The 140219-nt window shown below is 44.6% G+C and overlaps 10 protein-coding genes across 16 annotated transcripts in view; 7 read left to right on the top strand and 3 right to left on the bottom strand.

The window, feature by feature from the left end:
- The first annotated feature begins 29710 nt into the window (after nt 1-29710).
- ccr9a (chemokine (C-C motif) receptor 9a) lies at nt 29711-32809 on the top strand. 3 transcript variants are annotated; one of them, XM_033982640.2, is made up of 6 exons: nt 29711-29800; nt 30716-30749; nt 31144-31518; nt 31647-31919; nt 32014-32190; nt 32319-32809. In XM_033982640.2, exons 2-6 carry the CDS (start codon nt 30735-30737, stop codon nt 32577-32579), a joined length of 1101 nt encoding a protein of 366 aa, XP_033838531.1. In that variant the 5' UTR covers nt 29711-29800; nt 30716-30734; the 3' UTR covers nt 32580-32809. The 3 variants fall into 3 exon arrangements, with proteins under 3 accessions (XP_033838531.1, XP_055084750.1, XP_033838530.1); XM_055228775.1 differs by having other exon boundaries at nt 30716-31518; XM_033982639.2 differs by lacking the exon at nt 29711-29800 and having other exon boundaries at nt 30573-31518.
- A 676-nt stretch (nt 32810-33485) lies between these two features.
- bfsp2 (beaded filament structural protein 2, phakinin) lies at nt 33486-39257 on the top strand. Its single transcript, XM_055228774.1, has 9 exons — nt 33486-33715; nt 33914-34086; nt 34250-34332; nt 34643-34799; nt 37480-37620; nt 38099-38218; nt 38358-38622; nt 38683-38722; nt 39089-39257. Exons 1-9 carry the CDS (start codon nt 33508-33510, stop codon nt 39156-39158), a joined length of 1257 nt encoding a protein of 418 aa, XP_055084749.1. The 5' UTR covers nt 33486-33507; the 3' UTR covers nt 39159-39257.
- Nucleotides 39258-39766: 509 nt separating this feature from the next.
- klhl18 (kelch-like family member 18) lies at nt 39767-51203 on the top strand. Its single transcript, XM_033983054.2, has 11 exons — nt 39767-39928; nt 41572-41702; nt 42093-42233; nt 47510-47708; nt 48028-48185; nt 48429-48562; nt 48674-48896; nt 49099-49203; nt 49290-49401; nt 49559-49768; nt 50628-51203. Exons 1-11 carry the CDS (start codon nt 39797-39799, stop codon nt 50802-50804), a joined length of 1722 nt encoding a protein of 573 aa, XP_033838945.1. The 5' UTR covers nt 39767-39796; the 3' UTR covers nt 50805-51203.
- Nucleotides 51204-55850: 4647 nt separating this feature from the next.
- LOC117385418 (AFG3-like protein 2) lies at nt 55851-66399 on the bottom strand. 2 transcript variants are annotated; one of them, XM_055228770.1, is made up of 17 exons: nt 66197-66399; nt 64234-64309; nt 64098-64166; nt 63803-63924; nt 63134-63286; nt 62296-62370; nt 61447-61571; nt 60396-60666; nt 59981-60118; nt 59688-59841; nt 59396-59503; nt 58869-58994; nt 58476-58586; nt 57855-57970; nt 57449-57649; nt 57074-57268; nt 55851-56943 (listed from the first exon to the last, which is right to left on the bottom strand). In XM_055228770.1, the coding sequence occupies exons 1-17, from the start codon at nt 66308-66310 to the stop codon at nt 56701-56703; spliced, it is 2397 nt and encodes a 798-aa protein (XP_055084745.1). In that variant the 5' UTR covers nt 66311-66399; the 3' UTR covers nt 55851-56700. The 2 variants fall into 2 exon arrangements, with proteins under 2 accessions (XP_055084745.1, XP_033838605.1); XM_033982714.2 differs by having other exon boundaries at nt 66227-66310.
- A 17-nt stretch (nt 66400-66416) lies between these two features.
- Nucleotides 66417-77026, top strand: fastk (Fas-activated serine/threonine kinase). 2 transcript variants are annotated; one of them, XM_055228772.1, is made up of 15 exons: nt 66417-66459; nt 66555-66802; nt 67707-67979; nt 68140-68446; nt 68675-68907; nt 69872-70128; nt 70246-70433; nt 70894-71042; nt 71594-71810; nt 73082-73241; nt 75047-75138; nt 75284-75354; nt 75431-75603; nt 75728-75842; nt 76265-77026. In XM_055228772.1, exons 3-15 carry the CDS (start codon nt 67719-67721, stop codon nt 76370-76372), a joined length of 2331 nt encoding a protein of 776 aa, XP_055084747.1. In that variant the 5' UTR covers nt 66417-66459; nt 66555-66802; nt 67707-67718; the 3' UTR covers nt 76373-77026. The 2 variants fall into 2 exon arrangements, with proteins under 2 accessions (XP_055084747.1, XP_055084746.1); XM_055228771.1 differs by having other exon boundaries at nt 66456-66802.
- slc4a2a (solute carrier family 4 member 2a) lies at nt 76953-85606 on the bottom strand. The gene is made up of 18 exons (XM_055228769.1): nt 85346-85606; nt 84469-84509; nt 84246-84349; nt 83850-83985; nt 83681-83723; nt 83495-83570; nt 83251-83426; nt 82981-83110; nt 82221-82433; nt 81724-81872; nt 80836-81030; nt 80361-80615; nt 80181-80270; nt 79670-79836; nt 78947-79299; nt 77511-77680; nt 77252-77425; nt 76953-77148 (listed from the first exon to the last, which is right to left on the bottom strand). The coding sequence occupies exons 1-18, from the start codon at nt 85373-85375 to the stop codon at nt 77080-77082; spliced, it is 2571 nt and encodes an 856-aa protein (XP_055084744.1). The 5' UTR covers nt 85376-85606; the 3' UTR covers nt 76953-77079.
- Nucleotides 85607-87419: 1813 nt separating this feature from the next.
- Nucleotides 87420-94953, top strand: LOC117385558 (E3 ubiquitin-protein ligase TRIM63-like). The gene is made up of 9 exons (XM_033982849.2): nt 87420-87963; nt 89033-89205; nt 90850-91027; nt 91634-91729; nt 92210-92443; nt 92719-92741; nt 93088-93212; nt 93815-94182; nt 94891-94953. Exons 1-9 carry the CDS (start codon nt 87844-87846, stop codon nt 94951-94953), a joined length of 1380 nt encoding a protein of 459 aa, XP_033838740.1. The 5' UTR covers nt 87420-87843.
- A 3315-nt stretch (nt 94954-98268) lies between these two features.
- Nucleotides 98269-100629, top strand: si:ch1073-184j22.2 (dual specificity protein phosphatase 14). Its single transcript, XM_033982848.2, has 2 exons — nt 98269-98303; nt 99871-100629. Exon 2 carries the CDS (start codon nt 99871-99873, stop codon nt 100627-100629), a length of 759 nt encoding a protein of 252 aa, XP_033838739.1. The 5' UTR covers nt 98269-98303.
- Nucleotides 100630-134572: 33943 nt separating this feature from the next.
- Nucleotides 134573-135561, top strand: sft2d3 (SFT2 domain containing 3). The gene has a single exon (XM_033982460.2). The coding sequence runs from the start codon at nt 134634-134636 to the stop codon at nt 135303-135305; it is 672 nt and encodes a 223-aa protein (XP_033838351.1). The 5' UTR covers nt 134573-134633; the 3' UTR covers nt 135306-135561.
- A 1685-nt stretch (nt 135562-137246) lies between these two features.
- wdr33 (WD repeat domain 33) overlaps nt 137247-140219 on the bottom strand; it is a 15817-nt gene continuing 12844 nt past the window's right edge. For all 3 annotated transcript variants that reach the window (XM_033982458.2, XM_033982459.2, XM_055228787.1), the window contains exons 16-21: nt 140057-140219; nt 139901-139982; nt 139659-139824; nt 138615-138763; nt 138371-138517; nt 137247-137471 (exon numbers count right to left, since the gene is read on the bottom strand). The exon at nt 140057-140219 is cut by the window's right edge. In XM_033982458.2, coding sequence (XP_033838349.1) covers nt 137356-137471; nt 138371-138517; nt 138615-138763; nt 139659-139824; nt 139901-139982; nt 140057-140219 — 823 coding nt within the window. In that variant the 3' untranslated portion in view covers nt 137247-137355. The remainder of the gene's footprint in view (nt 137472-138370; nt 138518-138614; nt 138764-139658; nt 139825-139900; nt 139983-140056) is intronic.

Here is a 140219-nt window from a genome sequence, read left to right as displayed (position 1 = left end):
TTAGTTTTAACAGCACAAATAAATAATTATGACAAATATAAATAACTGCAAATATATATCAATATCAATATGTAATTATATATATATATATATATATATATATATATATATATATATATATATATAAAATTACATATTGATACATTTAGTTGACACTGTTGATAGATGGAGAGGAAGAAGCTGGACAAGGTCATCAAGAAGTCCAGCTCTGTCCTGGACTGTCCTCTGGACTCAGTGCAGGAGGTGGGGGACAGGAGGGTCCTGGCTAAGGTCATTTCCATGCTGGGCCACGAGTCTCTCCCCCTGCAGGACGCTTTGTCTGTCCTGGAGAGCAGCTTCAGTGATAGACTGATTCACTGGAGCGTATTCTCTGACTGGTTGACGCAGGGCATCAAAGGCCCAAACGTCATCCTTTTCAACTCTGGCGTAAAAATAAAAAATAAAAAATTCTGCCATCTGATGTTTTGGACGCGCCAACGGAGTGACCGAAGTCTGCCGCCGCTTCAAAGCCAGATTCACGCGGTCTGACGCTTGAAAATGCGCTGAAAAAAACGGAAAGACGCGCGTATTGACTTTGCATGTAAACTCGACGTCACTGACGCCCCAGTGTGAACACACCATCAGAGAGACCAAAGTCACAGGATCCACCTGTGGACCTCCAACACTTAACGCACAGTCAGCAAGAAGCAGCAAGGAAAGTGTTGAGGCAAGAATGTGGGCTGCATACCATCTCTCGAGATGCACATAATGCTACATAACACAAATCCAGTGCGAAAACCCTGCATGTCTGTGTGACAAATGCTGCTGCTTTGGGTCAAAGACCTGTTCAAGAAAGGTTGGATCACACCTTGGGGATGTCCCTACTCATCGCCCATGGTATGTATCCGCAAGAAAGATGGAAGTCTCGGTTATGACAGACACATCCGTTTGGTTCTTCAGAGCTACGAGGAGGCACAATGTGAAGCTCCTGGGAAAGCTGGTGACTGGAGAAGGCTACACCATGGACCCGGTAGAGATGGCGTCAGTTAGGGAACCAAAAGACACCAGCAACTGTCGGTTAATAACCAAGCTCAAAGAACTGTCCAGGGCTCTCACACCCTACCACCCACAGGGTAATGGTCAGGTGGAGATATTTAACCACACCCTGCTGCCCACACCCTAGAAAACAAGCAGAAAGAAGATGGAAAGGGCCACTAGCTGTTGTTCACACATACTGTTGCACGAAAAGTGAAACAACAGGCTATGCTCCAGATTACCTTGTCTTTGGCTGTGCCCACACTTGCCAATTGACCTACTGTTTACCTTAAGAATGAAGAGTCCCACGTAGACTATGATGACAAGCTGGAAGAAGAAGGCCTACGCCATTGCAGCAAAACTAGCTGACAAAGACCTACTAAGACAAAAAAATCAAAGGTAGATTGGTGGTAAGGTGACGGAGTCCTCCTCCAGAACCTTACACCCAGAGGTGGTCCTGCAAAGATTCAGTCCTACTGAGAAGATTAAGTCTACAAAGTGAAAGAGAGAAAAACACAAGATAGTCTAGTGTACCGGATAAGTCCTGAAAATGGTAAAGGAAGAGACAGAGTAGTGCATAGGAATCTTCTGGCCTGTTAAAATCCACCCTCAACTACTCCAGTTATAGCCAAAAAAGGCCCGACCTCTGCGCAGAGACGACAGTGACACATCAGACAATGACTACAACAGCACCTACCAGTGGTACCTCCGACCCGTTACTATTGCAGGATGCTCTTGACTGAAAAAGTGAAATATTTAAAATTGCTTATAAAGGTTAAGGATACTTTAGCTAAAATGATGTGTTGTTTTTTTTCCCCAACTCCTTCTGGCAAGAACCAACTTGGAAGAAAAAACAAACTACAGTAAAACGTCTGATGAATGACTTTTTAATCAAATTGCTTTGAGACATTTTTTGTAATTTCAGATTTTAAAAGGTGAAATTGAATTGTGTTTGATAAAAAAAATAAAATAAAATACAGGCAAATATTTTGAAACCCATGCATAGCACTTTTAGAGCAGCTGGCTCTATGCAAAGTTTGCAAAATTGGTTGCCCAAATCTGGCGCATGCGGGTCCCTTTGTGTGCAAATTCAATAATGAAGATATCAGCAGAACTGATATAATAAAAGTACGTTAAACAAGAGTTTGAGCTTTTTAGTCTCCAACCGGGTTCACTATTAGCGAGTGAAATGTTTTAAAAACAGCAATACATAAAGTGTATAAAATCCTTGGTTGGTTGTTTAGACAGTGAAATTATAGAATGTAGTGGTGTATGTGCATTCACACTGATGGAGCCATTATGAGTTTATGATAATTTCAATACTTTTAACTGCTGACTGCAGCAAAAACTAAGATTTGGACAGTAGACAAGTTTTTCGCCCAAAGTGGTCTAGCTCATTAGATTTGGAAAGATTGATGTCTATGGCTCCTCCCGTGAAAACATCAACAGGTAACACGAAAATCTTACCACCCATTCCATGGTTGCCAATGGTTACACAACATTCAAAGAATAACAACATAGTGTTGTTATGGACAACATTCAAATTTGAAATCCACCATTTCGCTCTTGTCCTCGAGAGAGAAGCCACGCACTTGTTCTCCGCAGACTAAGCTAACGGCTAATAGCAGCTAAACTAGCACCACCGCAGCCTCACGCAGCTTTGTTTTTGTTTTTGTTCCCACAGCACTTGAACTTCATCAGCCTTCAAGTTCAGCAGCACTTGAACGCCACCAGCCTTTAAGTTCAACTGCAGCATGGTAAAGCAAATTTGTCTTTTTAAAAAGCATTTGCGATGATTATTAGCATAAATAACAACATTAGCTATAAGGCTACTTTCAGTATTTACTACTTCTACTTGGCATCAGTAACATTAACAAAGTAGCACTAACTGGCTAACACACTGAAAATAGAAATGGAAAATATAAACGTATACTTGTATAGGTTCTATAGGCTCCATGGTTAAATATTAAAAGGGCAAACTTTGAACACGGTTTAATACAGTTTAGCAACATGTTCACACTTAAATATATTGTTTGATAAGGCCATATTTGGCCAAAACACTGATTTTATACTAAAGATACTTGTACTGTAAGTGTACAAAAAGAATGAATCTTCAATGTATATGAATGTTTTTAATAAATAAAAGGGATTTGCTTTGTAAATATATCATTAGAAGGCAAAATCTCCGAAAGTACAGTTGCGAGTTTCTTCTAGTAAATCTGCTCAATAGTTGGTGAACTTACAACAACCCAGAATATTTTATTTAATGTTGCTTACTGAAAATAAGTGTTGTGTTTTATGGAATTTTATTGAATTTGAAGTGGATCAACACAAAGTGGCCAAATGGCTCACATTTATGCATGTTCAACAAAAATGTTTGATTTGAGTATTGACTGCAGTAATCAACTTATTCATGATTTATAAACTACAATACATTTACAACACTAACCAAATAAAACATAGGCAATGCACACAGATATTAAAATAAGCATCCTGTTGCACTACATTTGTTTTTTGAAAAGTAACCCTGATTGCCGAGGTCTTTGAAAAGTTGGAGATGCGGTGTATTATTCTTTTGATTACTGTTTATCCACCTTCCACAAACTCCTGTAGTGAGGTTTTGAAAGAAGACCTTACTTAGTTTGTCATTTAGATACTGTCTTTTAGCATACATCTAATGTTGATTATCTTCTGTCCAATAGGGCGGCAGGAAGAGGAAGAGGTCTCCGGCGCCTGTCCCTCGGATCACTCGTGCCCGCCGTGGTGATCCTTCAGCAAGGGGCAGCTCTCGACCCTCCTCTTCTGCTCCGGTAGGCCTGGTCACATTTGCCCTTTGCTCTTTTTAAAATGTCTTCTATAAAGACATCGGTATTCACCTGTGTGTTCTGATGTTCCAGGTCCAGAGACTGCACAGCCCAGGGCCCTCCACCACTGGGACGCCCGCAGCTCCTCAGCAGGTAAGCCTCACACACTTAACTCAACTAAATTCTGTCTCTTGGTGGTTTAGATTGTTTGTGGGAATTTTCAGATGTTTTTATCCCTTTTGCATTTTTACCTCTTTTAAACCAAACTTAAACTTTTGTAGGTTGCCAGCAGCAGACGCCCTCTGCGTCGGCAGACTGGCCCTTCTGCTCGTGTGCAGGTGAGTTTGACCTGTCTTAAATATTCAGTGACACTTAACTGCATCAAAATGTCAAATGGCTCATGATCTTTTTCTTGATTCCCAGCCTGTTGAGAGTCGCAGCCCTGGGCTCTCCACCTCTGACTCCTCCGCCTCTGGCTCCTCCGCCTCTGGCTCCTCCGCCTCTGGCTCCTCCGCCTCTGGCTCCTCCACCTCTGGCTCCTCTGTGCCCCCTCGCCCTGGTGCTCAGGTAAGTCTAATGTTTCTATGAATGAGACATTGTGCCCTTGTTGCATTGTGTTTGACATATGTCTGTATATTGTTTGAGCAGCCTGGAGTTCGGCAGCGGTTACCTCTCTGGCTCCATGTGTGGGACGAGTCCCTGTTCTGGGAGGTATACCGGACCCTACACCAGAATACTGTTGGCCACATGTAAAACGGACACAATACTCTAAAGTGACTGTGCTCTCTTTCAGCTCTTGTGGACTCTGCTTCCCAACCTGCACCACATGGACCAGGAGATTTGGATGTACGTCTCTGGCTCAGACTCCATGCTGGTGACTACCCCCTTGACGTCTGCCTCCGCTGTCCGTGAGGTTGAGGAGACCCTGGAGACCCTGGAGACCTGTCACTTCAGCAACTGGCCCTACGGCAGCGAACTGTAAGTCCCTATGCTGTGGGGTTTAACCATTCATTTGTTGTTTTACAGTGACAGGTACAGGTAGGTATTGTCACAAGTTCTCAGGTGAGCAGTACTGTGTCTTTTTACTTGATAATGTCATTTTGAGTTTAAGAACACCTGCTTGTGCTCGCACTGGATCCAATGACCTTTTGGAACTACATTGGGTCCTGCCTCATAGAACAGTGACGCTCTAGGACGCCAGAGTTTACAGAATGCATTTATTCACGACATACAGATGTCACAACCCTGCCTCTTTCCTCCTCTGTGCCTCAGGTATAAGCAAATCCCACATGAAAACACAGTGTAACTATTCACCATAAATGTCTCCTACAGTGATTTAATTTGATCCTTGTTTAATGCAGTATACAGGTGGACTGTACTGCCAGCTGCTGGAGATGCCCTTGAAGCTAAAACAGGATGAAGATGATGGATCCTAACTGTTGTCATCATCATGCGAAAGCTGAAACTGTCAGATGTCTGGTAGGTTTAGTGACTATGCTAAAAATGTTCTTTGGTTTAGTAGCTTTTACAAAAATAATGAAAGCTGTTGTAAAAATGTGCTGCAGTAAGACTGTTGAAATCAAATCCTGATTTTAGTTTAATAATAATCATCTTGTTTTCTTAGTAAAAGGTATCTATGATGATGGCTGATAGGAGATGATCGTTCTGTCAGGCTGACCACGCCTGGATGACCAGACACATTACAGCATAGTTTATCTATATCAGCCAATAGGAGACAATAAGAGGTATGGTGGAGTCCCTGACCAAACCTGGGAAGAACAGCTCTTAAGACTCGTCAAACCAGTCGCCATGAGACGCTTCTGACAAAGACTGAAGGTGCCAACCAAACATCATCTATTATTTATATTGGCTTATATGGATAAACAATTAAATTGTAATTTTTTTTTCAACAGATACTGTTTGGAGGAGCAGGAATGAATGAATTGTGACCATTAACAAATAGGTGTAAATCATTCTAAATCTAAATGTTCGGCTTCTGTGCAATAATATGTTGTAATTTAATGATGTTGTTTTTTTGTTCCCTCTTCCAGCAGTCAAAACTGTTCTCTGAAAACATTGTCCAGATGACTACCCGTGAAACTTTTTCTAAAATTCACCCCTCCTGGACGAATGAGAGACTACGCAGTCTGCCTTCCAACTGAGTTTATTTGCACGTGATTGTAAGTCATTTTAGCATATATTTTATGAAAAAAATGTAATCTATGCAAAAAAAATATATATATCTTAGAATTCAATGGAAAATGGATGAGTTAATGACTAAATGACACACCACCAACTCACGTACTATACTCAACACATCAATCATCTTGAGTTTGTACTGATGGCATGGCTTCAGTTGACATGTGGTTTTCTGGTGATATTCTGACAGAAACACTGCCACAAATTAATCACTGCAATTGTGTGTTGTTAAATGCTGTTAAAAGTTGTTTTTGTTTTTTTTTTTTCTTTTAAGCTTCAATGACCATGGCAAAGCAAGCAGAGGGTGACTAAAAGAAGTCTTTTAGATGTCAGTTAAGAATTCTGTGCAAGATGGGACAGATGGAACAAAATGAGCGATTCCACATGATGGCCTCTCATGTGGCTCATGGTGAGTGTTTGAGGTGAATGATGCATGCATGGTGTATGTGAACAAGAGTAAATTAAAGGCAACTGTCTTGAGTTAAGTCTTGTGCTCACTGGAGTCGGTCAGCAGACCGCACTGACGTGTGAAAACGACTTAAGACTTAACATTTCTCTTCAAATGTTTTTTTCAGTGCAGTAGAAGGATGGATGTTTCTGGACAGAAGAGTGAGATGCCTCCATAAGAACACTGCAAGGTTTGTTGAGTAGCTCTTAAGGAGAATTCTGTTGAATTCTATTTTATATTCATTCCAGACAGATTAAAGATACGTTGAAATATTCAAACTTGCTTATAAAGGTCAAGGATATTTGAATTAAAATCATGTATGTTTTTTCCCAGCAGCACTTTCATTTGATCCTTAATTGTCTATTGCAGTATAGAAGTGGACTCTACTGTCACCTGTTGGAGATGCCCCTGAAGCTAACACAGGATGAAGATGAAGAGCCTAACTGTCGTCATCATGATGCAAATGCTGGAGTTATCAGATATCTGGTAGGTGTAGTGTCGGTGCTCGCTGGTTTAGTAGCTTTTAAAAAAATAATCAAACCTACATTTTCTTTTACATTTGTGCAGTAATGTGTAATTGAATAGATCCTGTTTTAAGATGAGGAATATTCATCGTGTTTTCGTAGTATTACAGTTTAATTTTGTTGATCTATATCAGACCATATAGATAAGAGATGTGTCTTGCTGACCACGTCTGGGAAGAACACTTGTTAAGATGCGTCACACCACCCAAAGACTGTCTGAAGTTACTGCGTAAACGTGTCAAAGTAATACATCACCATGTTCTGTGCAGTAGTGTGTACTGTGCCTGAGACTTAGTACCTGCACACTCAGTGTAGCTCAATAGACCTAGCCCACATACAGAAACTGTAAGAGCCGTTTACCGTTTCAGTGTAGCTAGCTCCTCCCTTCAGATATATTAGGCAGTGTCCACCAGCAAGCTGACCAGAACCGAAGAGGCGGCTCGGATGAGCAGCGAAACGTCTTCACTCTTACAACTTTTGGTCCTTTTGACAGATTTGACTTTTTGCTTTTAGTATGGATCAGACCTAGACAACTGAGGGATTACACACATATATTGTCTAATGTACAACAGCTTATTATACTATTTCTTTTTTTCCTTTAACAGATAATGTTCTGGAAAGACGAGCAGAAATGAATACAACTGTGACCATTTACAAGTTACTGTAAGTCATTTTGCAATATTATATTTTATAACAATATTTCAAATCAAGTTGATATAAGTGTGGCACTATGTGATTTCTGATGAACTCTAAAATGTTTACCCCCCATAAATTAAATCTAGTCTTAACTAGGCCTGTAAACGTTAAATATAACTACTGTTTATATCTGTTTGGATCATATTGTGGATGGTGTGTTTTAAGAGCAATAATCTGTATCACCAGCAGAGGGTGCTTGGTGCTTTCACCCACAGTAGCTGTAGCCTGGGCAGAAGTAGTACCGTCTGAGTGAGCGCAGAGCAGGCGTCAACTGAGTTTTATTATTATCTTTTCCAGATATTCATCATGATGGCAGAGGATGTGTTTGACTCATTAAAGGTACCAGCCAGTTGGATGAGAAGAAACAACCAGACCCTCCTCCAAAAACAGGGCCAGAGGAAGAATCTCTATGCACCACTCCACCATTTTACCTTCTCCATTCAGGACCTGACCAGAGCCAACAAACACTCAAGAGGGAACACTGAGGAGAGTTTAAAATCTGAGTCCCACGAGGCCACAAGGGTGAGAGAGGTGTTCAAGTCTCACTTCTGTGAAGAAGGAGCAGTGCCATGGCAGCCCGCAGAGTACTCATGTCCACCACAGGACTGACCCACAACGGCTCTTTTAGGAGCCACGAAGTGAACTATAAAGAGCTTAACATTTTACAATCTAGGCTTATGATTCATTATATTTATTCACTTAGCAAACATTATACTACCTGCATTTTAAGATTGTATATTTTTGTGCTGTTCTTTGTTTCTTGTTTGCTGGTAATGTCTGCCAGGACTGGGCTGCTGACTGTAGCTTCAGGTTCATCATAACATGTACATTCAAGACTGGCCCTAATTACCAGGTTACACAGGGAAATGATTAAACATACAGATTAATTTAACTCTTGTCTATGCTTTTTGATGTTTTATCTATGGTCTTGAATTGGTAAATTAAGTAAGCTTTTAGATATGTAACTATGGTATACATTGTGTTAACAATTACTGATATTACCCCTTACAAACTACACAGTAGTAGAAAAATGGTGCATGATGTAAAAAGTCATAAACGTTTCATAATAAAATTTACACATTTTATTTTACAACAGCATCAAAATTTTGTAACAACAAATATTAACAAAAAAAGATAATTTTATAAACCATTTAGGACCTTGCCTGGAGGAGGGGTGTGGGAAGTGAGGGACCATATGAAGTAGAGGAGAAAGGAGGCTCTGTTTCCTCCCCTGCAGCCTACACGGTAGGCTCCAAAGGTTTCAAATTTGAAGGAAATAGTGTTTTTATATAATAATTAGTGAATGGTAAATTTTACAAAATCATTACAATGAGGTGGCACCTTCTGCAGGAGAGGAAGCAGAGACAAGAAAAAGTGCTCATCCTCGGACTGAGCACGAAGAGGAGGAGGAGGTCTGTTCTGGAGTGCTGCCAGCAGCTCCCTCTCGAAGCTGGAGGGTGACAACACCAGGGACCTCTTCTTCGCTCTCCTCTTCGGTGGCCTACAAAAAAAAGTGTTATGAGAATGACGTTTAAACACAAGTTAATGGATATAGGTTGAAAAACAAACAGTACATATGTACATTTAATGGAAAATTGAAGACCGAAGTTGCACATTCAAATTCACAACAACCTCATACAGTGTTATGAAAGCCTGACTACAACTTAATGCCTTTACACACCTGTGGGTGCAGCAGAAGAACCAACCTGCCCTGAAGAAGCAGCAGCAGGCAGATCTGGGAGGTGGGAGTCCCCCTGCTGGTTATTCTCAACTGGTTCTATCATGATAATAATGAAGAAATATTTATACACGGCAGTTATATTTTAGCTTTGTATATTTTATTGTACACTGAATTATCTTTACTCAATTCCTACCTCTTATTATTGCAACATAGCATACTGAACGAAGCAGACAGGTTGTATGTACATAATCTTCCAGTGTCTTTGACTGCACTCAACACACCTGCATTTTTGACAGCCCCGCTGTTTTGGGTTTTTTTGGGGGGGGGGTTTTGCCGAGGTTTGCGGCAAACGAGGTTTGTGTTTAAAAAATGTCCTCTGTAGTGGACATTTGCAGTTATTTCCTCCATTTTGTTGTGTTTTTTCAAATGTTCTGTTTTTTCACATTGACGTTCCAGAGTATGAGAAAAAAGGGATCTCTTGTGGAGAGTCAGGCCCCTCTTGACCAAAGTAAGGCAAGGATGTCTAAATCTGCCTAGAACAGGAAAATTGTGCATTGACGAGCAAATGGTTCCATTTACTGGTCTCTGCCCAGTGCGCCAGTATGTACCAGTTAAAACATACCCAACTGGACTGGAGGTGTTTGTCCAAATGGCTTGGTCTTGGACTTTGTACTCTACCAAGGCAAGACTACTTTCAGAGATACGGGAGGAAAGGGCGTTGAAGAACAAGCTGTTCTTCATTTGACAGAGTCTGTTCCCCAAGAAACCCACCTGTTCTTTGACAGGTTCTATACTTCAGTCAACCTCCTCGACACCCTGATGAGAAAAGGACTGACAGGAACTGGAACCCTCTGGAATAACAGGGTTCCAAAGGAGTGCAAGGTCATAGGGGATAAGTCCTTCAAAAAGAAAGGAAGAGGGACATCAGAGATGGTAGTTAGACGAAACCCTCCTGAACTTGCTGTCATAAAGTGGTCGGACAACAAGTCCGTTGTCATGGGATCCTCTGCCTATGGCACTGAACCTCAGAACACACGCAGAAGATGGTCCAAGAAAGAGAAAAGGTTTGTCCAGGTGTCAAGGCTACTGGCAATCGCTGAGTACAACACCAACATGGGTGGTGTGGACATGGTTGACCGAATGTTGAGTTTCTACAGGATAGCCTCTCGCACTCGGAAATGGACAGTGCATGTAGTAATTCCGCTTTTTTGACCTGGCAATCACCAACTCATGGCTTCAGTATGAGAGTGACTGACAGTTTCTGGGGGAAAAAAACACTGAAGTTTCTTGACTTCAAACTGCTCCTTGGTGAAGAGTTGATTAACCGGGCTCAAGCAGGAATCATAAGGGGCAGCAAAGATGAACACACTCCCCCACGTCAAAAGTGGAAATGGCAGCCAAATGCAGCTATGAGACACTATGGTGCCATCCATCTTCCAGAGATGGTGAATGAAACACATGCATAAAGGTGTTGGAGATCTGGCTGCAAGAGCAAAACATATGTGATGTGCACAAAGTGCAAAGTATTCCTTTGTGTTTCCAAGAAGGGGAATTGCTTTTTCAAGTATCAGAGCAAATAAGCACAATAACAAAGCAAAATAAAACAAACAAAAGTTATAATTGACAGTTATGTGGATGTTAAACATATTTTTATATTGACTTTTTGATATTTTCTTTGGCACTAATTGATTGCCATCAAGGGTCAGTTTCAAATGTATGGCGTTCCAATGTCCACTGTGGTGGACACATGATATCTAGAAAATAAAAACTTTTTTGGAAAAAAAATGTTTTCAATATTCTAATTATATATATATATATATATATATATATAGAGAGAGAGAGAGAGAGAGAGAGAGAGAGAGAGAGAGAGAGAGAGAATCAATCAAAAACAAGCTCAGGAGGAGTGCAGCAAATTCACCTGCAACATACAGCATATTTGTTTGTTTCAAAAAATAATGTCTACAAATTTAGTAAAGATAAGAATATTTCTACTACATTCGAATTTATATAAAGGGTCCGAACAGTCCCCTTCCTTCAGTTATGGTGCCACTATTTCTATTAACTTCAAAATACAAAGGTCTATTTAAACCAGACTCTGTTGATTACAACTGTGTGTGTGTGTGTTTGTGTTTGCAGGCTTTTAACTTTTAAAATATCACATTATTTCAAGTATAAATAACAAAGAAATACAAAAACGCCTTTGGAACAATCCCATGAGTCTTTGCGCGAGCGGCGCCAAGTTCACGTTCTTCCGGGAGTGTGCTGCGGATAGCGCCCTCCCAAATCCTCTCAGAGCCGCATGGGGAAGCTGTCACCGTCAAGTGTCTGGACTTGTTTCTTTGCTAGCGGTAAGTTTAAATGTTTAAATTCTTTGTTTTTGCTGTTAAAAGCGTTGTAGATTTAAAGCACACGTTTTATTGTCAGTCCCATGTAGCTGTTGCAAAAATAGGCCTCTTCGGGACTTGTTATTAGAAAGAAATGATTTGACAACAAACTTGTACATTATAGCAACTTGTGTAATGCGCCGTGTGTAATGTATTTGTAGCGTGTATTTGGTGACGATAAGAGCAGAGCGTTGACGCTAGCGCTACTGTTTATGATGGTTATGATGCCTAGCTACTATAATAAGTATAATGTTGCGTGTTAATGTGGACTGTTGTGGCGTCCCTGTCCACTAAATTGACGTAGTAATGCCTCTGCTATAATGTGTGCTTTTGGGCAGCTGTGCACAGTTGGACACATTGCGTTTGGAGCTGTATTCCCATTATAAGAGTCCGCCTTCCTTTCTTATTTCCAAGTTAAGGGATCATTTGCTTCGTAACGATTTGCACATGCTATTACAGGATGAAGTTTATTTAGTTAATATTAAGTTGTTAATGATAATATGATAATAGTCTATAATGATTTATGAATGAAATACTTAAAATCCGGCATGAAATGAATGGCAAAATTGCTTTCTGGCGGATTTGTAGTCAGTGCAATGCCTAAAATTGTACATGTGATTGTTAAAAAAAACAATAACAAAAATAATAAAATAAATAATAATCATAACTTGATGCATAGCAAATATTTCATAACAGCAGCTATACTATACTATGATTAGTATTGTTCCAGGGCAGTTTATAGGGGTTAAATACTGAGCAAGCACAAGTATGTAATACTACGACTATTACTTAGTACTGTTCCTGGGCAGTGTACAGGGGTAGTCTGGAGTGTATGTATATAATGTATAAGGATTATTTGTCCTATTACAAAGTTAGTTTGTAAATATAAGTCAGTGTTTATGTGTGTTTCCTTTCAGAATATGTACACATACACTGATCAGGATCGGCTGCTGTGGTGTCAGTGATGGGCCGGAGCAAGAAGGAGATGTTGGCGGAGGCCACTGCTTTTGGACGGGAGAACGTAGGGGATCCTGGTGACTTGTTCCTGGCTCTCTGCAAGCTCCAGATGGAGAAGTACCAGAGCCAAAGGTTCCGGTGGCTGCTGGAGCATTCACCGGGGTATAGTGTGTATCTGACCCTCAGCTGATCAGGATCGGCTGCCGCGGTGTCAGTGACGGACCGGAGCAAGAAGGAGATGTTGGCAACACTGTTCCCTCTAAGCTGCGCACGTGCACAATTGCGCACTGCTGACACGGTCTCCGTGCACAGAAAATCTGTGCTGCGCACAAAAAAATCGAACCGGAATTGAAAATAAAATAAACGTATTTGCGCAGCTTATCTACGTCATTGACAGACGTCCTCATGCGCTGCTCCCATTGTTTTAGCCGATGTGGCCGACGTGGACTGAAAACTCGCTAATGATGCCAAGTGTTTAACCCCTTAACATTCCGGCGGCCTGCCCTCGGGCAAAGATTTGCGCGTAAAAGTGTGTGTGTGTTTGTTCACTTTTTGCAGTGTGTGGTTTGTAAATATATATTTATTTTGACCCATACAACTTGTTTTGAATATATTTTATATACAAATACACAATATATATTGTGTTTTGATATGATATATAAATGTACAGTAATAGAGCAGCTGTGCAGATACAGATTCCTCTCAGTGTGTGTTGGTCATTGACTGTCACTAGTTTATGAGTTGTAAACATCAAATGATTGTGCCATATACTGAAAAAAGAGTTACTGGACTGTCTCCCAGACACAGTAGGACAATCTCACTCAGTCACAGCAAAAGCTTCACACAATGTCTTATACTCATAATACAAGTCAGAGCTTTATAATAAAAATGTTAAGTGTGTTTTCAACATTGGAGTTTACAGTTGTCTTGGTTTGGTTGAAGCTCATGTTTTGCCATAGTTAAAATTAAATATTTATACTTCCAATAGCATTAACATACTACACAGGTCATGAGCAAGATTTTTGTCATTTTCATTGTATAAGTGGCTAAAGCACTTAATTAAAAGTCTTATAACAGAAATGTAAATGTGGTAATTTGATTCTTTTAATAAACCATTTAACTTGGATGGATGTGATGCAGCATGACCACAGTGCGCACGTCTGATGTCGCTCACACTGGTCCATGGGACGCTCAGGGAGTTTGTGTGTTTGCTCAGACTCGTGGGAACATTGCTCATGACTTTACTCTTTACTTTATTCTTGTAGACAAATGAGACCATTGACCAAAATGAAAACAAATAAAATACATGTTAAAATCAATGTTCACGTTTTGATGATTTATTATTTTAATCACTGTATACAAAACTACATCCACCAAAGCCACCTTTGTTTCTATATTTTCTCTATATTATCTGCCTAAAGCTGGGTTACCCTTTCCTGCCTTCTCCCAAAGCTGTTATCACCAAGAGCTAGGACACACAGGACCTCTTCTGTCCCAGGACAGTCATGATAAAGATAATATCATGCTGAGGCCCTGTGATGGAGCTGTATCTACAGTTACACCACGTAGACTGATTAACAGAAGAACAGTTAGACTGTCCAATCACAGACATTTAGTTCACATTCCCTGTAAGAAGATAACATCCAGTCCTACTGACACTAAATCAGCTGTGCTCAATGTCAGATCTTTATGTAACAAGTCATTTTTAATGAATGATTTTATTTCTTATTTTAGTCTTGACTTTATGTTTTTAACCAAATATGGCTCAACAAAAACACAGATAATGCAATTCTAGAAGAATCAACTCCACCCAACTTCAAATTTGAATCTGAAACAGGAGTAAACAAAAAGGGTGGAGGTGTGTGTGTGTTTTTAGAGATAATTTAGTGACTCACAGGTTGTCATTTGGGATGTTTTCATCTTTTGAGTATGTTCCCATTAAAATGGAGCTAAAACAATCACCCTCAGTCATACTTTACTTAATGATATACAAACCTCCCCGGCACTGTCTAAATTTTACTGAGATGCTTTCAGTCGTGTGCACAGACTTTGATGGTTTAGTCATTACAGGTGATTTTAATGTACATGTGGATAATGTGTTTGACAGAAACACTAAAGAGCTTAGTTCTGTCCTTGAAACCTTTGGTCTGACTCAGCATGTCAGCGAGCCCACCCACAAGTTGAAAAGTTAGTTTGTTTATTTAGACACACACAGAAAAATAAATAAAACATTGTCACAGTCACATACACATACATAGAATTTGTTCATTGTGACTGAAAGGCATAGGCTGAAGCAAAGCTTATTTATGCCTGCCTAATTCCACATCTAAAGAATAATATACAGTATACAACAAAAAGAAATACATTTGTTTTTATATTCTTACAGTTACTTCTGGATTTATATTTGTATATATAATAATCATTAGTAGTCCTTTTTTATCATAATCATAGATGTTATTTTTAATCATCAATATATTATTATTACTATTTTGTTTTCCCTATTACATAATTCATATTATGTAGTAGACAAAGTTTATACTATGTTCTTTAATCATCAGTTCAGTTGTCATAGTAACAGTTATACTATTGCTCTATATTTTTCTAGAATTTTTAATTTATACATTTTCTTAAATACTTTGATTGATGTGCAGCTTTTTAATTCATTGTCCAAACAATTCCATAAGTTAACCCCTGTAACTGAGATGCACATAGATTTTTTTGTAGTTCTTGCCCTAGTTGTTTGGAAGATACCAGTTCCCCTCAGATTATAGCGACTCTCTCTAGGTCTAAACAGCTCCTGGATACAGTGTGGGAGCATGTGGTTATGGGCCTTATACATAACAACTGCTGTATTAAATTCAACCAGATCGTTTAGTTTTAATGTTTTTAGTTTAATAAAGAGTGGGTTGGTGGATGCATAATATTCTGCCTGATTGACAATCCTAATCACTTTCTTTTGAAGTAAAAATAGAGGATTCATGTTGGATTTATAATTGTTCCCCCATATTTCCACACAATAATTAAGGTATGGAAGGAAAAGAGAACAATATAATATAAACAGTGGACACACTCTGAGGACACAACACAACAAAGGACACACTCTGAACCTGCTCATTACAAAAGGAGTAAATATGGGCACAGAAAAAGGAGTGACAGGGGGCCAAGCAGGAATGGAGTTAAGTCACAGCTCCAGGTTCATTATGAGATTTCCAGAGAAAAGATGCACATGTACAAACACAGTTTATGTAGAACATGGGAGAGGTATTTTTCTCACATTACTGGAAGTTGCTTTTACAACTCTCACGTCCTGTTTGCAACAGTAAACAGATTAACAAACCCTCCAGTTGCCATTAGCACTATTTTCCACATTTATGTAATGAGTTTTGCAGTATTCTTTAATGACAAGGTTCAGGGCATTAAAAAGGCCATCAATTTCACAACACAAATAACAACTCAGCACCCACCTAGACACTTAGAGCTGACTCACTTTACACCTGTAACTGACAAAACTGTCCAAGAGATCGTCACCAGTCTGAGTTCATCTACATGCTGCCTCGATGTGTTACCCACTGGATTTCTAAAGTCTGTGCTCAACAGTTTCCTGTCACCACTCACTCACATAGTTAATATGTCACTTCAATCTAGAACATTCACAAAGGCTTTAAAAACTGAGGTTATGAAGCCTCTCCTAAAGAAGAGCATTCTTAATGTCATGATATTGAACAATTACCAACCGATCTCAATACTGCCCTTTTTGGGCCCTTTTAAAAAGTTGCTTACCAACAGCTTATTAACTTTCTCCAAATGAACAACTCCTTTGATGTTTTCCAGTCAGGTTTTAGACCTCACCACAGCACTGAGACTGATCTTATCAAAGTGACAAATGACATCCGCCTGAACACTGATGCAGGCAAAGCCTCAGTCTTGATCCTGTTAGATCTGAGCGCTGCTTTTGACACTGTCGATTATACACACACTTACAGAGACTAGAGGACTGGGTGGGCACTGTGTACTGGCTCCTGTAGCTCAAAGAATAGACTTTAAAGCAGCTCTGCTTGTGAACAAGTCTCTACATGGATCAGCACCAAAGTACATCTCCCACATGTTAGAGCCACATGAACCATCTCACACTCTGAGGACTTCAGGGACCGGCCTCCTGCTGGTGCCCAGAGTCAGGACTAAACATGGAGAATCAGTGTTTCAGTTTTATGCAGCTAAAACCTGGAACAGTCTTCCTGAAGATGTGAGACAGGCCTCTACTTTGATGATGTTTAAATCCAGGCTCAAAACTGTTCTGTTTAACTCTGAATATGACTAAAAGGTTTTTATTCTGCACTCTTCCGTTTTAATGGCAATTTTATGATGATTATTTATTTATTTATTTATTTGTGTGATTTTAATATATTTCTTATTCTGTAAAGCACTTTGAATTACTTTGTGTACGAATTGTGCTGTACAAATATACTTGCCTTGCTTTGCATCAAAGCAAACTTAGTTTTTCTTCCCCAGAAGATATTGTAAAAGTGTCACTTTAAATCAAGTTCAGGCGGTTACACCCTGTTAACGTGGCTAGCGCTAGATTAATTTGTGTGGCAGTCTGTCTTTGATATTTCACACTGATTGGGCAAAGAGCAATAACAGTGGAACAAGTTGAGAAATCAAAATTTGGCTTGATTCACTGAGGAAAAGTGAAAAAGACATGTTTGTAGTTCACAACTGATCAAAGCTCATCTCACTACATGTGTTTTTAAGCAACAAACTAGAAAGACACTATATATATATTTTTAATTATGCTGAAGTACATCCATCAGTGTCGCCATGTTTGTTTCGGTTTGTTTGAGCACTTCACATTTCAGTCTGCACAAACCACAATAATCCTCTGGGACTGGGCTAAATCACTGGTAGGCCCAGGCAATTGCACCAGGATTCTCATGTGTTTGTGAATTCACAAATATCGCAAGAATTTTCTGTTGTAGAAGACTCACATGGACACTGAGAGACATTCTGAAAAGGCTGAACCTGAAAAACGAAGTGATACACCAAAAACACAACTATCTAAGCCTACTGGGTCCTCTCCAATGGCTGAAACACTGAGGTGACGCCGTATTGGACTGTAACAATGAGTGCCTATTTGTGCCGGTCATTGTTTGGAGTTCAGTGGGTTCTTGCATTTTCCACTTTGCATTGTATTACCGTGTGTTGGTTATTTGGTATTAATACTGCACACACAAAACAACTAACTTTGGTGTGGTGTGTAATGACAGCTGCAGTAGTGAGTGTCCAGTAAGTGTCAGTATTGTCTCTACAGTGGAATGCTGTGTGTAATTGGTTCACAAACTCGTACTGTTATGCATGTTGAGTTGAGACAGCGTTGTTCAGATTCATAAGCAGCAAAACAAGCAAAACATTATCACATCCAGTCCAGTCCGTGCATCCTCTGGGAAAACCGCCAACCTGGTAGGGCTCCAGCAACCACAGCAGGGCTTAAAACTAGGTTAAAAAAAAACTGTAAGTGAACAGGAACACTTACACGGAGGACTGAAGACACTGATTATTAGAAAATGAAATGCTTTACAATTAGATAAATACAGTACAGGTCGGACATCCAGAGTAATGTTTGTATTGTTTATAGTAACTGAACTTTTATCGTTAGGAGAGTCCAGTATCCAGTGTTAAAAGAAGTACTCAATTTAGTACTTAAGTGAAAGTAAAGATACCGGAGCAAAAGAATACTCAAGTAAAAGAATGAAAAAAATCTATTTAAGTATGAAAGTGTCTGTTTAAAAATGTACTTAAAGAGTAAAAAGTAAAAGTTTTTAGCACACATTTTGAGATCTAATGAAGCTTAAAATGTTGTGATTTTTGTTCAAGAGAAACCCTTGAATCAGTGTTTTTTGTTCTAGATGTTTTTTTTGTTGTTTTTTTTTTATTTGGTATGTGGTTATATTTTTGTATAACCCTAAACCTTTTCAGCAAGTCTCAAACAATAATAAAGGTCTGAAAAAATAATACAGAGTGAGAGAGAGGAGAGGGAGGGGTGAAGAAGAGAGAGGAGAGGGAGAGGAGAGGGAGGGGTGAAGAGGAGAGAGAGATGAGAGGGAGGGGTGAAGAGGAGAGAAGAGAGAGAGTTGAGGGATGGGTGAAGAGGAGAGAAGAGAGAGAGGAGAGGGAGGGGTGAAGAGAAGAGAGGAGAGGTGAAGAGGACAGAAGAGAGAGAGGAGAGGGATGGGTGAAGAGGACAGAAGAGAGAGATGAGAGGGAGGGGTGAAGAGGAGAGAAGAGAGAGAGGAGAGGGAGGGGTGAAGAAGAGAGAAGAGAGGGAGAGGAGAAGAAGAGAGAGGAGAGAGAGGAGAGGGAGGGGTGAAGAGGAGAGAAGAGAGAGATAAGAGGGAGGGGTGAAGAGGAGAGAAGAGAGAGAGATGAGAGGGAGGGGTGAAGAGGAGAAGAGAGGAGAGAGAGATGAGAGGGAGGGGTGAAGAGGAGAGGAGAGAGAGATGAGAGGGAGGGATGAAGAGGCAAGAAGAGCGAGAGAGAGAGGAGAGGGAGTGGTGAAGAGGAGAGAAGAGAGAGAGTTGAGGGATGGGTGAAGAGGAGAGAAGAGAGAGAGGAGAGGAGAGGGAGGGGTGAAGAGAAGAGAGGAGAGGTGAAGAGGACAGAAGAGAGAGAGGAGAGGGATGGGTGAAGAGGACAGAAGAGAGAGATGAGAGGGAGGGGTGAAGAGGAGAGAAGAGAGAGAGAGGAGAGGGAGGGGTGAAGAAGAGAGAAGAGAGAGAGGAGAGGGAGGGGTGAAGAAGAGAGAGAGAGGAGAGGGAGGGGTGAAGAAGAGAGAGAGAGGAGAGGGAGGGGTGAAGAGGAGAGAAGAGAGAGAGGGGGAAGGGGGAAGAAAAGAGAGACAGGAGAGGGAGGGGTAAAGAGGAAAGAAGAGAGAGTATGAAAGGCACGGTGATAAGCCTGACAGTGATGGGAGCTTTCAGTAAATATCTGCTTGAGGAGAAAAAACTGCACTCAGTGACAATAAAAAGTGCTTTTATATCTGCTCTTTGCTCCACTGCAGTTGTGTCTGTCTCTAAGACTGTTTTACCTGTAATTTGGACTATTGGTAATAAAAAGTTCATGTACAAATCTCATGTATGGACCTTTCACCACACAGAGGTCCCAGTAGATCTGACCTTGTCCACCCAAACTTCTACGCAGAGACTGAGGTGTGCAAATCAGCTTTGCTCAGCTGAGTATGAAGGTACAATTCTTCTGAAGGGGTTTCAAACCCAGGGCTCCCCACGGTCCAACCGTCTTGGTCATAGGATATTTTCACGTTCTCAGGGTCTAACTCTGGCCGACAATAGACCTGGTCTATTGCCACCTGACCCAACCAGGATTTACCCTAATCACAGTCCAGCCGTCTTGGTTATAGGGCATCTATGTTTCTTAGCAGTGACTACGTCCAATAGACACTGGTCAGACTCTACTCCAAGAGATAATTTAACATGTCACAAGTCAATTAAACAAGACGCCCTCATGGTCCAATCCTGGCTGGTCAACAGTCCTAGTCCATTAACAGTGTGACCGGGCCTAGCGCCACCTGGTCCAACCAGGATTTCTAATACCGGCTCCTTGATCCGTCTCTGTTAGTCTATGTGTTTCATGCAACGTTACATGTGTAAAAACTCAAACTGGACTAGATAGGCCACCCAAATTCTAAACTATTATCTAAATTTGTGAGACAGAGAATTGACATTCACAGATTCATGTGACAGTGACAACCCCCATCAAATCAAAACTGATTGATGAGAGTTGTCACAAATGTTATTAAAATGTTATTAAACAAATGTTTTTAAAAAAAATTCTGCTTGCCCAAAGGTCATCCACACCACTCTGCTCCATCATGTCAGGGCCGTGTGTGTGTATGTGTGTGTATGTGTGTATATGGTGATAGGTCTGATGAGTTACGAAATGCAAAAAGGTTTATTCTTTGTTAGAGCAGATATGGACAGGACAAGGCCACAAACCGGCAGCCTCCCAGGCAAGTCTTTCCTCAGTCCCTCTCTGAATGTCTTCTCCTTCTCTCCCCCCCTCTCCCCTTCCCCACAGAGTGGAGCAGTTAAAAGTGCATCCAGTCATTTTCTTGTTGACTGCATGACTGTGTGACTGTGTGATTGTGTGATTGTGTGACTGTGTGGTGTAAATACAGTTTGACTGGTCAGGTTCCAACACACCCGACGTACAGTTGACTTCTGCTGTCACACTCTCAACTTGAACACTATTTTCTGCAGGTCAGTCAGTTTTTTTCATTTCTGCTTTTTTGTTTTTTCCTGTTTTTGTTTTTTCATTTTTTTTCTTTAACATGTTGCCACACACTGTGAGTGGATTAGAGAAGTAAAATAATTCAAAGTGAAATGCTGGACATGTGATCACTTCCATCTTAGTGTGATATTTGCATTTGTCTTCATGCACACTGCTCCTCTGAATTTACTCTCCCTCCTCAGAAAAGTTCAGCCTTCACACTGAACTACACAGGGACTCACACTTTGGCCTTTTACTACTTTGTAACCCTAGGTAAGGTTTTCACCTCGTGACTGCTGCAGGGACCTCCACTGTTATCACATTAAAATAAGGACAGGCTGCACCTGGAAAAAATCAGTAGACTTTAGACTACTTCAGACCAAAAGCTTTTAGTCTGTGGACCACAGTCATCACAGTCGTATGGACGGTACGTGGATCAGGGGTTGGGCTTGTGACTGGGGCACAGCGGGGGCATCACAGGGAAGGGTGTTGTTGTGTAGTTCCATAGTGGCTCTCAGGAACAGAGCTAAGGTTGTTTTGAGAACTCCATTTAAGCATTTTGCATTTCCAAAATACATTGTCCTTTGAGCATTCACATGTCTTTGTGGATGCAGATTTCCCTTTCTAATGAAAGGGAAACCTTGTTTGATGTGGTGATCTGGGACAGAAGCTACTGTTCATCCATATTTTTCTTTGAAACTCCATGCATCAGGAAAGAAAACAAAAGACGATGGACATGACAGGACCCAGGCCACAGACCAGCAACCTCCTGACGTCCCAAGCAAGTCTCTCCTCCGAGTCTCTTCCCTCTCTCTCCCTGTCTCCCCTGAGCATCTAAGCTCTGTGTATTTATACAAAAATTACAAACCTACATACATATCAGAGCAGAGTGACTTTAGTTTCACACCTATGTGTTAATCTGCTTTCACACTTAGACAGGTAGAACAACAAAGAGTTTCCTGTGGGTTGGGACAGAGCACATGTTCATGTGAGTCTGACAGACTGACACAGAACAAATGCATTTACAAAGGCATATGAGATACATACATAAGCAGATTTCAGAGCAGACAGGTGGTCTAGGACAGAGGTGGTCCAAGAGGCAGGCGGTTCAGGAAACAGGTGATCCAAGAGGCAGGCGGTTCAGGAAACAGGTGGTCCAAGAGGCAGGCGGTTCAGGAGGCATGTGGTCCAGGAGACAGGCAGTCCAGGAGAGAGGTGGTCCAGGAGAGAGGTGGTCCAGGAAGCAGATGGTCCAGGAGACAGGCGGTTCAGCGGTTCAGGAGACAGGTGTTTCAGGAGGCAGGCGGTTCAGGAGACAGGTGGTTCAGGAGGCAGGCAGTCCAGGAGAGAGGTTGTCCAGGAGAGAGGCGGTCCAGGAGAGAGGCAGTCCAGGAGAGAGGCGGTCCAGGAGAGAGGCGGTCCAGGAGAGAGGTTGTCCAGGAGAGAGGAGGTCCAGGAGAGAGGCGGTCCAGGAGAGAGGCGGTCCAGGAGAGAGGCAGTCCAGGAGAGAGGCAGTCCAGGAGACAGGCATTTCAGGAGAGAGGCGTTTCAGGAGACAGGCGTTTCAGGAGGCAGACGGTCCAGGAGACAGGCGGTCCAGGAGACAGGCGGTCCAGGAGAGAGATTGTCCAGGAGACAGGCATTTCAGGAGACAGGCGTTTCAGGAGACAGGTGGTTCAGGAGGCAGACGGTCCAGGAGAGAGGTGATTCAGGAGAGAGGTGGTCCAGGAGAGAGGCAGTTCAGGAGAGAGGCGGTCCAGGAGAGAGGCGGTCCAGGAGAGAGGTTGTCCAGGAGACAGGCGGTCCAGGAGACAGGCGGTCCAGGAGAGAGGTTGTCCAGGAGAGAGGCGGTTCAGGAGACTGGCGGTCCAGGAGACAGGCGGTTCAGGAGAGAGGTTGTCCAGGAGAGAGGTTGTCCAGGAGAGAGGTTGTCCAGGAGACAGGCTTTTCAGGAGACAGGCGGTTCAGGAGGCAGATGGTCCAGGAGACAGGCGGTCCAGGAGACAGGCGGTCCAGGAGAGAGGTTGTCCAGGAGAGAGGCGGTTCAGGAGACAGGCGGTCCAGGAGTCAGGCGGTCCAGGAGACAGGCGGTCCAGAAGAGAGGCGGTCCAGGAAGCAGGCGGTCCCAGTCTGGCCAGTGAGCCATGTTCAAGTTTTTTTCTTGGTTGTCCAGGATAGTCCATGTGTAGAGTCACACATGGCAGATGAAGTACGCTAGCATGTGGTGTGTAGCATGTTTACACAGCACATACCAACTATTACCTAAAGCTACGTGCCCCATACGCTCTGGTGTATGTGGGACGGGCTCACTGGAACAGCATTGAACCAGATCACCCACTGTTCAGGCGACAAAGAGAGCGGAGCGGAGGCATAGATGGTGTTTACACTGAGGTGGGTGAGGTGCATGTATCATATGAGCTTGGATTTTCATTGTTTGAAACACCTTTGGATTATGTCATTTCTACTTGGAATTACACTAGTAACATGGTAACAACAAACAAACAGGTCTGATAGTAGAATCTAAAGGTGTTTTCACAGCCGTTCACACAGATTATCTCAGAGCTGCTCCTGATGCTCTTGTCAGAGCGACCAGCTGTCCCAGGTGTGCTCACAAAGTGCTTTGTCTGATAAGCCATATTGGATCGAGGCGAGGCTCATCTCCTCGCCTCTGTTGGCACTAAAGTCGTTGTGATATTCAGAGTTTAAACACAAGTGAAAGAAAAGGTGACTGTGATGGCTTGCATGTCCTCAGCACTGATCATTTGAAGCACAATGTCATGAAAATAAATTGTTTGGCTGATGGCCTCAAACGCAGCTCATGCTGCAGTGTTTGGAGAGAGCCATGCATGTGAAGGACTGGACCAACAATGAAACAGTAGAAATACAGATTCCTATCCCTGCTTTTAACAAGGCAAAAGTGACTGCACACATGCACACGTTCTGACCAAACATCCATCCATCCATTTTCTTCCGCTTATCCGGGGCCGGGTCGCGGGGGCAGCAGTCTAAGCAGGGACTCCCAAACTTCCCTCACCCCAGACACGTCCTCCAGCTCCTCCGGTGGGACCCCAAGGCGTTCCCAGGCCAGCCGAGAGACATAGTCCCTCCAGCGTGTCCTGGGTCTTCCCCGGGGCCTCCTCCCCGTGGGACATGCCCAGAACACCTCCCTAGGGAGGCGTCCAGGAGGCAACCTGAGCAGATGCCCGAGCCACCTCAGCTGGTTCCTCTCGACGTGTAGGAGCAGCGGCTCTACTCTGAGCTCCTCCCGTGTGACTGAGCTCCTCACCCTATCCCTAAGGGATAGGGTGCGGAGGAAGCCGCAGAGTGGCTTCCTCCGCAGCCACTCTGCGGAGGAAACCCATTTCGGCCGCTTGTATCTGCGACCTTGTCCTTTCGGTCATTACCCAGAGCTCATGACCATAGGTGAGGGTAGGAACGTAGATTGACCAAACACAAAGTGATATTTAACAAATGATATCATCTTAATGAATACATCTATTACGGAACATTCACATGAGTCTAAACAGTTTGAGGTAGAGTTATTACAAAGATGAGGAGGCATATTTTCTTCAGGGCTTTCCTTTCACAAAATGTGTTTGTTTATACATGGTTGGTCTGGAGTGATTTTCTCGGGCTTTGACACATGTTTTTACACTTTTTTAGTAGTAAAATAAGATTGTAAGAGTAAGCATATAAACCTGCAATCAAATAAAATGTATGTCATCACAGTATAGCATAGTATAGACATGGATGTTTTTAGGTAGAATGCTCAAGTTGAAGTTCAGTTTTTAACATTACCTTGAATAAAGCTCATGTACCCAATTTATTTCATTGTATTTGAGCAAAATGTGTCTTGTCCCGGTGCAGATATACTTTTTAAGCAGCTCTTGAGGTCAAAATTAGTCTGCTGTGTACTGTCTGTGTATGTATCTAATTAAAAAGCGTTTTACTGTCCAATGATAAGAAAGTGCGTGTTAGCATGCTAGATGCTGTTAGCTTTAAATTTCACTCTGGTCTCTGAGAGTTCTGAAAAGCGCTCTTAAACTCATCACTGTGAATAATCAGGATGCGTCAGTGAGGAATAACTTTGGACCACTGCAAACCGTTTACACTGAACTAGTTCTGTTTTTTATGTGTTAGAACGTGTTACTACAGCATCTCTAATGTTATTTTGCCTGTTCCCTCCTCACACCACATTAAAGACATTGAAAACTTGCATTTGGTTGGTGCCAGATATGGTCACGTTACAGCACCCAAGACTTGTAAAGTTTAGATTCTGGCCCTCACCCTGGCCCACAAACAGGAAATGAGCTGCTGGTAGAGTACTCGGAGATCTGCTGAAACACAAGCACAATGTCACGCCTTTGATTTACGACTTGGGAGATCCTGACATGTCGCACAGCAGTGGCCGTGTTTCAGCAGCTGTAAAGATGTTGCGGACGAGGTGGACTTCTGGGTTTTGTGTTAGGTGTATTTAAGATGCTGAAATCCTCACCTGGATTGTGGGTGAGAGCAGGTGGCTGTATCCAAGGGGAGATGAAATCAGCTTTCTCTATTCTTTATTTCTTAGCATGCGTAATTCATTAGTGTTACAAAAGAACAGATGATTTGTACCAGATTTAGCTCCTGCTGCTTTCCATGTGCAGTCCCTGTGCAGGTGAATACACATTAAAAATACACATTTCATTACAATGACATCATAAGACTAATATTTCATCATTAGCATTAGCAGTAAAATACAATAAAATGTCCTCATGTCCAATACAGTATGTCCAAGCCTTTACATTGAATACAGCACTGTACAAACTAGACTGATGTGGACACACTTGATTACCTAAAATGTGCTTAAAAGGATGAAGATCTATAGACTGTTTAAGACCGTCATTCTATCATTCTAAATCATTCTAAAGCTATTCAGGAAAGGTTCATTTCTGTCCCCTGAATGTGACTTATTTAGTATTAATGCTTGTTCAACTGAGTTTCTAGTTTCAATACTAGTTTTAGTATCAGTTAGTATCTGATTTTCAATATTTTTCACAACCCTAGTGCCAACAAAAACTGTGAAGTCAATAAGGTCTACCACCCCCCACCTCGTCCTCTCATGTTTGTGTTATTGCATGTGCCTTTATGTCTCTGCAACTTGTTTGTGATGTTGTGTTTTTTGGGTTTTTTTTTTATGCCCGTTACAAATTATTTAGAATTAGAGACGTGACGCTATCCAAATATCTTGGCACGATATTTTCTCTGTACATGTGTGTAATCCCTCAGTCATCCAGGTATGATCCATAGTAAAAGAAAAATTAAAATCTGTCAACTGGACGAAGGTTTTAGAGTGAAGACGTTTGGCTGCTCATCCAGTTCTGGTCAGATTACTGCTGGACACTTAATATCTATCTAAAGAAGGGAGGAGCTAACTACACTGAAGCTAACACACACTGTTTAAAGTTTTTGTTTACAGTTTACAAAGTCATATTTGTATAATCATTCGGGCCCCTAATGGGTGCTCTCAGACCTATCGCAGCATGTTAGGTGTGAGTGCAGGCAAAATATGACTCTGACACAGTTCACACTTAAGGTAGCTCAATAGACCTGGCTGACACACAGAAACTTTGTTTGTTTCAGTGTAGTTAGCTTCAGACAGATATGTCCAGCAGTAATCTGACCAAGACTGAAGAAGAAGCTAGGAGGAGCAGCCAAACGTCTCCACTCTAAAACATTTGTTCAGTTGACAGAAATAAATGTCTCTTTTACTGTTTTCACAATATGCGTCTAACGGTACAATATTTATTGCAATATTCTGTGAAAGCTAAGTGCTTAAGTTATTTCATAAAGTAGACTGAAACAGAGCAAAGTATAATGCATATTATACTTTCTTAGCTAAGAAAAAAAAAGCTTAAATGACTTGTTTTCCATTCACACAATACTTATTTTTTTACAGATTATATTATTGCCTTAACTGACCAGAATCCATTTTGTACCACTCCAGTCTCAGTCTTGATCCTGTTAGATCTGAGTGCTGCTTTTGACACTGTGGATCATGGGATCCTCTTACAGAGACTAGAGGACTGGGTGGGCATCTCTGGAACTGCACTAAACTGGTTCAAGTCCTATCTAGAAAACAGGGAGAACTTTGTTGAAATTGGGAAATATGTCTCAGATAAAATGTCCCTGACCTGTGGGGTGCCCCAGGGGTCAATCCTGGTACCCCAGATAATGCACAGCAATAATGTGTCCCACCACAACTATGCAGATGACAGATCTGTCTCACTGGCAGCAGGTGAATATGGACCAGTGGATCAGTGTGTGGATGCAAAACAACTTTCTCCAGCTAAACTCAGACAAGGCTGAAGTCATCCTCTTTGGCCCACAGAAACAGAGAAAGTGTCAGCAGTCACCTCAAGTCTCTCTCTCTAAAACCTTCAAATCAGGCTAGAAATCTAGGGGTAATACTGGACTCAGACTTGAACTTTAACAGCCACATCAAATCAATAACATCTGCAGCTTTTTACCATGCATTTGTCTCCAGTAGGTTAGACTACATCCACATGTTAGAGCCACATGAACCATCTCACACTCTGAGGACCTCAGGGACCGGCCTCCTGCTGGTGCCCAGAGTCAGGACTAAACATGGGGAATCAGTGTTTCAGTTTTATTCAGCTAAAACCTGGAACAGTCTGAAGATGTGAGACAGACCTCTACTATGACAATGTTTTAAACCAGGCCCAGAACGGTTCTGTTTAGCTGTGCATGTGACTGAAAGGTTTTTATTTTGCACTTTTCTATTTTAATGTTCATTTTAGGATGATTATTCATGATTATGTTTTGATTTGTTGTATTGTGATTTTAATGTCTTTTCTTATTCTGTAAAGCACTTTGAATTACTTTGTGTACAAATTGTGCTGTACAAATAAACTTGCCTTGCTTTGTCTTGCCTCTACATGATTTGAGCTTGAGGTCAGAGTATCAGAGGAAACACTGTGGTCTGGGCAGAAGTGAAGCAGCCACACAAACCAACACTCCAGCACTAACAGATGTCAATGCAAATTTGAGCAGAAATGAAAAGTGCTGTGTGTATTTGTAGGCAAGAAGTGAGTAGTTTTCTCAAGTGGATTTGTCAGCTGGCTCCACTACATGTTTCAATAATGATTATGCTAGGTTACTATTATGCAAAAACATCTTACTGGAACTTTTAATCATGATATTTCCTCATCCAAAACTTTAGAGTTATGTTTTGTTTTAAGTATGCATGTTTCAGTAGCCCTGCACGTTTACTCTCTCCCTCTCTAGAGCTCCAAAAGCATATGTCATTCTCCATGAAGTTCAATCCAGAGGTCATCACATATGAAGTGTAATGTGTAGAGAGGGTGTAGAGCAAGTGTAGAATAGGTTTAGAACGGGTTTAGAGAGGGTGTAGAGCGGGTGTAGAACGGGTTTAGAGCCAGTTTAGAGAGGGTGCAGAGTGGGTTTAGAGCAAATGTAGAACAGGTTTAGAGTGGATTTAGAGAGGGTGTAGAGCGAGTTTAGAGAGCAGTTAGAGAGGGCTGCTGTGGGGAGCAGTTTCGTGCGTCACTGATTTGTTTTTGTGCTGGAGACACGTGTCACTGAGCGTGCTCCATGTGACATCACAAAGGAACAGGAAGCGAGTGTGGCAAAACCACATGAGTAAAAGACCGCAAACCCACTTTAGACCAGCTTAAGACCTGGTTTAGACCTGGTTTAGACCTGGTTAAGGTCCAATTTAGACCTGATTTAAAGTAGGTTTACACCTGGTCTAGAGCACATGTTCGAAGGGCCACAGTTGCACAAAAAGAAAACTCTCAAATTCGAAAGTGAAAAGTAAAACCTTCAGACAGCTGTGAACCAAGTTTAAAGCAGGTCTAAACCAGGTCTAAACTAAATCAAGACTGAAACAGGAGTAAAAGAAAACTAAGCCAAGACTGAACCAGGCCTAAACTAGGACTAAACTAGGACTAAACCAGGACGAAACCTAAACTAAAACATGACTAAACCAGGAGTAAACCAAGACAAAACTAGGACTAAACCAGTACTAAGCCTGGATTAAACCAAGACAAAACTAGGACTAAACCAGTACTAAGCCTGGATTAAAACAAGACTAAACTAGGGCTAAACTAGGACTGAACCAAGCCTAAACCAGGTGTAAACCAGGACTAAACCAGGACTAAACCAGGATTAAACCAGGACTAAACCAGGACTGAGCTAGCACTGGACAAGGACTGACAGGCCGAAACCAGGTGTAAAGCAGAACTAAACCAGGGCTAAACCAGGATTAAACCAGGACCATATCAGCACTGAATCAGGACTGGACCAGGACTGAACCAGGACAAAACCAGATCTAAATGCGGGCTAAAACAGGAATGCGTCATTCCTAAACAAGGCCTAAACCAAAACTAAACCAGGTCTCAACTAGGACTAAACAAGGACTGAATCAAGACTCATCCAAGTCTAAACTAGGACTAATCCAGGAATAAACCAGGACTAGCCCAGGGCTCAACAAGGACAGGTCTAAACCAGGACAGTTTGTTCATATTTGGGTTTTTTATGACAAAAGTATAAAGTTGTAAACAGGAAGTGACTGCTTCCCGCCTCACACTTCTGCTGGTTGGTGGAGCTCGTGCTAGGAGGCTGTTTTGTGCTCTGATTGGTTGATATCTCTTACACGTGTCTGATGTAACTGCGGTTAAACGACAAACTGAGAGTCTAGACCCAGACTCTCACCAGTCTAGACCTGGACTATAACCAGTCTAGACCCGGATCACAACCAGTTTGGACCCCGTCCTGATCTGCATACAGCGGTAAGCCTTCCTCTCATTTCGCTCTAGTTTTAGTGACATGTCAAACGTCTCTAAGGCGTCCAAATGATGTGTGCACCTGCCTCATGCCTCTGACTACATTCTCATCCCAATGACTTTTTATTTTTCATTTTTATTATTAGAGGAGGAATCAGACCAGAGACCAGGCCAGGGACCAGACCAGAGACCAAAGACCAGATCAGAGACCAGAACCAGACCAGACCTGAAACCAAAGGCTAGATTAGGACCAGACCGGAGACCGGACCAGAGAATAAAGACCAGATGAGAGACCAGACCAGAGACCAGACCAGACCAGAGACCAGACTACAGACCAGACCTGAGACCAGACCTGAGACCAGACCTGAGACCAGACCAGAGACCAGACTACAGACCAGACCTGAGACCAGACCTGAGACCAGACCAGAACCAGACTACGACTAGACCAGAACCAGATCAGGACCAGACTGGAGTTAGTTCGCTTCATTTTTTTTGGCGCCACCACAAAAAAAAAACGTTGAGAAATAGTTTCAGTTTCCTGCAGTTTTACTTTGAGGCCACAACAGGATGTGACTTTACTCAGAATACTACTACTGATAATAATAATACTACTGTTACTACTAACATGCAAACTCCACATGGAAAGGCCTAGTACTCGAACCTGGACCTTCTTGCTGTGTGGCGTGAAATACAACTAGCAGTAATGGTACTAATACTACAATTACTACTTCTACTACTGCTTTAAGATGATGGGGGAAACCTGAGTCTTGGTTCAGTCTTAGTTCAGTCCTGGTTCAGTCATGGTTTAGTTCTCGTTTAGTCCTGGTTTTGTCTCAGCCGCAGACGGGTCTCAACGTGGTTTGTGGTGTAGGCTTTGTAACAGTTGCCTGTGTCTCAAACTGAAACTTTTTTACTTTTCAGATTTGAACCAAAGCCAAAGATGGATCACACAGAGGTACAGGAGGGCATCTGACACACAGGAAGGGCATCTGACACACAGGAAGGGCATCTGACACACAGGGAGGGCATCTGACACACAGGAAGGGCATCTGACACACAGGGAGGGCATCTGACACACAGGGAGGGCATCTGACACACAGGGAGGGCATCTGACACACAGGGAGGGCATCTGACATGGTGGCGCTAGCCCAGTATTCAGGATTTAGGTTCGGCCCCTTTTGTACAGACAGCTCCGTGTCAAATAAATTGGAGGAAGACAAATTTCACCAAAAATTCTGATTTTCCAGAATTTTTTAGACATGCCTAGATATGCTTCCATAGACTTTATATGTAAACCAGATGCTCTGAGTCTGGTGCATCTTGACACTCATCTAATCTTTGTTCTCCAGCCCCCAGACCTCTCAGAGTTTGAGTCATGGACCAGTTCCTGGTCTACAGAAGACCCGTTTACAGAGGACTATGACGGTCTTATGTGTGAGCGCTCAGAGGTGCTGCAGTTCCGGGCCGGGCTAGAGCCAGTCTTGTTCTGGACTGTGGCCGTCCTTGGTCTGGCGGGGAACCTGCTGGTGCTGTGGGTGTATCTGTGGAGAGGACGGGGTGTGTGCGGGGGACGGGGCCTGAAGGCACTGACTCACCTGTACCTCTTACACCTGTGTGCTGCAGACCTCTTCTTCCTGCTCACGCTCCCCCTGTGGGCGCACCAGAGTACTGAAGGATGGACTTTGGGCGCCCCGCTCTGTAAGGTCACCGCCGCCATGTACAAGGTACTGAGAAACTGAGCCTGAACCAGGTCGGTCTAACCCTCTCTTCTGTAGGTGAAACTGTTCTCTCTGAGCCTGTTTCTTCACCTGTAGTGCCTGGTTTAGTCCTGATCTAACCCTCTCCTCTTCAGGTGAACCTATTCTCCGTGAGCCTGTTCCTCGCCTGTATTGCGGTCGATCGTTACGTGGTCATCGTTCACCCGACAGCAGCGCTGAACTCTCAGCGGCAGCGACGCAACTGGGCTCGAGGCATTAGCGTTAGCGTGTGGCTGCTAGCGCTGCTGTTAGCCACGCCAGAGCTTGCCTTCGCCACAGTAACAACTCAGGATGATCACATGACCTGCCGCACGCAGTACCCTGCCCACTGGGGCCGTGTCGGCAAGGCAACCGCCCTCAGCCTCCAGGTAAGCCCACCTCACCCTCCAACCCTCCGGTCCAGACCAGGTTCAGACCTGACTGGGATCCTGGCTCAGGTCTGATCTTGTCCTCTTTCTGCAGGTCTCATTAGGGTTCTTCGTCCCATTGGTTGTCATGGCTGGGTGCTACCTAGTGATTGGTCGTCGGCTGCTTATGACTCACACTTTTCACAAGCACCGCCCTCTTTTGGTCATCATGGCAATCGTCCTGGTCTTTATCATCACTCAGCTTCCTCACAACTGCGTCCTGATCACCGAGGTACTCCCCTGACCCCTCCCCCTCACTTCTATCTTTGTCTGACCTCCTTCAGATCCTTGTCTAATCCAGTTCAGATCCTTGTCGAAACCGGTTGAGATCTGGCTATAATCCTGTCTGCTCTTATTTAGATCTGGGATGCTCACACCACAAGCCTCAACTGTGCGGATCGCAAAGTCCTGGATAAAACTGGTCTGGTCCTTCAGGCGGTGGCCTTCTCTCACCCCGCCCTCAACCCCTTCCTTTATGCTCTGATTGGTCGCCGCTTCAGACAGGAATTGATGTCATTGCTGCCACGCTCCAGCACTCAAAAGAAGAACATCTCCCTGTCCTTCAAGAACCGCCCCCGGACTCTGTCGGACAGTGAAACATCACAGGGACTGTCCCTTTAAATGTTATTATTATGATGTTTATTTTAATTATTATTATTATTATTATTATTAAAAATAATCCTGTACTAACTATGTGTATGTCAGTGGCCGACTGCCCTGTGTTATTTACATTAGGACCACGACAGAACCAGGACTAAACCAGGACTAAACCAGGACTTTAAAGCCCGTCTCTGCACGGGTCCTAGAGCTGCTGCTGTTTGACTTTTGTAAATAAAGACCTTTGCTTTGTGTGTGACTTGTCTCGTGTTATTGGTGACTAATCAGGAAGTTGAGTCTGTTCCTCACATTTAAGGGTCAACGATCAAGCTCCTGACTGAGGGGTTGTGGGTTCAAATCAGTTTGTTGCTCCGGTTTAAGATCGCCTGTGGATTTTCCAGAGTTTCATTCTGGAAAATCCGAAACTTTTCAAAAGAATCTGGAGTTTAATGGTGCAGCAATACATTTGTCCTGATCCAGACACAGGACTTGGGTCTGGCCTATAGTTTTTTAGACTCCTGCTTCAGTCTCTGTTTGGGCTTCACATATAAAAATATAAAGTATATATTAAGACTATATAAAGTATATATAGTGTCTAGTGTTTTTGTCACACTTTTATTTGAGTACATGTTGTGCCCTGTGTCCTGTGATGGGAGGGCATCCAGAGTACACACCTATTATATGGACCTGTCCTGTGATGGGAGGACATCTGGAATACAGGTCTATTTTATGAACCTGTTGGGCTCGTGAAGTCTCCAGAGCAGAAATGGGAGGGCATCCGAAGTACAGGTCTATTCTATGGGGCGCTGCTGACTGGCGCGTTTCTCTGTGAAGCGAAGCACAAAGCGCGCGCTTCCAGAAGAGGCGCGTGCGGCTTTATAAACAGTCCTCGCACAGCTCCACGGGCTTTTTGACCTAGATTCGGAACCGGACCTGGACCCGGACCTGGACCATGCCTGTCCCCCGCCGCAGAGCGTCTCTCCTCGGCCACGGCTCCGCGGAGCGCCCGGTGTCTGCGGGCACGTGCGCGGGGCGCGTTACCGTGTCCTCGCACCTGGGATCCGGCACGGGCACGCGCGTGACCCGGCGCGCGCTCGGCATCAGCAGCGTGTTTCTGCAGGGCACGCGCAGCAGCGCCGCGCCCGTGATCCCCAAGACAGGTAAGGACACGTGCACGCCTGGTTTGGGACAGGGTCAGAGTTTAAAGCCCCAGACAGAGTGAACTGTGGTCACTGCTCCTCTGGGTCAGCTCTGACCTGGTCTGGTGTCTGGTCCAGGTCTCTGGTCTAGACTGGTCTGGTCTCTGGTCAGTTCTCAGGTCTGGTCTGGTCTCTGGTCTAACTGTGGATTCTGGTCAGGTCTCAGGTCAGGACTGGGCTGGTCTCTGGTGGACTACAGGGACAAAGTCCAGGCTTTGGAGCGTCTGAACTCGGAGTTGGAGCAGCAGATCCGCGCTGTGCTCCAGCAGAGGGCCCACAGCGCCACCTCCTGGGAGCCGCTCAGGGCACAGTGGGAGAACGTATACCGGCAGGTCAGCAAGGGCATTCGATGCAATCTGACACATGGGGAGGGCATCTGATGCAATCTGTCACATGGGGAAGGCATCTGACACACACTGAGGGCATTTAACACAACGGGACAGCATCTGACACAATGGAACATAAGATGATGGGAGGGCATCTGGCTCTTTGCAGGTGAGTGAGGAGATCTTGTCTAACGCGAGGCTCATGTTGGAGACGGAGAATGTGCAGAACAAGGCCGACGACTTCAAAGACAGGTCCTCTTCTTCATCTTCTTCTTCTCCTCTTCTTCACCTCCTCCTCACCTCCTCCTCCTCTCCTCTTTTTCTTTCTCTCTGGTTGCAGGTTGGACTCCTGTCTTTTTTTCACTTCTCTCCTCTCACTTCTCTCTCCCTTCTCTCTCCTCTCTCTGGTTGCAGGTTTGACTCTTTCTCCTCTCTCCTCCTCTCAGTCGTCTCTCTCCTCTATCTGGTTGCAGGTTTGACTCCTCTTTCTCCTCTTTCTCCTCTCTCTCTCCTCTCTCCTCTCTCCTCCTCTCAGTCGTCTCTCTTGTCCCTCTGGTTGCAGGTTTGATTCTGAGCGTCCCTGGAGGCAGGAGTTGGAGGAGGAGATCAGTGCATTGCTCAAAGTGTCGGAAGAGGCGTCTCAGACTCGGGAAGATCTGCAGCGTCGCTCTGATGACCTGTGGGCGGAGCTACAGCAGCTGCAACTCAGCCACCAGCAGGTGAGGGTGGGGCCAGAGGACAGGGGGCAGGGCCAGATAACAGGTGAGGGCGGGGCTTGGAATGTGTTGTTTAAAGTGCATCTGACAGGTTTTCATGTTTTTCAAATTGTGACTTGGTTTGATGGGATTGTAGCTCTGCTAAATATTTCATAGTTACTATAAAAGTTAAGAAGCAGTTTGTGTGAAAAGTACAAAAATACAGGAAGTAGTCCTGAGTAAAACAGGGACAAACTTTCTGAGAGTTTAAACCTTCATTTAACTAAATAAAGGTGATGTCATTTATTTTGTTAGTCTAATTATAATTATAGAGGTTATGCAGATGACTTTACAACCTTTGGAACTTTGTCAGTGAGTGGCAAAGGTATCTGAGAGTCATAAACTCTTGAAGTGAATATAAAGTCCACATATATCTGCACTGGACCAGAGTGCACACAGGTGATGATCCCATCATGTTGGTTTGCTTAAAATCCTGCAGAGGAACACAGACAAACAAACATGGCTGTGCTGCACTAGCACAATGCTTCAAGTTCGAGCCAAAACAGCCAAAAAACAGCTGTCTAATCTTCATTAGTAGAAACTCAGGGAGAGTTTATGATTGTCCAGTGCTGTGGACAAGTTGCAGGACTTTGCAGTACTTCTGCAAAGACAGGGACAACAGGGTTTAGCTTGGTGGCAGAACATGTCTATAGTATTATTACAATTTACAGATCCTGCTTACTTCTGGACAGCAAATGGCTAAATAACACAGAAAGTGAAAGAGTATCAAACCCAAACCAATCAGAATGTGTACAGTTCGCCCTCTGCAGGATTAGTGGTGTCACTACATAGCCCAGACATGAGCAACCTACGGGCCGGGGGCCATACTTTAGGCTGATTAATCCGGCCCGCTGAATGTGGCCAAATTATATTAAAATAGGTACAGGTAAACCTTGTTTAGAGTTTTTCTGCTGTGTTTATTTTACTGAAATTCAATAAATTAATTATTAATTTAATTAATGCATTTGGAAAACAATTTGTACAATGAGCCATATATATATATATATATATATATATATATATATATATATATATACACACATCCTGGCCCGGCCCCATTGTGGCCCGTGTGTGTGTGTGAAAATTTTGCCCACCCTTGAAATAGCCCCTGTAACCAGATAACCAACACTGAGTCATGTGCTTGAACGCTTTGATGGACACAGGAATAAAATTGCATTTGATATGCACTTGAAATTTTTTCCTGTAAACATATCTGAAATGTGAAGGAGCGTAACAAATATAAAAGTGTACAACTCTGCTTAGTTTGTGCCTGACTCAAGAAAACAAGAAAATCAAGTCAACAGCAGAAAATCAGCGAAGAGTGAAACCACAGAAACACTGCAGACACACTCACGTTTTTCACTGATACAGACTTCAGGTCAGAGACAGATGATCTAAAGGGCGACAGTGGCTCAGTGGTTAGAGTGTTGGTCCCCCAACCCGAAGGTTGGAGGATCAAGTCCTGCTTGGACAAAGTTCTGTTGTTGTGTCCTTAGGCAAGACACTTCACCCTAGTATGAAAGTGGTGTGAATGATAGGTGGTGGTCGGAGGGGCTGATGGTGCCGTCAGTCTCCCCAGGGCTACAGTAGTAGCTTACCATCACCAAGTGTGGAAATGAATGAATAATGACTATAGTGTAGAGCTTTGACAAGCCTGTAAAGCGCATTACAAGTGTAAGGCATTATTATTATTAAACCTTTCTTTCCTTAAATCACATCTTTCTGCAATTATTTCCTCTGTGTGTTGAGGAAATAATTGCTGTGAATTAAAAATAACAGTTCCACAGACAAAAATGAGGCAGAGAAAAGCAAAGAAACACATTTTGTCTGTTATGCTGAAGGACTAAAGGGAAGAGTGAGAGGGGCGGGGTCTGGAGGACTAAAGGGGAGACTGGAGGAGGAGGGGTTTGGAGGACTAAAGGGGAGCATGAGGGTGGGGTAGGGTCTGGAGGATTAAAGGGGAAAGTGACGGAGGGAGGGGTGGAATCTGGAGGAGTAAAATGGACAGTGAGGGGGAGGAGGGGTGGGACCTGGAGGACTAAAGGGGAGAGTGAGGGGGGAAGAGGGGCCGCATCTGGAGGACGGGCCGGGGTCTAGAAGATTAAAGGGGAGGGTGAGGGAGGGAGGAGGCGCAGGGTCTGGAGGTATAAGGAACAGTGTGATTGGTCTAACAGGTATCCACTCGTCAAACTCCGCCCCTGCAGCCAGGTGTTTGTAATCACAAACACAATCACTGGAGGCAGCACACATATTTAGATTTAGACATTTTTTACTAGAAAGCTGAAAATTTTGAGTTTAGACTATTGTTTGAGAAACAAAGTAATAAGAAAACACCTTTATTTTCATGAAATCATCTATCAGAAAATGTTTTTCTTGTGTAAATTGTACCAAACTTTTGGACAGAAAGTGAGATATCTTCAGTGTGTTTAGAACTCTCTACTTCATGTAATGTTCTACATGTTTTTCAACTTTATTGGTTTAAAACTATAATTTACAAACATATTACCCCATCAAATTAAGTTAAAATTAGAGAATAATTAAAACCTATCATACACAAAAGATCAAAATGAAATCTGTAAATGAACTCTCCTGAAATCTGATTCAACCACAAAGTTGTCTCTCCACTCCACCACTCCCCCTGCAGGATGTGCGCCGCCTCTACACCCACGAGCTGGACCAACCAGACTGCACCCAGACCGGACTAGACCAGGTCTTAGACCACATCCGAGCCCACTGGGAGAGAGTCTGTGAAGAGAGCCGAGTCCAAAGCGACGCCGAGACCAAGGTCAGACTGCCTTTAGTCCTGGTTTAGACCCGATTTAGTCCTGCTGAACTCCTGCTTTGGTTTTGCTTTACTCCTGCTTTAGTCCTAGTCTAGTCCTGGTTTTGTCCTGGTTTACTCATGGTTTAGTCCTGGTTTAGTGCTGGTCTGATCCTGCTTTAGTTCCGCTTTAGTCCTAGTTTAGTTCTGCTTTAGTCCTGGTTTAGGACTGGTTTAGTCCTGCTTTAGCCCTGGTTTAGTTCTGGTTTAGTCCTGGTTTAGTCCTGGTTTAGTCCCGGTTTAGTGCTGGTTTAGTCCTGCTTTAGCCCTGGTTTAGTTCTGGTTTAGTTCTGGTTTAGTCCTGGTTTAGTCCTGGTTTAGTGCTGGTTTAGTACTGCTTTAGTCCTGGTTTAGTCCTGGTTTAGTCCTGGTTTAATCCTTGTTCTGCTTTAGTCCTGCTTCAGTGCTTGTCTGATTCTGCTCTGATCTCGGTCTGTTGTAGGTCTTCAGTGTGGCCCTGAGTCCAGACCAGGAGCAGGTCGAGGAGCTCAAGACCGAAGTCCAAGAAGCTGCGTCTAAACTCCAGAGTCTGCAGGCCCAGACTGAGTCCCTCCGAGCCCTGGTGAGGATCTCAACCGGTTTAATCAGGATCTAAACCGGTTTAACAGGGATCTGAACCAGTTTAATGAGTCTCAGTCAGTTTGCAGGAGGATCTGAACAGGTCTAGACCAGGATCTGATCAGGTTTTTGTCCCTATGTAGAAGCGTGGTCTGGAGGCGTCGCTCGGTGATGCTCGGCACTGGCAAGAGGTGGAGCTACAGAACCTGGGTTCAGTGGTCTCTGGTCTGGACTCAGAGCTGAACCAGGTCCGTGCTGAGGCCGAGTCCCAGCGCAGAGACCTGGATACTCTGCTCAGCAACAAGCAGAGACTGGAGCAGGAGGTGCTCCTGTACCACAGCCTCCTGAAGGGGGAGGAAACTCGCTACCAAGGACTGGACCAGGGACTGGACCAGGAACTGGACCAGGGTCCGGACCAGGGATTGGACCAGAGTCCGGACCAGGGTCCAGACCAGGGTCTGGGCCAAGACTCAGGGACCAGAGGGACCCAGGAGATCCCAGAGGAGCAGTGAGTGGACCTCTCTCCTTCTCTCTCCTCCTCTCTCCTCCTCTCCTCAATCCTCCTCTGCTCTCTCCTCCCCTCCTCCTCTCTCCTCCTCTCCTCTATCCTCCTTTGCTCCTCCTTTGCTCTAGCCTCTTCTCTTGTTTTTTCTGTTTAGTCTATGCCACAAGCTGTATGGTCTACACCCTATACCCGGTTTGTGGTTCTGTTCCTCTCTTCCTCTCTCCTCCTCTCTCCTCTTATCCCCTCCTCTCATCTCTACTCCTCTCCTCCTCTCCTCAACTCTTCTCCTCTCCTCTGGGTCTAGCCTGTGGCACATGCTATATGATGTGCCTGTCTTGTGGTGATCTGGTTTGTGGTTCTGTTCCTCAGATGCAGAGTTCACACTGAGCCCGGAGCACCAGCACCCCCTGCTGACCCCAAACCACACATAAACAAATGACCAGGACCACGTTTCCCATGAGCCTCTGCTGCAGTCGCCGTGGAGACGAGGCTTGTGCTGTGATTCTTCTGAGTTTTACGGTTGAGCTGATGTTTAAGAATAAAGTTTAATGTTTTCACAATTGAGTTTTTATTTTTTTGCTCAAAATGAACAACACCCTGTTCCTGGACCTAGTCTAGTCCCGGTATAGACCTGGTTTAAACCTGATTCAGTCCTGGTTTAAGACAGTGTTTCTGACAGTGTGTTTATATTGGTACAGTGGTAGTAGTAGTCTGACTCATATTTGACCAATATCTGACCCAGATTTGATCCATGGACATGTTAGTGACTCTCACGTCCTTCTCCTAAGACATAGAATAATGTTCTGTATAATAAATATATCATAGAAGAGTAATGGTCATAAAACACTTCAAATGTTATCTCCTCACACAATCTAATTTGGACCTGGTTTTTAAGAAACCCTGGGGACCCCTGAGGAGTTTGGGGACCTGCAGGTTGGGTCTTTTATTTTGGAGGTATTTTATTCTGAAGGGTAAGCCTTTATTTTGAAGGGTCAGCATTTATTGTGAATTGTCGAGGCTTTTGGCTCCTTTACTATGAAGGCTCCGGCGGAAGTGCGCGCAGAGACGGCGGAAGTGATGGGAGACGCGCTGTCCGAGTCGGAGCTCGAGGATTTGGTGCATTTTTCGGCGCACGAGCTGCCCGCGCGCGGCTACGGCGTCATGGAGGAGATCCGGCGTCAGGGCAAACTCTGTGACGTCACGCTCAAGGTGAGACATCGGGCCGTGCGCGTGCACCGGGCCCGGGACCGAGCCGCGGCTAATGCTAATGCTAAAAGCTAACTCCGTTAGCCCGGAGCTAAACAACAGGTGACCTCTGACCCCCGCATGCACCTGCTCGCCGCACCTGCGCGTGTGCCAGACACCTGCGAATCGCAAAGTCCAGCCCGAGAGTCCTGATTTAGACCTGGTTTAGACCTGCAACTTAGATCAGACTTGGTCCTGGTTCAGACTTGGTCCTGGTTCAGACTTGGTCCTGGTTCAGACTTGGTCCTGGTTCAGACTTGGTCCTGGTTCAGACTTGGTCCTGGTTCAGACTTGGTCCTGGTTCAGACTTGGTCCTGGGTTTGACTTGAATCCTGGTTTAGACCTAGCCCTGGTTTAGACTTGAATCCTTGTTTAGACCTGGTCCTGGTCTTGTGCTGTAAAATGCAGAGACTGCACTTTGTGATCAGATTAAACTAGATTAACTCGATTAAATGGATAAAATCCACAGACCAGGACTTCAGGGTCTTAAATGGTCTAGTCCCTGGTCCCTGGTCTCCTGTCAGATTGCAGACTTGTTGACCTGGTTTATAGTTAACCTCTATATTTACTGGGCCTATCCACATGAAACGAAACTGGCATAAACTTCAGCGTCTTTTCTGTCAGAATAAATAAAAGTGAAATAATTTTTTTCACAAGCTTCACAAAGTGATGCACTTATTCAACCCCAGAGACTTTTGAAAGGACTTTATGATTATTATGACAAGTTTATGAACCCAATCCCAAAGAAATAATGAGAAGGTTCAACATTTGCAGTAATAAGTTTGGAGATTCTTTTAAAAACAGTGAATCTCTCATAGAGATATGGGCCCCACCCTCCATCTGAGTTTAGGACGTCATCCTATTTTGTCTCCTCCTCTCTGGGAGCATTAATTCAGCGCTCACCTCCTCCTTTCCTTGTCTCCTCACTGAACTCCTCACATGTCTCCTTGTCTCCTCTCATGTCTCACCTCCTCCTTTCCTTGTCTCCTGACCCGTATCCTCACATGTCTCTTTGTCTCCTCTCCTTCAGGTGGGGAACATAAGTTCAGTTATCACCTCCTCCTCTCCTCATGTCGCCCCTCTCCTCATGTCGCCTGTCTCCTCATGTCGCCTCTCTCCTGGTCTCCTCTCCTTGTCTTCACTCTCCTCACATCCTTCCTCATCTCCTCACTTACTTCCTCGTCTCCTCATGTGTCTCCTTGTCTCCTCACATGTCTCCTCATCTCCTCTAATGTCTCTTTGTCTTCTCACATTTCTCCACTTTTCTCACCTTTCTCCCTCTCCCCTCACTCATCTCCTTGCACGCCTCCTTGTCTCCTCACATGTCTCCTCGTCTCCTCACTAAGCTTCTCAGTCATCCCCTCACTTGTCTCCTCTCATGTGTCCTCATCTCCTCTCACGTCTCCTGATCTGTTCACGTCTCCTTGTCTCCTCACATGTCTCTTTGTCTCCTCTTTCATCTCCTCTAATGTCTCCTTGTCTGCTCGCGCTTCTCCTCTCACATCTCCTTGTCTTCTCATTCGTCTCCTCACGCATCTCCTCTCTTGTCTCCTCGTCTCCTCACTTGTCTCCTTTCTCCTCACATGCGTCCTTGTCTCCCCCTGCAGGTGGGGGAGCATAAGTTCAGTGCTCACCGGATCGTACTGGCCGCCTCCATCCCGTACTTCCATGCCATGTTCACTTCCGACATGGCAGAGAGCAAACAGGACCAGATCCTCATGCAGGGAATGGACCCCAGGTGAGCCTCCTCTGCATCATCTCTACATCCTCTGCACTGTCTGCGTCTCCTCTGCTCCTCAGACCTTCTCCCCTGCTCTTCTGACCCTATCCTCTGCTTCTGGCTCTCTCCTCTGCTCCTCTGACCCTCTTCTCGGCTTAAACTTTGTGTACAGCGGACACTTCTCCTTTCCTCCTCTTCTCTGACCCACTCCTCTCCACTGTTCTCCTCCACAGCGCTTTGGAGGCCTTGATCAAATTTATGTACAGTGGACGCACCTCTCTCTCTGTGTCTCTCCTTTCTCTCTGTGTCTCTCCTTTCTCTCTGTGTCTCTCCTTTCTCTCTGTGTCTCTCCTTTCTCTCTGTGTCTCTCCTCCTCCCCTCTTTGACCCTCTCTCCTCTCCTCCACAGCGCTCTGGAGGCCCTGATAAACTTTGCATACAGTGGACACATTGCCATAGATCAGCAGAATGTTCAGAACCTGTTGATGGGAGCCAGTTTCCTGCAGCTTCAGAACGTGAAGGAGGCCTGTTGCAGCTTCCTCCAGCAGCGGTGAGTCTCTGACCTTCGACCTGTGACCTCTCCACTGTGACCTTTGATCTGTACACAAAGAGATGTAACAGTTATATAACAAAAATTTTAGTGATGTAACATTTGACTGTCAATCGTCAGCTGATTCTGAAACTGAGGTTTGGCTCTGTTAGATTTGAAGTTGGGTTTAATTAGGCCACATTTACTGTTATAAGCATAAGGGAGCATTTCCATTACAATTGACCCATGCTGCTTTGGGTGTGACACAGGTCTAGCAAGACACATCCAATGGCATGATGTAGGTTTGCGCCGCCATGAAGCACTGGACAGATGACTATAGAATGACAGGTGCTAAAGCAGCATCAACACTGACCGACAGTGGCATAACAATGAGCTGAGTTTATGCTCATCATACGTCTGTTCATGAACCTGCACCAGTGGAAGAAACTGCTTTCTGTCACCGTGCGCCAGAACCAGTGTCATCTACAAAGACACAAATGCACAAATGTTCCTGCAGTGATGCACTTCCAGCTCCGTAGGACACTTTAGCTTCTTTTCCATGGGCAAAATCATATTTGATTTATACTAGTAATCATAAAGCCGATTTCAGCAGTTCCCAAAAAGATGTTTAGTCTGTGTCACCGAGATGGCGCTGAAGCTAGTATAAACACAAAACTACTTCTGGTTTATCGTCAGTTTTTTTTCTGCATTTATTTAATTTCTCTGCAACTCTACGCCGTGTTTTTACCTCTCTTTATGTAATGCCTTGAGTTTGGCTCCTGTTAGATGCATCAAGTCCTGGAAATATTATATTTTTAACATTTATATGGGCATGCTGTGCATTGATAAACAGGAAACTGTGTTGCATAAGCAATGCATGAATGCAACAACTGATTTGCTCAACATGTAAAGTTGCCATAACTGGAAATATGGCATCAAGTCAGCGTTATGTGAGAGATTATTATTTTCTTTTTGTTTTGTATCTTGAGTTTGCATTCTCTTGTGCCCAATCACCTAGTTTCTTGTGTAGCCATGCCTGAGCTAAAATGATCTGTTACGTGCTGGCCCCCTCTGGGAGCTAGTACCCTCCAGGGTCTGTTTCAAACGGGGCAGTATGGTTCACTTTAGACGGTGGAGACACTTGCAGCTCGTACCGATTCACTCAAAGCAAACCAGTGGAAACAAGGCTGTATTAAAAAAACAGTAGGTAGGATTAAGGATATTTTTGTATAAGACTCTTTACAATAGCCTTTACAATAGCCGCCTTTACAATAGCCTTAATTAGTCAGTAATTATAATTATATAATTATAATATAATTCATTATATACATAAGTGCCAACCATTCTCCCCTCTATTTGAAGCTCAATAAACCATTGAGAAAGAATGAAAGGTTTTGTCAAAGCAGACTCAGATAGGCATGTCCCAAATCCCAAGCCTTCACAAGTAAGATTCCTTTTAATCCTAACTCAAAATGACTGTCCATAAAAAGAATAGAATTTTATGTTTCTGTGCCTCTGATTCAGTCTCCTAAAGAACATTCTGAAGGAGCATTTTCTGTTTCTATAGGGATAGGCGATATACAGGGCTACAAACTTTTGGAGAAATTTGATCTTGAAATAGGTCAGGCTGGCTGCACAGCGATCTCCCTTTTTATATCAGACAGCTCCAAATGGAGCACGTTCCCATTGGTTCAGCGCGTGCTCCAGGGCAAGGGACAGTCTATGTCTCTAACCCTAACGACCACAAGCTGAACTTCCGTGGACCAGCACTGAACCGCCCCTGAGAGGAGACATCACCGTGCTGACGCACGGCTTGGCTAGGTGAAAGTTTTAGTGTTCAACATGTCCCCTAAGTTTGTCTGCCGTTCACGTTTTAAAGTACTTTTGCAGTGTGCTAATACAAACCTAAGTGGCTGCAGACCCCATTTGGCCAGGACCATTTTCATGTTCACTAAGAAATTATAATCAATGCAACATGCAATAAGTTGTAAGTTATTACATTCTCGCAATGTGAGGAGCGCGCCTGTGAGGAGTGTGCATGTGAGGACATGTACTCACATACACACTCCTCATACACGCATAATGACTGAAGTTACCACGCAGCTTCAATAGCCTAGGTCACAAAAATATGACTTCAGACCTCCATGAGGTTTGGATTGTGTGTTTTTCAGGAGTTACTGTCCACACTGCAGTGTGATCAAACTGCAGTGTGGACCGTGGACTTATAAACAGTCTTTCTGACCACAATTTTATTTTCTGCTCAAGGAAAATCAAGAGGCAGCATCCAGCTACAAGCAACAAAAATAGGTCATATGTTTTTATACCTAAAAATCTGCAACAACTTTTAAAGAATGAACTTGAACAACTCAATTGGTCCAATGTATTGGAAAATGTGGACACTGAAACTTGCTCAATGAACTTTATCAAAAGCATCAATGACATTTTAACCCAGTTTACAAGAGAAGGTAAAGTTAAAAAAACTAGGGAACATCTTCCTTGGCTTAATAGTTACTGTAGAAAATTGATGAAAGAAAGGGACCAGGCACTTAAAAAATCTTTGAAAACAGGAACTACAAGTGATCGCCAGATTTTTACATCACTCAGAAATAAAGTGATACAGCAAATACGTAAAGCAAAAGCTATGTTCTATATTGAGATTATAAAAGGGGCTAATGGGAATGGTAAAACAATATGGGAAAATTTAAATAAATTGCTGGGGTGTAAAAGAGATCATCATCTCAAGAATCTACAGCTTCAAGTACAGGGCACACTGACTGATGACCTAGGCAAAATTGTCAATATATTTAATACATTCTTCATTAGCTCAATTGAAGATTTAAAAATGAACCTAAAAAGCTCTGACATTCCACATTATCCTTTAGATCTTAGTAAATCAGTGTTTAACATACAAGAAATCTCTGTCCCTGAGGTCATAAAAACAATAACAGCTCTTAAAAGTTCAAAAGCCAGGGACATATTTGGCATGTCAAGTCACTTCTTAAAGCTTCACAAAGAGATACTCGCAAGTCCAATTGCACATATAATAAATCAGTCCATTAAACATGGAATCGTGCCATTATCATGGAAAACTGCCAGGGTTACCCCAGTACTTAAGGCAGGAGACAAAACAAAACCAGAGAACTATCGGCCAATAAGTATCTTGCCAGTCATTTCAAAAATAGCTGAAAAATGGGTTGCTATACAGCTAACTGAACACCTGAACAACAGTGAAACTACTCTTCATCCTATGCAGTTTGGGTTTCGGAAGCATCACTCCACAGAGACAGCCACTTGCTATTTCTTAGAAAAACTTAAACATCTACTTGATCAGGGCGGCTTTGTGGGTGCTGTGTTCCTTGACCTGAAACGTGCTTTTGACACTATCAATCATACTGTTCTTCTTGACAAGTTAACATATTTTAACTTCTCTAACAATGCCCTCTGCTGGATGAAATCATACCTGTTGGACAGAAAACAAGCTGTACAAATTGAAAATTCACAGTCAACCTTACTCACTTGCTCAGCTGGAGTCCCACAAGGCTCAATATTAGGTCCAATTTTATTTAGCTTATATGTCAACAATTTACCAAATGTTTGTAAGAGTGTAAAAATGCAATTATATGCAGATGATACTGTACTGTACACTCATGCAAAAACAAAATATGAAGCTGCCGCAGTGCTCTCCGGTGCCATGGTACCAGTGTCCTACTGGCTCCATGACTCTGGCCTGCATCTCAACACTAAAAAGACGGTCTGCATGTTTTTCTCTCGACAGCCAGCAGGGGGTGAGCAACCATCTGTGTTGGTCAATGGGGAAAGATTAGATGTGGTTGAACAATTTAAATACCTTGGGGTAGTTTTTGACTCTAACCTAAATTTTAAACAGCATGTTAAAAAAATTTCTTATATAATTAAATTAAATCTGTCAAACTTCAAACACATAAGACCTTATCTGACGACAGAATCAGCAAAGGCGTATATGCATGCCATGATATTCAGTCACATGTCTTACTGCTATACCACATGGTCTCACACATCAGAGGCCATCCTGAAGCCCCTAAAGTCCCTCTTCAAAAAAACATTGAAAACACTGGATAAAAAGCCTCTACAGTATCACTATTGTAATATCTTAAGTAAGTATAACATTCTGGATCTTGAAAGTTATCAGGTATTTATGGACGCTTGCCTTATTTTTAAAGTTTTAAATGGACTTGCTCCTCCACCATTAATGGATTTTATAAGTAAAAAAATGACTGACCGAGTTAATACCAGAGCATTGACCAGAGGAGACTGTACCGTACAAAGACGCAGGACCAAATTTGGCCAAATGGTGACATCTGTCAGAGGATCACAGTCATGGAACACATTACCTGCCCATGTCAGGAACTGTGGCTCCTTTTCAACCTTCAAGAACACTCTGAAACACTGGTTGAAAAATAATCAAACATGCTCACACATGTAGATTTTATTATTATTATTATTATTTTTATTTTTTTTATTTTTTTTTCCTGGGACATCTTAAACTCGGAATATGGTCTATTGTGGTTCACTTGTTGTCATGTCTATGTACACTTTTGGTTTGTCTGTGTTTCTTTAAATCTCCTGTTTTTGACCTGCCTTAGGACAACGGGTGTAAAGTAGCTATTGTGCTAATTCCGGCATATTTACATTGATGCTGTTTGTTGACATGTTGATTAATATGCACTGTCCTAATTAAAATAAATAAATAAATAAAAAAATAAATAAATAAAATATAGCCTTTTCAGGGAAAAAGTAGAGATTCAAATATTGACCAAACAGTAAAAGCTTTGTTCAAAGTCTTATTACGGTTATTACACTTACGTGGGCTAATAATACTAGTAGGAGAGTTCAAAATATTGATAAATGGCTGCTTTATTCCCTTTATTTTATCTATGATAAATCTAAGCTATATGGGGCACCAGTTCATCCTTTAATGCCCAAACAGTGGTGATCCCAGTCATGTGTGATTCTTTAGTGAAGAATCCATTTACTGTTAAAACAGTTTTATTATTTATTTACTGAGAAGTAAAAACATAACCATATTTGCACTACAGTATTAGTTAGTTTACCTTTTGAACACACTGCCATTTTTTAACAGACCCATGCGTCAAAATGGAAGTAGAAGAGTGTTAAATGGCCATGTGTTAGACTAACATCGAACAGATGATTTTATATTCAGATAAATGCATTTTGTTATTATTTTTACAGATGTGAAATGTTAATTTGTGACCATGTTTTTGGTGCACTTGTTTTATGTTTCTGTGTGTCTGTTTCAGTCTCCACCCGAAGAACGTGTTGGGGGTACGCACGTTTGCGGAGACGCTCATGTGCACGGCGCTATACGAAGCTGCCAACAGTTTCCTGCATCAAAACTTTGTGGATGTCTCGGAGTCAGACGAGTTTCTGGCCCTAAGTCTGGAGCAACTTTTGGAGCTGACGAGCTGCGACGAGCTCAATGTGCGGGCCGAGGAGCAGGTAAGGATCACAAGTGGTCTAACCCAGGGTCTAATGCCGAGGAGCAGGTGAGGATCATGACGTTTTAGATCAATATGTGAAATGTCCAAATTATTACATAATGATCCACTGGCTCATTATGTTATTGGACTGGTCTTAGTTCTTGTCCCATGTCTGGTCTCAGTCTTCTCTGGTCCTCAGATCTATGAGTCACTCTTAGTCTTGGCTTAGTTCTGGTCAGGTCTCGTCTCTGCCTTGTCTCTTGTTCTGTTTAGGTCTTCGAGGCGGTCCTGTTGTGGTCTGGTCTCTAGTTTTAAGTCTGGTCTCTGGTCTTCCTCAGGTCTTCGAGGCAGTCCTGTCTTGGGTCCACCATGATCCCGGGCGTCAGGAGGTTCTTCCGGAGCTACTGGAGCAGATTCGACTTCCTCTGTGCAGACCCCAGTTCCTCTCAGACAGAGTCCAGCAAGACCAACTACTGCGTTGCTGCCACAAGTGCAGGTAACACTGGCTGAGGGCAGAGTCAGGGCCTGAAGCTGGCCTGAAGCTGGCCTGAAGCTGGCCTGAAGCTGGCCTGAAGCTGGCCTGAAGCTGGCCTGAAGCTGGCCTGAAGCTGGCCTGAAGCTGGCCTGAAGCTGGCCTGAAGCTGGCCTGAAGCTGGCCTGAAGCTGGCCTGAAGCTGGCCTGAAGCTGGCCTAAACTTAGACTAAACTTAGACTAAAACTGGTCTTTGCATCTGTGCAGGGATCTCGTCGACGAGGCGAAGGATTTTCACCTGATGCCAGAGCTCCGCCCCCTTCCGGCCTTTAAACTCCGCCCCCGCGTGTGCTCGTCTTTGAGTGGTCTGTTGTATGCAGTCGGTGGGCTCAGCAGCACAGGTGAGTCATGGTTTTGACTTGATATAGTCCTGGTTTAGACACCGTTAAGACACTGTTTAGTTTTGGTTTAGTCCCGGGTTAGACCTGGTCTGACCCAGCTCTGGTCCGCAGGGGACTCTCTAAATTTGGTTGAGGTCTTCGATCCTGTAGCAAACTTCTGGGAGCCGTGTCAGCCAATGAGAACGGCCCGCAGCCGAGTTGGCGTGGCTGTCGTCAATGGTTTGCTCTACGCCATTGGAGGATATGACGGCCAATCACGGCTTAGCACAGTCGAGGTCTACAACCCCGAGACCGACACCTGGACCCGGGTCTCCAGCATGAACTGCCAGAGGAGGTAAGACCTGTTTTAGTCCTGTTTTAGTCCTGTTTTAGTCCTGTTTTAGTCCTGTTTTAGTCCTGTTTTAGTCCTGTTTTAGTCCTGTTTTAGTCCTGGTTCAGTCCTGGTTCAGTCCTGGTTCAGTCCTCATTCAGTTCTGGTTTAGCCTGGATTTGTCTTTGTTCAGTCCTGGTTTAGTCCTGTTTTTTTCTTTCCTCAGTGCGATGGGGACGGTGGTGTTGGATGGACACATTTATGTTTGTGGAGGCTATGACGGAAAGTCTTCCCTCAACTCAGTGGAATGTTACTCACCTGAGACTGACAGGTAAATTGCTGTTCAGATCCTCCTCTAGACCTGTTCAGATCCCAGTTGGACTCGTGTAAACCAGTTTGAATCCTGGTCTGGTTCAGGTGGACCTTTGTGACGGAGATGAGCGCAAGCCGGAGCGCCGCTGGAGTCACAGTTTTTGACGGGCGCATCGTGGTGTCGGGCGGCCATGATGGTCTGCAGATCTTCAACACGGTCAGACCTCCACCTCCCCAAACTCCTCCCACTCCCCTAGACTCCTCCTCCCTCTCCTCAGACTCCTCTGCTTTTTCCCCAGACCCCCCTCCGACCCTCTCTAACCTTTTACCCTCTAACTCGTCTGACCCTCTCTGTCTGCCCCGTCTGCCCTCAGGTGGAGTGCTTCAGCCGGCACAGTGGTCGCTGGGCTCCGTTTGGCTCCATGTTAAATAAACGCTGCCGTCACGGTGCAGCAGCGCTCGGCGGGCAGATGTTTGTGGCGGGAGGATATGACGGCTCTGCATTCCTGAGCAGTGCTGAAGTGTTCAACTCCGAGAGCGGCCAGTGGAGTCTCCTAGTGCCCATGCACACACGCCGCAGTCGGGTGAGACATGACATTCTGAGCTCTGCAGGCCTCCAGAACCCGGACCTGGAACAGACTCTGATGTTCTGAAAATAAAGCAGGACACTGTACTTAGACCTCCACCTGTAAAGAACCACAGTCACTAAAATTACAGAGAAATGCGAGTGCGCTAAACAATCCAATTCAAGTTGTCTTTGCCTCAAAACCTGTCACACTCTTGTCCCAGTTTACAGCAGGTCAAACAGGTGCGAACGGGGGCTACAAGATGTTCAGGCGCTTGTAGTAATGTAGCATAAGCACTCAAGCTTTGCGGCTGTAATTACTGTTAAAACGCTAACGTACATCTAACCACACTTTGACACAAATAGATAAGCCATGTCTCTTTTACGTCAAGCATTTTATTTTCAGGATTGTGTTACTCACAATTTATTTACTCTATGTAGCACAAATAAACACTGAAGCTCTAGTAAGTTTAATTTTGACTTAAACGTAACTAAAACAAAACCACACGTGCTCAGTGGGTGTTCGGTGAAGTGGTTTGTCATCGACACTGATGTAAAATGAGAGTACAGATCCAAACACGTCTAATATTTCCCTGCTGTTTTTGACCTCGTGCAGCTGAATGCCTCTTCTAGTCTGCGCCTAATGTAAAACAGACTGTGCCGTTACATGCAGTAGGTATCCGAGCATCAGCTTCTCCAGATGTATCATTGGGATCTTCGAGATTTGATTCACAACACCTCAATCATGGTTACTCGTTTCAGCGTCACTACTTTAGTCTTGGTTTAGATCTCTTTCGTCCTGGTCTCTAGTCTAATCCTGGCCTCTGATCTAGTCTCTGGTCTAGCCTCTGTCTCAGCCTGTCTCTCCTGTGTTACAGGTGTCCCTGGTGGCCTGCGGGAGGCGTCTTTATGCCGTAGGAGGATACGATGGACAGTCCAACCTGAGCTCCACAGAGACCTTCTGTCCTCTGAGCCGACAGTGGAGCTTCTGTGCTCCCATGAGCTGCCACCAGGGGGGTGTAGGGGTGGGCTGTGTGCCTCTTCCGCCCTCCTGACCCCACCCCCGCCTGACCCCGCCTGCCTGACCCCCTCTGGACTATGGCCACGCCTCCTGGAGTCTGATCCCACGGCGGCCATTTTGGCGCAGGAATATTTTTGGACCAAACTGAGACAAGAGGACGCTGCTGTTTTAGGAACATGGACACGTTTACCTCAGAGTGACCCTGGTGACCTGAGCTGTCAGTGACTGAGGTGACCCTGAGCTGACCTGAGATGACCTGGAGTGACTGGGGTTGACCCTGTGGTGACCCTGAGCTGACCTTTCATGATCTTTAGTGACTGGGGCTGAGGGAGTTTCTGGAGTTTTTACTTGATTCACAAACTGTTGAGACAACGCTGCTCAAACCTTTGGTGAAATAATGTAATTTAATAATAATAAATTATTAAAATAAGGGCTTTCGTTGTATCTGGGGTCAGACAGTGGTTTCCCATGATCCTTAGCTGCACAAACTCAGTTTGTCCTATCATGATTCACCAAATTTAACCTGTGCATTTACAAAGCCTTTTGTGCTTCATATTTGCATATTTATGGGATGCAGGTTCAAATAGAAATATGATTAAAAAAAAAAAATGTATCTAAACCAGGACAAATCCAAACCAAGCTCTGGAGGTTGGACTCACTGCCCCCTGCTGGTGAGTGCCTCTGACAGTAATCTGATTACAATAATCAGATTGCTGGCTTCTCTGCTCAGCTTTGACCTGTTTTCTCCGTGTGGCCCTAAGAGCAGGTCTGGTACAGCCCATTCACTTTAAAATATGTGATATGGTATTGTCACTCGGGTAAAGGGCACTGTCCCCTTGTTTAACACGTTTGCCCCGGCCCCAGAGGCCAACATCCCTCAGTCCAATGTTACATCAGAGGACACATAACAATCTCCTCCATCCTCATCTCCTCCCTCCTTGTCTCTTTGCTACCTCTCTCATTGTCTCCTTGTCTTCTTGCTTCCTTGTCTCCTTGCTTCCTAGTCTCCTTGCTTCCTAGCAGGTGTTGGTGGTCTAAGATCTTGAGGATTATTTTTAATCTTGTTTGACACTTGTTTCCTTCCTCACTTTAACTGTGTCCTCGCCTGTGCATGTTCTCTGTCATCGTGTCTCCTCTTCTCGTCTCTTTTTCTGTGCCTCTTCGTTTCATCTTCTCTCCTCGTCTCCTCTCTCCTCGCCTCCTCATCTCCTCATTATGTCGTTGGTGCAGGTGAATGAGGTGCACACGGCTCTGCTCTCAGACCCTGCCTCCACTCAGGTGAGTCTCTTTGGTTGTTCGATGACATTGTGAGTTTATGCTGAATACACTCACCTGAATACAACAAACCTCTGGTGACTGGTCAGTGCTGGACCTGCTGTGACGCAAAATGCAGAACTCATGTTTCTATAATTAGGACTTGGAGACTGTGGTAAATAGTTAAATTGTTTTTTAAATAAATTATGGGACAGCTTGTGATGAAAAGTTGGTTTAAATATTACAGGAAGTAGAGAGATTACTTTTTAGAATTCAGTGCTTTAAATTTCATAAATAAATAAAAAACGATCCAAAAGCAGGACAATGAACGCAGAAGGATGGCATTCTCTGGGAGTTTAAACCTTTATTTTAGAAAATTAAGGTGTTTTTGGCAGAAATGAAGCAGTATGTAAATCAGATTAACTTTGGTTTCCAGGTAACAGTTATTTAACTACCTTTCATCATATCTGCATGTCCTCCCTGCCAAGAATAATGGCAGGGAGAGTACTGTTACTTCAAAATAATATTACTCAAGAAGTACAAAGTAGTAGTCCAAGAAATTACTCAAGAGTGAAAACGTATTTTGGAAAAAATACTTCTCCATTGTTAGGATGTCACATCTGACTTATTATTTTAAGTTAATGTAATCTAAAGTCCAAAACTTGAAACAATGCACAAAATCTGGTATTTTCAAACAAACAAAAATGAAACACTAAATTATATCTGAAGGAGCAGTGCAAGAAACGCTATTCTCAACAAAAATACATAGACATAGACCTACTCACAGTGGGAAGAGGAACCACAACTTGTACTGTACAGTTACTTCAATAAAAATACTGCTCAAGTAGGAGTAAACATGGGCTGCTAGAAAAGTACTCTAAAAAGTACAATTTCTTCAAAAGGTTACTCAAGTAAATGTAACTGAGTACTACCCACATCTGCCTGTGTCTGTGTGGAGTGTGCATGTTCTGCCTGTGTCTGGGTGGATTTTCTCCAGACACTCTAGTTTCCCCCAAAATATGTACAATAGGTCAAATCCTCCAGCTAAGGTAGTTCAGAGCAAGACTAGTTCAAGATCTGGCTCTGGTTTTAACCTTTAGTTTAGTTCTTGTTCTTTTGTGACCTCTGATCTTTGACCCCCACAGGCATATCTATCAGTTGAGGCTCCGCCCCCGTTGCAGGTGAAGGCGGAGCTGTCTGACGGGGGGTGGCAGGTGCTGAGGCGCTCAGACGAGGACCTGGCCTGGATGATGAAGAAGCTGGTGGACGGCTTCCCAGATGACCGCGACATGCTGTCCAATCAGCTTCTCAGTGGTGAGTCGCCCTGCTCCTTCACCCCTCTCTCATTGATCCATCTGCCCCCAGCCCCCACTCTCATTGGTCCTCTCACCCCAGACCCTCTCTGTCTGGTGTGTTCACCCCAGCTGCGCTCTGATTGGCCCACTCGTCCTCAGCCCTGCTCTGATTGGCCTGTCTACCTTCGGTCCCCCTCTGATTGGTCCTCTCCCCATCTGCCTCTCTCTGATTGGTTCGTCTGTTGCAGGTCTCCTGAGGGTCCGAGCGGCAGAAAAAAGTCCAGACCCAGAATTTAAAGTTCAAGAGATAAACAAACTCCTGACCACCATCATCCACCTGCCATTAAAAGTACAGCAGTCCTGGTTCAGTCCTGGTTCAGTCCTGGTTCAGTCCTGGTTCAGTCCTGGTTCAGTCCTGGTTCAGTCCTGGTTCAGTCCTGGGGTGTTTCTCATAGCCTAGGTACCTTGCTTTAGATGCAGGTTCCTCTGAAGTGACTTCTTTCCAATCCAAGGCCCAAACAGGCTCATGGAACAGGCTTCAGACTGAACGAGCAGTAGCAAAAGAAAAAAAAAAACTCCTTTTGTGAATAACAAAAAGATTAAATAAATGCATCCTGCCACAAGTTGACACCCCATTATGACCCTCAGTGACAAAGAAAATGTGAAAATTAATCACTTTTTTAGGTGGGTAGATATTAAGAATTTGCTTTTTTTTTTAATAAACTTTTGAGCAGTGGATTCTCTACTTTTTCTGCATTGCAGCTCCATGCAGTAACGTTCTCTTTATTTTTCTTCATAAAAACCAAATGCATTATGGGTAACTTTGCCAGAGCAGCGAAAGACACTGTATCCTTGGTAAAATGCTAAAATCCTAACCAAATGGAGGACACATGCCTGTGGAGGACATGACCATTGGAACAAAACTTTAATGAAATGGATGCCCTGCCACACCCAGAATAGAGCAAGGCGAGGCACCTAGACTTTGAGAAACACCCCTGGTTTAGTCTCGATTTAGACACGGTTTAGTCCTGGTGTTTAGTCCTGGTGTTTAGCCCTGGTGTTTAGCCCTGGGGTTTCGCCCTGGGGTTTCGTCCTGGGGTTTCGTCCTGGGGTTTCGTCCTGGGGTTTCGTCCTGGGGTTTCGTCCTGGGGTTTCGTCCTGGGGTTTCGTCCTGGGGTTTCGTCCTGGGGTTTCGTCCTGGGGTTTCGTCCTGGGGTTTCGTCCTGGGGTTTCGTCCTGGTCTAGACCCAGTTTAGAGCCATTTTAGACCAAATGTTTAGTCTTGGTTTTGACAGCTTATTCTTGGTTTTGTCCTGGTTCAGTTCTTTTCTCTGTCCTCAGTTCTCTCAGTCTGAACCAGTCAGGACTTTCTTTGGACTGGACCAGGACTCGGGTGCAGTGCCACAGTGCACTAATCTTGGTCTCACTGAGGACCCAGATGTAGACCGGACTAAAGACCCCAGTGAGACCCGGGAGGAGCCCAGAGTCCAGAGTCCAGGTCCACATCAGGTTCTCCTCGATCTCTTGTCGCGCTCAGGTCAGTTCAACAGCTGCACCACTTCAGTTTAACATTAAAAATAACAATAGCTCTTCATAATAATGATTCTATTACAAACTCCGTAAATCGGACCTATTCTGCCAACTGGACTTTTCAGAGCTTTTAACCATGTATTTGGTGTGATTCATGCATGCTCCAAGACGCCATTTTGCTGATCTACCTGTTTTCACCTGGTACATGCCCGCTGTAGTAATTTTGGTACCAAAAAAATCCACTGCTGACTAGTGTGATCTACAGCTATTCCCCAGAGGGGCCGACAACATGCGGTGCTTTGCTGTGATGGGGTTTATGGCAATGCCAGCTCCTATTGGGCACCACAGTTTTCTAATATGGAAGTCAGCGGACTGTTTCTTTTATTAAGCTTGTTTATCATTATTGCGATTTAAAATGTCCAAAGCATAATATAATAATCCACAGGTGTCATAGATTATAACTACAGAGCAGACACGAGCACAATATGTCTTCTCTAAATAACTTTAGTTTTGGTAAAGAGACATTCTGTGTGTACAGTATCGGTGTCAGTATCAGTTTGTGCAAGTATTGATATCGGTATCATAACGTTATCGTTTTTTTTGCAGAGGTACTGAGGTGCAACGGCTTCTGTTTGGCCAACACTGAGACCATCTTCTTTGATCAATCGGAGCGCAGGGGCCAGAGAGTGAACCAATGGGAGCAGAGCAGGGGAAGCACGGTCCAATCAGAGCGCTGTGTGGACAGACGGTGAGCGGCACGGCTCATTGTCACCCCCCAGTGCTCGCGCTCATTCTGCTTCTGTTCTGAGTCCAGGGCCAGCACTTCCTGTTTAGGACACACCCCACACTGTGGCCTGTCTCATCTGATTGGACGAGTGGTGAGGGGGCGGAGCCTGAAGAGGAAGAAAGCATCATCTTCATGAAGGGCCCCTAACCCCGCCACACAAGAGGCTGAGTTTGTGCCTTTTTTCTGCAGTTGTACAGTCACTTATAAACGGTCTTCTGCTGCTGTAATGAAGGGTGAGACTTTAAAAACACAAAGGAACTCCACCTGATGACATCACAGAGTGGAGCCACAGAGTGGAGCAGACAGACTCAAAGTGTTCTGGCCTCAGAGTATGAGGTGGTCCATGCAGTCCCTGCTGGTTTGTGATGGGCACAAACATTTGGACTGAAGGAAATGTACTTTTCATTTATTTGATTCATTTTAAGTGATTCATTTTAAGTGATTAAATGTGTAAAACCAAAGCTATGTTATGTCATTAGACTTCAGCCTCGCCCACTTTTTCTGTAAATGAGCTTTCTTTGGGTTGGACCTCTGGTTAAGCGAGAATCCCATTCATTTCAGTTGAGAATATGGGAAAAAAACATGATATAAAATAGGTTGATTTGTATAAAATGTTGGATGTTCATATGCAATAACAAGTCAATAATGGAGCGATTCTCTGGGAGGCTTTAAAATTGTAGTCTGTATAGAACACACCCACGGCAACTTCTGAAAATGGTCAACAAAGGTCAATAACATAATATAATAATCTCATGTATTGACCCTGTGTAATAAACAGTGTAATAAGTGCAGCTTTAGGGATGGCCTCTCCTGCAAGCTGATTGGCTGTACAGTCTTTATTTAAACACATTTACACAGAGCCACAGCCAATCACAGAGCAGTGTCTCATCAGGAGGTGGAGTCACAGGTTTTATGTGCATCACAGTTCAAATTCATTTAGTCATGTGGTATTATCTGCAGGGGTCAGTGGGGGGTCAGGAGGGTTTGCCTCGAGATCTGCCAGCCCACCCTCTCTGGGCTCTCCTCTTTGGGGCCAGCGTGGAGTCAGCATGGAGTCAGTGTGGTCAGAAGGGCATGCCTCTTGAGATCTGCCGGGCCACCCTCTCCTCTGGGCTCTCCTCTTTGGGGTCGGGCCGCTCCTGGTTCCAGTCCCTGAGTCCCGCGGGGAGGCTCGTGTCCTCCTCGTCTCCTCCCGTTCCCTCCACAAACTCCTCATATGTCGCCTTCTCAGCGAAAGGCCTCTTCCCCAGAAGCTCCTCCATGTCGGCTTTGTCTAGCACCTCCTTCTCCAGGAGGCGCAGCGCCACCTGCAGCACAGGGCAGGAACACAGGGAAGAGACTGTTTAGATCTGGTTTAGACCTGGTTTAGACCTGGTTTAGACCTGGTTTAGACCAGATTTACACCAGATTTACACCTGAAACCTTTAGTCCTGGTACCTTCTCCACATCCTCCTTGTGCCTGGTCAGCAGATCAGTGGTCCTCTCATAGGCCTCCTGTATCAGAGCTCGCACCTCCACGTCGATGAGTCTCGCTGTGGCTTCACTGAACGGTTTCTGCAGAATCATCTCACCCTGACGGGGAAGGTCAAAGGACAGATGCCCCACGCGGCTGTTCATCCCAAACTGCACTATCTGCCAATCAGAGGAGAGGAGCAGACAGTCAATCAGAGGTCTGAGAGAAAAGGCTCGCCCCTTTCCTCTCCATTCGAGTATCCATGGCGAGGCAGTCACTCACAGAAGTCTGCTGCATTGTCACACAAAAACTGAACGAGACTGGAGCTGTTCATATAGAAGGTTTATAGTAAGCTGTACCTGGGCATAGGCAGACTGCGTGACCTTTCTCAGGTCGTCCTGGGCTCCCGTCGTGATGCGGTTGAAGAAGATTTGTTCGGACACACGTCCTCCCAGGGTCATGCACATTCGGTCCATCAGCTGCTCAGCCGTGTACAAGAACTGCTCCTTCGGCAGGTACTGAGCGTATCCCAGGCCCCGCCCCCGAGGGATGATGGACACCTGCAGAGACCAACCACCGCTCAGACACACCCCTAAACCTGCTCAGACATGCCTCTCAAACACAACCCAAACATGCCCCCAAACCTGCTCAAACAGTTTAACAGGGATCTCAACCAGTTTGAGATCCTAGTTATCGCAGTTAAACCATTTGAGATCACAGTTAAACCTGGTGAGATCTTAGTTAACCAGGTTGAGATCCTCAGACCTTGAGCAGGGGGTCAGTGTGCTCCAGGAACCACCCGGCCACGGCGTGTCCGGCCTCGTGGAAGGCCACCACCTTCTTCTCATCGGGCTGCAGGACCTGAGTCTTCTTCTCCAGACCTGAGAAGGACAGAAGGACATCAGTAGGTTAAAGGATTATGTGCTCTTTGTACAAAGCTTTGGCTCAGATTTAATAAAAAATAATCAGGTTTAAAGAGTCACAAATGTAGAGCAGCTTATATGTGCAGAAGGTTCTGATAATGTACAAAACAGATTATGACGCAAATTTGTTTCTGACTTAAATGGAGCTCCACAGACCCACTCATTTGAAGTCCAATCTGGTTCCGGAAATAAATCCTCCATTCATTTTTGCCATGGACCCTAACCCTAACCACTAACCTTAAAATTCAAATATTATGAGATAACGACACGGAGGCCGGTAACTAATATCCATAATCCATTCATAAAAATGCTCTAATAAGTTGCTGGTTGGCAAAGTTTCTGAAGCAGATTTTAAATGAAAGTATAGGTTTTGTGGTCATTAGTTACCACAGAGCTGATTCGCCCTGAGCAAGCTTTCAAAATTTTTAGAGGTCATGGTTAGAAGGTTAGAGGTCAGACTCACCTCCGATGACCCTCTCGATGGCCTGCTCCAGGTGTTTGGCATCAATGGCGTCACACAGATGGCGAGCAGCGATCAGAGCAGCCTCATTACACACATTAGCGATGTCCGCCCCTGGAACAAAGTCTACATCACCCACAATCACTGCAACAAAAGACTACAATACAGAAGAACGGAGGGAGGTGGTAAGGAGGAGGGAGGGGCAGAGGAGAAGAGGAGGAAAGGGCAGAGGAGGAGAGGAAGCAAGGGCAGAGAAACAGAGGAGGACCATAGAAAGGAGGAGAAGAGGGAAGAGCAAAGGAAGTGAGAAGGGGGGGCAGAAAAGGAGATGAGGGAGAAAAAGCAGAGAGATGGAGCAGAGGAGGAGCAGAGGAGGCGCAGGGGTAGGTGTGTTACCGGAGAAGCCCGGTGTGAGGGCAGCCATCTTCTTGGCCACAGCGTCGGGGTCGAGTCTTGACTCCAACTTCAGAGGTCGAAGGTGAACCTTAAAGATGGATGCCCGACCTTTGATATCCGGAGGACCTGAGAGAGAACAGCATGTCAACCACGACTAGGACCGGGACCAGGACCGGGACCAGGACTAAAGCAGGTCTAAAGCAGGTCTAAAGCAGGTCTAAAGCAGGTCTAAAGCAGGTCTAAAGCAGGTCTAAAGCAGGTCTAAAGCAGGACTAAAGCAGGTCTAAAGCAGGTCTAAAGCAGGACTAAAGCAGCACTAAAGCAGCACTAAAGCAGGTCTAAAGCAGGTCTAAAGCAGGACTAAAGCAGGTCTAAAGCAGGTCTAAAGCAGGACTAAAGCAGGACTAAAGCAGGACTAAAGCAGGACTAAAGCAGGTCTAAAGCAGGACTAAAGCAGCACTAAAGCAGGACTAAACCAGGACTTAATCAAGTCTTAATCAAGTCTAGACCAGGCTTAAGTGAGTTACCAATGTATATTTGTCGGTCGAAGCGTCCTGGTCTCATCAGAGCTGGGTCCAGAATGTCCGGACGGTTTGTACCAGCAAGAACCACCACGTTGGAGGCTGTGTTAAACCCTAAGACAGAGACACCAGAGACATGAGACAAAGACAAGTGTGTGCGGACAGAGACCTGTACATGCGTGTATGTGCGTGGGGACGTGTGCGTGGAGACGTGGGTGTGTGGTCATGGTTGTATAGACATGTTTTTGAACATGTGTGGACATGTATGTGGGGATGTGTGTGAGGACATGTATCTTACCGTCCATCTCCACCAGGAGCTGGTTCAAGGTGTTCTCCTGCTCGCTCTGTCCTCCAAAGTTCCCTCGCCCTCTCTTTCGTCCCACGGCGTCGATCTCATCAATGAAGAGGATACAGGGCGCGTTCTTACGGGCGAGGACAAAAAGGTCCCTCACCTGAACACAAGCAGAGACAAGTCCCACAGGCGCCGAACAAATTTTATGCTCTTTTATCAAAGATAAGACTCCACCAGGACTCCACCAGGACTAAATCAGGACTAGAGCTGGATTAAAGATGGATTAAAGATGGACTCACTCTGGCAGGGCCCACTCCCACAAACATCTCGAGGAACTCTGATCCGTTGACGGTGATGAAGGGCACGTTGGCTTCTCCAGCTGTGGCTTTGGCCAGAAGAGTCTTCCCTGTGCCCGGAGGTCCAGTGAGGATGGCCCCCTGTAGAGAGTAGAGCATCATCCTCTGTATCATCTGACATCTGCTCCTCCTTTGCATCTACTGACCCTGTCATCTGCTTCTCCACTGCTCTGTCTGACCCTCTCCTCTGCCCCTCTCAGCAATCTGACCCTCTGCTCCTCTCCACTGCTCCTCTCCCCTGTTCCTCTGCTCCAACTCCAACACTCTCCTCCTCTGACCCTCTCCTCTTCTGCTCCTCCTCTGCTCCTTTGACCCTCTCCTCTTCTACTCCGCCCCCTCTTCTCCTCTGGCTCTGTACCTTGGGGATCTTGGCTCCCAGGTCTTCATACTGCTTTGGGTTCTTGAGGAAGTTGACAAACTCCATGATCTCCAGCTTGGCCTCCTCACAACCGGCCACGTCCTTAAACTTGACATCAATCTGCTCCTTCAGGACTTTGGCTGTGGTCTCGCTGACACTGAAGAGCCCCCCTACGCCTCGACCTGGGCGCCCCCCTGCAGGCCCCCGACGCAGCATGAACAGCAGGAAGCCAATGATGAGTGCCGTGGGGAGCATGCTCAATAGGAACGTCCTGGAGGCACACACTCAGACTTAGACATGGGAGATGACTTGGACACAGTAAAAATGATATTAAAATACAAATTTTCAAATATAATAAAGTGGCAAATAAGGCAGAAATATACAAGTTTGTTTATGTAGTATAAAACAATAAGAGATATAAATATGAGGAGTGACCAGATGAAATAATGCTTTTAGGGCTGAAAGATGAATCGCTATCAAGTAGAACTTTGAACGGACACAATTAGCAAATGTCAAAGGCTCCAATTTTTGAAGTAACATAATTTCCTCCACAAACAACAAAATCTCCACTCTTATTCTGCATAACAGCTAACCCTATAGTTTAGATCTGTACAAACATGTTCTGAAATATCCCTGTGTGTCATGCCCTCCCTGTGTCTCCATGGGGTCATATTCTGTACAAAACTGCTAACCCTGTTAGATCTGTACAAACATGTCCTGAGATTGATTCTTGTGTGTATTAGTCAGTTTAGATTTCAGTCTTTTTGTTAATTTTTATGGATGTGTTTAAAATGTGAACTTCGAACAGAATCTTTTTATTAAAACAGAAATCTCAAATCTAATCGCAGTTAGATATTTTACCCAGGTCACACCATTTGAGGTTCTATACAGTATTTATAACATAAGGGTGAGATAGGAGAGGAACTGCCCAGAGAATGCTTGGATTGAGAGCCTGTTGTTATGGACTCCTGTCACTCACCTGTCGCCCTGGTCAGGTCACCCCTGTTTCCCCACTCACTCACCCATCGGCCCTGTCGCCTCTATCACTCACCCGTCGCTCTCGCTGGAGTATACTACAGGGACTCGGTTCTCCGACTCGATCCCAAGTTCGTTCTGAACAGTCTCCAGGTTCCTCTCGAACGTGTCCACGCTGCCGATGTTAAACCACACGTACTGCTAAAAAAACATAGAAGACGAGGACTATAACAGGACTAGAGAGTGTCATAAACACACTGCCAATGTTAAACCACATGTGGTGCTAAAAAAGAGAAGACAAGGACTAAACCAGGACTAAACAGGGTCTAAACTACACGTACTGCTGCATGTCTAAATCAGGACTAAAACCAGATCAAAATAAGGTCTAAACCAAACGTGTCCATGATGCTGATGTTAAACCACTGCTATGAAAGAGAAAACTGGGATAAAACCAGGACAGCCTTGGAAAGCTGTAAACTGGGCATCTAAATGTTAAGAAACCACATCCTGATGTGTATGTTGCAGGTGAGAAGATCAATGTTGTGATATAATACAAATAGTTGAGAATGGTTCTAGACTCAAATTGTACATTTAAGCAACATGTAAAGAATGTTGTCCAAACAGTGAAGCAGGGTTCTAAGACAATGCTAAAGCCAATCCATTCTGACTACTACATATCTATCTAAATAAGTTAAGTTGTTCATCATTAATACCACATGTCTTTTGTGCTGCATTCAACATCTCGCCTGTGAACTACCGTTGGAAACTAGCTGTACAGCCAGTACTGACATTTACACAAACATTTATCAGTGTGCCTTGTCCCCTGTTCAAATAAACTAATAAAAAAACAAAAAAATTACTAAACCAGGACTATGACAGTACTAAAGAGGGTCTAAACCAGGTCTAATCTGGGAGTGGAACTTACCGCATCCACTGGGGTCTTCCCGGGACTGAACACTACTTTGACATAGCGTTTGTTGACGACCTCAAGGCGCTCCACCTGAGACAGAAAAGGTCAGAGGTCAGGGTGATGTTCCGTATTAGTACTTTAGCACTGTAGCTGCACCATCTGCAGGGGAAGCACAATCTGGGGGAACATCAACTGCACATGTGCTGTGCATTTTTGTTCATAATGTCCATCATGTTTTTAAGAAATATAACTTAACTTAAATAGAAATATTCCATAATGTATTGTTAGTAGGCACTGATTATTTTATATCAGAGTCCGGTAGAATTTTTTGTTATAATTCAGTGGAAAGCTAAAAGCGTCACCATAACGACTACATAAGTCAAGAAACAGCCTGAAGCCACACCAGTGTAGGGTCATTTATATAAAGTCTGTCTGGACAGGACATATGAGCATTTAGAGTTCCACCAAAAGTTTCATTCCACTGAATTTGTATCAAAATTAAATTAAAAAAAATAAATAAAATTCTATAATTTTGTATCAACAGACACTGCATATATCTTTTATAAAAGAGATGGTTTGGATTTTTTATAAAAAAATAAAATAAATCGTATAGCATCAAATTTCACCATATTAACTATATAAAGCAACTATCGTGCTCCCTCAAGTGGCCACTAATGTGTACTACAAAGTTATTCCACCCTCAAAACAATAATTTATGAATGACGAGAATTTAAATAAATGGTGACAATAGTTTTAAAATATATTTATGAACACATACGCGTTTATTTTGTCTCTTAACTGCATTTTAACTTACATTTTCATAAATATTATGCACAGTAGACCTTAGACTCACCGCGCCTTTGGACAGGAAGTTGTTAACAAAGTCCTTCCAGGTGACCTCGCGACCGCCATCTCTCCACAGGAAGTAGTATCCCACAGTCATCCAGAAGGCGGCACCGCTGAGCAGGTAAAGGCGGAACTCTCTGTCATCCCACGGAATCTCACCCTGTGGAGAGAGAGAGAGGATTAAGTTTTAGAACTTGAAATAATGACCAGGTAAAGCTCCGTCTACTGGCAGCAGTAATGAGCACAATTTGACAAAAAGTCTCTATCTGTGACATATCCAAAATGTTTTAACCCAAGTCATACAGTTTAAAGGCAATGGTACCAAATATATGAATATGTATATATAATAAATAAATGTCTGGCTTTGAAAAAAGATCTTTTCAAAAATCCTTCTCTCATTATTCTGGCATTTAGCAAATACAAATATTTTTATGAATCTTAACTGACCTAAAACAGGAAAAGTTTAGTCTGATTTCATGTCAGACAGTGAGAAAAAAAAGCGCATGTGTCTTTTTATATACCGTAGTGTATGTAAACTACTGGTTTCAACTGTAAGTTTTATACCATACTATAGAATATTATAGCCAAACGAACAACATTTCCATGGAAATGAGTAGGCCCTCCTCCAGGCCAAATAAGGGTCAGGTTTGTGGAGAGGCAAGTGATGTAAACTGACCTTCTGCAGCCGGCTTGACCAATGAGAGTCCTCCTTTCTCCCACCACGTTTCCCCCCTCCTCCACTTCCTGTCCCACCCTCATCAGGTCCTCCTCCACTCGACTTCTCCTCAGGTTTGGATTCTGAAGAAAATAACAAGAATAAAACAGGTCTAAAAAGGTCTACACAACATCTAAAACAGGTCTAAAACAGGTCTAGATCAGGACAAAACCAGAACTAAACCAGGACTGAAAAAAGATTAAACCAAAATTAAACCAGAGCTACAGCAAGACTGAACCCCTAGGACTAAACAGACCTTTCTTGGTGCTGGTTTTGTCGTCAGTCTTTGGGGTTTTCTGGCTGTCGGGGAAATACTTCTCAAAGCCTGAAACACAGAGACAGTGTCAGACATTGTCAGACAGGGTCAGACAGGGTCAGGCAGGTGCTCTGACCTTTCGGAGGACGAGAGCTCATGTGTCTCTGCAACTCGCACCACACACTCTGTGCACCTGCCGCCTCCATCAGCACCTGCCGCACAAGAATCAAAGGGTAAAGATAAAGGTACATGTAAAGACTGAACCAGAACTTGGCCAGGTATGAACACGATGGAATAACCAAGACTAAAACAGAGGGTATGCTCTCACTCGCACATTCACTACATCAAAAGTGGGACTAAACCTGGTCTAAATCCAAAACTAAACCTTTGATTAGATCAGGACTAAAGAAGGACTGGAACAGAATCAAAGCAAGTCCACATCAGAACTAAAATGGGTTCAATTTATGACCAAATGACAACAAGTGTGAACCCAAGGTTTGTCCATGGGTGCCCAACATTTTGTTCTTGGCCAAAATGAATTCACATTCACCAAACCCAATGAAAGTTTGTCATAATATTTAAAGTCAATTTAATCATTTTTTTTCAAAGACAGGATTACTCTCCATCTCATCTCCTGACAGTCTGTTCAATACCACATTTGAACCAAAATAGATTTTTCTTAATCTCAGAGCCCCCTTTGGACAGCCCTGGGCTAGATCATGTTTAAATGAGCTGTTTAGTTAAGACTTTAGAGGAGAGGGCCACTTTCAATGGTATCAGAGTATTTTAGTGGAAATATTTCAGACTCCAAATGTGTTTTATGACAGACACACCAGAGCCTTCAAAACCTTAACTTAAACCACAAACAGCAAATGCAAAACTACTACTTATGCAGAAAGAAACTATTTACATAAAGGCAGACTCAACTTGTGAATCGTGAGTTTAATTTGCTTTTTGCATATAAATACCAAAAAATAAGATTCAGCCAGCTCACTCACTTCTCCTTTCTGCTGTTGTCCCATATGAATCCTTATCTAAATAAAATGATTAGTCAACGAATACACATTTTGAAGACTCTATCGACCGATTAATCGACTAAACAACTCTCTCTGCTGTTTTTGCTACTTATTTTGGATATTTGTTGTCAGCATTTATATTTTGCTCTCTGATGTTATATTATATTGTGATGTGTGAACTGCTGTGTTCAAATTGATTCCCTGTGAAACAATTTATTCTCTAAGTCTAATCCTTTTTACATAAGTCATGTGGCAGTTCCGAGGGAAGCAGCAGCAACATGTTGAGGTCTGACACAGAGACACAGAAAGAGAGTAGGCCTGTCACAAGATCGACTTTTCATTCAGTATATCAAAGCTGGAACAATATATTTTGGGGCTCAGTATTTATAGTGTTTTCTACATAAAAATGGGAAGATTTTTGTCATTTTTATGTAATAACATATTAACATAAACCCTGATCTGTATAGGGTTGAATAAATAACTTCTATGGCTAATTATTGGTCCATTCTGCTACTAATTTGTTGCAGCTCGTGCCTTTTAATAATAGAGTCTATTTAAAAATGGTTTAATAGGATTATCCTGCTTTATTGTTATTGTGCCAATGGCATAAATTACTTTCAATATTATTGTTTATCATGATATTTCTCTAGAGCAATATATCAAGCTTCAAAATTTGTTATTGTGACATAAACGCACAGAAACAGAGACAAAAAGACACATAGAGAGACAGGGAGAGAAAGAGACACAGGGAGAGTGAAAGAGAGAGAGACAGGGCGAGAGAGAGACAGGGAGACAGAGAAAAAGACAGGGAAAGAGACAGGTAGAGAGAGAGACACAGAGACTGATTTGAAGGTTAGAAATGTGAAAGGATTAAACCAAGATCTCCTCAGGACCTGTCAGTCTGTGAAGGGTCTGTGCTCCTGTCAGTGCTCCTGTCAGTGCTCCTTCCCCTACACCTGTCCTGTCGGCTGTCATGTTTGTTTACCCATTTAGCATTAGCCTTAGCTCTCATGTAGCTTTAGCTTTAGCCTTAGCTTTCATGTAGCTTTAGCCTTAGCTCTCATGTGTTTCCCTGGTGTTTACCCCACCATTAGCCTTCCCCTCGGCTCTCACCGGGACGCGGGCTCCCCTCGGACGCAGCAGGAGCGTCAGCGCGGCCCTGGAGCCCGCGGACAGCCGCAGGTACCGGAGGGCCATGTCCTGGGGGCCTTGGTCTCACGGGGACAGCGCAAAGCGTGTGTCTTTCACTCGATAAACGGGGACAAAACCTGCAGCAGAGCACGTCCCGATCTGTCACTCTCCTGCGCCGCCATGTTTCTCACTGCGCATGCGTGGACAGGGGGCAGGTGAGTGTGGAGACATGCCACTTTAAACACATTTAAACTCTTTATTTACATTTACAGAGTTACGCACGTCCCTTTGTCTCCATTCTGTCCTCCAGCACTAGGACTGTGGACACCCCCGGGGAGACATTGAAACACAGCTGTGTGTCCACCAGGGGACGCTCTGAGCCGCAGATATGGCGAAGCGTGCGGAGGACATGGCGGAGGACACGGAGGACTGAGGCCGCTGTCCCCCGTGTGTTCCGCGGTGACAGGAGCCTGTTCCGCGGTGACAGCAGCGTGTGCGCGACCCGAGAGAAGCCCAAGAGGAGCCCGAGGACCCGAGCTGCCCGAGTGTCAAGATGAGGTGAGTGTCCCCTCTGTCCCTCCAGACAAGAGCCCGGGACAGCGGAGACTAGACCCGGCCAGGGACCAGAGCTTAGCCTCGGCGACAGGAGAGAAAGAGACATTAGCCAGGGAATCGGCGGAGGACAGAGGACAGCTAACAGGCTAACACTACACATGAGCTAACAGCAGTGACAGCACAACTGTAGAGGGTTCACTGTAGTCCTGGTTCAGTCCTGGTTTAGTTCTAGTTTAGTCCTGGTTTAGTTCAGGTTTAGTCCTGGTTCAGTCCCTGGTCCAGTCTCCGGTTCAGTCCTTGTTCATACATCTTTAGTGCTGGTTAATCCTCTTACAAATTGCAGAATAGGCTAAACATGAGCACAACTCAAAGTTCTGACCAGGACATGAAGTCACTTTGCCTCTGAGCAAGACACTTTCTATTGGTGGCCTTGCTCCCTTAGTCTGCCCTGGGACAGCTGTGGTTCCAGACAAGCTCACACAGAGAGAGTAGAGCAAGACAGATTTGTGTGGTCTAACAGCGACAAGCCTCCATGTCACGTCTGCTATTTTGTCCTCATCCCAAAAGTGACACAAAGGCAAGCTCTAGGTCCTTATTTTAGTTTAGACCCAGGTTCCAACCCAGGTTCCAGACCAGTTTGAGACCAGGTTCAGACCTGACCTTGTTTGACCTGGTTTGACCTGGTTCAGACCTGGCCTAGAATTGGTTTAGACCTGGCATATCCAATTCTGACCCACTTCTGATCCAGTTCTGATCCAGTTCTGATCCAGTTCTGATCCAGTTCTGACCCAGTTCTGATCCGGTGGAGATCTGGTTCAGACCTGGTTCAGGTCTGGTTTAGTCCTGGGTTATTCCTGGTTTAGATTTGGTTTAGACCTGGTTCTGACCCAGTCTTCCTCTGTTTCAGGCAGAGTGGATCATGCAGCTCAGTGGGCGGTTCTTGAGGATGTACCGGCTCTGCGGCGGAGGGGGTGTTGCCGGGGGCGGGCCTAAACCACAGATGGGCGTGCCTTTCCCTCATTGCCCGCCCTCAGCGTTATATCATCAGCTCGGCCATGCCCCCGTGCACAGAGCCCCGCCCCAGACCCGGAAGAAGACTTGGAGCTTCATCCAAGACCTGAGTTACGACACGTTCTTCACCATGAAGAGGCTGCTGGAGCGCTCGCAGCGTCCAGACGAGGTCAGAGGGAGGGGCTGGACAAGGTCAGAGAGGGGAGGAATCAGAGGTCAGGGGGAGGGGCCAGAGGTCAGGGGGAGATCAGAGGTGTATGTGTATATATATGTGTACTGTATATATATATATATATATATATATATATATGCATGTGTACATGTTTCAGGTTCTGCGGTGGATTTCTCAAAATCCGTCCAAAGTTTCTCAGAGTCACTTGGCAGTGGCGCTGCAGAGGATTGCTCAGCTGCTGCCAGCCCCACCCCCTGCTGTGGAGGCCCCGCCCTCCTGCGCAGAAACCACGCCCACTGCTTCAGAGGCCCCTCCCCCTGTCTCAGAGGGGGGTGGGGCGAAGGGCAGGAAGCAGACACTGGAGCACCAGGACTTCCTGTCTCTGTGCGACACCATCGTCCGAGATTGCGGCAAATTTGACAACTTCAGCCTGGTTACCTCCCTGTATGCCGCTGCTACTTTAGGTACTACTACTACTACTATTACTACTACAACTACTGTTACTACTACTCTTCTTCGTTTCCTCTCCTTGCCTTGTCTCGTCTGTCCTCAGGTCTTAGTCCGGACTTGTCTCTAGTCCTGGCTCTAGACTCTGAGTGTGTCTTCTCTCCTCGTCTCCGCTCTTTACCTCCTTGCCTCCTCTCTTCTCTCCTGCTTGTTCGTCTCCTTACCTCTACACCTTGTTTCCTCAGGTCTGAGTCCAGACTCGTCCCTGGTTATGGCTCTGGAGTCTGAGTGTGAGCGTCGTGTGTCTCAGTTTAATCAGAAGGACCTGTCCATGGTGTTCAGCTCCGTTATGAGACTGCACCACCGGCCCCACCCTCACCTGCAGCAAGCTCACTTGTCACAACCACACCCGCCACCGCACCTGCCATTGGACCCACAACAGCAATCAGCACAGCACCCATCAGAGCCCCAGACAGAGGTGGGTCATGGAAAGTACAGGTTGCGTTCACATTATAAATGTGATGATGCCAGAGCGGGGGCTATATAACTCTATGGGAGATTCACAGTTTTTAAAGGAATCTCCAACTCTCTGATCCACAAATGTGGAACCTTCTCATTATTTGTTTGGGATTGGGTCCACAAACCTTTCATATTAATCTTAAAGACCTTTCAACTGACAACAACCACGTCTTTGAGGTTGAATAATGGCACCATTTTCTAAATCTATTGTGAAAAAATCATTTGACTTTTGTTTATTTATACAGACAGAGAAGACGTTGAACTTGAAACATGAAACAAAAACTGGCACAGATATAAACCAGGTCAACAAATCTGCAATCTGACAGTTAAAGGGTATTAGGCAAAATATACTTTTTTTTTTAGCTTTCTACCATTTTTTAACATTGTTTCCTCATCAAAAACATGCCTGAAGAGGTTGTAGATGTCATGTTTGAGTATTTAAGCAATGTGTCTTGATATTCAAACCTTTCTTACTCTTAGCAGTACGAGCCTGTACAAGGCTCCGCCCACAAGTCAACATCACCCATGCTGCTCCTTAACAATTCTCTATAAATATAAAAAAGCAGGATACAAAATTGTACACAGCAACTTGACAAACCTGATGTGATGTGCAGTAGTTTCATTAGTGGGATGCACGTTGATTGAGTTGCGATGTCACTCTGAAGGGGGAGAGAGGAGCAAAGGGAGGGGGCACTCAGAGGGTTAAAAAACGAAACTGAAACTTATAAAACATGTTAATATGTTGTTTTTTGGCGAAAATATCAATAAAAAGTAAGGTGGTGATCTAAATTTGTTATGTGTTAGCAGTTAATACCTCATAGATGTGAAATACATTAAATAGCAAATTCCACCTGAGAATTGTGACCTGTCTCGGCTGAGGTTAAACTAGAGGACTCTAAATAAACTGATGTCATGTGTTTCAGGCATGTGCAGCTGCGGAGCAGGGCCCCGAGGCTCCTCCCCCAGTCCAGCGCGAGGCTCCTCCTCCTGGGGTGGCGCTCACAGAGGCCTGTCTCTCCGGTCTGGAGCGGAGCCTGGAGCGAGAGCGCCACCCACAGACACTCTTCCTGCTGCTTGCCTACTACAGGGGGCGCTGGAGAGAGCTACACAGCCAGTCAGAGCACAGCAACAAGGACACATCAACAGCGGGAGCCAATCCAGAACTATTGCTCACAAACAGGTAAAATACCAGGTAAAATACCAGGTAAAATGCCCGGACTGAGCCCGGACTGAGCCCGGACTGAGCCCGGACTGAGCCCGGACTGAGCCCGGACTGAGCCCGGACATTTTTTCATAGGAAGATCCTGCGCGTGGTGAAGCACACTCTGTCATGTGTGAGTACGGTGCGTGACCAGGAGATGGCGCTGTTGGATGAGATGTTGGCGGCGTGCGCAGCCGAAGCGAGTAACCGGAGTCTGGAGCTTATCTTCAGCTCGCACTTGTTCCACCAGAGCCGACAGGAGCGCTTCATCACCCGCCTTGCAGGTGAGAGGCAGGAGCAGGCGAGAGGCAGGAGCAGGCGAGAGGCAGGAGCAGGCGAGAGGCAGGAGCAGGCGAGAGGCAGGAGCAGGCGAGAGGCAGGAGCAGGCGAGAGGCAGGAGCAGGCGAGAGGCAGGAGCAGGCGAGAGGCAGGAGCAGGCGAGAGGCAGGAGCTAACTCTGTGTTTACAGTGCTGCATTTGAGGTAGATGCTTGAAACTCAGTGACAAATTATGAATTTCATTTGCTTCTGACTCCTGTGGCGCTCAAACACACCACATGAATTCTTGAAAGGCATGACGGAAACGTTGGACTAGCGCAACCCCCATAGACTATACCTGTAAACCCGACACCCCTGACGCTGCGATCTCAATACAGCATAACACTACAAGCATAGACCCTGACTCTTTTTCAGACTAACCCCACCCACAGGTCACGACCCCTAACTGTTGGTAGAACTGTTTCAGAGGAGTTGCCGAAAAAGGCAGACAGCTTGAGCCCCAACACGATGGCGCTGATCGCCAAATACGCCGCACGGCACCGCCTGAGAGAGACGCGCCTCCTCGACACAGTCGCTGAGTACCTGCTGAAGAGGGCGGAGCAACTGGACACTAAGGTGACTCCGCCCTTCCTAATTGTGATTTTTGTTTAGATAGGGGGATTCTTTTCAAAGTTCACATTTTAATGACATCCAGGAGCATTTGTCAGAATACTGAAATCTGAACTGATAAACTAATACAACAACCATATGCATTTTAACTTCAGGGTTAGCAGCCTTTCCATAATAAGAGAGGATTTTTTTTGTTTGCAAAAGGATATATAGTACTTAAATAATTACAGCCTTTGTGATTTGATAACTGTGGCCATTCAAATTGTATTTTCGATTGTGATTAATCTTGCAACACAAAGAAAACGGAGTTCTAAAACTCAATGCGGTCTTGTTTGATTAGTCTCATTTTGAACTCTGGTTTCATGTGTAGACAAGGTCAAGTCAGTTCAGGTTTGACTTTAGTCCTGAGTCCTGTGTTAGGAGCTAACCCAGATGCCCTCTTTGAGTCCTGGTGTAGGAGCCAACCCGGATTCCCTTTCCGAGTCCTGGTGTAGATGCTGACCCTGATTCTCTCCCTGAGTTCTGATGTAGCAGTTAAACCTGATGCCTTTCCGCAGGTGATCCAGAGGCTGGTGTTCCCATTGAGTCGGATGAACTATCGCCCTCAGAATGCTCTGGAGCTGTTCGAGCGTTTGGAGCAGGTCCTGGAGCCTAAAGCCTTGAGCTCTCCTCTGGCCACAGTCAACATCTTGATGTCTCTGCTCCAACTGCGCTACTGCCCCCCGAGCCTGCTGCGGGAGGTCTTCTGCCCCGGATTTATCCACAGCCTCACAAGTACGAGCCAGACTGGGGACTGAAAGCGGGGGCTGAAAGCGGGGGCTGAAAGCGGGGGCTGAAAGCGGGGGCTGAAAGCGGGGGCTGAAAGCGGGGGCTGAAACCGGGGACTGAAACCGGGGACTGAAACCGGGGACTGAAACCGGGGACTGAAAAAGTACATCGCTCGACTGAAACCAGGCTAAATGACAATGAGAGATCTTATGCTAAGGCAGTGCTTCTCAATTATTTTCTATTCTATTCACATTCACAAAGCGGGATGATTGTTGGCAATATTTGTCCTCGTCTTACTTTTTGGGTGACTTTCGTGTGTCTCATTACCTCTGTCTATCTCCGCCTTTCTTTTCATCCCTGTTAAAATGTTTTCCATAGTGACTCTTTAGCAAAAGTGTTTCTTGTTCACTGCCCTGTGTCACGATCTGTTCGCTCTCTCCTGTTCTTTGCTGTGTACGCGCCATCTACAGTACTACAAGTGTCATACGCGGAGTCATACCCCATTATTTGAGAAGCACTGTGCTAAGGGTTTATCCACAGCCTCATGGGTGTTAGGCAAGGCAAGTTTATTTGTATAGCACACTTTGTATACAAAGCAATTCAAAGTGCACAGAATAAGAAATAGAAAGATAAAACATTAAAAGAGAAGCATGCAGAATAAAAACCTTTCAGTCATATGCCTAAGCTAAACATAATCGTTTTTAACCTGGATTTAAACATTGTCAAAGTAGAGGTCTGTCTCACATCTTCAGACTGTTCCAGGTTTTAGCTGCATAAAACTGAAACACTGATTCTCCATGTTTAGTCCTGACTCACCAGCAGGAGGTCGGTCCCTGAAGTCCGCAGAGTGTGAGATGATTCATGTGGCACTATGTCAGAGATGTACTTTGGTGCTAGGCGGTGGAGAAACTTGTACACAAGGACACAATGGAACAATACTTTTGGGGGTCAATATTTAATGTGGGTATATTTTCTTTTCACCTGTGGGAAAATTTGGGTTAATTTTTTGTACTGCAATGAGATTTGAGCTGTAGAATTATGAATTTCTATGACTCATTATATACACTAACTACTTAAATGTAGCGTTCTGTTATTTATTGTAGTTCACGGTTTTTGGGTGTTTTTTTTTTGGTTTTTTTAATATTGTACATTTAGAAAACTTTTTAGGGGATAATTCTGCTTTATGGCTTAGTTTCAATATTCTCGTTTATTGCTTATTTATTTCAGCTGGTCTTGGTCTCTGATCTAATCCTGGTCTCTCAACTCATGTGTTATAGACAGTCCGTACCTGGGCATCGTCCGCAGGTACCTGTCTCTTCTAGACTCTGCAGTAGACCTGGAGTTTGAGGAATATTCAGGACCTCGTCTCAATCCTGCCCACAAAGTCCTGATGTTTGACCATGCCTTGACCGCAGACGAGGTCAACCGTAAGTACAGGTAAGACCAAAGACTGAACCAGAGACTATGACTGAGACCTGACCAAGGACCAGACCAGGGCCAACTGTCTACGAGGTGAGCCACAAGTACAGGTGAGACCAAAGAACAGGACCTGGTACTGGACCACAGATTGTATATATCTCTGGACTTATGTATTCCGCTAGTCGCCGTGTTCCAAACAGGAAGTGAGCATAGCCACGACTGTAACTGCTTCTGTCAGGCTCATCATTCGGACCTTAAAGCAATTCAAAGTGCACAGAATAAGAAAGAGAAAGACAAAACATTAAAAGAGAAGCATGCAGAATAAAAACCTTTCATTAGAGAATGAGAGAATTAGAAAATATTTTTTTTTTTAACCTGATTAATCGCATGCTGTGCTAAAGTAAAAAAAACAAAAAAAACATTTATTTTATTTTACCCTTTTATGCTTAAACATACTGTAGTATTCACCCAGTATTATGCTGGTTTGACTTGGATATGATTTTTCTATATATCTGGTTTATTTCAAAATGTTCAAATAAATGTTAAAATACTATAAAAAGACTCAGTATTAGCCTTTTTTTAAATTATTTCTCTAATGTCAACATTCAAATAGGCCTATAGGACTGGAATGTTATTTAACTTTTTGAAGCTGAAACAATTTTTTCCTGTTGCTGTCCTGTGTGGTCTGCTGCTTCTTTCTGTTCACTATGAGACTAATAGAAGGCTGCTAGAGTCCTGGCTTAGTCTTGCTTTAGTCCTGATTCAGGTTTGGTAAAGGTCAGTCCACCTATTTCGTCTAGTTTAGTCCTGGTTCAGTTCTGGTGCAGTCCTAGTTCAAACCAGGTCACTGGTTACTGAACATGCAGGATTTAAAAAATCTCCATAGTTTTCAAAATAAGCATGATTGACACGTGCAGAAAACTACGCACTTTGCCGCTAATAGAGTGCTAATCCTGTGCTTGGACTCATCTCTGTCGCGCTGTCTGCACAGCAGAGCCCTCTTCTCCCTGTCCACCGCACACACAAAGCGAACCCTCCCCCTCTGTGTGTGTATGTGCTGAGAGGAAAAGACGAGTGCAGAGGGGCTCTTTGATACTTTTTTTTTTTTTTGACTGATACACTTGACAAACTAATGAATCGCAACTAATTATTTTTTTAATTAACAATAAAACGTGTTAACAAGCCCAGCTCTAGTTTAAATGTTTGCACTCTATGCCCTGATGTCAGCTGACCAGCTCTTGCTGGATGTGTCCAAAGCCAGGCTCAAGACCAGAGGTGACAGAGCCTTTTCTGTGGCAGCGCCCAGACTATGGAACAGCGCCCTCTGCTTGTCAGATCCTCGTAGCCTTTAACACAGTTTAAGACTAGATTGAAAACCCACCTCTTCTCCCTGGTATTTAATACTAGCTAGACAGGATATCTTGGTGAATTATTTTTCTTTTACTATGTATTGTGTTATTTAGATATTTTTGTTGACTTTTATGTGAAGCACTTTGGTCATCTGAAGTTGTTTTTAAATGTGCTATATAAATAAAATTGAATTGAATATAATTCTCATGGTCGGAATTTCAAAGATGGGATTGGGCTCCAGATTAGCCCCTATAACTGTTAGCCTCGATGAGCTTCATTTGGAGCCGAACGCTGTGGGTGACGTCACACTCCTTTAATCCACTTCTTTATACGTTATTGGCCCTAGTCTAGTCTTTGGACTGGGCCAAGGACTAGACTAGGGTGAAGAACTGAATGGGGACTGAAAGTGGACCAGAACTAAGGACTGAACCAGATCAAACCCAGATTAGGTCTAACGTTCTGCTGTGTTTCAGTTATAAAGGACTCGTGGCGGAGGCTCTGCGGCAGCTCATCGGAGAACAAAGCTACAAACAAGACCAGATCCTTCCTCCAGGGTACTACACAGGTACTAGACCAGGACTAGACCAGGACTAGACCAGGACTAGACCAGGACTAGACCAGGACTAGACCAGGACTAGACCAGGACTAGACCAGGACTAGACCAGGACTAGACCAGGACTAAACTTGGACTTTCTCCGCTTGTGTTGCAGACTTCCTACTGTGGATTGATTCCTCTCGACGTGTTGTTCCGATTCGCTCAGTCAAACCATGTGACCCTTCTGTGAGTTCCTTTGACCCTCTCCTCTGCTCCTGTCACCTTCTCCTCTGTTCCTCTGACCCTCTCCTCTGCTCCTCAGGCTTGGCAACTCGACTCGTCAGGACTCATTCCTGATTTCCAGAAGTTCTCACTGGAGGCGGAGCCATCGGAGGATGCACTTCCAGTTGTGGGCGGGACTTGTCTGCATCACATGACCCCATTTTACAGTGCAGACTACTACCCCGCCCCCAGCAAGGACCAGGAAATCCACAGGTCAGGACCAGGACTTAAGAAGGTCTAAACCTGGGACTGAACCGGGTCTAAAGTTGGGCCAAACCTGGTCTAACCCCTGTCTAAACCGGGGATAAATTGAGTCTAAAGCGGGTCTCTGTTGCAGGGTGGTGCTGTCGGTGAATGATAAGTGGCATTATTGCCATAACTCTCAGGTTCTGGTTGGGTCCAGAGCCATGAGGGACCGGCACCTGCGTCTGCTTGGATACCTCCTCCTGCAGGTACTACACATATATACACCCACACACGCACATACCTCCTCCTGCAGGTACTACACATATACACACAGAAGAGTACCCTACACACCTCCTGCTGCAGGTGTTCTACACAGACACACACCTCCTCTGCTGCACATGGTGTTATACATGAGGACAGTACATACTGATGATTCAAACAGGAGAGACTCTAATACCAATAAAACGGTGAGGGTGGTCAGTCAGTCTACAAGGGTCTGACCCTGTTTCAGAATGAACACATGTCAGATATATGATTATTATTATTAATAATAATTATTATTATTTTATTATCATTGTAATATTATTATTATTGAAAATAGTAATAGTAATAATACAATTATTAGTATGAATTATTATTAATCATTATTATGATATAGTAATAATTAGCTCTTTCTGTCCATCTACAGCTGCCTTACCACGAGCTCGAGAAACTCAACGGCATTGAAGAGGTTAAAGGTTACCTACAGCAGAAACTCACTGACTTGCCCCTGACAGGACCCCACCTGCCTCTGTGACAGGACCATGGAACAGTACTTAACAGTAAAAACATTTGAATGTGTCGACATGGCTCCTGATTGGCTGTGGTTCTGCAGCTGAGCTCTCATTGGACACTGAGTGTTTTTACAGTGCGGTGGGAGCGGGAGCGCATGGGAAATGTCATTATTTATTCAGAGTTTGTTTCTATTGAATAAATCTGTAAAGTTTAAACAGGACAGCGCCCCCTGTCTTTCTGCTCAGTGCTGTCCCTGTGGGGTTTTCTCTGAGTTCAGACCAGTTTTCTGGGTGTGGCCTAGGATACACTAAACTGTTTGGCTCTATACGTAAATACTGGACGTTTTTTAGCCATCTTTAGTCTGTGCAGCTGACCACGACAAGTTTGGAAGCACAAACTGTCTGAACCTGTGCTCTTTCAGACACGAAACTGCCCTAGGACGCTGTGCTGGTGTCAGTGGTACAAATACAACCAATGTTTTTAAATGAGACACGCCCATATCCCCTACGCTCACGTCAAGCGTCATTCTTTATACAAGATACATGATTAGTAAGGTATTATTTAGTTTAGTCCCAGTTTAACATAAATGCATCTCTGCTGTTGGAGATTTTAACATCTTTATTATAAATGTTTCCTTTAATAAAACATGAGCAGGACGCCGCTCCTGTTGCTCCTGACCCTCTTGTCACTCCTGCCGCTCCTGTCGCTTCTGCTGCACTTGTTGCCCTGTCACACAGGCATCTGCAGCTGCTCATACTCGTCCTGCTCCAGCTCCACTTCTGGCTCCTCCCCGTCCAACTGCAGCAGAGAAAAGAGTAAGCCAGATGCCCTCCCATACTACCCCCATGTTTCAGATGCCCTCCCCATGTGTTCGATTGTGTCAGACACATTTGTTCCTCACCAGCTGCAGTTCCCTGGATGTGAACAGCAGGGGGAGCAGAAGTTTACGCAGAGGCACAGTCAGCAGCAGCACGAAGGGAAAGGCCAGAGCCAGAGGAGATGCCATCACGAGCCACAACAATGCCAGACAGGTGATCTGCAGACAGGTGTACAGGTGCAGGCGCCAGGGGCGCACCTGACGGCACAACACAGTAGGTTTACCAAACAGATTTGGGATTGAAATCGGTCTAGAGGAGGATTTGAACTGGTTTTGGACCGACCTTGGTGACGTAGCCACTTTTGGGGTGGTGCTTTGTTGGCATGAGCAGAAGCTGGATGCGCTCAGTAAGCTGGATGCCCTGCAGAGACATGACTCCCATGTACAGGAAGACCCCAAACAGGACCGAGACCGGGATCTGTCTCAGGAGCCCAGCAACCAGCACCGACAGGCCTGGCCAGTCAAAGAGCAGAGAGGGATTAAACGGGCTAATCACAGAGCAGAGTGGGGTCACTTTTTGTACGATTCTTGGACCTCAACATTTCCTCTAGGTCATTGCCTCTCAAATATTTCACACCAAGTTCCACCGAAGAAAACATTGGGCTTTCAGAGTTCAATCAGATCTAAACCAGGTCTATAACACGACAATTCCAGGCCTGAATTGTGGTTAAATTAGGTGTAAAATTTGACTGCATCATTGCTACAGAACCTATAACCAAGAAACTACCCAAAGGAGAAACAAAAAGTGGAGAGATTTGACTCAAAATGAAGCAAGCATTAGACCGCAGTTTGAGAAATGCAGCTTTTGATGTTTAGCACAAGAAAATAGACACAATATTTCAGATTTCACAAGAATCCATCTGGTCCACGCACAGAAAAGAGAAGAGCTTTACAGATATTGCACATGAGATCCTGCAATACATCACTGTTTTTGAAGAACCAAATACATACATTTTAGCAATATTTATTTATAAAGCCACTGTTTAAATAAACAGTGAATGTCAAATGTAAACAAACAAGTTTCAGTCTTAAACGAGCAACAAAATTGTAGCACTGTCACACAAAATAATTTAGTATAATGTATCAAAAATACTCACAATAATATTGTATCACCAAATGTATTATTACAATATATCGATAGTGTGATATTTTAGCACACTCGACTACATACTAAATACTACATAGTACATACTCTGCATGAAACATGCAGCAACAACACATCTTAAAGTGTGTCTGTCAGGCTTTGATAATTCTGTAATTTTTTATTTTTTTTTTTACTTCATTTGGTGGGATTATACATGTAAAAATATCTTGAAAAGTAGTTTTATTTAGAGAGTTCCTTAATGATGACCTCAGACTGGGAGAATTCTGTCCAAACGTTCAGCACAATTTACAATTTTCAACAAAATAAAGGTATTTTCTTACATTTTTATTTTTCAGATAAAAAAACTATGTACATTAGAAGAGTTTTGGCCCGATGTACTATATGGTTGCTAGGTAACAGTTGTGAAATTCCCCAGTGTGATGTCATATGATTTCCAACCAGGAAGTAAAATTTGAAACATAAAAGATGGACAAACTGGAGAAAAAAGTAAAATCTTTTGTAAATTCCTAAATATAGGTCGAACCTGTCATATGCACTATAAGCATGAACTTTAGCATGGGCCCTGTTGGACCAATGAGGATCACAAACCTCTAAACAGCCAATCACAGACTCACCGACGAGCAGCGCCACCACGAAGCCTGTGACCCTCTGCTCCCTCAGCATGGGGCAGAGTTTCTCTTCCAGTGGGCGTGATTTCTCTTCCTGTGGGTGTGGTTTCTCTTCCTGTGAGTGTGGTTTCTCTTCCTGAAGGAGGGACTTGTCCACTGGTAGTGGGCGGGGTCTGTCCTCCTGCGGGGGACGGGCCGGCGCAGTGATTGACAGTGCGTTGGCGTGTGTGACGGAGCGCACGGTGGCAGCCGATAACCACGGCAACCCAAAGAGAGCTGAGACCCCGCCCACCAGCACAATGATGAGAAGGTCAACATGGAAACCAGTGCCCTTCACCACACGCTTGCTCACGATCAGCCTGAGACCAAGACCAGGACTTAGACCAAGACTTAGACCAGACCAGACATTAAAGACCAGGATTTAGACCAGAGACCAGACCAGAGACCAGACCAGAGACCAGACCAGAGACCAGACCAGAGACCAGACCAGAGACCAGACCAGAGACCAGACCAGAGCCAGATTAGACCAAGGAAACCAATGCCCTTCACCACGCGCTTGCTCACAGTCAACCTGAGACCAAGACAGGGGTTAGACCGGATTTATAACCAGACCAGAGACCAGAAACCCGGGTTAGACCAGAACTAGAAATCAGAAACCAGAAGAAGTGAGAGTTTTTAGACCAAAGTGATCTAGACCAGAGCTAGGATCCTGGTCAAGTTTGGACTCACGCAGTGATCTGGGACTCCATGAAGAGGAGGATGAAGACGAGGAGGGCAGGCAGAACGCTCGCTGCCGCCATCCATAGTGGGAACTCTCCCTGAGCACCAAGGGGAGGGACCAACCATGAACGCTTCTGAGGAGATGTCACCGCCACGCCACTGGGCACGCTCAGTTTCTGCCAACACACAGCCAATCCCAAGAGAGGGATAGTTAGAGAGGCTTAGTCCTGGTTTAGTCCTGGTTTAGACCTGGGTTAATCCTGGATTAGTTGTGGTTCAACCTGGTCCAGTCCTGTTTAAGTCCTGGTTTAGCACGGGTTCAGACCCGGTTCAGACCCGGTTTAGTTCTGGCTTAGTCCTGGTTTAGTCCTGTATTCCTGGTTCAGTCCTAGTTTAGTCCGGTTTTAGTCCTGGTTCAGTCCTGGTTCAGTCCTGGTTCAGTCCTGGTTCAGTCCTTGTTTAGTCTTGGTTCAGTTCTGGTTTAGTCTCGGTTCAGTCCTGTTTTAGTTCTGGTTCAGACCTGGGTGTAAATGTCTTTGATGCTGTAGTCGACCAGGACCATGATGAAGATGGAAATTGGGACTCCGAAGTCGCCAATGGTCCTCCTCAACTGCAACAGAGTTTAACATCAGATGCCCTCCCTGGGTGTCAGATACCCTCCCTGTGTCTCAGATTGCCTCAGATGCCCTCCCACTCTCACCTGTCCAGGGAATAGTGCAGAGTTCTTGAGTTTACGCAGGTAGAAGGCACTGAGGTAGGTTCCAAGCATCAGGAGCAGAGACAGCAGCGCCGTGTTGGGTCGTGTTGTCCCAGCATCGACGCCTCTGGAGTGGCTCGACCAATCAGAGGGCTCTGTGCTGTTCGACGCATCGGAGAGTGCCGAGGAGTTCCACCAATTAGAAACCTCAGAGGTGTTGTCACGGACACAACCTGTCAGAGGGTACTGCAGGAAGATCTACCACAGCGAGAAAAAAAAAAAGTTTTAACAAGGATCTGAACCGATCTAGAGAAGGATCTGGTTCAGTCCTGGTTCAGTCCTGGTTCAGTCCTGGTTCAGTCCTGGTTCAGTCCTGGTTCAGTCCTGGTTCCGTCCAGGTCCCGTCCAGGTCCCGTCCAGGTCCCGTCCAGGTCCCGTCCAGGTCTAGCAGAGGATCTGAGCAGGTTTTGGATCTGACCTTGAAGAGCTTGACGAAGGTCTCGTAGATGAAGATGAGAGAGATGAGGACAGAGAAGATTTCTTGGGTGAAGCGAGAAACATGTCGCACCAGAACACTCCCCTCCAACGCCACAGTTACCACGACGATGACCATCAGCCACAGCCCCACCCACAGCCGCGCCGTCAGGTACTCCACATCCAGCACCTGGCAAAACTACAGGAGCAGTCAGGTGTGCCCCTGTGAGGACCCCACTCATAGCCACTCATAGCCACTCTGCTACAGCTAACCACTCTGCCACAGATAACCACTCTAAGTAACTTTCCTGGTGTAGAGCCCAACATCTTTTTATCTCCAAGGTGATGTTATTGCTTTTCTGAATGTTCTGCAATATGGTATTAAACTGTCTATCCTGCATTGTTTCAAGTATAGGTTTTTATTGCCCAAACGCCCCTTAAAAACTGGTTAATGTGTTGCCTCTTCACAGATCTGACCTGTAACATCTGCTTTTCCCCATGAAGATAAATATGTTTAATGCCATATTGTGAAAACTTCTAGGCAAAGCAATAATGACACCATGGAGACAAACTGATGGTGAACATTCCAACAGAAATGTTACATAGTGAAACTTTAACCAAATAAAGGATGAAATCTGGAGGCTTCTAAACACAATATTTACAGGTTAAGTGTAGTATTGATAAAAATGAGAAATAGTTGGATATTTTTTGGCATTTTGATTTATTAATGCCTCTATATTTGTTGCACAGTCCAGAGAAAGATCACTATTATCAAAATATCACTGCGATTATTTTTTACTACACTGATCCACTACTAACCACTTTGCTGCCCCCCTCCCCACCTCCTCCGCCCACCGCCACCCCGCCCCCTGCTGGAGGAGAGGTAACTTACGTTATAGAAGGCCTCCTCGAACACGAGCAGAGGACCAGAGAAGCCGACGATGAGCAGAGGCTGAGCACCCACCACGGCGAACACCACGCCCTGCAGCGCCGTGGCAATGATCAGCTCTGACACGCCCATCAGCCCGTCTGTCTTCTCCCCTGAAAAGAGACACGCCCATTTGAGACACGCCCATTAGAGACATGCCCATTAGAGACACACCCATCAGCCCGTCCATCTTCTACCTTGAAAAGAGACACGCCCACAGAAGACACACCCATCAGACACCCCAATCAAAGACATGCCCATCAAAGACCAGCCTCATCACCCTCATCCCTGATTGGCTCTTTGGTCACTATGATACTCGTGGGATTCCAAATATGGAACTGAGCTCCAGATTAGCCGCTACAACTGCTAGTCTTGATGAGCTTCTTTTGGTGTCAAACGCTGTGGGTGATGTCATACACCCTCAATCCACTTCTGTGCTCTGGGTCCAGGTCCAGACTCACCTAGCAGACCTCCAAAGGTGACGGCGGGCGACAGAGCAGCAAAGTAGATGAAGATGATGGCGGCGACACACTGAGCGTTGAGGGCATCGGTCAGGTCAGAGGTGTACTGAGGGTACCTGCGTCTGACATCCTTAAGGAGCCCCCCGAACAGGGTCCCCGAGCGCCGCAAGGGGTCAGAGGGAGGAGCCGAGGGGGAGCAGGGCAGAGACAGGTCTGCGGACACATGGGGAGAGCGGGGAGAAAGAGAAGAGATATGGTAAGTATGATTTTTACAAAAAAAAAAAAAACGGTTCACCATAGACTGTAGAAAGAAGTGGACTGAGGAAGTGTGCGGTCACCCACAGCGCTCGACTCTATATTATCACGGCTAACTTGTAGCTTGCTAACGGAAGTGCCCTTCAATAGAAAGTGAATTGGAGCCAGAGTCATGCTCACTTCCTGTTTGCAAAGGGGGAGCTAGCAGGTTAGCTATGTCCAGAGATATATACAGTCTATGGTTTCACTACATTAAATTCAGAACTTATGTGGTCCTTTCTAAAGTTTTATTGCTTTTATTATTCAAATATCTGATGCAGTGGCCATCGTGGGACCCCTGTGGTTCAGGTTGCTACTGAAACCTTTTATCGGGCCTCTCCAGCGTCGGCCATTTTGTGACTGTAAGTTCTAGCCCTGGCACCTTCACATGTGACTCAAACAGGAACTTTAGAGCTTCAGACCAGGTCTGAACCTGTAGCAGATCAAAGTGAAAGCTGTTCCTGACCTTGTTCTTTGCTGTTGGATTCTCTGTGAGTTTTGGTGAAGTTTGGCTGATCCTCGTGGTCCAAAGTCTGGATCAGGACCCTTAGAAGGTCCTCTGAGTCCTGAGTCCGGGACACGGCCTCTGCCGGGACCTGCAACAGGTTCAACAAGGATCTGAACTGGTTTAACAAGAGTCTGCAACAGGGTCAACAAGGATCTGAACTGGTTTAACAAGAATCCTAACTGGATCCTAACCAATCTAGAGAAGGATCTGACTCAGTTTTGGAGGTACCTTGTCCATCAGGAGTGAGGCGAGCGCTCTCCCGGTCTTGAAGTGGTTCTGATTTGTGGTTGGTCCCAGACTCAGGACTAAGACCTGGACCGGGACCTGCAGCACTGCCTGGAACAAAACTGGCTCCTGGAGATGGACCAGCGCCACTACTGGGCTGCGCAAGGGACTGACAGCACCTGGAACACACAGACTTCAGCTCGGCCTCAGCACAGTGGGACTTTGTGTGAAAGAAGATGTGAGGTACCAGAGAGGACCAGAGCTGCCCGGTTCAGACCTGAGTCCAGACCTGAGTCCAGACCCTGGTCCCGGTCACTGTGTTTCTGTAAAAAGAAAAAGAAAAAAATAGTCTTTACAGATTAAATTAAAACCATGTTACTTTTCTGCAGCGAGGCCAGACTGAATCCAGAGCAAATCCAGACTGAGCCCTCACCTTTCTTCCTCGGTTTCCATTCACTTCACCCATGTCTTCATTACTGAAAACACAAAACAAGACTAAACCAGGACTAAACCAGATCTAAATAGCAGAACTAAACTAGGTCCAAACCAGGACTACACCAGATCTAAACCGGCCCTAAACCAGGACTAAAAGTGGTCTGGACCTGTGTGGCAGCAGTAGGGCCCTCAGGACTTGGTCTCGGTCTTGGGCTTGGATCTGGTTTGAAGTCTCCAGTCGGTCCACCAGAGTCTCCATGAGTCCGGCCCAAGTCCTGGGACTGAGGTCCAGCAGCAGCAGACCTGTTTGAATCCGTTAGAGCCTCAAAGCCAATCATTGCACAGAAAAAATACAAACAAGACTACAAACATGGAGGATGTTTAAAGAGGGGGTATTTTACTTCAGTGAGGTATTAGCTGCTAAGACATAACATATTTAGATCACCACGTTAACTTTTACTGTCTTGAAAATGCTATATATTCACGGAGAATTGTCCTATTCGAGCATGGTTGACGTACACTAAACTAAAGTGGAACTACAGCAGGATTAAACCAGGACTCACCTGCAGACAGGGTCCGGAGCAGGTCCTGGGTCTGGTCCTCGTTCAGACCTTGGCTCCACTGAGTCCGCGGTCTCCACTCCAAACCTTCATCATCATCATCGCACCTATCACTTACACAAGGACACTATGTTTACTTGAGTATTCTGGGATGGTAGGGCATCTGACACACAGGAGGATGGGAGGGCATCTGACACACAGGAGGATGGGAGGGCATATGACTGACCTGTCAGAGCTGGCCCTGAGCTCCTTCAGCTCCACAAACATCTGAAAAACACAAAACAAATACTTTATGAGACGCAGGTGCCATTTTGAATCCTCTTTTGTTTAAAGCTGGTTGTGTCACTTTTCAGGGGGGAGGTCCACCATCTGCTCGTCTCCTTGGATATGTCATTACTTTGCCTAGAATGTTACATAGTATAACATTAACCTTTACCATCACCACGGAGACCTGCAAGTGACACCACCAGGCCAAGGGACAGGTCAGATCTGTGGAGAGGCAAGCCCGCTCACAGTGAGAACACATGGTTTTAAGGTTTTTGTTTGTTTTGTAATAACAACATCTATAAGTGAAGACATGCTAAATAAAAATGCCACACTGTGTAACTTTCCAGGTAAAGTTATCTCCATGGGGATGAGCAGGTGGTGGAATTCAACTGATCCAAATCCAATAAAACTACAAAAGAGTGAAGTCACCGGGCGCCCACCAACCACAGGCTCACCAAGTCTAACCTTCACCTTTACATCTCTAACAGTGCTCTCAATCAGGATGGAACTAGGACTAATCCAGGACGAAACCAGGACGAAACCAGGACGAAACCAGGTCTAAACCAGGTCTAAACCAGGTCTAAACCAGGTCTAAACCAGGTCTAAACCAGGTCTAAACCAGGTCTAAACCAGGTCTAAACCAGGTCTAAACCAGGTCTAAACCAGGACTAAACCAGGACTAAACCAGGACTAAACCAGGACTAAACCAGGACTAAACCAGGACTAAACCAGGACTGAACCAGGACTGAACCAGGACTGAACCAGGACTGAACCAGGACTGAACCAGGACTGAACCAAGTGTAAACAGGACCTGAACTAATAAAAAAAACTCTTACCTGAGTGTGAGAACTTGTCTGGTCCCACATCTCGATCAAAGTCCGATCCTGATCTGCTCCTGGTTTGATCTGAGTTCCCCTCTGACACCTGAGACCTGGATCAGACCTGGACTAAACCTGGATTACCACCACATCTCATCTTTCTCACTTTCTTTAATCACTTTCCCACAGAAACTCCAGCGCTGCTCCTCAGACTGTAGTCCTGGTCTGGATTCCAAAGCCCGGACTTGATCTGGTCCTGGTTTTGGTCCTGGTTCTGGTCCTGGTTCTGGTCCAGGTCTTTGATTCTGAGGCTGTGAAGTGGTGGGAGTATCAGGATATTTGCAAAATGTGAGTCTGACTCCCAAAGTCTGACTTAAAGCTAAACCTGAGGCTGACAGGAGCACAGTGACAGGAGCACAGTGACAGGAGTGACAAGAATGACAGGAGCACAGTGACAGGAGTAACAAGAGTGACAGGAGTGACAAGAATGACACAGCGTCAGGTGGGAATGGGACCAAACCAGGATTAAACCAGATTTAGACTGGGTTTAAACCGGATTACAGCTGCTTCTGTAAAATGTTTAAGTGAAACCCCCAAATTTCTCTCAGAGATCTGACCCAACCACAGGGAGGAAGTGCCTTGCTCAGAGTCACAGCGGTTTACAACAGTAACAGCATAGATCTGGGGTATAAAGTGTGACTGATGTTTTTTACTCTGTGATATCTGTGACTCTGACTCAGCTGAGTTTCAGTGTCTAAACACTGAATCTAAAAGAAATGTTCTGCTTAAAGCCACAGTGTGTCAGCGTGCATGTATCTCCACAAAAACTGACTCTTATTTGGGCCTCCTCCTGTTTGTTTCCATGGAAATGTTGTTCATTTGGCTATAATATGATAATAATAAAGTATTAACGTGCCATCACTAGAAAATGACATACTGTAGCTTTAAATAAAAGTGTAAAAGCAGCGTTTCACTCCTGACCTTATGAGAAATTATCTTTGCATCAAATGTGATCAAATTTAGCCTCTTGTAAACCTCGTACATTATTATGTGTCTGATGATGTGATGATTACATTGTACTTGAAATATCCAAAAGGTAAATTCATAAATGTTAAACTTGATATTCCTATTAGTGACTAGACCCCAGAACTCACTGTATTACAGCACAAATCTGCATTTGATTCATTAGTTCATTAGCTGTATTACATCTTATTTGCCTATAGAATATGTGACGTCATCTGAAACACAGCAGTATTGTGTTTGATATTACACATGTACATGTGTAAGTCATATTATAATGTCCTATATCACAGACATGTAAATATGTTAATGAGGAGATAAAACACGTACCTGTGCAGGTGTGCTCCTGTCAAGGGCAGGTGTGCTCCCGTCAAAGCCACTGCCACAGGTTCACTCTTTATATGAGCCCGGCCTTAAACCGGCCTAAACCAGCCCAGCCCTGGTGTAGACCTGGTGTAGACCAGGTCCAGACCTGGTCTAGACCTGAGTCTGTGAGAACCCACGGTTTGGGCCGGTCCTGAGTAAATATTGTTGCTTCAAGTTGAATTTACACTAAACAGACCAAAGTGTTATTTCACGGATTTAAGAAAAACACAGGATTAGGCATTTGTATTTATACCAAACATCTCAACAACCTAACCCCACTGTGAGAAGATTCAGATGCCCTCCCACCCTCCTGTGTGTCAGATGCCCTCCCTGGTCTCAGTTGTGCTCACATCTTCTGTGTGTCAGATGCCCTCCCCCTGTGTCAGATGCCCTGCCCCTGTGTCAGATGCCCTCCCCCTATGTCAGATGCCCTCCCCATGTGTCAGATGCCCTGCCCCTGTGTCAGATGCCCTCCCTCCTCTTGTGATCAGCTGTGATTGGTGGAGACGGCCATATGATGCAGCTGTGAAACATGATTCTCCTACATTTCCCATCAGCCCCTGCAGCTGTCCTTGTGTTGTGCCAGGCCGCGTGACCTCTGACCTTATATGGGCACGTTTCCCTGGAGACCGAGTGGGGGAGGGGCCAGCTCTAAAAACAGCCCACACTCAGCTGGTCTCGGTCCAGACCTGGTCCAGATCTGGTTCTCTCCTGGTTCACTCGTGGTTCAGTCCAGGGCTCTGGAGATTTACAGCCACATTTGGACTTTACTTTTTTCTGTCTCCTTCCCTGTTTCCTAGCTCCTTCCTTGCTGTCATTTCCTTCCTTATCCTGGCTCCTCCTTCAAATTCTTCTTCTTTTCTCAGATTCTCTGATTTTTTGTTTTTGTAGACACCTTTCTGTCATTGGATCCTACCTTAGTCCTTGTTCAATCCTAGTTCAGTCCTGGCTCAGTCCTGGTGTAGTCTTGGTTTAGTCCTGGTTCAGTCCTGGTTCAGTCCTGGTCTACTCCTGGTTTACACCTACTTTAGCCCTGGTTTAGTCCTGTTGTAGACCTGGTTTAGCCCTGGTCTAATCCTGGTCTAGTCCTGGTTCAGTCCTAGTTTAGTCCTGGTCTAGTCCTGGTCCAGATGGACTCTCTGGAGAAGCAGTTAGTGTGTCCCATTTGTCTGGAGATGTTCCAGAAGCCGGTGGTGATCTTGCCATGCCAACACAACCTGTGCCGTAAGTGTGCCAACGATGTGTTCCAGGTGAGTGTCAGATACGCTCCCACGCCCTAGTATCCCTGTGTGCCAGATGCCCTCCCATGATCCTTTCCTGTCAGATGCCCTCCCATCCTCCCGTATCCTTGTGTGTCAGAAGTTTACGGCCGCCATCTTGTTTTATATCTGTGCTTTAAAGAAACAGTATGTAAAATTTTGCCTCACTGTGTCCCTAGATACGAGCCAGTGTCTTCAAATCAAATATAACTTTCACTGATAACAACTGTAATGCTGATTTAATATTAAATAAAAAAACATAGGACAATTTATTTATGTTCAAATTTGTTGTTCTGGTTCAAGACAGTTATCCAATCAGAAAGCAGAATGAGCCTCACATGATTCTCTCAGTTTCAAGGCTGAAATCCAGCTGGTTTAAACCTAAAAGGACTCTCTCTGATCTGAATGGTCACTACCTAAACCTCAGCACCTGCAGCCAATCATGAATCAGTGCTAGTGCAGCCTCTGCAGCTCAGTGAGTGAATTCAGGAGGTTCTGAGCTTCACATGAGGCCTGTCCATTTACAGAGAATGAGAAACACATGTCTGTGTCTCTATCTGCAGGTTAAGGCTCTGGCAACACAGGCTCAGTTGTGCCTGTAGTAATTTTTAAAACTGTAATAGGCAGGATACATACAATTCATTTAAAGCTGCACAATGACACTTTTCTGGTGGCACACCTGCTGCTTGTCTCCGTGGACATGTTTGCCTGGAATGTTCTAATGTACGGTATTAAACTATTGGAAGTATCGGAAAAGTGATATAGTACAGCTTTAAATCCAGTGACACCTCTGATTGGCTTTGTGTCCCCAGACCTCTCTCTGATTGGCTCTCTGTTTCAAGTGTCTAACCCACACCTGTCCACTGTTCTCTGGAGGGGGGGAGGGGGGGGTGTTAAGATTGGCTCTGTGTCCACATACTTCCATCTAATTGGCTCGCTGTTTCACGAGTCTAACCCATTCTAGTCCATGTGCTCATCGGGGGCATGCCCTCTGTCCCTTTCTTTCTTCTGATTGGCTCTGTGTCCTCATGATTCTCTCTGATTGGTCGTTTCTCCGCAGGCATCTAACCCGTACCTGTCTACGCGCATGTCGGGGAGTGTGTCTTCAGGAGGGCGGTTCCGTTGTCCTTCGTGTCGTCATGAGGTTGTCCTGGACCGCCATGGTGTCTACGGCCTACAGCGCAACCTGTTGGTGGAGAACATCATCGACATGTACAAGCAGGGCAGCGCCAGGTCAGAACTCAACCAGGACTAAACCAGGATCGGACTGGGACTCAACCAGGACTGGACTGGGTCTAATCCCAGACTCATGCTATTTTATTTACTGACAGAGAAGACAATGAACTTTGTTCTAGTTTTTGTTTCATGTGGATTGGCCCAGTCATTTCAGAAATATTAACCATAAACCGGGTCAACGAGTCTGCAATTGCAGCTCAGGACCCCAGTCTGCTGTTCATCTCCATCTCAAAGCCACTAAACCCTCTTTGAAGATAGTGAGCTACAGTCAAAAAAGTCAGAAAAGAGGTGGTTTGAGAGGGGAGTTAAAGAGGCTGTTTTTTTGAGCAAAGACAATGCATCTTTGAACAGGAATGCACTGATCCAGCCTTTATCTGTTCAAATACCTATTTCAATACTTTGCCTTTAAATATCTGTCGATACCCAATACGGACAAATGCCAGAGCAGAGATTGAAAACAGCATTTATTTACATTAAACAAAAAATAAATAAGACAGAACTGATCCAAATGTGGAATGCAACTGTTATTTATCTCAAGTGAAGACATAACAACTTTGTGTAAATAAAAATTCAAACACATGAGACCTTCTGGGCAACTACGACCAGTAAATAGTTTTATTACATCAATGCCCAGCCACAATATCGGCTGAACCGATATTTGGAAGCTGATACCTGGATCCATATTTGATACTACTATCAGAGCAATGTCTAGAAACCACTCGTCTCACAGTGAGGTTCAATCCCCTGTGAGATAACTTCACCCCTCAGCATCAGATCTGAAGAAGATCAGACCAAAACTTACTTTAAATCAACAGTCGCATTATATTTCTCAAATAGTTTCTGGATCCTTAACCCCCAAAAAGAAAGACCAGGACCATGCTCAGAGAGTGTGAAACTGGAGATGTGTCAGAAATAATCCGGCCTAGTTCCAAAGATAGTTCCTGACAGCTTTGAGACCAGGTTTGAACCAGGTGTAAACCAGGTCTTGACTTGGCCTGACCCAGGACCCAGAGACTGTAAACATGTTTTGGTCTGGACTTTCGCCAGACTTGTTTCACTGAGGCCATAAGGTCAGAGATTAGGGTTTAAAAATGGACAAAAAATTATTAAATTGACAAAATGAACAGTGGAACAGTCCTGTCTCTGGTCTCATGTCTCTTTTGTGCTCTGTCCTCAGTAAATACGCGTAGTCTCCACAGCTTTTTCTAATCCATTTTTGTGCTGAAAAGACATAGAAGGCCTGTCATGATAATTAGTGGATCATTTTGGTCATTTGTTTTTAGTACCATAACATTTGAGCTGTAGAGGGTCAAATAATAACTCCTTTGACAAAAATATAAACACTAATTACTGGAGTTCCTTGTGTTTACAGCAGCTCATGATATACATTTTTTATTTAATGCCTTTGTAGAAGGTCTCGCTGGGATGATCCTACTTTAGGCGCATTTCTTGAGTGGTAGTAGTTTCAGTATTATCCTTTATCATGATATTTTTATGCAGAAATGTATCGTACTTCAGAAATGTCCTCAGTAATATCCTTCAGGTCCTCCTCAGCCCAAGGTTCTAATCTGGTCTCTGGTCTCTGGTCTCTGTTCTGGTCTAACCCCTGGTCTGGTCTTGTCTCTGGTCTTGTCTCCTCAGTAAACCCACTGCAGACCCTCCTCAGCCCGAGGTTCTCATGTGTGAGGAACATCCAGACGAGAAGATTAACATCTACTGTGTGTCCTGCAGCGCCCCCACCTGCTCCATGTGCAAAGTGTTTGGGGCCCACAAGGACTGTGAGGTGGCCCCTCTGCACACGGTCTTCAGTGCGCACAAGGTCAGATGCCCTCACAGACTCTACCTGTGTGTGTCAGGTGCCCTCTGTGTGTCAGAGTGTGTCAGGTGCCCTCTGTGTGTCAGAGTGTGTCAGATGCCCTCCCTCAAAGTGTGTCAGGTGCCCTCTGTGTGTCAGAGTGTGTCAGATGCCCTCTGTGTGTCAGAGTGTGTCAGATGCCCTCCCTCAGAGTGTGTCAGGTGCCCTCTGTGTGTCAGAGTGTGTCAGGTGCCCTCTGTGTGTCAGGTGCCCTCTGTGTGTCAGAGTGTGTCAGATGCCCTCCCTCAGAGTGTGTCAGGTGCCCTCTGTGTGTCAGAGTGTGTCAGGTGCCCTCTGTGTGTCAGGTGCCCTCTGTGTGTCAGAGTGTGTCAGATGCCCTCTGTGTGTCAGAGTGTGTCAGATGCCCTCTGTGTGTCAGAGTGTGTCAGGTGCCCTCTGTGTGTCAGAGTGTGTCAGGTGCCCTCTGTGTGTCAGAGTGTGTCAGGTGCCCTCTGTGTGTCAGAGTGTGTCAGATGCCCTCTGTGTGTCAGTGTGTGTCAGGTGCCCTCTGTGTGTCAGAGTGTGTCAGATGCCCTTTCTGATGCTTGTGCTCCCTCTGTCGTCCTGTAGGCGGAGCTTACAGACTGTATTTCGTTGCTTGTTGGAAACAACGAGCGAACTCAGGCCATCATCAGTCACCTCGAAGAGACGTGCCGCGCAGTGGACGTGAGTGCACCTGTCTGCTCCTGTCACAGCTCCTCTGCTCTTGTCATTGCTCCTGTCACTGCTCTGTCTTTCGTCTGCATCTACTTTCTCCCTCTGGTCTCTCTGTTTCTCTTCCACTGACCTGACCTGCTTCTTCTGTTTCTCTGGTTAGAGTTCTCTCTCCTCCTCTTTCAGGAAAGCAGTCAGCATCACAAGTCTCACATGTGAAAACTGTTCGATCGCCTCTTCTCCTCCTCCACTCCTTCTATCCTCTCTCCCTCTTGTTCTTTTCTGCTCTAACTCTCTATCGCTCCGCCTTTGTGTCTCCTCCATTTTCAGGAAGCAGTTAACCTCAGAAGTCTCACGTGTGCAAACTTTTCGATTGTCTCTTCTGCTCTAACTCTCCCTTTCTTCATTTCTGTCCCTCCTCCTCTATCTCTCCTCCTCTTACCGCTCCTCCTCTAACCCTCTCTTTCTCCTCCACTTCTCCTCCTCTTCAAGGAGAGTGGCCAGCGTCAGAAGTCTCATGTGTGTGAGGTCTTCGATCGCCTCTTCTCACTGTTGGAGCAGAAGAAGCTGAGCATGACGCAGAGGATCACGGTGGAGCAGGAGGAGAAGCTGGATTACATCAGGGGCCTGAGGAGCAGGTACACAGAGCACCTCGAGAGGAGCACGGGGACCCTCCAGGGGGCGCTGCAGACGCTGGAGCAGGCCGATCACGCCCTCTTCCTACAGGTAACAGTAGTACTACTACAATACGAACCTTTATTAACAGTTTAAATACTGAATTTTCACAGACACTGAGCAAAGTATCAAGAGTCAATTTGATCAAACCGATGTCAAACGTGTTGGTCCAAAGTACGCTTACTATAGTAACTTCAGCTCTTATTTCTGAGCATGCTCACTGTGATAAACGCGACAAATCCCACAATGCCTCTGTTTCTGTGACACTGTGACAGCTCCATGTGACTCTGAGACTCAGGTCTTTTTATTTCTTGTTGTTTTCGCAGGAGGCCAAACCACTGCTGCAAAAGTGAGTCTCTGATCACAAGTGTGTGTAGTTTAGTAAATGTAGTAGTAAACAAAATCGGGCAAAGGTTTAACATTAATAAAATAATGAGAATCCAACATGTAGTGTGTAATTAATGTGTAGTTAGTGTGTAGATAATGTCTAGTTAGTGTAGTTAGTGTGTAGTGTGTAGTTAGTGTTGGTCTGGATCCATTCATTTTAAAGAGCGGTTCAAAAGACTAAAATAATTGTAATTAAAAAACAGTATAAAAATACATACAAATAAGAAAACATTTGGTTCTTTCAAAAAAAATCTGATCTGCTTCCAACTGTTCACAAGTGTGTTTGACAAGTTTATTCTTGTGTGGAGGATCTCTGAGGGAACGAACACGTCTTATCTGGACAAACTGCAGCGAGGATATGAAAACATGGACCACTTCACCACCAACTTTGAGCTCCAGAAGAGGGCGCTTTCCAACATCGCCTTCAACAGATGTGAGACCCCTGTCCCCACCCACGTGCACCTGCACCTGTTCCCACCCACAGGCTCCTGTCCCCACCCACATGCACCTGTCCCCGCCCACATGCTCCTGTCCCTGCCCACATGCATCTGTCCCTGCCCACACCCCGCCCACACAGAACTTCACCCCTGAATCCACACACAGTTTAATGACTTTAGAGTTACATTTTGGCTAAAATTTAAAGCTGGAGTATGTGACGTTTCAGCTGGAGGGTTCACTACCTGCTTCTCTCCAAGGAGATGTTTTTATTATATTATTGCATTCAGTGTTCCACAGTATGGCATTTATCTTACTTATCTTGCATTTATTTAATACATGCTTTTATTGCTCTAAAACCTTTCTGTGAGCTGGCTCGCCTGTCTACAGACCTGGCCTGGTGGAGTCACCTGCTTTTATCCATGGAGAGGATGAGGTAAACATAAAAGTCAAAGCAATAACATCTCCATGGAGATGAGCAGGTGATCTTACATAGAGCAGCTTTAAACATGTTTCTTTGGAGACGAGCAGGAGCCTCTCGTTAGTTAGCGCGTACTTAGCACTTTTACGTTTACACACACTCCTCTCTCTCTGTTTCAGACGATGAAGACAGCGACGAAGAGTATGAGGAGGCGGAGCTCAGGGCCACAACAGGAAGTCGATCCGAGACACTTCCTGTAGCAGCAGCTGGCCCCTCCACCTCAACGCCGGCCCCTCCCACTGCGTCTCCTATGCCCCCTGCCCGGTCCCCTCCTCCCACCGCGTCTCCTCACCCTCCTCTAGCTCCTCCCATGTCTCCTTCACTAGCTCCATCCTTGTCTCCTTCTTTGCCTCCTCCGCTGCTTCCTGCCGTGCCTCCTGTCTCCTTCCCTCCTTTACCGTCACAAAGAGCTGCAGAGGCCACACCCACTCCAACATGGAGTCACGCCCCATCCACTGCCCCCACCGCCTCAGGCTCCACCCCCTCGGTAAGATGCTCAGAGCACATGTTAAAGCACTCTGCCCTCACAGCCAGAGGATCCTGGAGTGACTCCAGAGCAGACTGAGGCATTCTTAACATACAATACAGTCCTTAAAAGTATGGTACAAAAAGTCCCAAACTTCACCCAATCCTAACCTTTAACCCTGTGTATGACCTTTGACCCTACAGAGCTGAGTCCAACCACAGGACTGTACCACAGCCCTGTTGTTTCCTGTTTATCGATGCACACCACTCACATTAAGATTGAACATTTCCAGGCAACAATGCCAACAACAATCTAACATGAGCCAAACCCACTGTTATATACAGAGACCCTAAAGGCAGCACAGAGGCGCAGAGAGGTGAAATACATGAAAAAGAGACGATAAACCACAAATACTTTAGTGTTTATGCTAGTTTTAGCTTTAGCCATATCTCACAGCATTACAAACTGTGAATTACTAAAAGTCTTTTTGTGAATCGCTGAGATCAGCCGTATGATAAAAAAAAAAAATCAGATCCCAGTTAGATTTGATTTATCGGATCCAACAGGGGCCGACAGGGGCCGACAGAGGCCGACAGGGGCCGACAGGGGCAGACAGGGCAGACAGGGACAGACAGGGACAGACAGGGACAGACAGGGACAGACAGGGACAGACAGGTGAAATAACTGTCACTGTTTGGATGAAACTCATGGTGGTATTGTTTCCTTCAGGAGCAGAGTGATGCCGATGAGCCTCGACACGTCTTCAGCTTCAGCTGGCTCAACAAGGAGTGACATAATCAATGACTTCATCAGAGAATGACAACAAGACGACAAGACAAGACGACATCTCTACTTTTCAGGACTACCTAAATTCTCGGAATTTTGTCCGGGGACGGGGCTTAGCGTTACATGTCTCTCAAAGCTAACTTACTGCTGTTAGTCTGCTCATAATGAGCAGATGTAAGTACAGCAAATGATCAGAGACATTGACAGCATCATGTGATTCATTAAATACAGTTAATTCAAATTTTCATTTTATTTACTTATAATTTTTTTTTGTCGGTCGGTTTTGCCAAAATCCAGTTAGCAAACCTGTCCCAGAACCTAAACTTACCTGTTCCTAAACCTAACCCTGATCCTAACCCTAACCTTAACCTGATTGTGAAAAATATATTGTCAAAAATGAACATTTGCAGCAAAACCACTTACACAAGCAGTCTGTTGTTTGGCATGACTGTGTTTGGGGGAAATGGTGCCACTGATGCATCAGCAGAAAGTCAGAGAAAAGTTGGCTGCGTTTTTGGTACAGTTTTAGGTCTAAACAGGAGCTTTGCCTTGTCAAAAAAGGCACAACAGGTGAATAGGACAACACTGTTTAAAAGTGGGTTCCATGGTTTTTAGGAGTGCCTCTTATTTTCATGAGCGACTTTTGTAAAACTGCGATTCCTTTGTTTGAGTCAGAGCCGAGTTTGCATCATATATTTTTCTGCACATGATCACACGCTTCTGCTGTCACCATGGCAACACAAACTAAACCTTTCTTTCTTTCTTTCCCTAACGCTATCACAGAACTGTTGGTGGAGTCGTGTTCATGTTAACATGACCAACGCAGATCCGGTAATGACTCAAACTTGGGGATGAGTTTATGTAAATCAGTGTGAGTTTGTGCCAAATAAAAGCTTTTGTTTTTTAGTGAGCTTATTTCTATGAGACATAAACATGTTTATGAAGACTTTATTTACAGAAAATATTTTTATACATTTATCCTCATCACAGACAGCTGCTCATCATGTTTGTTCGCGAAGCTGCAGGTCCACAGTCCGCACTTTGGGAAACACTGTCGTATTACACATTGACCAATGAAACTGTGAGAAGCACCTCTTCACCGTTGCCGTGATAATGGACCTAAAATAGGAAATGTTTAACTCTACGTTACGGGAAGATGCATCCTGATGCTTTCCAGCCCCATCACCAGACCTAAATTTCACTGTAAGATTTATGGATGCACACAGTTGAAACTTTGGATTAGACTTTTCTTAAAAGATCTACAAAGTTTGTACAAGAACGGAACAATTGACAACCTCTTTGAGGAAAGAAAGCCTTTGACTGAAGTAAATAAAGGTGCCATGACCACAAAACAGCTGTTTTAAACAATCTCAGCAAATGACTTCTCCACAGAAACAAGGCGATCCATGTAAACTGTCGATGCTGTGAATACTGTCAGTATTGTTTGCATATTGATCTGTAAATATCATGTGGATATTTTCATTTATGAAAAACTTGGTTTATAATGCTTACAATAATGCACAATCACGTGCACATGCATGTTCATAATGCACGTGCACATGCATGTTCATAATGCACGTGCACATGCATGTTCATAATGAACGTGCACAAGCATGTTCATAATGCACGTGCACAAGCATGTTCATAATGAACGTGCACAAGCATGTTCATAATGCACGTGCACATGCATGTTCATAATGCACATGTGAGTGGAAATTCACAGAACTCTCCTCCTCCAAAACCACCAGTCAACTTTAGCCAAGTCAGCACTCATGACCTCATTGGTTTAGTCGTCCCACTTAAAACTCAAGTGGGTGGTTTCAACAGAAAATATACTGGACATCTTCTGACGAGGCCAAGCAAGTTCAGTTTGGACCTTTCACCACAGAGGACAGAGACACAGAGCGCTTCTTCTTTTCAGCTCACACTCAGGAGACAAAAAAACAAAAGAAGCAACGCCTGAGGAGATAAAACTCACAGTTCTCTCTTCCAAAATGTAGTGCCTGTCTTTTGACATGTTTTTAATCTAAATCATTATAGAGGATCTGACGGGAATGAAAGTTTCACATTTTCTCAAATTTAAGTTTTTCCATTTTTTTCTAGTCAACAGCCTTCGACTCAAATTGGACTCACACCTTAAAGTGTGACCTGCCTGAGCACAGAGCTACTGTTTAGATCACGTGGCCACTGTCTGTCTCAGCTCATCTGATTCTTCAGACTCAAGGTCCTGATGACACCAGACCTCCAAACCATGGGAGCCCTGGACCACACTGTGACTAGCATCTCCGCTCTCCCTGGCTGTGTGTGCACATATCACACATTGGCTTAATTAATTAAGCTTCAATACTTAGATAGAACTTTTGGGCAGTTTATCTAATCTTTAATCTTTAATCTTTAAACCCCAGTCAAGAACAACACTCATTTGCATATTTCATATTCAAATGTTGTCTGTTTAACTTGGTCAATAAATATTCATAAACCACAATTTGCTTTGGTGAATAGTGATGTTATTTCCAGATATGAATCAATGATACAAGAATATATGACGCTTCAAAACATTGTTTCATTAATTATAATTTTTTAATTCAATTATATCGTTGATTATACTAGATTGGTAATATATGACTGTTTTAATTTAGAACTCAACTTAATCCAATTCTTTATATTTTAATTTAATTACCCTTTTATCTCTACAACACAAGCAAACCAGGATCTTATCTTTGAACATTATCCTAAAGAAAAAGGACAAAACAGGGCCAAGACCAAGACCAGATCTAATCCTAGTTGAGTTTCAGTAGCTCTTATCTTTATTTAATAAAGTGGTGGTTCTCAGCAGGACTCAGGACACAGTGAAAACACAGTGCAGTGCGGAGGTTGTGGGTTAGACTCTTGATCTCTATGTGCATGTCCTTCCTGTGTTGCTGTAGCAGAGTGGTTAACCTGTCTCCCCCTGTCGGTGAGGAGGTTGTGGGTTAGACTACTGGTCTCTCTGAGTGTCTTGCCATGGGAGGTTGTGGGTTGGACTCCACAGTCACGTGGGCAGCTCCAATTTCAGCTAAAATTACAAAGAGAGTATGATTGGTCACTGCTCCCTGCTTCAGCGCTAAATATAGACAAGAGACCGGACCAGAGACCAGACCAGAGACCAGAGACCAGAGACCACAGACCAGAGACCAGAGACCACAGACCAGAGGCTAGAGACCACAGACCAGAGACCAGGGGCCAGGGACCAGGAACCAGGACCAGACTAGAGACCAGAAACCAGAGAACAGGGACCTGAACAGAGAACAGAGACTAGAGCAGAAACCAGACCAGAGACCAGACCTGAAGGACCCAGTAAGAGGAGCTGGAGCAAAGTAAGACTTGATGTTGAATGTGTCTGATTCAGTCTAGTCTTATTCCAGAGTGCTGTTCCTCAAACCCTCTGCCTCCTGCCCCAGTATTGTGTTATCCTGCTGGTTTACACTTGGGTTACACCTGGTTTACACCTGGTCTAGTCCTGGTTCAATTCTTGTTTAGTGCTCACTTAGTCTGTCCTTCCTGTCCCAGTCCCAGGTCCCACAGTGAAATAGTGGTTTGTGGTGAAATGTCCTCGAGTGCTGAAGCCAGGACTCTGGTTTTAGACCTGGTTTAGTCCTGGTTCAGTCCTGGTTTAGACCTGGTTTAAGCCTGGTTCAGGCTTGCTTTAGTCCTGGTTCAGTCCTTGTTTAGACCTGGTTTAGTCCTGATTTAGACCTGGTATAGATCTGATTTAGACCCATTTAGACCTGATGTAGACCTGGTTTTATTCCTGATTTCAGTCCCAATTTCAGTGCTGGTTTAGTCCTGATTAAGTCCTGGTTTTAGTCCTGGTTTAGTGCAGGTTTAGTCCTGGTTTTAGTCCTGGCTTTCTGTCTGACCTCTCTGACCTTTAGATGGTGCTGTCTGGCCTAGGGATGAACGATATACGATAATATCATTAATCGCAATAAAAAGGTCCGCAATTAATCGTTCGTGGCATCTTTTAATAATTGTAATAATCACATATGATTATAATCACCTTTAGGGCACCAGACTGCCTCATGTTTCTGGTTTCACTACAATGTTTAGATGTTAGTTCTGGTGTTTGCCCTGCTGTTGTAGCAGTGACACTTGTTCTTCATCACTGTCAGTCACAGTCATGGCTCGTGGGCAGTGGATCTGGATCCCTTCACTCAAGAAGGTGAAGTCTGATGTGTAAAATTATTATGGATTTGAAAAACAAGACCACCAAGATGAGTCACCAATCTGCTGAGCCTAAAGGAAAAAAGATATGGCTCCAAGGACAAACACCAGCAACTTACACGAGCATTTACGAGACAACCATCTTGCACTGTTTGCCAAACTTGAGCCAAAATATCCATCGTAACACGCTATGTGTTAGTTTGGATTAGTATGAATCTGTGTTTGTGTCGACTTTGCTATTGCTAGGTTAGCGCTAGCTAAATATCATTCTGCTGCTGATTCTGCAGCAGCAGAGCATGGTTTTACAACAACCATGAATTAATCTGAACCTATAACCTCCCAGGACCTGGTATCCACATATGTGGACCACACATTTTGGGTTGTCCAGGGCACAATACATTTTTTCTCTACAAGGTCCTGGTGTCCACATATGAGGACTTTGTACTGCTTTGGTTTAGTCATTATCGTGACAATATTGTTAATCACATTATTTTGGTCACAATAATCATGAGTGTAAATTTTAAAATCATCCCACTCTAGTCTGGCCTTTCTCTGACCTCTCTTTGACCTTTAGATGGTGCTGTCTGACCTCTCTTTGGCCTCTCTGACTTTAGATGGCACTGACCTCTGACGTCTCTCTGACCTGCCTCTAACCTTTAGATGGAGTTATGCTCTGACCTTTATGTAGCTCTGACCTCTGACCTTTCTCTGACCCTTTAGATGGCGCTCTCAGAGATCACGCCCTCGTTATTCCTCAGCGGGTCGGACGGTGCTCAGAATGGGTCTCTGGTGTCACGAAAGGGCATCACACTCATTGTGAACGCGACCCTGGCTCACCCCTCTCCCCCCCTGCCAGGCGTGGAGGTGCTACGTGTGCCTGTCTCCGACCTGCCGTCGGCACCACTGCACCAACACTTCGACCGTGTGGCCGAGCGTATCCATAGCAACAGCGGGAAGACACTGGTGCATTGTGCGGCCGGAATGAGCCGCTCGCCGGCACTTGTCATGGCGTACCTCATGCGGTTTAGGGGCGTGTCCCTCCAACAGGCACACGCCCTAGTCAGAGAGCGCCGGCCGCACATCCGCCTCAACCGCGGCTTCTGGCAGCAGCTCCTGACCTACGAGAGGAGGCTGTACGGGAGCAACAGTGTCCGACTGGCAGAGGACACTGACGAGGGCGGGGTGTCAGCAACCACGAAGAGTCTGGGGCAGCTCCGCCCACAGCCCAAGCACAGCACTGCTACAGCAACCAGAGGTCACCAGCTCCTCTCCTTTAGGTCCCCACTGACCTCTGACCTCAGACCCTCTCTGACCTCCACTCTTTCCTCCCTCAGACCGCCCTCCTCCCCCCTCCTTTCTCGCAGGGGGTCTCTAAGCTCCGCCCCTCTCTCTCCGCAGCTGAGGGGGGCGGAGCTTTTCTCTCACAGGAAGTGTCCGGGGCAGGTCCCTCCCTCTCCACCGCCGAGACGCAGAAAGTGACAGACCCTGCCCCCCATTTGCTAAAACTGAATCAACAGAGTGCTACTGTGCCACTAAACAGAAAAAATAGCTTTAGAGGGATTTATTGAAATTTAAACATTTCTAAAACCCAAGAAGTATAAAAGGGAATTTTTCAAAAGCTACAGGGATGAAATGGGAGAGCAGTACTGAGATTATTGTAGTTTATTTTAGTTTATTTTAGTCAGTTGTTTGGTGCAGATACACAGCAGGGAGCAACAAATGTAAAACTCTGTAAGTTTATGTAAAGTCATAGGGTGGGATTAAAGAAGTTGTTAAAAGTTCTTTCCACTCATTTTTTAAAATAACATTAATATTATATAGTTCATGTATTTTTTTTTGTCTGATGATCAGATGACCAAAAAAGTATGTTATCTCTTTCTGTAAATCAAACAGACTCTGGACTTTGTGTAGATGTGACATAAATCTTTTGATACAGACGTTATTTCTTTTAAGTACAATAATAAACTTTTTTGTGTTGTTTGTCAATGTTTAAAATGTTAGATCTATATCATCGTCCAGATACAGCTCGTATATAAACTTTTACAGACAATTTTACCTCAGACTTCACCAGCTCCTCCTTCTATGTATTTCATCTCCGAGGTCAAAGGGCAAAGTTCAGACGATACACTGTTCAGGAGACAGTAGTTTGTATATATAACGCACACACAGCCTGTCATGAGGCCTGCACACAGCTCTTCTCTCAATGTGTTTCTGAAAGTCTAGGCACCTCCAGGTCATCCAAGTAAGTCCCAATGTTCATGTCCCCCATGGACATGTGTCCTGGATTTGGTTAGCATTTTAGCATTTTACCAAGGACACATAAGTGTATCCTTTGCTGTCTTGATAAGACAGATTTACCCATAATGTATTTGGTATTTTTGAAGAACAGAGCGAAAAGAAAAAATTTGGCTATCAGCATATGAGCAGAGCAGGTTTAATATTATGACTTCATGTAAGTAAATGCATCCAAACAAATCATCATCAAATCAGTTGTTTTTGTTAATGAAGATTCTCCTTTTGTTTGCTGCTGCTGTTGTTCTCTCTGAAGCCTGTTCCCTGAGCCTCTGGCCATATCCCAATTCGCCAAATCTACCGTTCGAAGGTACCCTTCAAAGTACTCCCCTAAGTATCGTTCGAAGTACCCAGCCGAGAATGGGTACTTCTCAGTGTAGCCGATGATGATAAACAACAAAAAAGTATTCTTCAGTGTTCCCTTGATGATCTTTACACTGAAAAAGCCAAAGGAGTATATGTTAGATCTAAAGCAAAATGGGTGGAGCTCGGTGAAAAAAAGTACAGCATATTTTTGTAACGTGGAAAAGAAAAGGCAAGAAAGAAATGCAGTTCAAAGTCTTTATATTAATGATCAACTTTGTACTGACCCTCAACTGATCTCCACAGAAATCTCTTCCTTTTATAGCAGCTGTACACGTCATCTTACTCTAAACCTCACACTGAGTCCTCTTACAAAACTATTAAAGATTTAATCCCCCAAATTGATAATAGTCAAACAGATCTGTGAAGCAGAAATAACTATACAAGAATTGGAAAAAGCATTTAGTTGTTTGTCCAAAGATAAAGCTCCAGGTTGTGACGGGCTGATTAGTAACTTTTATAAATACTTCTGGGATGCAGCGTACTTTAACTATGTCCATGCAGGTCTGGTCTTGTACAGGTACCAAACATGTTGATCCAAATGTGTTTTTTTTTTCTCTTCTGTGAAGTTGTTGTTTTGAAATGTGTCAAAAGTGAAATGTTCCCTTGATGTTTTCAGTGGATCCTGTGACATCAGCTGTCCCAAAGTCAACTGTACTAAAGACTCTCACTGTACCCCACACTGTACAATTAAATGGTTCAATCCTGCAACTGTGGTTTAATGTAGAATAAAACATCACATCAGCAACTGGACTAAACCAGGACTGGATGAGACTTAACCCAGGACTAGAAATAAACCAGGACTAGATGAGAAATAAACCAGGACTAGAAATAAACCAGGACTAGATGAGGACTAAACCAGGACTAAAATAGAACTAAACCAGCACAGTTGCCATTTGACTCTCCATCACCTGCACTTCTCCGTAGGTCCCCAGGAGGTCGCTCTTCTCCACACGCTGCAAACAGTGTACAGTGAATCCCAAACAAAACTGACACACATCTTTCACTGACAAAATACTGAGAATTTTTTTTCCACAATTTGGCTATATCTGGCAATATCTGTCAATTACTATTGATATTTTTTGTCTTGAATGAGTGAAAAATATCAGCCCAGTGCATCAGTTCTTTGTCACTGGTTCTGTTCATTTTCAGATCTTCTAGGTGCAGCCAGATGAGTCGGACTTCCACAATATAGCAATAAACTTGACTATCTCCATGGAGACAAGCAGCTGGTGGAGGAGATTTCTAGTTAGTGTGTATGTGCAGCAGGAGACAACAGCAGCGCCAGATTTCAACACAAGTGATCAAAATAAGTTACTTTAGCGTCACGTTTCTAGTGATTAGAATTTAGTTAATTATACAGGCAGTAATTGAATCAAATAGTGAGCTAGTTTCTGTGCCAGTTTGAGTGAAATGGAGGAGTATGATGCAGTGTAATGTAAAGTTGCTTTGAGGTAAATGTGGCAGGAGCGGTGGAATTTAGTAAGTGATTTGGTTCTCACTTTAAGTAATTTAACAATAAATAACAACGCCACCCCAGGAATTTCACCTGGAGAATATAAAGCCCAAGGCACACAGGTAAGGTTCACTTTAAACAGGCCAAGAGACAGTTCCGATTCACAATATTTATTGAAGGAAACAGAAAATTATTAAAATGCAATGCTTTAAATATAACACCCATACCCCCCCCCCCCACACACACACACACGCGCACCCCTCCCCACACACACACACCCCACATACACCCCCCCCCCCCCCCCACACACACACACACACCCACACACATACATACACACATACATACACACATGCACATACAATTCAATTCATTTATTTTTGTAACGCCCAAAATCACAACAACAGTTGTCTCGAAGGGCGTTCATGTTTTGGTTGATGGGGGAAACCGGAGTACCCAGAGGAAACCCATCCAGACACGGGGAGAAACATGAAAAACTCCACACAGAAAGGCCTGGGCGACCCGGGGATCGAACCAAACCTTCTGCTGTGAGACATGAGCCACTCAGCCACCGTGCTGCCTACACACAAAAACAAACAGGAAAATCAAACAACAGGAAAAATCAGACAAAACAAGAAAAATTGGCCAGGCGAGGAGGAGGGAGGGGGGCGGAGGAGGGCCTGTTTAACATCAGCAGGGAGTTGATTCCATAGCACAGGAGCTTGGTAACTGAAAGCTCTCCCTCCCACTGTACTTTTGGACACTCTAGGAACCACTAATAGTCCTGCATTCTGAGAACGGAGTGCTCTGTTTGGCTGGTACGGGACAATAGCATCTTGCAGATAGGATGGGGCCATACCGTTTAGGGCTTTGTATGTCAGGAGGAGGACTTTGAATTTGATTCTAAGCTCGACAGGAAGCTAGTGCAGATATTTTAGTACAGGACTGATGTGGTCTCTTCTTTTAGTTCCTGTTAGGACTCTGGCCGCTGCATTTTGGACCAACTGGAGGCTCCTTATAGTACTTTTGGGGCAGGCGGCCCCAAAAGTACTATAAGGAGTACTAAACGCGGCTAAACGTGGTCTAAACCAGGTCTAACCCAGGACTAAACCAGGACTAACCCAGGACTAAACCAGGACTAAACCAGGACTAAACCAGGTCTAACCCAGGTCTAACCCAGGACTAAACCAGGACTAAACCAGGTCTAACCCAGGTCTAACCCAGGACTAAACCAGGTCTAACCCAGGTCTAACCCAGGACTAAACCAGGACTAAACCAGGACTAACCCAGGACTAAACCAGGACTAAACCAGGACTAAACCAGGTCTAACCCAGGTCTAACCCAGGACTAAACCAGGACTAAACCAGGTCTAACCCAGGTCTAACCCAGGACTAAACCAGGACTAAACCAGGTCTAACCCAGGTCTAACCCAGGACTAACCCAGGACTAAACCTGGGATCCTAACCCTAACACTAACCCGTGACTAAACGTGGTCTAAACCAGGTCTTACCCAGGTCTAAACCAGGTCTAAACCAAGTCTAACCCAGGTCTAAACCAGGTCTAAACCAGGTCTAAACCAAGTCTAACCCAGGTCTAAACCAGGTCTGACCCAGGACTAACCTGGGACTAAACCCAGTCTGGTCTGGTCTCTTCTCTTGATCTCCTTCCTCTCAGGAGTCCTATTTTCTTTGAAGCCCATTTCCTGAGTCTCTGGAGCAGTGAGGGACGTCCAGAAGAAGTGTCCTCGTCCCTGGACTCCTGTAAATCCGCTCGAGCGGCGTACCACTTCCGCAGGTTTCGGCTGAGCACTTCTGTGAAGGTGGGGTTTCGAATTTCCACGGTTGCTGCTTCCATGTCAAATGCAGTCTTGTACTCATCCCACAGCTCGTCCGTGGCCTTCACCATGATCTTCTCCATCAGCTCTAAGGTGACGGAGGGGTCTCTGGGCACAGTGAAGTAGCACTCAGTCACCAGACACTGGGTTTTGGCCTTGGGTTTTTGTCTCTGCTCCTTGTCCCCAGGATGTTGCTTGGTCTTCTTGTTGTGCTTGTGGCGCTTGCGTATGGCGCCACACAGCGTGAGGCGGTGGAGGTAGATGGGTGGCTTTCTGACGGTGAAAAGAGTTACCGAGGGGACTATTTCAGCTTCAGCCGTTATCATCCTCCTGTACTTCTTCACCGAGAGGTAGTAGCCCAAAGGTAAGTGCATGGTGCTCTTCAGGTGGTAGTGGACAACGTCTCCACCTTCCTCCTCCTTTGGGTCAGCACCTGATCCCTCCATCTCTCCTCCATTAGTCTGCTGTCCTCCGTCTTCGTCTGGACCCTGCTCCTCTGCATCATTTGAGTGCGAGTCCTCCACAGGACGCTGCTGTCCTCTGTCTTCATCTGCACCCTGTCCCTCACAGTCCTCATTTGAGTGCGAGTCCTCCACAGGACGCTGCTGTCCTCTGTCTTCATCTGCACCCTGTCCCTCACAGTCCTCCTCATTTGAGTGCGAGTCCTCCACAGGACGCTGCTGTCCTCTGTCTTCATCTGCACCCTGTCCCTCACAGTCCTCCTCATTTGAGTGCGAGTCCTCCACAGGACGCTGCTGTCCTCTGTCTTCGTGTGCACCCTGTCCCTGACAGTGCTCCTCTGGACCATCTAAGTCCTCCTCACTGTCCTCCTCTTCACTGTCACACATTAAACAGTACATACGGAAGTCATTCTCTGCCTCCTCCTCCCAGTCAGAGGAGGAGTCTGAACTTTGGTCCTCCTGGTGTCTTTCCTCTTCCCTCATCTGCTCATTCAGCGTCTTCACAAAACGTTTTGTAGCGTTTTGTAAGGCCTCCTCTTCGGTGGCTCCCGACACTGTCATCTCCAGATTTCCAGCTTTCACTCTGGCGTGATACACTGTTGTGGCCTCCACCTTCGTCTCCACCTGGTCCTTGTCAGTAAGGTCCCACAGGGCCTCCATCAGGGACTCGGACTTTCCCTGTTCTGTGTTGGTGGACATTTTGTTGGGCTTTGATTTGCTTGTAGAAATGTTGTCTACTTAAATGCCTTCTCTGCGTAGTAGTAGCAGTAGTAGTAGCAGTAGTCCTCTGTATTTCTGCTCGTCTTTCGGCTCCAGACTTTGATGCTGTGATGTCAAAGCTTTGATGATGTCATAAAGAAACAGCTTTGTCGATAGCTGTTTCCACGGCGACCCACACACGCTGTGTGACACCATTCTAGAACATGTGGTGTTTTGGTTGCCATGGCAATGTGTGAGGGGCGGGGCTCACGTGGGCAAGGGGCGGGGTTCTGGGAGGTTCAAAGGCACCGGGGTCCTGCTGTCTGACAGGTGGAGAGGGGACACACCGGGGTCCTGTCTGACAGGTGGAGAGGGGACACACTGTAAATATGCCAGATTTTAGCCACAGGTTCATTTCCATCTGTTGTCACATTTAACATAAAATACCAGATAAACAAAATACAGTCAAATACACACAGGGCAGGACAGAAGTCCAGTCAAAAACAAACTCAGGAGGGTTACTACAACTTTTAAAGTGCTGTGTGTATTGTACAAGTCCTATAGGTCGAGTATTTTATGTAAAGATAAAACTGAGTAATTATGAATTGTGTTCACGTGTTTGTGTTGATCTAAGCCAATCCTTTAAATACTTTTTAAATGTAGTAAAAGTGGGTGCCTCCCTTACAAAAGTGGGGAGACTGTTCCACTGCACACAACCTTTAAATGACAGAACATTTTGACCTAAAGTAGTTTTTCTCACAGGAGCCTCACAGTCACCCCTGCTCGTGGCTCTGGTTGTTCATGATGCAGTTTTATATTTAATGTTTTGTATTTCATGTTTTGTATTTCATGTTTTGTATTTCATGTTTTGTATTTAATGTGTTCTTTTAGAGGCAGTGGTGCCAGCCCATGTGAGCACTTGTATATTAGACAGGAATTTTTAAATTTAATAAAGTTTTCAAAGTTCAACAAGTTATACTTTGAGAGGATATTACAATGATGGTAGGTGAAAGGTTTTTTATATAAAGCTTCTGTTGGTTTAGGATTGTCACACCTGACCAGCCTGTTATACAAAAGCTCACATGGGAAAAGATCATACAGCAAAAACATCAGCTTCATCAGTCAGAGCTCTTCTTATTTGATTCAAATTAGAGATGTTAAAATTAAGTCTTTGAGATATCATTTTAACATGTTTTTTAAAGGACAGTGTGGAATCCAACAGCACACCCAGATATTTAAATTCTGTTACTAGTTGAAGTTCATGATCTCCAAAAAAAAACATTAGAACGACTAATGTTCATAACTTTTTTGGAAAAGATCATACAGAGTGTTTTCTGTGTATTTAGGAGAAAGCAGGATCTGATAATCCAACTGTGAATATGTCTTAGATGAGAGAGTTTGAGCTGCTTCTGGGGATTTTGCACTTGTATAAATCAGCACATCATCGACATGGCCTTACTTGCCTCTGGCTGATTTTGAAAAAGCTGTACATGCTTTTGTCACATCGCGCCTGGATTATTGTAACTCTTTGTATCTAGGTCTGGACCAGGGCTCTATACAGCGTCTGCAGACTGTTCAGAATGCTGCAACTCGGCTTCGGACCAAAACTAAGAGACGGGACATTACGCCTGTTCTGTGCACTTTACATTGGCTCCCTATTGCTTTTCGGGTGAAATTCAAAGTGTTACTGATTGTCTTTAAATGTTTTAACTTCATGGGCCCAGCCTATCTTAGGGAGCTGCTGCAGCCTTATACTCCTCCCAGAGCTCTGAGGTCAGCTGACCAGCTTCTGCTTGCTGTGCCTAAAGCTCGGCTCAAAACTAGGGGTGACAGGGCCTTTTCTGTGGCAGCGCCCAAATTGTGGAACAGTCTCCCTTTGTCTGTCCGATTATCTGAGTCTCTTATTCAGTTTAAGTCTCGGCTCAGAACTCATCTTTTCTCCCTGGCTTTTAATACTGTCTAGATAGAATGTCTTGGTACTTGCACTGTTATTGTATTTTATGCTCTTTTGTATAATGTAATTATTCCTCATTGTGTGATGTTTTATGTGTTTAGTTATTTTTATGTGAAGCACTTTGGTCAGCTGAGGTTGTTTTTGAATGTGCTATATAAATAAACTTGAATTGAATTGAATTGAGAAGAAACTGTAAGCCTCCTAAGAAAATATTTTAACAGGAATAATAAACCATAAACTATTTTGATTTTTAAAAAAAGGATCTAAGCCAATTTATTTTCAGATATTCAGGCTGTCAAATCGATCGCCTGCAAACCTCCATCTTCGCATTTCTTGATTAAATTGCCTTGTTTGATATAGTGTGTTTTTCGTTTCCAAATGAAATTAAAGTTAATTTGATTAATAGACTTAATCGCTGGTTTAGGGATTCCTATAGAATAGGCAGGGTATATAAGTCTAGAGCAGTGGTTCTTAACCTTGTTGGAGGTACTGAACCCCACCGGTTTCATATGCACATTCACCGAACCCTTGTTTATTGAAAAATATATATTTTTTTTTTTCAAATTCGAGACATATGGATGTTTTCTGGTGCACAAAATAAACCGTGCATTAACATCACTGTGTTCAAAGAATAAAACCAATAAAATGCATGAACTCACAACAAATTACATATATACCTTTTTACAAAGACATGACCTTTTTAATTCTACCACACTGAAATGATTTAAATTTTTAACCTTATGTATTTCAACAATGAACACACACCCATCACCTAATTTCCATCAGGCTACAGGGTCGTGACCTTTAACACGCAAAGACCCATTTGGACCCAGTTTCCACGGAAAATAAAACACTGGGAGCCGCAAATACTTTTTGACATCTAAAATGAAGATAACATTGTATATAATTATAATAATAATGCAACAGAATAATGTAGTTTTATTTTCACGGACAAGCCTTCTACACGTGGCAGATAAATATGGCAAAAATAAGTTAAGTGCATAAAAAATACAACTCACTGTACGCTGCATCAGAGGGAGAACTGCACTTGTGTCTTTGTGATGAGGTGGACACATCAGGAGTGATGAGAGACAAAGACACCCGCAGTGTGATTATGTCCAGTCTGCTCCACAGTTTCTTTCAAAAAACTCAAAATCTTATCTTTTAATCCAGGTGCTTATTCTCCATGTGCCAAAGCAGTTTTGAAGGTTTCATTGCCTCATTTGCTTTTTCTGCATATTATACAGAGCAGACTGTGCGTGAGAGTCACCTGTAGAGACAAACCCAGATTTAAGTAGGACTCCTGGTGTTGTCTCTTAAATTTATCTTAATTTTTCTTGGAGGTCGTAGTCTCCTCTTCTCACTCCTCAGTTGACCCTTTTCCACTTTGTTAAAATCTCTCCACAGACTTTTGTTTTGGCTCATTTTCACTCGCTCGTGGCTCTACTTTTGAACGACATGTCTGATGTGTTATACGTGATACGTCATCACGGAGACAAGAGCAGTGAGCTGTGTCGGTGTGTGTGTGTCTGTGAGCTGGGTCTGTGTGTGGGGGTGTGTCTGTGTGTGGGGGTGTGTGTGTGGGGGTGTGTATGTAGGGGTGTGTGTGTAGGTGTGTGGGTGTGTGGGGGTGTGTGTGTGTGTGTGAGCTGGGTCGGGGTGTGTGTGGGGGTGTGTGTGCGTGTGTCTGGGTCAGTGTTCAAACGGCTCATTTAAGTCAGGCGGGTTCTTCGATAGACACATCAAAGGTGCATTTGTTGAATTGGGCCAACGTCTGGAGACGCTCACAGTCGCTAATCATATGAGTCGGGGGCGTGTCTCGACCTCCGCCCCTGAGACTGACTCACTGAACCCAGGTTAAGAACCACTGGGCTAGCTAGTTTCGGAGGAGAAAAAAACGGACACTAGCATTTGAAAATTGTTCAAAATGGATAATTATATTGTAAGTATTTACATCGATGGGGTAACTTTCAAATATCACCACCAAAAATAAGCTTTTATTCTCTTTAATCGTAATTTCAATACTAACGGTGACCAGGTATTAGACGGCTGCCGCCCTGTCTCCGTCTATTTCAGGGGTCTCAAACTCAATTTACCTGGGGGCCGCTGGAGGCAGAGTCTGGGTGAGGCTGGGCCGCAACAGGTATCCCTCGCTATATCGCGGTTCACTTTTCCCGGGCTCGCTGTTTCGCAGATTTTATTTTTTAAATAATATTGGTTCCTACTCATTGTTGCGGTACAGCGCATTTGAGGAGCGCACCGATAAAAATGTAACAAGAGTGAACGCACACAGGGTGTGGACGCTCACTGGGCGCGCACCAGATGAGATGAGTGAAGTTATTGAATGAAGATGAGCTGTCCTGCCGTGTTGGTTTATTTAAGCAGGACATGGACATGCTGAGGACAGGGAGAAGATACGCGGCTGGAGGAGGCGTCATTACAGAATAAATGAATCTTTCGTTCGTTACATAAAGGAGGAATAATAGCGTCGAACAAGGATGCAGAAGGGATTGTAACCATGGTGCGGATGGAGTCTGCTTTAGCTTTGTGGATCAGTGACTGCAGGAAAAAGAACATTACGCTGGAAACCAACATCAACAACACATTAAAACAACATCATCCGCACAAAAGCTAAAACGCTTTATGAAACACTACAGGGGAGCGGCGCCAGGACGAAGAAGAGGGTCAGAGGAACTGTGAAATACACCTGAGACAATATTAATCATTTCTTATGTGTCCAGCGTCGTAGGTTGTCAGAGAGAGACCTCATATTAACTCTCTAAGTGCCATTGACGTGCATGTGTAAATATATGAATATATTTATGTAAATTTATATACGTGTAATATCCCGCTGAGCAGCAACTTAAAAACACCTTTTTTGTGTTGTGAACGCAACGCGCTCGGATGAATGTCCTCGTGTGCTCAATAGAAACCAGGCACGGAAGAAAACACTCCATAGCAGCGCTGCTGTAACTTTCACTCATTGAGAAATGTTTCTCTGCATCACACCCGGCCGATGTCCCGCCCCCAGAGCCATATACCCCACTGTGATTGGTAGGTTCGTTCAGCTCCGCACACAACACTGTAAAGTGCCACACATATCAAACTCGCGGGCCGCATTAACATTAAACTTTCATATTAAGGCGGGGGCTGCAAACTACCGGCCCGAGGGCCACAATTGGCCCGCGAGTCTGAGACCCCTGGTCTATTTCATGGTCATAGTGGGCACGTCTTTACTACACGTAAAACACAGAGTAAAGTGCGCGACTTGAAATTATAATTTGAAATTGAATATCGCATTTTTAAGTAATATGTAGTTAGAGAGCACAGTTTGATTGAATCTTGACTGTGCTATGGAGCAGATTGTGACAGGGAGCGTAGCAGAGGCGGACCATGAAGTAGTCGGTTACAAAGGGCCATGTTAGCGGGAGTTTTCTTAAGGGTTTGTCCGCTCATAATGAGCCCAATGGAACCTAACCTAACCTATGGAACCTAAACACGGAGCCAGACACGGCAGTGTGTCTAGTGTGAGTGCAAATGACCCATATCCAGGCGCGGGACGTTTCTCACTTGGCCCGGCTGCAGGAGGTGAGCCAAAGTACAGCACGTTTGCTTGTGTACGCGCACGTGCACGAGCCCTGTCAGAGCCGTGGGTGAAGGTGAGCCCGACTAATGTTACTCATAACTGAAGAAAAAAGTGTTTCAGATCCGCGCTTACCTTGAATAGGATTGTGGACGAGAAGCCTCGTCTCCTGCTGCTGTTTAATCCATAAACTCACGGAGGAGCGTATCACATCAGGACTCGTATCTGCGTCACTTTTTTTAAATATATATTTCATTTCGCTGGATGTATTTTCTCTGCTCAAGCGTTAGCCCTGTTTACATGAATAGCTGACGTCCTATGTGATGACGTCACCGGACCGGTGCTGTGTTTTTATTTGTGCAGGCGAGCGTGCAGGCGACAAAATCTGCCATAATCGTTCCTGAGCATGGCAGTGCTGGTGTGAGTGTGTCCAAAATAACAGTTGAATTGTTGACTTCAAAATAAAGTGAAAAGTGCCTTAGCATTAAAAGCATTTCTGTTTTTTTCAGAGAAAATGCTACTAAAAGTTAAAATAGCCAATGTCCAAAAGTTTGTTCGAGTTCCTGAGCTGAATCTGAGAGCATTTCTGGATGCAGGTAAGCAATATAGTGTAATAACAATATTTTTAAATCGTATCTGGTACCTAATGTAAACTCACAAAGAAATGTGCATAAACTGCTGAAATATTAGAACAGTACTAATCTTTACTGTTAGATGTGCTGGGATTACAGCATTACAACATTTTTAAGCAGGAAAAATAGATATTTTAATCATTTTATTATCTCCAGTGCAACAATAATGTTCAGTGGCTGAGTCACAGTTTATTTCCAAATTGTTCTTACTGTTTTATTTCTTTTTAGCTTTTATTAAGTTCGGTTGTTGTTGAAGTTGTTGGTGGTAATACCCATTTTCTCTTGTCTTTTTGATATAGTTGGTGAAAGGCATCCTTTCTAAAAAGCCCGGGGGGGAAAAGGGTAATAATGGAGTACAATCGAACACAGTTTTTGGCAGATGACACTGATATGACAGAGAAAAATGGGTATTTTCTTTAAATTATTATTTATCCTCAGCTTTTTATATATAGAAATGCTGATGTGTCTGTCTTATTTTGCAGTACATCTCCACCCAGACAAGTGAAAGAAAAATATGCCAGAGGGATTGTGAATTTGTTCCCCCATCTCTGGGACCCCTTTTCAGAAAATGGGCATGTGAGTTGTATATTTCAGTGAATTACCTTTTACCTTTTATTTGCAAAAAGTATATATTTTTTTCTTTTTTGGCTACATCCAGGAGCATTATTATGATGGTAAAAGTGACAGTGGCTACTTGGCTTGGAGGCTTAAATACATTCAAAGATGCAATGCCCAAGAAAGAAGATCAGTTGAAGGTAACTTCAGAATATTATTTACTCTTTTTTGTTTTACATTTATCTTGATTGTTATTTGTGTGTTCTAGCCTCTTCTACTGAAAGAATAAGTGGTGAAGCACTGTTGGGAGGACCAACTGCCAGATGGGAGTTCCAGTATCTCCCAGAGGCACCTCTGAGTGACGAAGAATGTCGAGGAGCCATGTCACTGATGACACATTCAGCTGATGAAAACACAGTAAAGAAGAAAATGAAGCAAATTTTGCTTATCGGCGAAGCATGGTCCTGGACTCACAGTTGTCAAGCAACGTACTGTCACACTTTCCACGATTCAAAGATGTCACAGGATTGGTAATTATCAAAAAAAGAGAATGACTGATTCAAAGGTTACTTAACAAATGTGTATTAACTTTTTGGAATTAAGAATAGATTATATCTAGATATCAGACATCATTATGTGCATATTTTATCAGTAAATAATTCTGTAAAATAGGTCTACTCAATTATCTAGGCTCCATTAATATTATAAGTCATATTACAATGACATATATATTCCTATTTTACTGATAGCTTTCAAGTTTTAGATTGTTTTTAAATGTATTTATTTTTTGCTGACAAATATGTATTTTCCTATTCCCATTGAATTCATCATTAGATGCCTAATTTCAGACACCAGTGGAGGGTGTACCTGAGTAAAGGTCAGGTGAGAGAGGAGTGAGAGCAGGGACAGGTTTCACATCTGCCATCTACTGATAAAATAAATCTGATCTGATCAATTTAAGCTTCATGGTAAATCAAAAGGTGCCATCAGCTGAGAATTCATGTAGGCCTGAACTATTCTGTTCTCTTAATGCAGATCGAACAAGATTTTGTTCTGATGTTTGGTGAGGATGTATTTGGCTTCTGGAGAACTGGCCAACAATGTTCAAGGAGAAGATAATCAAGCAGTGCAGAAAGCTTCCATCTACCACAGACCTGGATGACCTTCTGTTGGCTGCAGATCCTCAGAAGGATGACGCTGGTGGCGCTGATTTTGGTAAATTATTGGCCAACTTTTAAATTCTTTAACATGCAAATGTCCTCTGTGACATTTAAAACTCAATTCAAAACTAACATCTGTTTTTAAGGAAATTGTTTTTTTTTTCTTTTTTTAAAGGCTGGGATAGTGACATTTCTTCTATTTTGCTGCTTCTGCATCTTGTTCCACCCACTGCTCAAGGCCGTAAGAAACCAGGGAAGATGTCAGCATCTCGAGCAGAAAAACATCTTGTGGTTTTCAAGAAGGTGTGTATGGTTTCTTGGTCAGATTATGGCTTACATCATTGAAAAAAATTTGTTTGTTTTGTTTGTTTTGTTTGTTTCTAATCATGTTAACCAGTGTGCAGCTACCTACATGTTATTTCCTGTCTAAAGATTAACTTTGTTATTATTAAAAAAAACTAAACAACTTTTACATGTTTTTTAGAGTGGCTCAAGTATTGAAGAACATCTCGACACCATCACTTGGAGCACTCAGCCTTACCTCCTCGCAGTTGGCACCCAAAGGAACAGGATCAGCCAGTTCTTCTTTAAGTGCTTTTGATGAGTTGTTCAAGGCACATTTTGTGTTTGGCACATCATACCACACCATGTTGCACAACATGTACACATTCATACAGACCACAGTTTACAATACTGATGTTGGCAAGGTGAGGGAGAGACCTCGTATTGCAGAAATAAGAGCAAGGTTACTTCATTAGTGTTTCTATGAAGTGCAGTGTTTGCTGGGCTGACTTTGAGAGTTCAAATTTGCTTGTTAGGCATATCAAACTGTTCCATGGGTTTCTTCCAGGAAAAACCCTCAGTCTTAGATGTGTTGAGACTGGATGTGGTCGTGTCTTTGGTTCCTTCTCTGGGTTTAGAAAGCACTTAAATGTTAAGCACACTGACCATACTGCACTAGGCTGAAGTCTCAGATTGTGGCATTAATTGTCAAAGCGAGGCACACATGGTTTACATGGAAGAGAGGGCTTCAACTTCCCATCAGCTTCAACCGTCTAACAAGAGCACTCTGGATATTTGTGCCTCTGCAGTTGCACAGCTCAAGGCAGCTGGTTTAAGTCAGTCAACCCTGAATGGTTTTGTTTCAAAGAGGAGCGGCTTGGGCCGCCTTTGGACGATGACAACTTTTACCCGTTGGCTGAAGAGGAGGATGAAGAAGAGGTTGAAGAGCATGAAGAAGAGGATGAAGAGGAGGACTTTTCTTCATCTGCTGAAGAGGACTCTGGGTACGGGACTCTCTCTGAAGAAGAGGAGACCAAAGAGGACTCTGAAGATGACGTTCCTCCCCTGGAGTTGTGGCCTGCGGACTGGTTTCTCCCTTGGCCTGGAGTTGCGGAGCCAGAGCGTCGTCCACCAGCTTCAGAGAGACCTCTTCTGGACCTCGGAGCCCATCCCTCCGCCACACCCTGCATTCCTCCTGCTTCTCACCCTGTTCCTGTGGGTCCTGCGCTGGACTTCATTCCCCTCACCGGACGCAAGCGCGGCAGAGATGGAGAGGGTGAAGATCCCAGCTCCAAGCGGCCGCGCCTCTCCTCCAACCCAGGCCCCGTCTCCGACCCAGGCCCCACCTCCGCCCCAGGCCCCTCCTCCGCCCCAGGACCCTCCTCCCCTGAGCCCCGTCCTTCTACCTCTACTGGGACTTCCGGACGCAAGCGCGGCAGAGATGGAGAGGATGAAGACCCCAGCTCCAAGCGGGGCCTGGTCGGAGGAGAGGCGCGGGCCTCTCCTCCGACCAGGCCCCACCTCCGACCCAGGCCCCTCCTCCGACCCAGGCCCCTCCTCCCCCGAGCCCCGCCCTTCTACCTCTACTGGGACTTCCGTCGGCTTCATGTGGTGGTACAGGTTCCACTACCAGCAAGACTCTGAGTCGGATGAGGACTGAACTCTCAGCCTCTGAGACTTAGAGCTTGGCTCATTGTGGCGATATTTACCACCAACCACACCCACCATTGATTTCTTGATTTCTTGATTGATTTCTTGTTTAAAAAAAACCCAAAAAACAGTAGATTGAAGTTAAGGAATACTATGCAGGATTTCATAAAACAACAAACATTACACATATTAAGAGGACATTTTCTAATTTACTTATTTAAGGGCCATTATTTTACTGTAATTACCATTCTGCATTGAATTCCTGCATAGTATGCCTTGTTCTTTCTGGGCACAGGAGGGTCAGAGGTGAGAGTGGTTTTAGTTTAGCTTCAATACTCCAGGACTCTGAGTCAGGCGAGGACTGAACTCAGCCTCTGAGACTTAAAACTTGGCTTAATGTGGCGACATTTACCACTTTTAACCATGCCCACCGTCCCATGGATTTCTTGATTTCTTGATTGAGTGATTTAAAAAAATGAGTAGATTGAAGTTAAAGAATATTATGTAGGATTTCATAAAACAACACACACCTTTAATTATTGAGTTTAGTGTAATGACTATTCTAAATTGAATCTGAGTATTGCAGTTTTACAGAAATTCCTGCATAGTATGCCTTGTACTTTCTGGGCATAGGAAGTGACACGTTATGTTTTTAAGTTGTAAAAAAAAATGCAAGGATTATTATATAGGATTTCACAAAAACTTTAGAAACCTTAATGAGCTCATTGGTTTTGTTCTCATTGAGTGATTCTTAACCAAAAGGCCGCAGCCCATGGCCACACAATAATATACATGTGTTATGTGATTGGACCTCAGGTTACTTTGTACTGACACAGTGGGTTCTAATTGATACACAAAATAATTTTTAGTGTTAAAGTTTGTCAGAAAGTCCTGTATAGTACACCTTGCATTTATTTTACTTTTCTGGGCATAGGAGGGTTAGAGGTGACAGTGTGTTTTATAATACTTAGTAGTACAACTACTAAAGACTAATTAGTATTTGTGTGACACAAAAAAGACAAAAAAAATGCTGCAGCAGTAAGTAGAGAAATTATATTAAATTATATTACCAATGCAGCAGTGATTTTGCAGAATCCAGAGCGTGACTGGTTTTGGGGTATTCTGACCCTGCTTTAGACCCCACCAGCCCAGTGCAATACTGACCTTTAACCAGCAGCTCCCACGTCTAATGCAGCGCCCCCTTCTGACAGACTGAAGCTAATTCTGCTCAAACAAAGCTGTGTGTTTGTCCTTTAAGGAGGTAGTAACCCAGACACAAGCTCAGCCTTTATATAGAGCTTTAAGGCAGCGAGGCCATATTCTGAACAAGTATCTCACATAATAACTGAGTGAATAATAATATCTGGAGATGTGGGTTTGTTCACTGACTCACCGGTCAGTGGGACGGTCCCTGTTTCTCCTATTGTTGCTGTTGTTGTTGTTGTTTTTTTAAATTATTATGGTTAATTTTAAGCCTTTGTAAACAGTCTGGTTGTAGACTGTCCAGAAATAGTTAATTTCATTGTTTTGAATGATTGTATCTGGAGATATGGGTGTGTTCACTGACTCGTGGGTCGGTGGGACAGTCCCTACTTCTCCTCTCTTTGTTTTTGTTAGTTTTTAATGGTCAATTTTAAGCCTTTGTAAACAGTCTGATTGTAGACTGTTCAAAAATAGTTAATTTACTTATTTTGAATGATTGTATCTGGAGATGTGGGTTTGTTCACTGACTCACCGGTCAGTGGGACAGTCCCTACTTCTCTTGTTATTGTTGTTTTGTTTGTACAGTGTCTTTTATGTGACGGTAACTTAATGAAACATGATTGTATCTGGAGGTCTGGGTGTTTTCACTGAATCATGGGTTGGTGGGACAGTCCCTGCTTCTCCTATTTTTGTTGTTTTGTTTTTTAAATGTGTTTAATATGATGGTAACTTAATGAAACATGTATTTAATTAATTCTAAGCCTTTATGGACACTCTGTATTAAGACTGTCCAGAAAAAGTGACTTTGATTGTTCTGAATGATTGTATCTGGAGATGTGGGTTTGTTCACTGACTCATCGGTCAGTGGGACAGTCCCTACTTCTCCTCTTTTTGCAGTTTTTTTTTTTTTTTTTGTGTTAATTCTAAACCTTGTAAACAGTCTGATTGGAGCATGTGTAGAGGTTGTGGCACCGATTGTAATTAATAATTGTATCTGGAGTTTGTTTTTTTTTTTTACTTTAAGCCTTTGTAAACAGTCTGATTGTAGACTGTTCAGAAATAGTGAATTTAATTGTCTTGAATGATTGTATCTCGAGATGTGGGTTTGTTCACTGACTCATCAGTCAGTGGGACAGTCCCTACTTCTCTTGTTATTTATTATTTTATTTTTTTTACAGTGTCTTTTATGTGATGGTTACATAATAAAACATGATTGTATCTGGAGGTCAGGGTGTGTTCACTGACTCGTGGGTCGGTGGGACAGTCCTTGCTTCTCGTCTTTTTGTTGTTTGATTTGTGTCATGATCCGCACTGTCCGCTCCTGGTTTTCCTCCCTGCTCTTCCCCCTCCCTCACCTGCCTGTACCTGGAGCTGGGCGGAACTCTCGGCTCCTCCCGCGCACACCTGCAGCCCATCAGTGCAATCACACACCTGCTGTGCATAAAGGGAGCTGGGAGGAGAGACTCAGCGCGGGATCATTGTCGTGTTCACTTCACCCTGTCGTGTCACGTCTTTCCTGCCTGCATTCCTGCCGCCCTTGTGTTCTTGTCGTGCTCCGGTCCTGGATGTCTCCTGCCTGCTCTGCCCTACGCCCGTCTGGTCTGCCTGTCGTCCTGTCGTCCCTTCATGTGGTCTGTTCCTGTGTCCTGTGTTCCTGCTCATCTGCTCACCTGCTCACCTCCGGATCACCCACTGGTTGTTCTTGTCCTATTTTTACAATAAATCCTGTAAATATTCCCCGAGTCTGCATCCTTTGGTCCGCTACACACACCCGTTATGACAATTTGAGACATTATGTACATGGGTTTTTGGTTCTTTAGTTTGTATCTATACATAGGTTTAGGTGTTTTATTCTAATTAATCTGAAAAAAAATGTTTTCACTCTGATGATAATAATAATTAAACAAACATGAGTTAAGAAAATGTCAGTGGAAGCTGCTTTTGGATGTGTATGTCTCTCTTTCTGTGTCTTTACATGGTGACCTGTTTGGAGGGGCCAGCTGTGGTCCTGTGATCTAGAGGTAAGATCGGGCCTAAAAAATCCAGCCCAACCCGACCCAGGCCCGCGGGTATTAAAGCCCGACCCAGCCCGAGCCCGACCAATTAACTTGATTTGCAGGCCCGAGCCCGAAGCAAACCCGAAATTTCATATTTTATTTGTGAGGATAAATAAAAAAAAAAAAAAGAACCAAACATAGTTAAACATGCGTAAAAATAAACCTACTAATAAAAAACCTTCGCCACTAACTACTGAAAATGGTCTAAGGTCCTGACAGCAAAAGTCCACGCACTTGTCTGTGATGGCCTGCTTAGTGCGAAGAGGTGCGGTCTTTGGGACAAATGATAATATAGATGTTTGACGATCATCACTTTTGCCAGTACAGCTGTTTAAATGTCTGCTCAGCGTCGAGGTGCGTCTTTTTGCTCTCGTATGAAAGCAAAGCGCCACATTGACTACATTCAGCGAAGCCAACGCAAGTTTCTGTAGCATTTTCAACAATCAATTTGAAGCATTTCCACACCTCACTCTTGCCGGTGCGTGTTTGCCTTTTCAGTTCCCCTGTCTTTAGTTTATCCTTTACTTCTTGCTGCTCCATATCAGGGATACCAGGTCAAAATAGATGCGGACTTGTGGAGGGGAAGATTATTAAGAGGGGGCGTTCACGTGCGCAGAGTATGCTCTGGCTCTGCGGCTCTTGTTTAGTAGTTAAATAGCAATTACCTTACAGCGCCTTCTCTGTTTTATCCAAATTATTTTTTTTTATAACAAGTATTCCTAAGTTTAGTATCCACACATTGTTTTAGTATACATTTTTATAAACATATATTTATTTTTTAAAAGTCAGCTAGAGAGAAGCCCGGCCCGACCCAACCCGAACGTAATGATTGACATTTTAGGCCCGACCCGGCCCGAAATTCGGGTCGGCTCGGGCTCGGGCTCGGGCTTAAGATCTTACCTCTACTGTGATCCGATGACGCTGACGAAAAAAGTAAGAAAATAATAATAATAATAATTCCATAGAAGCTGATTTTGAATGTTTACCCAGTGTCTTAACATTGTTTCTTTCTGTTTTTCCATGGCGACCGGTTTGGAGGGGCCAACTGTGATCCTGTGATCCGATGACGCTGACGAAAAAAGGTAAGAAAATAATAATAATAATAATTACATAAAAGTTGCTTCTGGTTATGGTATTCAATGTCTTAACATTGTCTCTGCCAACTGGAGCGGTTGGGCATTATCAGCAGAAGATAACACCTTAGGGAGGAAAGAGACATTAGGCCAGAGAGTTACACCTGAGCCATCAGCATGCCATCTACAGCAGGACTCATTGACAGACAGGGCCTGCAGTTCACCCACACACTTACCCGAAGCCATGGCGAGGAGAAATGCCGTCTTAAACGACAGCCACTTAATGTCTGCCTGGGCAATAGGCTCGAATGGATGAGCATGCAGAGTCTCCAGGACCAGTGAAAGATCCCATGAAGGAGCCACTGGTCGTGTACGTGGGTGAAGCCATCTAGCACCTTTCAAGAAACGGGAAACGTTTTTGTCACTGCCCACAGTGCCACCATTCACCCCACTGTGCCAGCAAGATATTGCAGCCACATATACCTTTAATGTCGAAGGCGACAGACCACGATCCAAAAGTTCTTGCAAAAACGCCAAGATAGCAGAGACTGAACAGCACACCGCATCTTGTCCATTTCCCTTGCACCATTCCTCAAACAGTTTCCACCTGTTTGTGTACAGCCGCCGTGTCGATGGTGCCCAGGCATTACAGATCGTATGTCCTATTCCTCCAGCATACTCTGAGAATGCGATACCGGGCCTTGCAGAGGCCAAACCCAGAGCTGAAGGCGGCTGGGATGGGGATGCAGTATTCGTCCCCCCAGCTGGGACAAGAGATCCGTCCTGGCGGGGAGGCACATTAGAGAGCTGCAACAGAGTCTGTGCAGAAGTGAGAACCAGATCCTCGCTGGCCAGAATGGGGCAACCAGCAGAAGCTTGTGTCCCTCCTGCAGAACCCTCAGGAGTGTTTGATAAATCAGGGGAAAGGGAGGAAAGGCGTAGAGGAGAACGTGAGGCCAGTCGTGAGCCAATGCGTCCTGACCCAGCGGGCTGGTGTTGTCCCTCAGAGAGAACCAGAGAGGGCAATGGATCGCTTCCCACAAAGACAACACATCCACTTCAGCCCTGCCGAAGACCCTCCAGATGGTGCAGACCACCTCTGGGTGAAGCTTCCATTCCCCCTGCAAGAGAGTCTGGCGAGAGAGGAAATCTGCCACCTGATTCAGCGTCCCCGGGAGATAGGCTGCCCACAGGCTGGCAAAATGGACGGACGCCCACCTGAGAAGCTGCTGTGTTTTCTGTGTGAGAATCACCGATCTGGTCCCTCCCGTGTGATTTATATGGTAAACCACCGACATGTTGTGTGAACGTACAAGCACATGCCTGCCTTGCAAGTTCGGCAGAAAATGGTGCAGTGCCAAGTCCACAGCCATTAACTCCAGCACATTTATGTGTTCTTTTATCAGGCTCTAGGTCCATGTCCCTTGTATCACACGACCTTGCCATGTTGCACCCCAACCTGTGGAGGATGCATCCGTATACACAACCTCTCTCCGTGACGGTAGAGCCCCCAACGGGACGCCCTGTAGGATCCAACGTCTGTCTCTCCACTGAGACAGGGAGTGCAGACACTGGGGAGACACACGCAACCTCCCAAGTTGGATCCAGATGCAGGCTGTTCAGCCACATCTGCATCGGCCGTAATGAAAGTAGTCCCAGCGGAACTACACTGGAGGCTGCTACCAACATGCCCAGAAGCTGGAGATATTGCAGGAATGGCAGGGCCTCTCCCTCTTGGAATGCACCCAGCATCCCCATGATGTTGTCGACCCTTGTGGGAGAAGGGCACGCAACCATGGTGACAGTGCTTAAAGCCATCCCCAAAAAGACAGTGTCCTGGGTCGGGACCAGATTGCTCTTGTCCATATTCACACACAGACCCAAGCGGCTCACATGCTCGAGTACAAGCCCTGTGTCGTGAATGGCCTGGTCGCAGCTGGGTGCACAAATTAACCAGTCGTCGAGGTAAGGTAGAACCTTCAAACCCCGCGCCTGTAGTGGAGACAAGGCTACTGCCACCACTCGGGTTACAGGGACAGCCCAAACGTGAGGACCCTGAACTGAAAATGTCTCCCCTGAAAAGCAAAGCGAAGGAACCTCCAATGATTGCGTGCGATCGGTACGTGAAAATAAGCATCCTTCAGGTCGACTGTCGTGAACCATTCGCCTGAGGAAAGTGCCTGAAACACTGAGGTGCGTAGCATGTGAAAAGGCATGACTTTTAAAAGCACATTGAGACCTTGCAGGTCTAAAACTGGACGGAGGTTGCCAGTTTTCTTCGGGACAAGAAAGTATCTTGAATAAAAACCCCCCGGATCCTGCCGAGGGTCTACGTGTACAGTTGCACCCTTTTCCAGCAAGATTGCCATTTCCAGATTGAGTGCTACGGATTTTGCCGGGTCTGAAATGGCAGTCATTCAGACCTGGCCGAAAACAGGAGGCCGGCGTCTGAACTGTAGGCGGTATCCCCGTGATAAGGTGGTCAACACCCACATGTCTGGGGTGTACGTAGCCCAGTACTGGAGCTGTTCCGGGGTGAAACAACCGACTGCCGGCCTGGGGGCTTCATCTACGCCCCCCCCCCCCCCCCCCGGCCTCTCGAAGGCCTGGAGGGCTGGTGACCAGACTGTGATGACCGAGGCACATGTGAAGCCCTGGGCCGATCACGCTGTGAGCGCCCAGACCTTGTAACAGGCCGCCGGGGAGCCAAAAATGGGCTTGATGGTACAGCATATGTCTGCTGGTGTGTAGTAGATGACCCAGGAGCAATAGGAGGAGGGGCTCGTCGGTGAAGGCCCGCCAGCTGATGTCTAGTCTGAGAGGCCTGGGCTGTCCATTGCAAAGCTTCCAGCGCTGCCTCTCCAAAAAGTTCACCCGGAACCACAGGTAATCCTCTCAAGGTTCTCCTACACGTCTCGGTTAGGGGAGATTGTGCCAACCAAACCTGCTGACGCGCCTGGGTCAGGATGGACAGCAGGCGGCCCAGCTCCCTTGACATAAAAGCAAATGCTTGTAGGGACGTGTCAACCAAGCCTTGCGTAGCTGCATCGACATTAGAGGCCTCTAGTGAAGTCGCTAAACCTAGCAGTAAATGGGACAGGGAATTGCTGATACGACCCATGCGCGCCCCAGAGTCGTAAGCTTTACACAGCAATTCGTCAGTAACCCGGCACTGAGGTCGCGGGCACCTGGCATTGGGTCTCAGAGCCTCGTCTGGAGCCACAATAAGGGAGGCCACAGCTGGTTCAGTCGCTGGCATGTGTCCCAATCCAAACTTGGGCGCCTCCTGCATGGCAGCAAGGACCCTTCCATCAGACGTCGGTTTAGAAAACGCTTTTGTATCTGACCAGCAGGCATGAAGTTCCTTAATATACTCCGTAAAGGGAGGAACCAAAAAGGAAGACGCAGAGCTCTGTCGTCTAAAAAACGTACTAGAAGCCATAGGCTGCGCCGTCGGTGCCTCCAGTTGTAACCGTGCAAAAGCCATGTGTAAAGAGGAGGCAGCTGAGTCATCGTCACCTCCCTGAGAGCAGGTGGAGTTGTGAGAGCGCAACTCTGATATGTCAGAACACGCATCCAAACCGTCCCCAGTATGCGGATCAGTGTCGTGGAAGTGCGTATCTGACGCCGCCACAGACAAGGCATCGTCTTCACAAACAGAAACCACATCCCGCTGGGCAGCTCGCTGGTCGCTATCCCGGGTCTGCATGGACTCAATGAGAGCTTTCATTCTAGTGAGCTCCGAAGTAAGGCTATCCACCTTCGAGGATAATCCCGCAGAGCAATCCCCTTTGCTGCGCTTATGCGGAATAGGGGAAGCGTCGACAGCAGAGCGCTTTCTCCTCACCTTCCCGCTTGCTGGCAACTGGGTGTCCTGTATATCAGAGGGCCCAGCTCCTCCAAACGCGGCCAGGTGGTCAGCACGCAGGGATCTCGGCATAATGCTGCAACTCATGCAAGCATTCTCCGTCAAGCCCTCCTTAAGGTGGTCCACACCCAAACATAAGGGGCATAAATCATGTCCATCCTCCGGTTGAAGCGGGGCCATGCAGGCTCTACAGCACATGGACTCCATCACAACAGACGCTAGATCAGGTCGAGCTGAAAACGGCACTCTTGATCCGCACGCTGGGATTAAAAAATACCACGTTGAGCCGAAAACGCCACTGGTGGTAGACTCAAAAACTCAAAGCGAACAGTAACACTGCTGATAAGAATGAACTAAAGAACCGAGCACGGTTCCAAAATAACAGAGATATTTTAGCCGAATGCGGCAATAGTCAACACAAAAAGTCGAGCTGAACCGAACACGGTAGCAAATACAAACCAGCTCCACCGACCCGGCATCGCTTCCAACAAAAAATGCAGTAACTACTTACCATACGGTCCTTGTGAAACATGCACCTCACCGGCGTCAGGGAAACACCCGCTCCAGGTGAGGCACTCCGCCCCGCGCAGCTTACGCAGCGCCTGAGGGGCGAGTCGCACTCGCTACCCCGACTGTGATAGACTGCACTCAATTCACAAGTCACGGGACTCTGAGCAGTAAGCTGTCACCAAAGGGAGAAACAATTGTGGTACGAAGCAGTATTTGCGAGTATCCACAACACACTCGACCTAAGTGCGAGAAGAAAAAAGGGGACTGTGCTTCCGGAGTCACGTGACTATATAGCCTCATGTGGGTCTCCGGAAGGTCATAGGTGAATTTGTTGTTATTAAATCTCGACCTGCGCATGCGCAAGAGTGATCATCCAGTGCTTGAAGCACCGCCTCTGGCGGTCAGAAGGGATGAAATAGAACTGAATGTCTTAACACTGTCTCTTTCTTTTTCCATGGAGCCAGCTGTCGCCCTGTGATCAGATGAAGCTGATGAGAAAAAAACCTGTCTCCAGAAGATGAAGAATGAGACATAATCACAAACATGAGGTAAGAAAATTATAATAATTCCTTTGAAGTTGCTTCTGAATGTTTACTAGAAGCTGATTTTGAATGTTTACCCAGTGTCTTAACATTGTCTTTTTATGTTTTTCCATGGTGACCTGTTTGGAGGGGCCAGCTGTGGTCCTGTGATCTGATGACACTGATGACAAAAAACATGTCTCCAAAACTTGAAGAACAAGATGGAGCTGATCAGAAGAGCACTCTGAAAGAGTGTCTGAGATCTGTCAATAAAAGGGAGGTTTTTTGGAATCATTTTTTGGAATTCATTTTTTAAGAATTATAAAAATATAAATATTTTTAGTACAATTAACTTTTCTGGTGGGGAGTCCGCTACATGCTTGTCTACTAGAAAGCTACACAGTATATCACTAATCTTACCTTATAAAATGGCTTTTTTTTAACCTCCTGAGACCTGGTGTCCTCATCTGTGGACAACACATTTTGGGTTGTTTAGGCCACAGTGCAATTTTTTAGAAGAACAGCAACAAGAACATGTTCAATTTTGAATATTTCTAAGAGTTTAGAATATTTATTTATTTTTTATTTTTATTTAATATATATATTTTTTATTTCTTTTTTATTTATTTATTTTAGTTTTTGTTTTTTGTTTTTTTTTTTATTTATTTATGTATTTTAGTTTTATTTAAAGGCATACGTCTTCCTGCACCTGTCAGCAGCACAAATGAGACACATTGTTCCTAGAGGCACAATTCTTTCTCATTATGTTTTTACACAAAATGTATGTGTTCAAGCAGTTAATAATTTTTGCAAATAAAGTCCTGCAAGAACTTAGGTCTCAGGAGGTTAAGTGCTCAAATATTTTGTGAAAAACATGCATTCTTGCGTGCATTCAGGGTTGTAGAAGCCAACAGGTGGCGTACCTTTGTCAGAATTTTTCATTTAATTTGCTTAATTGCTATGACAACGGAGGACAATGCCTTAGTTTGAAACCATAAATATGATACTATTGGTTTAAAAATAAGTAAAGATCAGACTGGCATAAATGTTGTTTTACCCAGATCTTAGTGTTCACAACCTGATCTCTCAGTCCTATAGCACCAGTCACAGTTTAACTCAGAATCAGAAAAAAGATTTATTGCCATTGTCATCGAACTAAATTCACTCAAGTAAGAACTTGCTTCTGTGGTTTGGTGCAGAAAGTCATCCAAAGCCTCTGATGACTGTGGGTCCAATTACACATGACTGTACACTGTACCGTAGTCCTGCCTCTTATCAGCAGTGAGAGAGCTCCCTCCAATAGACAGTAGACGCACCAGCCCCCTCTGCTGAAGTGACAGTACTGAAGTAGGCCTCTCTTTGTGGGACATTGCAGCGATGCTTTTGCTCTCCTGAAGTCAAGGGCTTTGGAGAAGATGAGTGCGTTCTGTGAAGACCTGGGAGATGTTCACACAGCTGTGGGACCACAGCAGCCAAAGAGAACATACTTTCAGACATCTTTGTGTTTTAATGTAGGCTTAAATGTAGGTTATATTCTAGGCCATTCTATTTTTTGCATTATGATCCAGAGTATGAATATTATTAATATCACAAACACTTGTTTAATGGATTCAGTGAATCCTTGTACTCAGTGTGTCCAGAGGAGCAGTGCTATTTGGAGGAGCCTGGACATCCTGGACTCCCTGGTCTCCATGGTGACTGTGTGTCACCAGTGTAAGCAGCAGGGCAGGGGCGTGCTCTCCTCCAGAGACGCTGTCAGGTACTCTAGGTACTCTTGGTAGGTATACTAGGTATACTAGGTATATACAGGCATGGACACTCGTGTAGTGTTTTTTATATTAAAAATTAACACATGCCATATTTAAAGTTTATTTAAATATTTACAATAAGCTTTACAATCACAATTAGTGACAGTATTTTGTCCAAATTTCTTTTCGCCTCCTTCACTATTATCTGTTTTACGCAGATCCGATTTTTTCTGTATGGTACATTATATTTCAGTCTTCCTCCCAGTTTTTCAGAGATTTGGGGCTCACACTTTGGTTTTGTTCCACTTCTGTGTAGCCACTGTCTTCCAGATCTGGAAACACACGTTCAGATCATCACACAAGTTTTATGTCACACAAAAGTTGATGTGGTCCATTGGGGGAACACTGGTTATTTCTTTGCAAAAATGATAAATTAGAGAGCGAACTGAACAATGACTAAAAAAGTAAAATGTAAATTATTGTACATGTCAAGAGTCATATTTCCTTAATGGGTGCTCATGATGAGGGCGATGGAAATGACCAACAGGGCAAGATCACGCCACTGCTCCCCCGTGTGACTGAACTCAAAACAACATAAGCCTCTGTACCTGTTTGGAGGAGCAGACCAGACCCGGCCTGCCTCAGTTTGACCATTGGTTCGTCTGTTAAGAAGAGGTGGAGTGTTGACAGGCTTCCACTGAGAGCTCCAACCCGAGGACAGAAAGCCCAGAGCAGGGAGAGGGGCACCGCCACGCACACACACATATTGATACTTTGCAGCTGAAGTCATCAACATTCCCTGGGAGTGTGACGCTGTGAGGTCGCTCTTCTCCACACGCTGCAAACAGTGTACAGTGAATCCCAAAGAAAACTGACACACATCTTTCACTGACAAAAAACTGAGAAATTTTTTCCACAATATTGGCTATATCTGGCAATATCTGTCAATTACTATTGATATTTTTTGTCTTGAATGAGTGAAAAATATCAGCCCAGTGCATCAGTTCTTTGTCCCTGGTTCTGTTCATTTTCAGATCTTCTAGGTGCAGCCAGATGAGTCGGACTTCCACAATATAGCAATAAACTTGACTATCTCCATGGAGACAAGCAGCTGGTGGCACCAGGCCAAGTGACACCTCAGATCTATGAAGAGGTGAGCCTGCTCACAGTAATAATGAATGTTTAAAAGAGATTCTACAGCAATAAAAACATCTAGAACTGAATAAATACAAGACATACAGGTTTAATGCTATACTATGGAACATTCCAGGCAAACCAATAACATCTCCATGGAGACAATTAGGTGACAAACTCTCCACCACAAAATATGCATAGTTCATCTTAAAGTTTGGATTTTGACAAAATATTTCTACTTTGAGATAGTTTATGTTGATTATAGTCACTGCATTTGTCTGTGCTGTTTGCACACTCACCTCCTGTGCGTTTGGTCCATGTCTCCTCCTTCTCTTCCTTCTCTTCCTTCTTTTCTCTGTCCCTCCACCTCCTCTTTAGTGCTCGGTCCAGAACAGCACCTCACGGAGCAACACTCTCCACAGCACGTTGTCCTTCAGACTAGGGTAGATTATCCTGTGCAATTTACACACAACAGAAAGTTATGAAGAAACTAAACTAATGAAATGATGCAACTCAATACAGATACTGATGATAATGGCAATAATGTGTTAATTACATAAAAACAGTATGGAATTTTAAACTCATTGCCTAAAAAGTTATATTTTATTGGTAGGGTTAAGATACACTATTGTTCCTGTATGGAAATGTGTCCTCTGCATTTGATAATTGACGATCAGTGTGAGATGGGTTAAAGCTAAACTGTGGAACATTCCTGGCAGTGCATTAACATCTGCATGGAGACAAGCACAAAAAAGTTACTTAGTGTACCTTATGTCTAAAATGTTAAAATCTGAGACTCTGTAGCACCCTCACCAGTGTCTATGAGGTTTCCCCTTGGCTCCTCTCCCCAGGTGTTGAATCCTCCTTTGAGTCGGTGAAACACAGAATCCGAACTGCTCCAGTCCTCCACCAAGGACCAGTCCCACTTCAGTGACCTCCACCTCGAATTCAAAGTCCACATCCTCTGAGCCCTGCAGCTGACAAAGAACAAGTTTACTTTAAAAGAGACATATTGTGCAAAATCAAGCTTTAAGAGATTTTGACTGTTATAACTCAAAGTTGTGTTTAGAGTGAATCGTGCATGTCTGAGTGATATTTATATTCAAGTATCATTGCTCCAAAAATCCTGTTTCCACTACCCCCCATCGCTCTCACAGCTCTGTACTTCAAGCTCCAATTATTGTTTTCCCTAAACTTTGATAGAGGAAGGATTCAGGGGGCTCAGGGAAAGCAGCGCTGCAGTTTTAAACCGTCAGTGGACTTGTTTTTGCTATTACGTTGTTTAAAATCAATGTATATATCAATAAGTTCAAAATACAACGTAATGATCCAAAAGTGTTGTAGATTATAACTAAGTCGCAGATAAAAGCAAAATACGTCTTTATCCTCACCAGTCCAATTACAGCCAAGTCAAGTGGGAGCTATTTAAACCCAAGCTCACGACTAAGCAACATAGTTATGATAATTTCTATATCGACTTGTCATTCAAGTCGTCAGATGGAACAATAATTTTTGAGAGTCCGAAACGCTGGAGGGACAACGTCTCTCGGCTGGCCTGAGAACACCTTGGGGTCCCACCGGAGGAGCTGGAGGACATGTCTGGGGTGAGGGACGTCTGGGAGTCCCTGCTTAGACTGCTGCCCCCACGACCCGGCCCCAGATAAGAGCAAGAAAATAGATGGATATTTTTCCGTGGATACTTTTTCTACTAGTGGGGAACTTGTTATTTTTTTCTGTACTACTGTCAGCTGACACTACTACTACGATTTGAGCTGTAGGGCTTGAATTAATAACTTCTATAATTTCATTATAGGACTTTGTGGACTGGTGTCAGCAGAACCACCTCATCATCAATGCAGGCAAGACCAAGGAGATGGTGGTGGACTTCCGCAGACGCCACTCTACTGCCCCCTCAGTGAACATCCAGAGAAGGGATATTGAGAGAGTGGACTCATACAAGTACCTGGGTGTTCACCTGAACAACAAACTGGACTGGACTAACAACACAGACTGTACAGGAAGGGCCAGAGCAGGCTCTATCTCCTGAGGAGACTCAGGTCTTTTGGAGTGAGAGGGCCACTCCTGAAGACCTTCTATGACTCTGTGGTGGCATCAGCCATCCTGTACGGTGTGGTCTGCTGGAACAGCAGCATCACAGAGAGGGAGAGGAAGAAGCTGGACAAGGTGATCAAGAAGTCCAGCTCTGTCCTGTACTCTGGACTCAGTGCAGGAGGTGGGGGACAGGAGGGTCCTGGCTAAGGTCATTTCTATGCTGGGCCATGAGTCTCACCCCCTGCAGGACGCTCTGTCTGCCCTGGAGAGCAGCTTCAGTGACAGACTGATTCACCCTTGCTGTGTGAAGGAGAGGTTTCGCAGGTCTTTCCTTCCTGCTGCTGCCAGACTGTACAATGAACACTGTTAACACTGAACATGTGTCATTCAACTATACCTATGTGCAATACTTAAGTCACTTTACAGACATGTTACATGGTCCATGTTACATGTTACATTAGAGCAGTGGTTCTTAACCTGGGTTCGATCGAACCCTAGGGGTTCGGTGAGTCAGTCCCAGGGGTTCGGGGGAGGTCAAGACACGCACCAGACTCATATGATTCGCGGACTGCGAGCGTCTCCAGACGCTGGCCGTGTCCTAATTCGACAAATGCACCTTTGCTGTGCCTAAAGCGTGTCAGCAGTGGTCTCTTTTTCAGTGTGAGTCAGTGAGTGTGACCGGGGACGAGCTGCTCCAGCCAATTATGTGATTCACATACGTATTGTGCAGCTTATCAACGTCATTGACAGACGTCCTCATGTCCCGCTCCCAGAGTTTTAGCCGATGTGGAGTGAAGACTCGCTGATTATTCTAAGTGTTTAACCCCTTAACGTTCCGACGGCCCGCCCTCGGGCAAAGATCCGCGCGTAAAATTACGCGCGCGTAATTGCGTAACTTTACGCACTGTTTTGCAGCAGTTTTGCGTTTTAAACATGACGAAACAGACAAAACAAAGAAAGTACGCGACACTGTGGATGTTTGTACAAGTTAAACAAGAGGCATCTCGAACCCGGAGCGGTTCGTGCAACCGAGTGAAGGTCTCATGATGGACTGAGGAGCAGAGGACCTGATGTGCTGATGGACTGGATGCTGTTCCTGGATGCGTGGTTTATTCTGCTATTGACTTAATTGTGGGTCAAATGTGTATCATGTGTAATCATTAGCATTAGCTAATGCCAATCTGCGCCCCCGACCACCACCAATCATTCACTCACACACCAAAGTGTGCGTGAATGATTGGTGAAGTGTCTTGCCTAAGGACATAATGACAAAACTAAGGACACAATGACAGAAGTTGGTCCGAGCGGGACTCGATCCTCCAACCTCTGTCACAGAATGACTGTCACACTGTCACATGTGCAGTGTGTTCTTAGTTTCCAGTGTGTGTTTGTTCACTGTTTGCAGTGTGTGGTTTGTAAATATATATTTATTTTGACCCATACCACTTGTTTTGAATATATTTTATTTACAAATACACATTATATATATTGTGTTTTGATATATATAAATGTACAGTAATAGAGCAGCTGGGTGAGCAGATACAGATTCCTCTCTGTGTATTGGTCATTGAATACTGTCACTTCGAACGGCATAAAAACATAAAACGACATGAAAACGAAGAAAAGGAACAGACTTTGCTGTGAAAATGACATGAGAGGCACTTGCCAAGGGGAAGCCCTGCATTTCTGAACTGGTCTCTCAAAGGCAACAGCAGAAGTCACACTGATTCGCAGTAAATATTCATTATTATTGTAGCCTGATGGAAATTAGGTGATGGGTGTGTGTTAAAAAGTTAAAAATAATAAATAGCATAAATACAATAAGTTCATTATTGGAATACATAATACAATACAAAATTAAAATTATTTCAGTGTGGTAGTGTTAAAAAAGGTCATGTGTTTGTGAAAAGGTATGTATGTCATTTGTTGTGAGTTTATACATTGTATTGGTTTTATTCTTTGAACACAGTGATGTTAATGCACGCTTTATTTTGTGCACCAGTAAAACAGACATATGGCTTGAATTTGAAAAAAATGATATTTTATCTTTCAATAAACAAGGGTTCGGTGAATGTGCATATGAAACTGGTGGGGTTCAGTACCTCCAACAAGGTTAAGAACCACTGCATTAGAGTCTATTTTTTAAATTATTTAAAGCTATTTATCTATTATCTTGTTCTACTGCATGTACCATTTTCCTTCTGTTCTTTAACTGCGGTGCAATACTGGAATTTCCCCACTGTGGGACTAATAAAGGCATATCTTGTCTTATTAGGGTTTAAAAAGTTTTTATTCTGCACTCTTCTGTTTTAATGTTAATTTTATGATTATTTATGCTTTAATTTATGTGATTGTAATGTCCTTCATATTCTGTAAAGCACTGCGAATTACTTTGTGTACAAATTGTGCTGTACAAATAAACTTGCCTTGCCTAACCAAGACAAATATATTAAAATAATCTACCGGTAATAGATTGAACCAAGCGCTAGGCTTGTACAATAAAAATAAGACTAGAGTGAGTGTAAATGAAATGGTAGAAGATAGAAATGAGCAATGAAGGTTTACTTAATTAGAAAAAATAAAAATAAATAAAATGGTTTACAAACTAACAGCCGGCAACTGTTACATTCACGTGTGTACAATATAAATCAGGAAAACAAGTCCTACTGAGCTCAGTGGTATTTCAGTCATTCAGCCACAGTCAATTGTTCAAAAAGGAAAGTTCCTCATTGTGGTAGTTTGAGTTGTTACCACGTGATGATCAACAAGAAGAATAGAGAAAGTTGCCATTCTCCATTGACAGTTCAGGGTTCTGGGACAGGCTCGCCATCTCCTCTGAGAGTCTTCTGAATCATCTCCAACCATACAAAAGCTAGCCTGCATAACAATAATGTATACAGCTAGTTAAAAGTCCATTTCCATTCTCTAATCTTTGTAGTAGTAGCTATAGCTTTGTTTCTTTTTCTCTCAAAGTATCAAGTATTGTATTCCCATTGTACAATTTACAATATTAGTAATGTTAGGCGTGTTCTATCAAAATGACGACTGGATTCCATCAGTTCAAATCTCAAAAGTTTATTTCCCTGACAGTTACAATCTAATACAGGACCCGGGGTCATATGATCTATCCCTCGTGTGTGCAGCAGGCGGTCTGTCTGCTTTTCCCTGGCCCCGTAACATAAAAATGTAACATGAAACATGAATATGCAAATATTATGTTGAGTAGGTTGTCGCCCAGGTTCCTCCCTCCGGCCTCGCTCATCTCTCCGGGCTGCACCAGTCTATTTTTCCGGCCTTGAGTCTCATCCGACCACCCTGTAAAGGAGCGTACACAACCCCAATAGCCTTCCCCAATTCATATCACACAATATTGCTTTTAGCATAGTTTCAGTATTATCACAAGATGCTCCACTCTAGTATAAACATCGTGGCTGTCAGGCGACATGATTCACCTCCTACAATGTTGCCTTAACTCGGTTAAAGGAGTTTCTGCAAGGGACCAACTGTCTCCCATAATTCACGTTTTACCTTTAACCTAATTTCAGTGTTAGTAGATGGTATTCAACTTTTAGTATGGTGCTTGTTAGACAACCTCCAAAAAGATACAACATTCAAAGAATATATAAATTCAGTATAAAAATGGTGATTACATAATAATATTCAAAACTTATATGATTTCAGTATCAAAAGATATATATGTATATGTGATGGCCCTAAGAAACTTTATTCAATCAATATGCATTCCATATTTTTGATATATGTATTTGTAATGCAAATACATATATTGTATTGCAAAAGCTTTATTACTTGACATACCCTTCAGTAACATGCATGCATGTTTTAAACTCAAAATATCATTGTTACACATGAAATTGTTTATTTCAAATTCAATAATAACAAATAAAATCGCTCCTTTAATCTTAACTCATTAACCATGTGACTTGTGAGTAATATTTTTATCCAATTGAATTAGTAAACCTTATCTGGTTTAGCATAGCATTACATGCTTTTGCATAAAGCATCTACATGTACATTTAACATTAAATAAACATCACATTTCCACCTGAAATAGTGCAAAATTAAATAAAAGTACAGTGACATTTGTTGTCAACTTAACTGTTGCTTTAAAATATCGTAAAACAAGCACACATAGGTTTTATAATGACCTTAAGCAGTAGTTTACCATTAGCGATTAGCGTTAGCTTCACATTACTGAGTCCCTCGCTGGGACTTAGTCCCAGGCTCGAGCCTAATAAATTGGCGAATTGGGACATGGCCCATGTTTGACACAGGGGGCGCTGTGGGCTTAAGACAAATTAAACTCGTGTAAAAGTTTGAGTCCCGTCAGAACAAGACTCACTTCCGTAGCCGCATTAGCTCCGTTAGCTCCGCGGAGATGGCGGATCTAAACCGTCAGCTGCAGGAGTATCTGGCGCAGTCCAAGTCCGGGAAAAGTGCGAGTCCGTCCGGCTCCAGCACCGCGCTGGACCTCGGGGACGAGGAGCCGGTCACCGGGAGCTGGTTTGGCCGCTGGTCTGGCCGCTGGTCCAGTCCATTTCAGCGGCGAGAGTCTCCGAGCTCCGGGAGCGGCGGCTCCTGGCCGTGGTCCACGGATCCGGACCCGTGTTTACCTGGTCTGAGCCGGAGGCAGCGGCTCGTGGCCTTCGGGGTGTGCGCCGCCTTTTCCGCGCTGTGTTTCGGCCTGTCCGCGCTTTACGCGCCGCTGCTGCTGCTGTACGCGCGGAAGTTCGCGCTTCTATGGTCTCTCGGGTCTCTGTTCGCCATCGCGGCCGTGGCGATGCTCCGCGGGCCCAGTAAACTCCTCTCCGGTCTCCCCACGTCTCCCGCGGCCGCCGCCTACCTGTGCGCCTTGGGCGGCACGCTGTACGCGGCGCTGAGCCTCCAGAGCACCGCGCTGACCGCGCTGGGCGCCGCGGTGCAGGTCGCGGTGATCCTGTGCGCAGTGGTGTCGCTGCTGCCCGGTGGAGCCGCGGGGATGCGCTTCATGGGCGGTTTGGCCGCGTCCGCCATCAAGCGTACCGTCAGCGGGAAGACCATGCCCATCTGACCGGGCACGGAGCCCTCGGAGCCGACGAGTGAGGGCTGATCCCGATAAACCACATGGACAGAGAATCAAGTGAACGCGTGTGGAGGAGCAGCGGGGCTTTTATTTTACTGTGTAAAGGCATCCGGACCACATCCAATGTAAATGTTTTTTTGTAAATTGGACTCTGACTCTAGCGCCATCATGCGGCAATTTGCACATTCCAGGAGCTATTTTACTCTTAATGATTTTTGTAAATGATTAAAACTCTTCTTCAGAACTGTCTCTTTTCTTTTCTGAGCCACGTGACAAACACAGAGCTGTTTGTGTTGTAACCTTTGGATTCATGTCTCCTGGTCAGAAACCGTACAGCTGATCTGGGAAAAAGATCTAATCGATTTTCTGACAAACTTTGGGATTAGATTTGAGTTATCAGATTGTTCAAAGTTCACATTTTAAATGTGTGCAGGAGAACTGACAAAAACAAGAACTAAACTTAAGTTTCGATGCACATTTACTTGAGGAAATTATGGTGCTTCATAACTTTTTGCTAATTAAACCCATTCAGATTGCTTTTGATTAGATTGTTATGCTTTGGCCCCAATACCGTCTGCTCCTCTCTCCTCACACTTCAGACAGAATTCCACATATGACTCCACATTCAGAGAAAAACGCACAAGAAACACTAACTGTTCTTTTTTTTTATTTGTGAAAAAGTCAAATACTCCAACCTGGGGCACACACAGAAGACACAGCCCTTGAGCCAGGACAAGCGCCCCCTCTGGGTCTCACATTGAGACTCTGAAGGAACATGAGGAGGAGACGGTATCGGAGATAAAGACATGAGTAGGCCTGTCACGATAACCATAGACGGTATAAAGAAGTGGACTTTGATGTTACCCATAACATTCGGCTCCAGTCAAATGAAACTCAGAGACTAGAGCAGTTATTGGGGCCAATTTGGAGCCAGGTTCCATATTTGGAATTCTGATTGCGAGTATCATAGCAACCAAAGAGCCAATCTGGAGTGAGGCTGTTGAAGGTAACACCCCTTCCCTTCCACACCACAGGTTTAGCATGGAGCAGGCACTTAACAACACTGTCAATCAAATCTGTTGCTAATGCTAGAGGGAGCGACCTCTTGGGAAAAAACGCATCTGATTTGTTCCTTATTAATTTTCATATCTTGATCTTGAAGGACACGATAGTGAAATAAAAATACCAGGACCAAGTAGAGCGGGTTAATATGAACATTTTAAAACCAAAATGAACAGCCTGACATCAGCAGTTAGGGACAATATCGTAAACAATATGGTTGAGCTGCAGTAAATAAACAGCAGAATGCAGCTTAAGTAATGAGTTGCATCTGAAACATTCAAATATGCAGCTCAGATCTGATCACAGTGCAGAAAACATCTAAAACTTAAGAAAAAGTCCCCATGATAGATACTGATGCCAAAAATCTTGTTCCATCTGTCACATACTTTGATTATCCTGACAGGCCAAGACATGAGCTGACCTTTGACCCCAGAGCACAGCCGACCCATCCAACCTTTGAACATTGACGTTTTAGATTATGGAAATAAAAGAGTCAAAACGTCACTGTGGACTGTGCCTTCACACCGCAGTGACATCTCCTGCTCTCCTCCTCTGTGTGGAGCAGGCAGAGAGCAGAGGAGAGCAGAAGAGTGCAGAAGGGAAGAGGAGAAGAGAAGAGAGGAGAGCAGGTGGAGAGCAGAGAGGAGGAGAGAGGATAAGAACAAAGAGGAAAGGAGCTGGACATTGTAAAACCCTTTGTTGCAGAGGAGACACACCAGGTCTCTGAGAGAAATGCCGAAGTGTGCAGGAGCTCAGAGCTGATTGGCCAGTTGTGCTGGATGCTGATTGGCCATTGGTGCTGAGCCTCATTCTGATTGGCCATTGGTGCTGCACTGGATGCTGATTGGTCAATTTTGGAGTGAGAAGTCTTGATTGACACATTTATTTTACACAAAACTCAGAAGTCACTTTACAAACAATTGGATTTCATCAGTCTCTGTTCAGTCCTCGGCCCCAGTCCCCGGGGCCCGGGACACTACCGGCCCCTGCCTCTGGGGGGCCCTCTCATGGGGGGTCCTCCTCGGGAGCGGGGCCCCCAGCCGCGTCCTCGTCCTGGAGGAGGCCCAAAACCTCCATCATCTCGCGGTCGACCTGCAGGTGCAGAAAAGAGTCCGTCTGTGTGTGTTACCAAGTGGCACATGGTAGTGAATGTGGGCCACAGTGTAAAGGTTTACAATGGGCCCTAAGACTGGTTTGTGCCATCATAATTTACTGCCTACCTATGATCGTCTTGCGCTCCTTGGCTTGATGTGTTTTACATTTTCAGTAAAGTGGGGATAGCTTGTGTATAGTATTAAACGGGGAGAATTACATGAGAGCGCTGAGACAGAGGAGAGATGAAGGGGACATTTGAATAGCGCTACCTTGCTTAGTGAATGCGCCAACTACAGCCACTTGTGGGAGTTAAAGCTGCAGTGCCTCATTTATTGTAAATAGACAATTAATTTAATTAGAATTCACATATCAGTGCTGCCACAACAAGCCTCTAGCACAATGCCACTGAGACATTTTTCTGCTGGTCGCCGTTCTCCTGATGGGATATTTAAATTTCACACTGTAGCGAACATAAACCCATATCACATGGATCAAGTGTTACTTTTTCATTGGACAACACAGATGGGAAGACATTACATTACATTGCTGACAGAAATAATGGTGTATGCTGATCATCTATCTGGTAGCTTGGAGACACAACAGCTTTATGACTGGGACCATGCCAGAACGACACATTAAGACAAAACTTTATAAAGATGAGTGTAATCCCTACTTTATGTTACTGGACTAAAATTTAAGAGTGAAGACATTTGGTCGCACATCAAAGACACTTCTTCAGTTCTGTTCTGTCATGTTCCAGATTCACTCAAAAACTTTGGTCCAGTGACTGAATTAAAGCGTATTTGAAATCATTTTGTTTATATCCTTTTCATAAACTGAACATAAGCGCGTGCAAATGTGTGTGCATATATTTGGGATTACAGCCCTAGTCTCACCTCCATCGGGGCCTTCCATGGGGTCGGTTCCGGGGCCGTCCTGCCATGGCCTCTTCCTTGGAGGTAGAGAGGCCATGTCCATACCCTGCAGTGACCCAGAGCGGCCCCCAGGAGAGTCCATCATGGGCCCCTGAAAGCCCTCATGACCTGAACAAACAAACAAACACACACACACACACAGGTTTAGTCTCGGTTTAGTCTCAGTCTTAGTCTCTGGTGTTCGGTTTGGTGTCTGGTCTCTTACCTGCTCCTCTGTTAAGTCCCCCTCCCCGTCCTCGTCCTCTTCCGCTGTCCCAGCCTCGGTTCATGTCGTCGGAGCTGTCGTCTGGAGCCCCGAAATCGTCCTGGTAACCGCCCCCTCCACCTCTGCCCCCGCGAGGCCCTCCCCGGAACCTGCAATACCACAGAGGAATTACACCAGGATTTAAAACTTCTTAATCAGGCACTAAACCAGGACTAAATCAAGAGTAAAGAGGGTCTAAACCAGGGGCGGGCAAACTTTTTGACACACGGGCCATAATGGGTTCTAAAATTTGACAGAGGGGCCGGGCCAGGACATATATGTGTGTATATTACATTCGAGATTTGGCCTGTAACATGTAGCAAAGCATGAATATGCAAGACTCATTGTACAAATTGTTTTCCAAATGCATTAAATTAATAATTAATTTATAAAATTTCAGTTAAATAAACAGCAGAAAAACATTGAACAAGGTTTACCCTTACCTAATGTGGTAATGTGGTCACGTTTGGCGGACCGAATTAATAAGCCCAAAAGGCCGTGTGTGGCCCCGGACCGTAGTTTGCCCATGTCTAGTCTAAACCATGTCTAAACTGGGTCTAAACCTGGTCTAAACCAAGACAAAACTGGATCTAAATGAGGGCATAACTGGGTCTAAACCAGGACAAAACCAGTTCTAAACCAGGTCTAAACCAAAACTAAAGAGCGATTAACCCAGGTCTAAACCAGGTCTAAACCAGTAACGGAAAATATACAATAGATTATATTTAACATTTTCTGGAGGTTTCAGGGAAAAAATATAAAACAGTTCTGGCGAAAATGTGACAGTTAAACCGTCACATATGAACTTAAATGAAAGGCAAGGCAGTTTCTTTTAAAATTATACTAAACTCAACAGTTTATCAGTAAATCAGTAAATCATTCTCTGACAGAAGGACATGGCCCAAACCAGAATATGGACCTGTGTCTAAAATGCATTTTCCAACACAAGGTTTGTGAACGACTATTTGTTCTATTGGTTGTTCTAAAGAGTAGAGCGACACTCACCCACGGCCCCTGAACTCCCCGAAGTTTTCAGGGCCCCAGTTTCCTCCATTTCCCCTGTGGCCCCGCCCCCCAAAGCCTTGGGGCCTCCAGGTGTCCTGTGCTGGGTCATAGTCCTGGTCCCAATACTGCTCTTGGGGACCCATGTGGAGCCCAGGCCCTCGGGGGTCTGCACACAGCAGTGTTACACTGTCAGAGTTAGACTGTCAATCTGTGGAGTAAAGTCTAACTCTTGAGATACTCACCTTTGTTAGGCCCCATAGGTCCCTGAGGCCCTTGAGGCCCCTGAGGGCCCATGCCGTGCATCATAGGACCCGAGTTCTGGCCCTGCAGAAGACAGTACACTGTCATTACTCTATAAAATCTTTCACTTGTAACTCCTGTGGGCATCTGACACTTACCTGGTGCATGAAGGGCCCCTGGGGGCCCATGTTTCCTGGGGGTCCCTGCATGAAGTTGTTGGGGCCATGGTTCCTGGGGGGTCCCATCATGTTTGGGCCCATCTGGGGGTCGTGGGGTCCCATCCCCCGGGGAGGAGGGCCCATCATGCCCCTTGGGGGGCCC

Source organism: Periophthalmus magnuspinnatus, chromosome 17, assembly GCF_009829125.3.
Source record: "Periophthalmus magnuspinnatus isolate fPerMag1 chromosome 17, fPerMag1.2.pri, whole genome shotgun sequence".
In the NCBI taxonomy this organism is placed as follows: Eukaryota; Metazoa; Chordata; class Actinopteri; order Gobiiformes; family Gobiidae; genus Periophthalmus; species Periophthalmus magnuspinnatus.
The sequence above is the reverse complement of the archived record's forward strand: the minus strand, read 5'-3'. Positions and strand labels throughout refer to the sequence as shown.

Excerpts from the sequence above, each read along its gene's own strand:
- ccr9a (XM_055228775.1), top strand. The coding sequence starts at position 31,054 with ATGCCTAGATATGCTTCCATAGACTTTATATGTAAACCAGATGCTCTG. Across the intron at positions 31,519-31,646 it reads TCACCGCCGCCATGTACAAG|GTGAACCTATTCTCCGTGAG; the intron begins GTACTGAGAAAC and ends TCTCCTCTTCAG. Across the intron at positions 32,191-32,318 it reads ACTGCGTCCTGATCACCGAG|ATCTGGGATGCTCACACCAC; the intron begins GTACTCCCCTGA and ends GCTCTTATTTAG.
- bfsp2 (XM_055228774.1), top strand. The coding sequence starts at position 33,508 with ATGCCTGTCCCCCGCCGCAGAGCGTCTCTCCTCGGCCACGGCTCCGCG. Across the intron at positions 34,333-34,642 it reads GCCGACGACTTCAAAGACAG|GTTTGATTCTGAGCGTCCCT; the intron begins GTCCTCTTCTTC and ends CTCTGGTTGCAG. Across the intron at positions 38,723-39,088 it reads CAGGAGATCCCAGAGGAGCA|ATGCAGAGTTCACACTGAGC; the intron begins GTGAGTGGACCT and ends TCTGTTCCTCAG.
- klhl18 (XM_033983054.2), top strand. The coding sequence starts at position 39,797 with ATGGGAGACGCGCTGTCCGAGTCGGAGCTCGAGGATTTGGTGCATTTT. Across the intron at positions 48,897-49,098 it reads AGCATGAACTGCCAGAGGAG|TGCGATGGGGACGGTGGTGT; the intron begins GTAAGACCTGTT and ends TTCTTTCCTCAG. Across the intron at positions 49,204-49,289 it reads TACTCACCTGAGACTGACAG|GTGGACCTTTGTGACGGAGA; the intron begins GTAAATTGCTGT and ends GGTCTGGTTCAG.
- LOC117385418 (XM_055228770.1), bottom strand. The coding sequence starts at position 66,310 with ATGGCCCTCCGGTACCTGCGGCTGTCCGCGGGCTCCAGGGCCGCGCTG. Across the intron at positions 63,925-64,097 it reads CAAAACCAGCACCAAGAAAG|AATCCAAACCTGAGGAGAAG; the intron begins GTCTGTTTAGTC and ends TATTTTCTTCAG. Across the intron at positions 57,971-58,475 it reads CATCGAGAGGGTCATCGGAG|GTCTGGAGAAGAAGACTCAG; the intron begins GTGAGTCTGACC and ends TGTCCTTCTCAG.
- fastk (XM_055228772.1), top strand. The coding sequence starts at position 67,719 with ATGCAGCTCAGTGGGCGGTTCTTGAGGATGTACCGGCTCTGCGGCGGA. Across the intron at positions 70,434-70,893 it reads CTTCATCACCCGCCTTGCAG|AGGAGTTGCCGAAAAAGGCA; the intron begins GTGAGAGGCAGG and ends GAACTGTTTCAG. Across the intron at positions 75,355-75,430 it reads TCAAACCATGTGACCCTTCT|GCTTGGCAACTCGACTCGTC; the intron begins GTGAGTTCCTTT and ends TCTGCTCCTCAG.
- slc4a2a (XM_055228769.1), bottom strand. The coding sequence starts at position 85,375 with ATGTGGGACCAGACAAGTTCTCACACTCAG. Across the intron at positions 81,031-81,723 it reads TCGAGGAGGCCTTCTATAAC|TTTTGCCAGGTGCTGGATGT; the intron begins GTAAGTTACCTC and ends CTGCTCCTGTAG. Across the intron at positions 79,837-80,180 it reads TCAAAGACATTTACACCCAG|AAACTGAGCGTGCCCAGTGG; the intron begins GTCTGAACCAGA and ends GTGTGTTGGCAG.
- LOC117385558 (XM_033982849.2), top strand. The coding sequence starts at position 87,844 with ATGGACTCTCTGGAGAAGCAGTTAGTGTGTCCCATTTGTCTGGAGATG. Across the intron at positions 87,964-89,032 it reads GTGCCAACGATGTGTTCCAG|GCATCTAACCCGTACCTGTC; the intron begins GTGAGTGTCAGA and ends GTTTCTCCGCAG. Across the intron at positions 92,742-93,087 it reads GCCAAACCACTGCTGCAAAA|GATCTCTGAGGGAACGAACA; the intron begins GTGAGTCTCTGA and ends TCTTGTGTGGAG.
- si:ch1073-184j22.2 (XM_033982848.2), top strand. The coding sequence starts at position 99,871 with ATGGCGCTCTCAGAGATCACGCCCTCGTTATTCCTCAGCGGGTCGGAC.
- sft2d3 (XM_033982460.2), top strand. The coding sequence starts at position 134,634 with ATGGCGGATCTAAACCGTCAGCTGCAGGAGTATCTGGCGCAGTCCAAG.